Raw genomic sequence first — 144,179 nt, 5'->3', positions numbered from 1 at the left:
AATACCTTAAGGTGGCCGCCATATATTATCTATCTATCTATCTATCTATCTATCTATCTATCTATCTATCTATCTATCTATCTATCTATCTATCTATCTCTCTATCTATCTATCTATCTATCTATCTATCTATCTTTCTATCTATCTATCTATCTATCTATCTATCTATCATCTATCTATCTATCTATCTATCATCTATCTATCTATCTATCTATCTATCTATCTATCTATCTATCTATCTATCTATCTATCTAATCTATCTATCTATCTATGTATTATCTATCTATCTATCTATCTATCTATCTATCTATCTATCTATCTATCTATCTATCTATCTATCTATCTATCTATCTATCTATCTATTATCTATCTATCTATTATCTATCTATCTATCTATCTATCTATCTATCTATTATCTATCTATCTATCTATCTATCTATCTATCTATCTATCTATCTATCTATCTATCTATCTATCTATTATCTATCTATCTATCTATCTATCTATCTATCTATCTATCTATCTATCTATCTATCTATCTATCATTATCTATCTATCTATCTATCTATCTATCTATCTGTCTGTCTGTCTGTCTGTCTGTCTGTCTGTCTGTCTGTCTGTCTGTCTGTCTGTCTGTCTGTCTATCTATCTATCTATCTATCTATCTATCTATCTATCTATCTGTCTGTCTCTCTCTCTCTCTCTCTCTCTCTCTCTCTCTCTCTCTCTCTCTATCATCTATCTATCTATCTATCTATCTATCTGTCTGTCTGTCTGTCTGTCTGTCTGTCTGTCTATCTATCTATCTATCTATCTATCTATCTTCTATCTATCTATCTATCTATCTATCTATCTATCTATCTATCTCTCTCTCTCTCTCTCTCTCTCTCTCTCTCTCTCCCTCCCTCCCTCTCTCTCTCTCTCTCTCTCTCTCTCTCTCTATATCATCTATCTATCTATCTATCTATCTGTCTGTCTGTCTGTCTGTCTGTCTCTCTGTCTGTCTCTCTCTCTCTCTCTCTCTCTCCCTCTCTCTGACTGTGTACATAGATACACAGTCATACAGCATAAATGAAGTCTGAATTGAATTCATTACCAAGTAAAGGGTTCCATTTTCTTATATCTTGATTCTATATGAAACAGTATTTACTAGAGAGCAGAAGACTGAACTGACCACTGATTTTTGTCACTAGGTTCAAAAGGCTCTGAAAACCCAAATTCCATGGCAAACATCGGAAACAAAGGTGATACTATCCTGAAACTGTACATATGGACATCCCTTCTTCATTATCATATTTTTAGTGATACGTGAATTTGGCCCGTTTCCCCCAAAAATTTGCGAAACTGCAGAAAAATTTGCGAAATGCCAACAAATTAGAGAAACGAATTGAAGTTGATGGGCGTTAGGAAAAAATTCAGAGCACCAATATTTTGGCACACACGCCAATTTTTTAACATGAGCGGCATTTCCTTTTTTTTGGCTTGAATTACATTGTACATTGAATTACAGTGTCTGAGCCACCAGTGAAGAGAATAGAAAGGGACAGACGCTGCTTTCAATAGCAATACATATCCACATAACTTAAAAAGCATAGAAAAACTGTAATGAATGTATATTGCAAAATTGCTCAGAATTATTTTTATTAGGCAAAAAAATCAAGGCCACTCCCTTTTGTCAGATATTCCTATTTGCATCTACTCCTCCTATTTCACCTTTGCTGCTTCAAGAAGGCGTCGATCCTAATTTTGGGCTCCAGATTGTCTTTAACAGAGAGCCCAGGTGCTGGTGGGTTTATCATTCTCTCATCTTCACTTGAATGTTTAACCTCTGTCTCTATTATAAGAATATATTAGACTTCAGCTTTGTGCAACCCAAACCATATGAAACACAGGGCATTTTGATCAATTTGGAGCACTCAAGAAGATTGACAGTGATCAATGTTCACCTCCCTGCTGTTTAGATGATTCCCATTCTTTCCTTTCTTCTCTATAGCAGAGTCTTTAGGTGAGTATCGCATGTGTAACGTTATTTATTTTTATTGTACAATGCAGAATACATCAAGCAACCCCAAGGGGGATTCTCAGGCACCAGATGTGAAGACTTCAGATGAAGGTAAAAAGTATTGCAATATTCATACAGTTCCAAACATTTCTTTTCAAAGAGACTCACCATGTAAAATGCCTTCAGCAGAAGGGAGCGGACATAACTGTATTGTTTGTAGGGTAGGGACTCAAAATGTAATCCTTCAGGCAGTTGAGTAAAAGAAGGTCAAGTCAAGTCAAGTGGATTTTATATGTAATACAGTACATAGTAGAAACAAAATAACGTTTCTCCAGAACCCATGGTGCTACACATAAGGCTATAAGAGGTTTTATAAAGTGTGTAGATTTCTATTTCTCTACAAGTGTGTATATATATATATTTTTTTTTATTTTTTTGTTCATGAGATGAAAAATACACGGTCTTGCTGGGCGAGGTAGACATACATTTGTGAGGTTTTTTATGCAGTTCTTGTGAATATATTCAGTTCAGTCCTTGGGAGTTGAGATGCCAGATGGCTCGTGGAAGAAAACTGTTGCACATTCTGGAAGTTCGTGCCCTAATACTGCGGTATTATCAGCAAACTTGATGATGTGATTCGACCCCTTGTAAGGGGCCCGAAGGCTCAGACAGAGGTATCGGACCAAGGAGGAAGCACAGTCTCACCAGATCGAGGTATCCAAAGGGTTAAGAGAAGGCAAAGTCAGGTCCAGGCAATAAGGTCGGTACAGGCGGCAAAGGTTCAATACACGGTATAACAGGCAAGGTCAAGATCAGGATCAGATAACAGAAGAATATAGCGCACCCAGGAACTCACTTAGTGGAACCTATTGTAGGGCAAAGTCTGGAGTGCTCTGGCGCCTTAAATAGCCCTTCATTGGCGCCAAAAACGTACGTGGTGACGTCATCACTCTGGCGTCCAATCCGGCGCTGGCGTCTTTGTGCTGGCATCTAGATGATGACGTCACTGAACTGCACCCAGGACGATCCGCATGGAAGGAAGAGGCGCCGCCATCTTGGAACGGAATGCAGCCATGCTGGTAAGCCTTCCTTACACCCCAGCCTTGCCACGCAGTCATGAGTCAGCAGTGTGAACAGCAGTGGACTGAGCACAGAGTCTTGAGGAGCCGCCCGTGCTCAGTGTGATGGTGCTGGAGATGTTTCTTCCCATTCGGACTACCTGAGGTCTCTTGGTCAGGAAGCCCAAGATCCAGTTGCAAATGGAGATGTTCAGGCCCAACATGCTCAGCTTAACACTCAGGTGCTGAGGAATGATTGTATTGAATGCTGAGCTAAAGTCTATGAACAGCATTCGTACATACGTGTCTTTATTGTCTAGGTGAGTAAGTGGCAGGTGCAGGGCAGTGGCATCGTCAGTTGAGCGTTTGGAATGGTGGGTGAACTGTTGTGGGTCCAGAGATGGTGACAACAGGCCTTTGATGTGTCACATGACCAGCCTTTATTGAAGTACAAATATGGATTACAGCCTTACGGGTTTCGTGTTCTCACGACACTTAATCATAGGCCTACAGTAAAGGGCTCTAGAGGAAATAATCAGATGTAAGTTGACATGTTTTAGCACCCTTTGCAGTGGAGGCACTTTGCACTCCCCAATGGAGGACAAGGATTTGCACTTTCTGGATGAAAACAGCAAGAGACAGTGTTGTAATTACATTGGGCAGGCTGTTTGCATATGTAGGTCACACCCCACCCCTTCATCCCAGCCCTCCATCTGCCTCCTAAAAAAAATTGAGGTATAAACCAGTGGCGGTACCCAACAATGAGGCTGGTCTTTAAAAATAAAGAAACTTCTTTAGCAATGTAATAATCACATCTTTATTTTTCTTCTAGAACTCTCCTGAAAAATGTCCAGGCATCTAAATGAAGGTCTGTGTGTATTGCACTGGAGATAATCCAAATGTTCTTTGTGAGTTTATCATGTGTGAAGTCAAGTTTGGAGTTGAAAACCCTTAGAAACATCCACTTTTACATTTAAAATATTTATTACACTATATTGTTTATTGACTTGTATATAAACCCCACAGAAATGAATATATTTTTGCAATGTCTTGTCCATTGTATTATTAAAGTTGTGTTTCTGAGACTCATTCTTGCTTTGTCTATTGAATGTGGGGCAATTATTTACTGTACATCCCATGATAAATGTATCATCTTTTTTTTCTCCAGCTTTAACCACAATGGCCTGGTTTAGATGGAAGTATTTAATCACAGTGGATAAAGGCAAGACAAATTATTTAGACTTTAGAACAATTATCTTGCTGTTTATCAATGCCAAAAAGCATCCAGTAAGTATGAGAGAAAGCGTAAGAGTCGCTCTATTAAAAGATGCCCGAGGGTCAGAAAATAGACGTTTAAGAGGGGAAATGTAAATGATATACAGATATGAGTCAGAACAAAGGTCTCTTAGATCATATTACTGTTCCGGGGCAGACAAAAAAGGACACAAGGACTTCCACTGAAATTCAGGGAAAATGGGGTTCTCAGACTCTGTGTCCAAAGGGAAGGGGTCTCAGTTGGTAGAGGGGTGGAAAGTTAATGATGGGATCATTTTTTAAAAATTAGAATTCAACTTTTATAAAGTTGAGAAAAGTAAAAGTAACAATAGAGGAAGAGGACTTAGAGCAGATAGAAGGGTATAGAGAGCACTCATGTCACGTTCATTTGATGGGTAGGAATCATCCAAAATTTGGTTCAGTTAGGGGCAGATTTATTAAGGGTCCAATTGAAAATTTTCATTCAAATTTTTTTTTTATGGTCAAAAGTGTCAAATTCGACTAGGAAATTATTTTTCAAACTCGATCCGAACCTGCCGAATTCATGTATATGTCAATGGGAGAGGTCCAGTGACATACCTCCCAACATTTTGGAAATCAAAAGAGGGACAAAAATTTGTGCAAATGTTGTTGACCACGCCCATTTTTGTGGCCACACCCCCTAATTACCATGTTCATTTTACAAATTGTAAATAAGCCGTATCACTTTAAATGGGCAGGGAGAGCTGTATGGCAGTCCCTACTAAGGTGATGTATAAAGTTGTAGTGCAACTGGCTTCCCTCCACTGGTTATTGAACTACAACTCCCAGCACCAACACCTATAGACTGCCGATACCTAAAGAAAAACAAATTCAGACTGAGCTCTGTCAATAAATGGTACAGAAGTCTTCAAATCAGTCAACTTGAAAGATGGAAGCTATGAATTTGTCCCCTCCCATTCCCCACCCACTCTATCCCTCACTATAAAAAGCGAGCCTATCTGCATATTCCTCTAACCCCGCCCTGTTAGGTGTCCGCAAATCTGAGCGCATATTATTGATCACGTGTCCGAAGCCACGCGACCTCTTGGATTTGTTTTTGCGCCCATCCATCCGACGGCTACGTCTCAGGTTTAATCGCCCTATTGAAGTGCATAAGCGTGACGTAATATCCCCGCGCTGACAGATTACGCCTTACTGGTGTGACTTTATGGGTGGAGAGCTGGGGAAGGAGACATCGCGCGCCTCATGCCCAGTAGCGGGACATTAAGGGCCACATTCCGGGACATCGGGACAGGTGGATAAAAGCGGGACTGTCCCACGAAAAACGGGACAGTTGGGGGGTATGCGGTGACCAATTTGAAGATGTTTGCAGCCTTCCTGACATTCAAGTTTTTTTCCGAAGAATTCGATTCAAGTTTTCAGGTCGGTATAATTTGTCCGAGTTTTTTACATATTCGATTTTTTTTAATAAATAACCCCCCCATTGAATTTTGAGTAAAATCGAATTCATGTGAGTTAAAAAAAAAACACATGAATTCGAAATTCGACCCTTGATAAATGTGCCTCCAAGTGTTTTGGATCCTCATGTTAGAGGCCCAGAGATTCCATATAGAAAGTTTCCAAGGTGCAATATTTTGGCAGATTTCAGGCACTGGGACATCTGGGCAAAATCAGGGGGATGTTTTTGTTTCCAGTTTCTGGCAAAGACATTGCGTTTTCAAAATATTAAATGTATGATTGAACCTTGATCTTTCAAGTAGTAGTAGTCCCATAGGTTCTATTTCTGCAAACCATAGACCATATCATTCAGATACAGCTTCAACCAGAGGTGCTTCGCCAATGAGGCGAGTTGAGGTTGTTGCCTCAGACGGCAGCGCCCCACTAGGTACCAGGGGCAGCAAAAATGCTGCACCTGGTACTTTAAGAGCGAATTTCCAGGGGAGGGGGGGCAGCGGAAGGGCCAGGATCGCCCCTGGCTTCAACCACCACCAGTCCAATGTCATAAAGAACAGTATGAATAAGAGTCAGCACATACTGTACTGTTAATGCAGTGCTCTGAATCCATGATCATACGATTATGTCTGGGGTTAATGCATTACTCTTCATCCATGATCCTACCATTATGTCTGGGGTTAATGCCGTGCTCTGAATCCACGATCATACCATCATGTTTGGGGTTAATGCAGTGCTTTGAATCAATGATCCTACCATCATGCCTGGGGTTAATGCATTGCTCTTAATCCATGATCATACCATCATGTTTGGGGTTAATGCATTGCTCTTCATCCATAATCATACCATCATGTCTGGGGTTAATGCAGTGCTCTTAATCCATGAACCTACCATTATGTCTGGGGTTAATTCACTGCTTTGAATCCACGATCCTACGATAATGTCTGGGGTTAATGCCATGCTCTGAATCCATGATCATACCATCATGTCTGGGGATAATGCCATGCTCTGAATCCATGATCATACCATCATGTTTGGGGTTAATGCATTACTCTTCACCCATGATCCTGCAATTATGTTTGGGGTTAATGCAGTGCTCTGAATCCACAATCATACCATCATGTCTGGGGTTAATGCAGTGCTTTGAATCAATGATCCTACCATCATGCCTGGGGTTAATGCATTGCTCTTAATCCATGATCATACCATCATATTTGGGGTTAATGCATTGCTCTTAATCCATGATCATATCATCATGTCTGGGGTTAATGCAGTGCTCTTAATCCATGACCCTACCATTATGTCTGGGGTTAATTCACTGCTTTGAATCCATGATCCTACCATCATGTCTGGGGTTAATGCATTGCTCTTAATCCATGATCATACCATCATGTCTGGGGTTAATGCATTGCTCTTAATCCATGACCCTACCATCATGTCTGGGGTTAATGCAGTGCTCTGAATCCATGATCATACCATCATGTCTGGGGTTAATGCAGTGCTCTGAATCCATGATCATACCATCATGTCTGGGGTTAATGCAGTGCTCTGAATCCATGTTCATACCATCATGTCTGGGGTTATGGGAGTGCTCATTAACTGTCTGATGCAGTGATCTTACTGGCATCTTAGATCTTCACCCCATGTACAAAGTGACAAAAATGTTTTTGAGTGCCATAAGAGTGGTAGGAGAACATTTGAGCAATTTCTCTGCTCGTGGAAAAACGCCTTTAGAAAAACCATTGTGCACGACATTAGCCATGAGCCTCCCCAAACAAAACATTCACATACACCATTGTTGTTGCATCTATAGTTAAGCTTGGACGCCTACTTTAGCGAGCTGGGACATTGAATAGGAAAGTTTTATGGAAGGTTTATGTCCCCTACTAAATGTACAGAAGTTGTGACTTTGATATTATGAATTAAACCGATTCTGTAGCCAAGAGATTTCATGTTTTTTCATCCTTGCACACCCTCAATATTGCCTCAAAACATCGAATACCAATGAAATGATCCAGTTTTTGTTTATAAAGAATAGATGCAGATCTTAATGATCAGTCTTATGACTGTAGAACTCTCCAACATTGATGTCATCTATCTGCTGAGAATACTGCAGTCATTACTCTTATTCTGGTCTGGTGTTGCAGGAACAGTTTTATCCAGACATTCCCGGATTTCTTGTATTACTTATTCCTGATTTTATTGTTAGAATAACATTGATGGATGTAGTAAAATGAGTTGGCAAAACAGAAAATCAGGAAAACAGATCTGTAAGAATTGTTCTGAGCTTAACACCCTTCCAAAGGAATCATTAGAGGGACTGTGAGACATATTTCAGCTTTAGAAATCAACCTCAGCAGGTGGAAAAGCAGTGATGAATAATATATAATATATAGTGAATAAAGTACCCCCTCTTGTAAAATATAAGGATATTATAAGTTACCGAGGAGTTTCATGACCATATAAAAACACGAGGCCGAAGGCTGAGTGTTTTTATACAGGTCATGGAACTCCGAGGGGGTACTTTATTTATTATAATACACAAGTTTCAGTGAGTCATGTGACAGAAATGACATCAGAACTCACCGTTTATAACTGATGACATCAGAACTCACCGTTTATAAGGATATCATTTACAAGATATTCATGGCTTTTGTGTATTATATATATATAATATTTCAATCTTGGATAAAGGGACATTAAGCTTAAAAAATTACACCTTTAGTCTATGGTCACACTGGGTTTATTCTTGCTCTGTAGATAAACACAGGCCAAGTATCAGCCCCCTACTCTTCAATTGACCCGTTTCTATGTCGCACAGGGAAACAACAGGGAAAAATAGTCTGCAGTTCCCTGTCAGGTCCACCTCGCTGCTGATTGGATGATATTTCAAAGTGCCACTGGCTTTCCTAGACACCACTAGCAGTCAGCAGAATGGCACTAATGCAATTTGAGGGAAATAATAAAAGTAGTACAAGTGTCTAACTCTAATCCAAAAGGCAAATATGTGGTCTTGATACTATAAAGAGCCTGTGGCACCCAACTGCCAGTTAAGTGAACCCACACAGCATTTATATATTGTCCTCATTTTTTGTCACCCCTGATAACTTGGGACTGCTGCTGCCTGAGGTGCCTTTCTCAGCTTGCCTCATGGTAGCAACGCCCCTGATGGGACCTGTTATCCAGAATGCTCGGGACCTGGGGATCTTTCTAATAATTTCATACCTTAGAAAATCATAAATTTAATTAAACCCAATAGGCAATAAAGCTGTGTTGTCTCCAGAGCAATTATTAATACCCGTGGGGAATACACTGGCAGTGAATGATAATCCAAATGATTTGGCAAATGACTCTTATCTCTAGAGACTGTTGATGTGAATGTGAATGTGGCCTTGCTGTTTTGTTTTTTAATTATGCAAATTCCTTTATATTGAATAAGGAGGCATATTTGGTAAATCCCATCCCACCTCCCTTTCTTCCATCCCTAATCTCTATAAATGGATAACACGAATATATTTAGGTTGAAAGCCGGATAATGCTCTAATCTGTTAAAGGCACAAGCAGGAGCATTGGCAACATATTTCTATTGTAAAGAGATTTAGAATGACCCAGATTTTTATAAGAAAGCACTTGAATCCTTGGATAATTTCAGGGAATAATAGAAATGATGTTAAAATCCTAAAATAGATAGGGATTTACCCATTCATATCAATTTGATGGCAGATCCTGCGCTGATCCAATCGGGCAGACCCATGCCTGACCCGAACCCGAAGACCTGCAAGCCGTCCCGCACCCACCACCCACTATGCCCCTTCACCCAGACCCACTACCTGACTCAGCCCGCAAACAACTCACTAACCCTCCGACCCGGCGTCCACGAAAATCGGAAGTGCCATTACTTTTTATCTGGAAGTGACGTCACTTTTACCCTAAAATTAAATTGTGCGGGACCCCATTCCACTGAAAACTCAGGAGAGGGTAGGAGAGACCAGTCCATAGCCAGTTACCTAGATGGGTTTCCCGTGGATAACCCGCACCCGTGGATAACCCGAAATTTCTGTCCAAAACCTGACCACCTTGCAGGTATTCCGGGAGTACCCGTGGGCACCTGCCCCGATGCAGGACTCTACCTTGAGATTCAAGATGGCAGCCCTACAATGTTACAATAGTCCTTTATTAGGTTCCAGACTGTAGAGAACACAATAATGAATCTGAGATTTTAGGGTCTACGAGTATAAAGTGATGAAGAAGGAAGAGGTCCACGTGCACCGCCCTGAGCCCTCAACACGGGGAGTGGAAAAACTGAAAAACCTTTTTGGAGCAGACACTCAATGAAGGCAAACTTCTACCAGGCAAATGGACTTCCACCAAGGCAAGAATGTTTATTGTGTCCACAGCCACAACTTTCTTCACTTTGAATTATTTGCCTGGTGGAAGTTTGATACTACAAAATTGTTGGGGCCCTTCTAGTAAGGCCCAACACATATCATGGGAGGTCTGTCTTCATTGTAAATGAGTGTGAGCTCTGGAGGGAATTCTTATACTGGATATACCAGTAACTATAGCTTGTTTGTTATGGACTCTATATTTAAAGCAATGGACACACTCATCATATCTACTTTAAACTGTTAAAAGCACTTTTAATTCAACAGCATTTTCATTTCTGGTTTTTTTTATGGATGAAGATGAAAAAAGCAAATCAAAGCTGCATCTGAGTTGTTATGGAATGAGACATTTTAGAAGTCATGGATATAGACAAAATTTGAATATTTTAAATGTTTTTGACCATAGATCATGAATTTTCAAATTTTTTTCAAATTTAAATCTAATTTGGACTATTCCCTAGTCGAAGTACACAAAAAAAAATTAGCTCGAAATTCAAATTTTTTGAAGTCGAAAATTCACTTCGACCTTTGGTAAATCTGCCCCTTAATAGGTTTCATAAGAAAAGCAAAATCTTAGCTAAGGCTGGGCAAAGTGCAGGCAGGTGATTAAATTGAGGTCAGTAAATATTGCATTGTTGAAAGATTTTATTAGTCGGGCCATCACTGCTATTAAAGGGCTAGAGAAACAGAGGTAACATATATATCAACTAATATATCAGAAAACCTGTAGCATCAGCTTATATTACAGCCAGGGAAGCTCATTTTCTGCTGGATAATTAGTGACGAGCCCTAAGCTTAGCTTCTCAACAGCCAATCAGAGCCCACTGAGCATGTGAGTGTCACAGACACTTTCCAAGATGGTGACCCCCTGTGACAAGTTTGAAGTCCTGGATCATTGCTGCTATTGACAAGCTGAAACTTTAGCCTCGTGCAATAAGTTCACTATATAAAATATGTCATTTTTAGCCATATTAATTTTTATGGTTTAGTTCACTTTTTGGCCCTGGGCTATAGGTAAGGAATCCTTGAATATGACCAATAAAATAATATAGAAATGCTCTAGTAGAGAATTTATTGCAATGATCTCTCCGTGGTATTGCTGTGCCCCATAATTCATCTGTATTTATTCGATGGCCTTCAGTTATTGTGTATTGAGGAGGGTGGTTGGAACATCACAGCTGCTCTTCTGTGTGGGGTGAGCTAATAAAGTCTAGAATAATGACTGAACGTTGAGTATTTTCCCTTGTGCTACACAAGCTACAAAATAAAAACAATGTTCTAAATGTCTGTAGGCTATTTTGGTCAGATTAGAAAGACAAGAACTGAAGGCTTTTGTTGGCCTGCAGATACATTCAGTTGAAGGAGATAAGTAGTGAATAAACCAACAGATATTGTCTTTTTTATCATTCCTTTGTCTCACAGAATACCAACTGGATTGATGGGCGAATTTCTCACGTTTTCACTTTGCCCAAAAATTTGCGAATTTCCCGCTAAATTCATGAAAATCTAAAATCGGCACCCGCGTCAATTTTGGATGTGCGTCGGTCGCATCAATTTTGACTCTGGCGTTTAAGTGAATGGACGTTCGAATAATCTTGATGTGATCGACTTTTTTGGGCGGGCGTCCAAAATTTTTTGACGCCAGTGAATTTTTGCGGGAGTTCTGCAACTCCAAAATTCGCCGCAAATTCACGACAGGCGAATTTATTCACCCATCACTAACCAACTGTACATCTGTAAATGTAAGATACATTATCTGGCCGCTGAAACAGTGTTTGGCCACCCCTTTTTATGATTAAAACTGACAGTTGAAGCTTCAGCCGCCATGCTGAACACATGGCCCTACATCATACAATGACATTTTGAATGGCCCCCCTCTTATAAATTAAAAAAAATCATTGGCACCAGGGCCCCCATAAAAGTCTTTTAAAAAAAAACATTGGTGGCCAGGGGCCTATAATAGTAATAAAATAATACATTGGTGGCCAGGGGTTTAATAAAATTAAAAAAAAAACAAAAAAACATTGGTGTTCAGTGGAACATACTTTAGGCTCCTTTCTTGGCTTTGGGTCTTTTCATGGCTTCAGGGCTTCAGCTTCGGCTTCTTTGTGGCTTTGGGTCTTTTCTCGGCTCCGGCTTCATTTGCGGCTTTGAGTCTTCGGTTCTCGGGGAATTCGGCTCTTCTGGTCTTCAAGACTTCTGGTCTTTGGGACTTCGGCTCTTTGGGACTTCGGCTCTTCAGGCTTCGGGACTTCCGGCTCTTCGGGACTTCGGCTCTTCTGGTCTTTGAGACTTCTGGTCTTCGGGACTTCGGCTCTTTGGGACTTCAGGACTTCGGCTCTTCAGGTCTTCGAGACTTCTGGTCTTCAGGACTTTGGCTTTTTGGAACTTCAGCTCTTCAATACTTTTGCTCTTCTAGACATTGGCTCTTCTCCTCTTCGGGACTTCGGCTTTTTGGGACTTCGGCTTTTCGGGACTTTGGCTCTTCTGGTCTTCGAAACTTCAGGTCTTCGGGACTTCTGGTCTTCGGGAATTTGGCTCTTTGGGACTTCGGCTCTTTGGGACTTCAGGACTTCGGCTCTTCTGGTCTTCGGGACTTCGGCTCTTTGGGACTCCGGCTCTTTGGGACTCCGGCTCTTCAATACTTTGGCTCTTCTGGACTGTGGCTCTTCTCCTCTTCGGGACTTCGGCTTTTTGGGACTTCGGCTTTTCGGGACTTTGGCTCTTCTGGTCTTCGAAACTTCAGGTCTTCGGGACTTCTGGTCTTCGGGAATTTGGCTCTTTGGGACTTCGGCTCTTTGGGCTTCGGGACTTCTGGCTCTTCAGGACTTCGGCTCTTCAAGGTCTTCGAGACTTCTTGTCTTTGGGACTTCGACTGTATGGGACTTTGGGTCTTCAGCTCTTTGGGACTTCGGCTCTTCTGGTTTTCGAGACTTCTGGTCTTTAGGACTTTGGCTCTTCAATATTTTGGCGCTTCGGGACTTTGGCTGTTCTGGTCTTTGAGACTTTTGGTCTTCGGGACTTCAGCTCTTTGGGACTTCGGATCTTCTGGTCTTCGAGACTTGGCTCTTTGGGACTACGGTTCTTCAATACTTTGGCTCTTCAGGACTTAGGCTTTTTGGGACTTTGGCTCTTCGGGACTTCAGCTCTTCTGGTCTTCGGGACTTCTGCTCTTTGGGACTTCGGCTCTTTGGGACTTCGGCTCTTCGGGACTTCGGCTCTTTGGGGCTTTCAGCTCTTCGGGCTTCGAGACTTTGGCTCTTCTGGTCTTCGGGACTTCTGCTCTTTGGGACTTCAGCTCTTGTGGTCTTCGAGAATTCTGCTCTTTGGGACTTCAGCTCTTGTGGTCTTCGAGACTTCTGCTCTTTGGGACTTCGATTGTTTAGGAATTTGGGTCTTCGGCTCTTCGGCTCCTCTGGTCTTCGAGACTTCTGGTCTTTGGGACTTCGGCGGTTCAGCACTGTCAAGGGGGTTCCAGCCAATCAAAAAGTGCAGCACAGCCAGGCCCCCCTTTAGGCACGGTACAGATGTACCCTCTGTGTCCCCAGACGGCAGCCAATTCCACTACTTCATAATAGCCCGAAAACAATGACCATACCACAAATCCCTAATTTGTCCAAAGGTCTTAAGTGGGTGGCTAACTGTTCAGCAACCACAACTAGGATCTGAAACTCCAAACAGCTGCAGGATCATAGAACATTCCTCAAATCCCTTAGGAGTGACACTGTTGATGGAAAAATAGGTAGGACAGGCCGCCTATCATTAGTTTGAATTAGCTTGAATGTTCAGAGGCCCTTGTCCTTATTTTGGCATAGTTCTCCAAGTGCATTTGAATGCTTCTTCTTCCCTTGTATCCAGTGTACAGGAGTAGAATGTTGGCGCAGGACCCAATGGCGAGTGGTAGAAGAAGGGAAAACTGAATATATTAGATATATAGCAAGGGGAATGGAAATGGTTCTGGGTTTGTCCCGAGTGCCTTTCATCCTAGGGAAGACAGATTGCAGCATTTCTACTGCTACAAACACTAACCATTATATTGATCATCCCTGGCCCCATGTTTTACTGATTATTCATTCTTTGCTAATGTCCCGTTACATCTCTGGGACTGGGACTGGGACTGGGGCTAAGGGGGTAGAATTCCAAAGGGAACAATTGTGCTCTGTACACTAAAAAGGCAAAGTTCCATTCAAAAATACAAAATATCTCTTCTATCTTCCAAGGGTTAATTCTAATGGCACAAGAGGGATTGCTGTTTATTCAGGCTGCCCCTGGTTTCAGCTTGTCAGTCACTGACAGAAGAGGAGTTGTAGGGATCAATGTCCAACACATACTGAACATAGACATCTGCACCTGAATAGTCCTCATTACTTGCACATAATCACTTTTACTTGATTTAAGTTTCTCTTCCAAGAACTTGAATAAGGATCAAGGGCTGCAAGTGAATGCCAAAGTAAGATAATAAAGCAAAATGGGAATCTGAGCTCCACATGCGGAATGAATATTGACAAGGATTCCCCCAATTCAACTATTTTGGATTCGGCCGAACCCCCGAATCCTTCGTAAAAGATTCGGTGGAATATTGAACCGAATCCTAATTTGCATATGCAAATGCAGAAGCCCAGGGGCCATAGCTGGTTCCAAAAAAAAAAGGTTACACAATAAAAATACAGGTATGGGATCTGTTATCCAGTAAACCAGTTATTCAGAAAGATCCAAATTGCAGGCCCATTTACCATCTCCCATTTTAATCGAATTATTCAAAATCTTTAAAAATGATTCCCTTTTTCTCTATAATAATAAAGCAGTAGATTGGATTGTATTCTCTTGTAATATATAATTAATCTGTATTGAGGCAAAACAGTCCAATTGGGTTTGATTCATTTTTTCAAATTATGGAAAGATCCTTTACCCAGAAAACTCCAGGTCCCAAACATTCTGGATAAATGGTCCCATACCTGTAATAATTGTTCTGTAAGGCCTATTGTATTCTTTTGTTCTCCTATTGTTCTTTATTCCTGCACTATGATAATAAATATATATATATATATATATATATATATATATATTCAGGGGCGTAACTACAGAGAAAGCAGGGGGCTCAGGAGGTTTAAGGGGCCCCACGAGGCCCAAATAACGAGCAATTTCAATATATATTGATAAACCGGACAATCTCTGTTGGGGCCCTAAAATGAATTTCTTTTGTGGGGCCCAGTAACATCTAGTTACTCCACTGTATATATAGTGAATAAAGTACCCCTTTTGTAAAACATAAGGATATTATAAGTTACCGAGGAGTTTCATGACCATATAAAAGTACGAGGCCGACGGCCAAGTGTTTTTATACAGGTCAGGAAACTCCGAGTTAACTTCTAATATCCTCAGTGAGTCATGTGACAGAAATGACATCAGAACTCACCGTTTATAACTGATGACATCAGAACTCACTGTTTATAAGGATATCATTTACAAGATATTCATGGCTTTTGTGTATTATAAATAGTTACAGGAATCACCACTGTTTTCCCCGCTGTGCAGCATTTCTACATGTCATTGCTACAAACGTTCCTTTGTCTTGGGATGGACAGTTAAAATGTCAGTGGGAGACCGGGAACTGGCCCAACAGCACAAATAAGTGTGTGGCCACAGTCATTATACACCTGCTGTTTTATTCCAACCCCACTTTCATCAGATTCTGTATCCCTGTGTTGAAATAAGGTTCTGAGATCCAAAAACCTTGGATTCTTAAACAGTTTAGTTTTGTAATATTCTACTTTCCTTTTAGTTCCACTACAGGTCCGGGACCTGTTATCTAGAACGCTCGGGACCTGGGGTTTTCCAGATAACAGATCTTTCCATAATGTGGATCTTCATACCTTAAGGGGCAGATTTAATAAGGATCGAAGTGAATTTGAGGGAATTTTCGAAAATCGAAGTAATTTTTTGGATACTTCGACCATCGAATAGGATACTACGGGGCACATTTGCGAATTCGACCATCGCAGTTAAATCCTTCGAATTTGAATATCGAATTCGAAGGATTTTGCGCAAATACTTCAAACAATCGAAGTAAAAATCGTTCGATCGAACGATTAAATCCTTCGAACCGAACGATTGAAGGATCCCGATCCTGATTCATTAAGCCCAAAAGACCTTAGTTTAGAAAGCAGTCGTTTGTGGGGCACGGTATCAAACGCTTTGGGAAAATCCAGATCACATCTACTGCCCCTCCTAAATGGAGTGATTGGAAAATGTATCAATATGGTGAGAGATGTAAAACAGGAACAGATGGAGCAAACTATGTTTAGTACCACGTTACAGCATTTATTTCAGCGGGGGAAGGGTGTAATGATCATTTTATTTAATCTGAGTGACTAGGGGAGCCTTCTGAGCCAAATCTCTGGCTAGTTTGTTCTATCAAAGCAGTTTGGTCAATTACAGACCTAAGAGAAGCAACAGATGGATCAAACTCTATTTTGACATTATATAACGCACAAGCCGCCCCATGGCACAACTCATCACGGCATTTATTTTAATGGAAAAAAGGGTGTCGAATATTGTTCTTTTTAAACTGAACAGAGGGACATGTGAGCCAGAAAATTTGTCCCTAAATCTCTAATCTGCTCTCTTTCCAACAAAAAAAAAGTGTCTTCTTTTCCTTTCTCGCAGCTGATTCCATACCCAGCTATGGGACGTATTATCCAGAATGCTCAGGACCTGGGGTTTTCCGGATAATGGATCTTTCCATAATTTGGATCTTCATAATACTACAGTTTACTAGAAACTCCTACAAACATTAAAGGGATCCTGTCATCGGAAAACATGGAACATTGGAAAACACATCGGTTAATAGTGCTGCTCCAGCAGAATTCTGCACTGAAATCCATTTCTCAAAAGAGAAAACAGATTTTTTTTTATTCAATTTTGAAATCTGACATGGGGCTAGACATATTGTCAGTTTCCAAGCTGTCCCAGTCATGTGACTTGTGCCTGCACTTTAGTATGCGACTACTTTCTGGCAGGCTGTTATTTCTCCTACTTAATGTAACTGAATGTGTCTCAGTGGGACTTGGCTTTTACTATTGAGTGCTGTTACCAGGCAGCTGTTATCTTGTGTTAGGGAGCTGTTATCTGGTTACCTTCCCATTGTTCTTTTGTTTGGCTGCTGGGGGGGGAAAGGGAGGGGGGTGATATCACTCCAACTTGCAGTACAGCAGTAAAGAGTGATTGAAGTTTATCAGAGCACAAGTTACATGACTTGGGGCAGCTGGGAAATTGACAATATGTCTAGCCCCATGTCAGATTTCAAAATTGAATATAAAAAAATCTGTTTGCTCTTTTGAGAAATGGATTTCAGTGCAGAATTCTGCTGGAGCAGCACTATTAACTGATTCATTTTGGAATTTTTTTTTCCCCATGACAGTATCCCTTTAAATAACCCAATAGGCTGGTTTTGACTCCAATAATGATTAATTATATCTTAGTTGGGATCAAGTACAAGCTACTGTTTTATTATTACACAGAAAAAGGAAATCATTTTTAAAAACTTGGATTATTTGGATAAAATTAAGTGGGAGATGGTCATTCTGCTTGCTGGATAACGGGTTTCTTGATAACCTATCCAATACCTGTACAGGTAAATCTTTTCCACCAACTAAACGGCACCTTGTATCATCCTTCAAAAGTCTCCTGGTTCAAGGGTTAAAAAGCCGTACGTAAGATTTTCCACTTTTAGTGCCAAATGTGCAACTATAGCTGAGCAAATATTCAATGGCCCGATTGTGTTTACGACAAGCCTCATGTATAATAAATGGGCCTATATTTATCCTTTAAGTACAAACCACAACTTCACTAGAACCTTTTTTTTTGTACAGAAAATGCGATAAAATAAGAGAACGTTTGTAGCCCATTGGAGGGAAGAGGCAACGATGCTGTAGAACTGGTTCCATTCCTTCAGTCTTCTTGGCTGTAGAAACATAAAAGTTAATGGACTCAGATGCTAATGTTGCAGTTACATTAGAAAGGGACAATGTATGGATAATTTAGATTCTACAGCTTTTTCCAATAGGCATTTTATAGGAAATCGGAAAACAATATGTGGCTTACGAAACAAAGGGCAGCTACCAAGGTGAACTTTTGTATAAAAACAAAGAGAACTAAGGGGCACATTTACTAAGGGTCGAATATTGAGGGTTAAAGGGATACTGTCATGGGAAAAAATTTTTTTTGCCAAAATGAATCAGTTAATAGTGCTGCTCCAGCAGAATTCTGCACTGAAATCCATTTCTCAAAAGAGCAAACAGATTTTTTTATATTCAATTTTGAAATCTGACATGGGGCTAGACATATTGTCGATTTCCCAGCTGCCCCAAGTCATGTGACTTGTGCTCTGATAAACTTCAATCACTCTTTACTGCTGTACTGCAAGTTGGAGTGATATCACCCCCTCCCTTTCCCCCCCAGCAGCCAAACAAAAGAACAATGGGAAGGTAACCAGATAACAGCTCCCTAACACAAGATAACAGCTGCCTGGTAGATCTAAGAACAACACTCAATAGTAAAAACCCATGTCCCACTGAGACACATTCAGTTACATTGAGAAGGAAAAACAGCAGCCTGCCAGAAAGCATTTCTCTCCTAAAGTGCAGGCACAAGTCACATGACCAGGGGCAGCTGGGAAATTGATAAAATGTCTAGCCCCATGTCAGATTTCAAAATTGAATATAAAAAAATCTGTTTGCTCTTTTGAGAAATGGATTTCAGTGCAGAATTCTGCTGGAGTAGCACTATTAACTGATGTGTTTTGAAAAAAACATGTTTTTGGATGACAGGATCCCTTTAATGTTTGTATGAGTTTCTAGTAGACTGTAGTATTATGAAGATCCAAATTATGGAAAGATCCATTATCCGGAAAACCCCTTGCTCTTTTGAGAAATGGATTTCAGTGCAGAATTCTGCTGGAGCAGCACTATTAACTGATTCATTTTGAAAAAATGTTTTTTCCCATGACAGTATCCCTTTAATTAACCCTCGATATTCAACTATCGAAGTCGAAGGACTTACCGCAAATACTTTTATTGAATGATTGAAGGAAAAACGATTTGAAGGATTTTAATCCATCGATCGAAGGATTTTGCTTTTTTCAAAAAAAGCTTAGAAAGCTTATGGGGAAGATCCCCATAGGCTAACAAGTTGCCAAAGTAGGTAGTCAAAGTTTTTTTTAAAGAGACAGTACTTCGACTATCGAATGGTCGAATAGTCGAACGATTTTTAGTTCGAATAGTTCGATTCAAAGTCGTAGTCTAAGGTCGAAGTAGCCTATTCGATGGTCGAAGTACCCAAAAAAGAACTTCGAAATTCGAAGTTTTTTTAATTCGAATCCTTCACTCGAGCTTAGTAAATGTGCCCCTTCAAGTGTTTCATTCCTAAGCCTAATGGTGAGAATCCAGAGATATTAAATTACAAGGCAGGGATATTATTGGGGTCTATTAACCGTCCTGCCCAGTCAATGTTTTGGTTTATCTGGTCAGATGCCAAAAAACTGAAGAAATATGGAATAATATCAGGCAGAGCAGTAACTGGAGAGTGAAATCTGTACAATACACGCTGGTATTAATCCTAATGGGTGAAGCCGGACTGCAAGTTTGATCAAACAGGTGAAACCTCTGGCTGCCATTAGGTGGAAATAGGGTTTCGTCAAAGTATCTTATTTTAGTTAAAAGTTATGTTTGTTATGTCTGATAGAATCACACTCTATTTTGAGCCTTGGAATGTGCAGCCAAGGTTTAGCGGCTGCTGAATACGATTGCTTCAATGAGTCGGACAATTCGGACTGATTAATGGAACAGTAAAAGCAAAACATTAAGGGGCCGATTCACTAACTTCGAGTGAAGGATTCGAAGTAAAAAAACTTTGAATTTCGAAGGTTTTTTTGGGCTACTTCGACCATCGAATGGGCTACTTCGACCTTCGACTACGACTACGACTTCGAATCGAAGGATTCGAACTAAAAATCGTTCGACTATTCGACCATTCGATAGTCGAAGTACTGTCTCTTTAAGAAAAACTTCGACCCCCTAGTTCGCCATCTAAAAGCTACCGAAGTCAATGTTAGCCTATGGGGAAGGTCCCCATAGGCTTGGCTAACTTTTTTTGATCGAAGGATATTCCTTCGGTCGTTGGATTTAAATCCTTCGAATCGTTCGATTCGAAGGATTTAATCGTTCGATCGAAGGAATAATCCTTCGATCGTACGATCGCACTATTTGCGCTAAATCCTTCGACTTCGATATTCGAAGTCGAAGGATTTCAATTCCCAGTCGAATATCGAGGGTTAATTAACCCTCGATATTCGACCCTTAGTGAATCAGCCCCAGAATGGTTTTAAAGGAATGATAATATAATTTAGTATTGCCCTGCAATGGTAAAACTGGTGTGATTGCTTCAGAAAATAATCCAAATAATCAAATAATCCACATTTTCAAAAATGATTTCCCCTTTCTGTGTAATAATAGAACAGTCCCTTGTACTTGATCCCAACTAAGATATAATTAATCTTTATTGGAAGCAAAATCAGCCTATTGGGTTTATTTCATGTTTAAATGATTATCTAGTAGACTTATGTTATGAAGATCCAAATTATCCAGAAACCCCCGGGTCCTCAGCATTCTGGATAACAGGTGCCATACCTGTATTTTAATTGCACTAATAAAATCTATCCAGAAAATGAGAATCTATCCAGAAATTTTATTCCCAACCATTTTCCCCTGCAGATTATGCCAGAATTATAGATTATAAATAAAGTGCTTCTGCATTAACAATGACAATAGAGTCTTCACTAAACGCGTGGTTCACCTTTAAAAGGGTGGTTCGCCATCAGATTAACTTTTAGTATGTTATAGAATGGCCAATTCTAAGCAACTTTTCAATTGGTCTTCATTATTTATTTTTTATAGTTTATGAATTATTTGCCTTCTTCTCCGGACTCTTTCTAGTTTTCAAAGGGGGTCGCTGGCCCCTTCTAAAAACAAATCCTTTCTAAAGCTACACATTTATTGTTATTGCTACTTTTTATTAGTCATCTTTCTGTTCCCACCCTCCCCTATTACTATTCCATATTCTCATTCAAATCGATGCATGGTTGCTAGGGTAAATTGGACCCTAGCAACCAGATTGCTGATACTGCAAACTGGAGAGCTGCTGAATAAAAAGTGAAATAACTCAAAAACGACAAATAATAAAAAAATTAAAACCAGTTGCAAATTATCTCAGAATATCACTCTCTATATCATACTAAGGGGCACATTTACTTAGGGTCAAATACCAAGGGTTAATTAACCCACGATATTCGTCCGTCGAAGTAAAATACTTCGAATATTGAAGTCGAAGGATTTACCGCATTTCCTTCGTTCATACGATCGAAGGAAAAATTTTAATCCATCGATCGAACGATTTTCCTTCGATCAAAAAAAGCTAGGAAAGCCCATGGGGACCTTCCCCATAGACTAACATTGATGCTCGGTAGGTTTTAGGTGGCAAAGTAGGGGGTCGAAGTTTTTTTTAAAGAGAAAGTACTTCGACTATCGAATGGTCGAATAGTCGAACAATTTTAAGTTCGAATTGTTCGATTCGAAGTTGTAGTCGAAGGTCGAAGTAGCCAAAAAAATACTTCGAAATTCAAAGTATTTTTTATTCTATTCCTTCACTCGAGCTAAGTAAATGTGCCCCTAAAAGTTAACTCAAAGGTGAACAAACCCTTTAAGTTAATTTTTAGTACGTAATAGAATGGCTAATTCTAAGCAATTGTTCACTTGGTCTTCATTATTTTTTATTTTTTTTTAAATAGTTTTTGAATTAATTGCCTTCTTCTTCTGACCTGTCTGAATATTAAGTGTTGAGTTATTTTTAGATTTCCAATGTAAAAAACAAATGCTCAGTAAGGCTACAGATTTATAGTTATTGCTACTTTTTATTACTCATGTTTCAATTCAGGCCTCTCCAATTCATATCTCAGGCTCTTATTCAAATCAGTGCATGGTTGCTAGGGGAATTTGGACCCTAGCAATCAGCATTGCTACTTTGGGAGCCTCTCTCTCAGCTGAGCCCTCTCTGTGACAGTATAACAGTGAAACAAATGTGTACCATGAATGAAAGCTGTATTAAAAGCAAATGGAGTCCCTTGGTACACTTAAGCCAGTTTTTGAATGATTTAGCGTTTTCTTTAGCAGATCTCCAGTTTGTGATTTCAGCTTTTCTCTTGTTGCTAGGGTCCAGTTTAGCCTAGCAACATGGCAGTGGTGTGAACGAGAGACTGGAAGGTGAATAGGAGGTAACATTGGGGTAACAGTCACCCTGCTATAGTTCCAGGGGTACCCAGGGCACAAATAAAACACCCCAAATCTCCCCCTAACTGGCCTTCAGACTGGGCCCCCTTAGCTCATAACAAGGTTACAGATATATAGAAACATTGGGGTAACAGTCACCCTGCTATAGTTCCAGGGGTACCCAGAGCACAAATAAACACTCACCCCAAATCTCCCCCTAACTGGCCTTCAGTCTGGGCCTCCTTAGCTCATAACAAGGTTACAGATATATAGAAACATTGGGGTAACAGTCACCCTGCTATAGTTCAAGGGGTACCCAGGGTACAAATAAGCACTCACCCCAAATCTCCCCCTAACTGACCTTCAGGCTGGGCCCCCTTAGCTCATAACAAGGTTACAGATATATAGAAACATTGGGGTAACAGTCACCCTGCTATAGTTTGGCAGTGCCCATATTATTATTCAAGCCCCTTAGAATGACGGAACCCTTCAATGGAGTCTAGTTATCTATTCTTTTTTCTTTTTTGCTCAACTTTTTCCTTTCTTTTTATTGGTTTCGGTAGATCCAGTTTTGGTCCACATGCAATAGAAGGCTAAATTATTGTGGATCTGCTTTGTATAATTCTTGTGTGATCAGATTGGTGCACAGACGCACGTTGCTTGGTTTGAGATGAATTATGAGAGTATTAATGAGAATAATAATGAGAATAATAATGAGAATAATAATGAGAATAATAATGAGGCAAATCCAGAGACGATGGCACTTTCCCCTGTTAAGAAGTAGTGGTGTCAGGCAGCCCCCTCCCAGCAGCTTCTCTGTCTGAATGATTGGAACATCATATGAGGGTAGAGAGAGAGCAGATAATAGTCCTGCCTCCCCTCAGGAGTCATTCTGAGCTGACAGCAGTGCAGGGCTGAGCTCTATATAAGCCTGAGAAGAATAGTGAATAGATGGAAGATCTGCCCTGTGGGTAACGGCCTGGCACCTCTTCACTTGCCACTGGCTCACTGGACTGGGCAGCAGGTGGCACATCATACAGCAAGGGGTGCACCTTTATCTGTTTTTTTTTATTGGAAATAAGTCTGAAATCTTTTAATCTGTTGGCTTTAACTTGCCCTTGCTTGGAATATATATACGGCAGGAGGACCGCACTGCTCCAGAGATATGTGAAGGTCAAGGTGCTGCTTATCCCTCGAATTAAGTAAGTCCCATACAATGTGTATTGGGGAACCTCGTGCTCTGCTTTACAGGGTTGCAGGGAATCCTCATGGAATACTGTAGTAGTAAGTGGGATGGGATTCATTAGGTAACTGTGAGAGTGATCCCAGCATGTGGATATCATTGGCGAGAGTGAGCAATTTGCCCATGAAATGTGTCATTTAAATGTTATTTTGTTTTTACTATGTCAGTGTGCTGCCCCCCGGCTCGGGGATCTGAAGTTATAGTTCAAGAACAGTCAAAGTGAGACAGATTGGGGACCCTTACAGTTATAATTTGCTTTGGGATGGCCCCAAATATTTTGGGTTTGACCCCTCTTCTCGCACTCAGCTCTGTGCCCTTGTGGGCCCTAAGCTCTAACCCTGTCCCCGTGTCTCCTGCAAGTACTTGTCCGTCTGCTGCAGGCTGTGAGGGTATGCTGGGAGTTGTAGTTCACTATCTGCATAAATAAGATGTTTCCAATGTGATGTCACTGAAAATAAAGCAATAAGCCTCAATAGGGTCCTATTTGTCATCATTTGAGCTGATAGTTTATATTGTTAATATAGTTAATAGACTTCATTTTATCCAAAGAATCCAAATTTTTAAAAATGATTTCCCTTTTCTGTGTAATAATAAAACAGTAACTTGTACTTGATCCCAACTAAGATATAATTAATCCTTATTGGAAGCAAAACCAGCCTATTGGGTTTATTTAATGTTTAAATTAATTTCTAGTAGACTTAAGGTATGAAGATCCAAATTACAGAAAGATCCATTATCCGGAAAACCCCAGGTCCAAAGCATTCTGGATAACAGGTCCCATACCTGTATTGTTATTATGACATAAGAAACTAGATACATAATGCAAACGTAACAATACAAGATTTAACTGTCTAATCATGACTGCACAAATATTATGAACAAATCTTTAAATAAAAAAAGCGTCTGCAGGGAACGAAATCCTTTTAGAGGCCAATTTGCAATTTGTTTTTATTTGTAGTTCTTTTTAGAAAAACCCTCTCTATTTTGCTAGTCTCCTGTCTGAGAATTGAATGGTGTCTGGTTGCCGAGGTCTTTGCGCCCAGCAACTAGGCAGCAAATTCTTTGTGAGAGGGTTGTTTTTTTTTAATAAAGTTCTGATCCTTTCTATTCCTTCTCTTATTCATCTTCCCTGACATCTTTTAAGCTACTGCCCGGTTGCTAAGGATGCTGACCCTAGTAACAAGGCAATAAACATTAATGCAAAAGTCACAAAGAGTAACATAAAAAAAAAAATATCACGGAGAATTTTTAATTTAAATTAAGGAAAACATTCCCTTTAAATTTAAAGAAGGATAAAAGAATGATGTTTGATGTAAAACACATCCGGTTCTGTTTGAAGGAATCATTTCAGGGATCTGGGTGAACAGCGTAAGGAAAAACGCGCGGCTTTAGGGCAGAGACACACGTGGAGATTTGCAGAGATTTAGTCGCCCGGCGACAAATCGCTTCTTCTTCGGGCGACTAATCTCCCCGAACTGCCTTCCCACCGGCTAGAAACAAAATCACTGGCGGGATGGCACTCGGAGCGATTCGTTTTCTGAAGTCGCCTTAAGTTTCCTCGTGAGGCAGCTTCGGGCGACTTCGGTAAAACTAAAAATTCTCCCTGTGATGTGTCCTTTTAAGCAACGTTTCCATTTACAATCATTCCACAACACTGCCTAAATGCAATTCATATTGAAAGCCGTATCTGCCCCTTTCTGTGCTCGGCACTGCTGGACTTTTGAATCATAAATGTAGTAGAAGCAGGAGAGGAACTGACTTTACCATCAGAACCAGATAAAGGATAAACAAATCCCGCATTCAGTAGTGATTCCAGACACAAACGCCCCTCAATCTGATGTTGCCTCTGGCTGGGCGCACCTTGAATATTAAAACATTCTCTGAACCTTTCCGGGAATTCAAGATAAGAAATTAATTGGGAATGTTCCCCAGGTGCTGCTGATTTGTGTATCTACTTCCTGACCTCTTCCCCTGATATTTCACCTGGAAACCTAATGATCCCGATTTTGCAGTTTCTTTTCCGAAAACAAACCAGAAATGTGCTTTCATTATCCTCTACAGACTTATATGCACTGCTGAATGGTTGCTATTGGGATTCTGCACTGGGGCAAAATTCCAGTAGTATTTATTAGGAATTCCTTGAGCTCTTGCTTAGAGCCCTATCGGAGCTTGGACCCCTGCTTTTATACTGTATGATTGAGTCAGACCTGCTACAGGTACGGGACCTGTTAATCAGAATGCTCGGTACCAGGGGTTTTCCAGATAGGAGATCTTCTGCATTATTTGCACTTTTCCCACTGGCAGGATATTGTGTGACTAGCCATGGCCTGTTAGGGCAGAGACAGACGAGAGGATTCTGGGAGATTAGTCGCCTGGCGACAAATTGCATCTTCTTCGGGCGACTAATCTCCACGAACTGCCTCCCAGCTGGCTAGAATCTAAATTGCAGATGGAATGGCACTCGGAGCGCTTTGTTTTCCGAAGTTGCCTGAAGTTTCCTCGTGAGGCAACTTCGGAAGACGAAGCGCTCCAAGTGCCATCCCGCCGAGGATTTAGATTCTAGCCAGCGGGGTGGCAGTTCTGGGAGAAGAAGAGGCAATTTGTTGCCGGGCGACTAAATCTCCCCGAATCTTCTTGTTTGTCTCTGCCCTTAGGCTATGCTCAAATAAAAAGGGGTGGGTGGGGGGAGTCACAGAGGAGATAATTGTAGTCTTGGCTCGGCCACTTCAATGTTTTCTAAAAGCACTTCCCTTGTCAAGCAGAACAATACACGTGTTCATTTATAGCAAGAATGGATTGAATACATTTGCGAAAATTCTGCCGCAACAAAAAAAAAATCCGAATAGAAGCATGCATAAAATTGTCGGACACCTATTGACTTTAATGCATTTGGACAAAATGGTCGTGCCTGTACAAATTGTCATTCGCGTCAAAATTTTGACGTCCATTGACTTGGATGCGTTTCACAAATTTTTCGCTGTTTCCTGAATTTTCCGGCGAAACGGCACAGATTCGCCCATCACTTATCACCATTATTAGTTTTAGAGAGAGACACAGAGAAATCAAAAATTTTAGATTCTTCCTGAAAGCTCCTCAGCTTTGTGTAAAAAATGTTTTATTTTGTCTTAGGAAATGCAGTCGATTACGTTCAGTAAGCAAAGATGAGTTTCCTCTACTCTAGTTCTGCAATGAGTCCAGGAGTTCTGATATGAAGGAGCAGGGTTGTCTCCAGGAGCAGTTTTGGTGCAGTTTGGGAGGGGAGTCATTGTTAAGCAATAATTAAAATATTGGGGCTCATTTATCAACACTGGGCAAATTTGTCCATGGGTAGTTACCCATAGCAACCAATCAGTGATTAGCTTTTTAAAGCCAGCTGCAAGTAGAACAATGAATACAACACTCTAATTGGTTGCCATGGGTTATCGCCCATGGGCAAATTTGCCCAGTGTTGATAAATGACCCCCATTGTGCTTTCAAGGCATTTTCATCTTCTAAGGCAATGGTCCCCAACCATGTTGCTCACCAACCCCATGGAAGTTGCTCCCAGTGGCCTCATAGCAGGTGCTTATTTTTGAACTCCAGACTTGAAGACACATTTTGGCTGTATATAGACAGGTATAGGCTACCTGTAGGCTACAAATCCATATAGGGGCTACCAAATAGGCAATCACAGACCTTATTGGCACCTTCATGCTTGTGATGCTCCCCAACTCTTTTTACATTTGAGTGTGGGTAAAATAGGTTGGGGACCTCTGTTCTAGGGTTACTGAGCTGTTAACCCTAACTCTTTAAGCCACCTACCCATGTATTACCAACCAGACCACCTTCAGTTCGTAAAGGTATATTCTATAAGAGATGACAAGGTGCGAAACCTAGAATGGAAGCATACTGGGAAGAGATTGTCCTTATGGACAGTCCAGACATTAGTTAGAGAGCATCTTCACCTTGTCCTTTTGTCAATATCTTTCCAATCCCACATAAAGGTCACCAAAAAAATAAAATAATGAGAATCCCAAAACCCCAGTAGGAAATAACTGTAAACTGTTTCCAAAAATCTCTAAAACCCCTAAAGAAATCCCTAAACCTGAATCGCTTGTGGGCAACCCTAACCCTAAAACATTTCAAGAAAAATTCCTGTGGGCAATCCCTAAAACTCAATTTATTCAGGGTCTAAAGTCATAAAGCCAGTTGGCTTTTTAAGCAGACAAATACTTTTCTATTGTCTCATCAACACCTTTCTTATCCAGTCTGACCTGGACAACTGGAACAAGTAGCCTGCTGTAACCTTGACGCAATGTGTGATCACTCCTTAGTTATCAGTTTCCCAGAATGGGGCACTTTATACTTTCTAAGCCAAGTACAGCTGATCTTCTGGCTTAACTGGGACCTTGTACCGAACATCAGCTTGGGATCTGAACAGTCAGTTGGCAACGTCCTTCAGAGAGAAAAACAAAGGCCAACTTGTAGTAGAATCAGGTTATAATTGGACTTGATGATTCCTGTGAGATGGCTGCTCTATCTTTGGTATTTTAACTTGATTCCACTCAAAAATAGCACCATACGTGGTAGTAATTGCTGTGTAGGCCCTAGGGGGAATTTGAGCAGTAAGTTGCACCATTAAAAGTTTGTCTGTTTGATGACAATTATCTTTTCCTTCCTGTTTATAAACATCCCCTTCTCATCCAGTTCCACCAATATAATTCATAGAATTCAGTGATAACACAGGGCACATTTGTATGATTATTTAGTTAGGAAATGGAATAATGTCTCCTCAGAAATGGTGCCTGTGTTTCTGTGCCAGATGCACGCCGTCATGCCTCCACTGGATATTACATTAATTCCGCAAGAGATTCTCATCGTTCCGCTCTTATGACTTACATGGACCTCAGCCAAGACTTTAACTTGATGCTTTGGTTTTTTAGATGGTTAATCTAATGCAGATTTTTTTCCAACTCTTGTTCTACATAGTGTAACGTTCTACTTATAACTTGACCCTAACATATATAATTGGAGGCATGTTAGCGGCATGTTAGCATTTATATTCTGGCCATTCTATCAGTTTGGGACATTGTAAAGGAAGGGTAGCTAAGGGAAGTGCTCCATAATGACTTCCGTTTCTCATAATATATAAGAGCAGGGTCCCAAACTGCCCATCTACAGAATTTCAAGAACTTTTGCACTTTGTAAATGAGACCTCTTCGCTACTGAATCAGCTGGCCTTATACTCTGTAAAGCTGACTTCACTGACAAATAGAGATGCACCGAATCGGATTTGGTCAAGATTTGGCCTTTTTTAGCAGGATTTGAATTTGGCTAAATCCAAGTGCCTGGCCAAACCGAATCTAAATCCAAAAAAAAGGAAGTCAAGAATTTGTCCTTTTCTCCCTCGTTTTCCTAATTTGCATATGCAAATTAGATCTTAGATTATTTGGCCGAATCTTTCACAAAGGATGCAGGGTTTGGCCAATCCTAAAATAGTGGATTTAGTGCATCCCTACTGACAAGTCGCTGAAAAAAAACCAATGACATTGCTTTGCACCAATAGCATATGTGTCCTTATGGCTAGGGAATTCAAATATACTGTATACAGTAGCTCATTTCAGATTCTGATCAATCAGTTCATTACAGAGAGACGTTTCCAAGGGCATTTAATGCCTTGAAAAAAACAATCTCCTAGTCACACAGACTGAAGCCTCCGTTAATGTCTTTTGGGAAATCTGGACCTAGAGTTTTCTAATGGAATTGACTACATCCATAAATGAGAAACTGTTGAGAATGGATGGGCAGTTGCCTTGTTTGATCCCAAATTAAATAAATTAATATATAAAGTAAAAATCCTTTTGTCTTCAACGTGGAGTTATGTTTGGTTGGTCACCATTATTTACAAGGTATTTTTGGTTTTAAGGCAGCACTATGTGTGTAGTCTTTTTAGCCTTTCTCACTCAACCCTGATGGGTTCTCTTCTAAGGTATGAGTAAAAATCTCTAAGCAGAACCTTTTAGGTTGTGCTACGGAGCAATAGACAACCATCTTAAAAATCAATAAAACAACCCAAATGGAGCATTTATATCAACAAATGTCCCAAGAAAAAAAGTGCTTCATAGCCCTATGTGCTTGTCAAGGCTTTTGGAGTTCTTGCTGATGAATTCATAGACAATTGCCTTCTCTGCATTTCATTAATATGTACCAATGATGTCCAATGATTGATGTCCAATAATTGACCACTCTTAATCCACTCTTTTGGTGACCTAGCCAATTGAATGGATCTCCATATGTAAGGCCAACTTTACTGTGACCATCTTACCCAACTCTTGCTATCTTGCCCCGCTGCCTCCCATGTGCAAATTTTACTTTCTTTATCTACCTAAAGCTTCTGCTCTACAAGGCCACCCTAAAGTCCATGGTCTAGGGTGCTTACCCCTTTTTGGACCCCCTGAAGGCAGCTCTGCCCAAATACAGTATTTTCATTTAAGTGTCCATGTGGACCACATTTGTTTCTTTTGCCATAGACTCATGCCAAGCACATTTCAGTATGAAAGTCAAACAATTGTTATCAGATGTGATGTATCCAGGTTGAGCTGCAAGGACCCCATTATATTTTACTCTGGCCTGGAAGGACATCAAATTGTACAAGTGCATTTGCCAACAGCAACCGACTCATTTTAATCATTTTGTACTGTTACACTTCAGCACCAATTTTCAGAAACCAGCGACAGTATATCAATGCTGCCCAACTTGTAGGCCATCAGTTTTTGTTGAAAAACAAAGGCTATGGGGTGGTACAAGAAATTGGCATTCAACAAGCCATTGGTTAGAGCCTCTTATATATAAATAATGGGTAACATCTATGCCAAAAATGGCTGGGCAACACATAGTTGTTAGAGCTGTTACATACAGTAAACGCATTGCAGTTGGTCTTTTTATATGACTTGCTCTTTCTGTGTAGGTTCTGATGACACTGCAGAAGGATGGCAGAGAACAGCAGTTATCGGGAGGAGAGAGGTTACATTCCACATTATGAACGAGACTCCGATCCCTTTGCCTCCAAACTCTCCAAAGAAGCAGATATTTTTGCTGGGGTTTATCTACTGTCCATAGGTAAGGTCTTATTATGATGATTATTATTATTATTATAGGACCTGGAAACGATTATTTATAGGGCAGTGTGCAAACCTGGCTTGCAATCCACCATGTTTTCGCAGAATTGTGGGTGCTAGCAAGTAGATTGGAGAGTACTGCATAATGCACAATGGCTGAAATGGTCTTAATATGAGATTTATTAGGTTCATGTGAGTGTGTAGGTGCAACCCACAAAGGGACCCCTGGCAGTAACAGTTCTCTAAGGCAGAACTCATGCATTCTGGCACCCCTTGCATGCCAACAACTGGCACATTGGTGAAATTATTAAAAAGTGTGTAGTGATGCAAGAACCTTGGAATTACCACCTGCTTAAGGAAGGTGCAAAGTACAGGGTAATCGTGTGTTTTGTATCTTGTTCCCTATTCTGCAAAGCTGGCATGTTTGGACAAGTACAGGGGAACACAAGTATTTTGCACATTTACCTAGCATTGCACTTGTCTAGGGAATAAATGAGCCCCTGATATCTGGATACATCTAGCATATACAGCTGCCCTACTTTCCCCACTGAAATAAAAGCTAATGTTTGGTAACAGATAGTTGGAGGTGTTGGCCTACAGTTTGGCAGTTACCCAGTGTGATTGTATTTTCCGCAGTAAAGTATGAATCAAATGTAAGTGAAGACTTCCCTTGTTGTTCCTAGTGTATAATGTTCATCACACATAGCCAGGTACCCCTGTATCTCCAAGACTTCATAAATCAAAAAAATTCTGACAAACTATGATCCCTTTAACACAAACACCTGAGGAAGGATCATTTGATATTCACTATAATTCCCAATGGCACGCAGTGTTACGGCTATTGCATTTTACTGCCACGCTCAACATGTTTACTGTTTCTCTTCCGTGTCTTTCACATGCTCAACGAAACAAGCAAATGATTAGCCATTTTGTTCCTGACACGTTTCTGCTGCTTAACTTTTGTATTGATTGGACTCTTAGCAGCTCTGACGTCCCCTGATCCTGGGTTGTTTTCTCATTCGTTATATAATGGCACCGACTAAAGCACTTCTGAGATGTGCAGCAAATGTAATGACTTCTATTTAAACTGAACCTTTATCTATATAGTGCTGATACATTCCCCAGATCTTTACTAAAATTATCATTTCCATCAGACCCTGCCCGGCTGCCCCAGCAGAGCTTACAACCTAATGAGCCTATAACATTTACGCACACCCACTAGGGTCAGTTTCATCAGGGGCAAGTTAAAGGAGAACTCCGGCTTCCAAACGAAAATTTGATAGAGAGGCCACATAACCCAGAAACCCATAATATATCTATCACAATTACCTGTTTCTTCAAAAAGTCTGAATAAATGGCATTTTCTATGCTGAAATCCAGCTGTTTAACAGTTCTTCTCTTTCTGCATCATTTGAAATCCTGGCAGGGAAGGAGGGACTAAACACTGATGTTACAAATTGTAACAACTTCTCCACAGCTTACAGACAGCATGCAGGAACTACATAACCCACAATGCATTGCACTGGGATGTTCCTTTCCTTATTGAAATCACGTGTGCAGGGAATTGTGGGGTTTTGAGGATGCAGGCTGAGGACAGATGGCTGGTGATACAAAGTAACAGTAGTCAGACAGCTCAGCAAAGTAGTCAGACAGATCAGCAGGAGAGCAGGGGGCTAGACTTAGAGAACTGTCATAAATCATTAAAAATCATGAAAAGTCTGCATATTTTTAAATTGATGTATATTGCAAAGTTGCTTGAAATTATGTTTACTTTTCAAAAAGCTTAAGTTATGTTTTTGTGGAGTTCCCCTTTAATCTGCCTTTATGTTTTGGATGGAGGAAGGCTGGATAGAGATGTTCAACAGTGTTCCTGTCAATATGCCCATAGTATCTTCTTCCTTTAATGTGACTCAGCAGCTCTGAAACATCCACCATAATACCCTCAAGCATTTATAGTTAAACCAAGGGGGAGAAGCAGTCCACTAAGGGCCCCAATGCAGAAAACAGGGAGGGTCTCCCTTATGTGTAGATAAGTGATGTTCAACCCGTTACCCACCAGATATTGCTTAACTACAACTCCCAGCAACATTTCAGACCACATGGCACTTTATGAAACTGATAGCTTATATTGGTGCATCAAGGAAGTATGCAATAAGGGCATTTTAATAGGAATTATTTTGTGGTGCTGTTCCATAGACTCTAGACTACAAATGTAACCAGAGGTATCCCAAAATGATACCTCAGTTATCTCTGCAGTCATTCACTAAGCTGAATTGTAAGATGCAGTTGGAGTTCAAAAACTGGTGCAAATTGCCATTTTGATACTACCCCCTTCTTTCATAGCCCTTAGCTGTCAGATGCGACTTTGTTGCCTCTGTGGTTGAGCACTGGGGCAGCATATGGATGGTATGTGGTTGTGCCCTTCCTTGTGTATCATTAAGGGCCAATAAAGATGCAGCAGGGAATGCAAGGTGGTCTGGAACCCTATACTTCTACTTACAGCATACTCAGTGTAAGAGATGAGTACCACTATGCCCAACTCTCTGCTTTCCAGCCCATGCAAGGCCAAGAGCACAGCTGGAACTACTCAAAGTTTACATGCAGGTGCTATCTCAAAAGTTACATGCAAGCACTATATGTATGGCCTCTAAGGGCCACAGTGGCAAATGAGCCCTAGAAATTTAGCTGCACAGTCATAGAGTTCATGTTCCCTCTAGATACAATTTCCCTTGCTCCTACAGACAAATACAAGAGGTCCTCTTCACTTAACCCATTAACAATATATTTAAGACATTGAGATATTTTGTGCCTTAAGCTACCAAAAATGCCTTACCCTTTAAACAAAACAGGGATTGTTTGTCCATATATTGCAATATATTTAAGTTGGCCAACTTTCATCTGATTCATTAAGAATTATATTGCTGCATTATACATTTTACACAGGGATTAAGTTTCTCTTGCTCTTCTTGGATCCTTGAGATTTCAATTAAAGTCAGAGGAGTCATTTTGTGCCAAGAGGAGCACCAACAAACAGATGAATGTCTTGTACTTATTCCATTTAAGCAGAAAAACACACTGATTGAATCTGCTGATTGTGGGAACTCACAGTTTCAGAGTTATTCCCCAATCATTCAAGCCTCGGAGGCAAAGGCCGTGACTGTCTTGTGACCCACCAGCTTCCCTACTCTTCCCATATGTCCCATTCAGAATTCAATTCCCTCGTTGTTAACTCTAATATCCAACATTCCCATCTTGTCCTTATCTGATTCTTAATAAGACAGGGGTGATTCTGTAAGGCCAGCGATGAATTCTAGATCAGGTGGTAACTCATATCTGCAGATGTAACCACTGTTATCCCAAAACAGATGTATTGACCCATGTAATCCTGGTGGGCAGGGGAGCTGACCATTAAGTGATGCCAGTCCTGTTTATCCATCTGGGTCTGAAAGGTCTATAGCAGTTTAAAAGCAAAGAGATCACCTTGCATTCTATATCAATGCAGTTTTCTTGTAATCCAGCTCCCCTTGGAGTGAAATATTCTTATATTCCTTTTGTACTTGAGCAGAAACAATTAATTTTCAGTAGAAAAAGATAACATTCCCCATACAGTAAAATACATGGATCTATTACTGGAATTCCTGTAGGACCATTGGAGATGTTACATGTTCATTGTAATTCAGCCAAGAAAACGCGTCCAAACCCTCAAATTGTAATTATTTTCCATCTAAAAAATTCTCTTTATTGGCATAAAGATTACACAACATATATTCCGTTTAAAACATTGAGCATCATGGGAGTCTGCAGGTTGGACCAGTTGATTGGTTAGATATTGCTTAGGACCATCTTACTGAATTTCCCATGTTATTATATCCAAGAGATACAAAGGTGCACTGCACTTAATATACAGTATACTGTGTCGCTCAATTTTGGGCTGGGTTTTGTCCCCCCTATTACTGGGAGTCAAGAATCTCCCCTGCACTGAATGGGTAAATAAAAATCAATAGTGTTGGCCTGTTTTTAATAGATTCCAATGATAGGTATGGCACCTGTTATCCAGAATTCTTGGGACCTGGGGTTATTCCAGATAATGGATCTTTCTGAAATTGGATTTCCATGCATTAAATCTACTAGAAAATGATTTAAACATTAAATAAACCCAATAGGCTGGTTTTGCTTCCAATAAGGATTAATTATATCTTAGTTGGGATCAAATACAAGCTACTGTTTTATTATTACAAAGAAAAAGGAAATAGGTTTCAGTGCCCTTTTTAGTGGAGTCTATGGGAGTCTTCCCGTAATTTTTAACTTTCTGGATAATGGGTTTCCGGATAACGGATCCCATACCTGTATTATCATCTGGCTCATGGATGGTACCTCTTGTATGGTGCTTGTGCCCATGGGTTTGTAAAGCCCTTTTTTTAAAATACAGTACAGGAGATTCAAATAAAAAGACTAGAATATTGGCGATACTTGCCCAGCGACAAATCTCCTCTTCTTCGGACAACAAATCTCCTATTCTTCGGGGCGACTAATCTCCCCGAACTGCCGTCCCGCAAGCTAGAATGTAAATTGCCTGCAGGATGGCACTCGGAGCGCTTCGTTTTTCGAATTCACCCAAAGTTTCCTCATGGGGCAACTTCGGGCGACTTCAGGAAACTAAGCTATCCGAGTGCCATCCCGCCAACGATTTACATTCAGGCAGGGGAAGGAAGTTTGGGGAGATTGTTCGCCCCAAAGAAGATTTGTCGCGAAGAGATTTGTCACCGGAGCATCTCCCGGAATCTGACCGTGTTTCTCTGCCCTTAAAAGTATTGTGATTCCTAAAGCTGGCCATAGACGCAAAGTTTCGAGGATTGGGGATTTGTACGATTTTCGGACCGTGTGTGGAGAGTCCCGACATTTTTCGTCCCATGGAGATCAGTCGTTTGGATGATCGGACAGGTCGACTGCCGATAATATCTCTGTGTGTATCGCCGATCTGACGATTTTCAGTGGGAAACTGTCACCAGCTTTGTCGGACATAAGTTTCTACGATTGCTGTCAGGGGCAGAACATCGGCTGATTTGTTCTTTTAATACTTTATTTACAGTAATCTGAATAGTTAGAGTCTGGTCGGGAGCTGGGGATGGGGAATCCTCGAACGATCGGATCTTTGCGTCTATGGCCAGCTTTTACTCCTTCACACCTGCTTGATGAAATCCCTGTTGTATATTGATAAGATCTTACAAGATTTGCATATAAAAAAGGGGCGGAGCTCACAGTGCATTCTCTCCCTATGCTAAAGGTTCTTGGCTTCACTACTCTTTGTTGACACCTGAGTAAAGTAGTTACTCTGGGATCGTTAGCAAGTTGCAGTCCTAACCAAATAGACAGCACATTATCAACTTAAATTCCTACTTTTTGAATCACACACTTGTAGCAGCCTTGCAGAATTCCAACTGCAAAATCCCAGTAAGTAAATCTTATTGCAAGTATTTCTCTTTTCCAGCAGTTTTGCTTCACTGAGGGAAGAGTTTTTTTCTTTGTTGCCTTTCACAGACGGTCGAGTTATTGCCTGGTTGTCTCTTCCCGCAGGTATCCTCTCCACGCTGGGGAATGGCTATGTTATATTTATGGCAATCAGGAGGAAAAAGAAGTTGCGGCCAGCCGAACTAATGACAATCAATTTAGCCGTGTGTGATCTTGGGATTTCAGGTAATTGGGGGGGGGGGGACTTGTTATTGTTTTTGCAAGGAAGATGTTAAAGGAGATAAAACATTGGCTGAGTGGTCTGTATAAACAGGTGTAAGTTATGTCTTAATATGCTAATTTAACCTACATTTACCCAGTGCTCTCAAATGTACTTGCTCCATCTGTTGTTGATATTTGGCTCTCAGCATCCCTACTCCCCATGAAGTCAGAATCTCAGGTAGGGTGCTCTGAGCTGCTTCCTCTAAATAGCATTGAGTGTTCTATTCTACCCAGTGCTGTCCTATCTACCGACTCCATCTGTTGATGAAATACGGCTCTCAGCTTTCCTATGCCCCATGAAGTCAAGGTCTTGGGTAGGGTGTTCTAAACTGCTTCCCCAAAATAGCATTGAGTGTTTTATTCTACACAGTGTTGTCCATTATACTAGCTCCATCTATTGTTGAAATACAACCCTCAGCACTCCTACTTCCCATAAACTGAGAGTCCTAGGTAGGTACCTTGAGCTGCCAGCCCCCCCCCCCTTAATCGTGTTGAGTGTTCTATTCTACCCAGTGCTGTCCTATGTACTGGCTCCATCTGTTGTTGATATATAGCTCTCAGCATTCCTACTCCCTGTAGGGCTTTGGGCAGGGTGCTCTGAGCTGCTCCCCCTAAATAGCGGTGAGTGTTCTATTCTACCCAGTGCTGTCCTAACTACCAACTCCATCTGTGGATGAAATACGGCTCTCAGCATTCCTATTTCCCATGAAGTCAAGGTCTTTGGTAGGGTGTTCTAAGCTGCTTCCTCTAATAGTGCTGAGTGTTCTATTCTACCCAGTGCTGTCCTATATACTGGCTCCATCTATTGTTGTAATACGTCTCTCAGCATTTCTATTCCCCAGGAAGTCTTAGGGTGTTCTAAGCTGCTTCCTCTAAATAGTGCTAAGTGTTTAATTCTACCTTTCCTTTATACTAGCTCCATCTATTGTTGAAATACAGCCCTCAGCACTCCTACTTCCTATAAACTGAGAGTCCTGGGTAGGTAACTTGAGCTGCCAGCCCCCCCCTTTAATCTTGTTGAGTGTTCTATTCTACCCAGGGCTGTCCTATGTAATGGCTCCATCTGTTGTCGATATACAGCTCTCAACATTCCTACTCCCTGTATAGTCAGGGCCTTGGGTAGGATGCTCCGAGCTGCTCCCCCCAAATAGCTGTGAGTGTTTTATTCTACCCAGTGTTGTCCTATGTACTGGCTCCATCTATTGTTGATATACAGCTCTCAGCATTCCTAATCCCTGTGTAGTCAGGGCCTTGGGTAGGGTGCTCTGAGCTGCTCCCCCCAAATAGCTGTGAGTGTTTTATTCTACCCAGTGTTGTCCTATGTACTGGCTCCATCTATTGTTGATATACAGCTCTCAGCATTCCTAATCCCTGTGTAGTCAGGGCCTTGGGTAGGGTGCTCTGAGCTGCTCCCCCTAAATAGTGTTGAGTGTTCTATTATATCCAGTGCAAATTTATGTATGGGCTCCATGTCAAAAGTCCCCATGTCAATGAGCCTAATGCTGAGTGGAGACCAAGGTGCACATGAGAAATTTGGGGCAATAGATATTCTATGCCAACACATATCCTGTATTCCTGGCACGGATCTTATGGTATGCCCTGCACACAGAGGCCATGCATCTTTAAATGGGCACTTCACTTTTAAGTTAACATTTAGTACATTATAGAATGCCTAATTCTAAGCAACCTTCCAATTGGTCCTCATTTTTTCTTTTTTATAGTTTTGAATTATTTGCCTTCTTATTCTGACTCTTTCCAGCTTTCTGTAAGGCTACAAATGTATTGTTATTGCTGCTTTTAATTCCTCATCTTTCTATGCAGGCCTCTCCTATTTATAGTCCAGGCTCTTATTCAAATCAATGCATGGTTGCTAGGGGAATTTGGACCCTAGCAACAAGATTGCTGAAATTGCAAACTGGAGAGCTGCTGAATAAAAAGCAGAATAACTCAAAAACCACAAATAGTAAAAAAATAAAACCCCAGTTGTATATTGTCTCGGAATATCACTCTCTACATCATTCTAAAAGTTAATTTAAAGGTGAGCGACCCCTTTAAACGAGTGCCTTAGGGTTGGCTGGTCCTGCTTTTGTGGTCAAAGGTTAGTGGCAGTTGCGACTTATAACCTCTCTGACCAATTGAAAACTTTCTCAAAAATTCCCCTCGCAGTCCTTGCAGTTGCGCAGCTAGAGGGGCAGCTAGAGCCTCATATGCAGCTAACATGCTCTGTAGCGTTGCACCTAACTTGCAACAAATCCCTGCTTGGGAAAGGCACATGGGAGGGATATTTAAAAAAGAGTAAAATCAGAATTTGCCAGGGAATTTGGTGCAACTTCTGCCCCTCTTTCTTTTCAATGTTTATTCTTTTCAGTATTGAATATGACTTTATTATGAGGGACCTCAGCGTTGTGTTAAAAAAAGACAAGTGCTGCCACCTAGTGGAATGTCATGTAATATCCTAGTCATAAGCCACATTTTTAGGGTAATGAACAGCATCCTAAATACTGGATACTTTACATTTTTTTATTGGCCCAAAAATAAGGTTTCAAGTGCCAGACACAGCCCCATAGACTGAAATTGGAACCCCCTGACAAGTTCTGTGTGAGATAGCAATCTGGCTTTAGTTATTTAACGCTAATGTAATTTGGGCAATGCTCCTCTAATCCTCGGAGCAGATAATGAGAATGGAATGATTTCTCTTGTGATATTATTTATAAGTGTAACTGTAATGTGAGTGTGATGAATAAATGAAATCTTTTCTGTGAGCTAATGAACATTGTAATGTGTGTGGTGTGGTGTATCTAGCAGCCAAATTATGTTCCCCCTGTTCTAAAGTATAAGGATATTAGAACTGAGGGGTTGTTCTGTGACCATATAAAGGCACAAGGCTGCAGGCTGAGTTATACAGGGAACTCTGAGTATCACTCATGTATTATAAGGGATAATGTACCCCCTACTGTAAATGATAAGGATATTAGAAGTCACTGAGGGGTTGTTCTGTGACCATATAAAGGCACAAGGCTGCAGGCTGAGTTATACAGGGAACTCTGAGTATCACTCATGTATTATAAGGGATAATGTACCCCCTACTGTAAATGATAAGGATATTAGAAGTCACTGAGGGGTTGTTCTGTGACCATATAAAGGCACAAGGCTGCAGACTGAGTTATACAGGGAACTCTGAGTATCACTCATGTATTATAAGGGACAATGTACCCCCTACTGTAAATGATAAGGATATTAGAAGTCACTGAGGGGTTGTTCTGTGACCATATAAAGGCACAAGACTGCAGGATGAGTTATACAGGGAACTCTGAGTATCACTCATGTATTATAAGGATAATGTACCCCCTAGGCCCCTACTGTAAATGATAAGGATATTAGAAGTCACTGAGGGGTTGTTCTGTGACCATATAAAGGCACAAGGCTGCAGGCTGAGTTATACAGGGAACTCTGAGTATCACTCATGTATTATAAGGGATAATGTACCCCCTACTGTAAATGATAAGGATATTAGAAGTCACTGAGGGGTTGTTCTGTGACCATATAAAGGCACAAGGCTGCAGGCTGAGGGGTTCTCTGTATTCGGCACCCTGCCTTGCACATAATATATCATTAGCATTATCTTTTCATATCATGGGCTCCTGAATGTTACTGTAATAACTTCTCCTTTTTCATTTAAGTAACGGGAAAGCCCTTTTCCATCGTGTCCTGTTTTAGTCACCGCTGGGTGTTTGGCTGGAACGCCTGCCGCTGGTATGGATGGGCGGGATTTTTCTTTGGCTGCGGAAGCCTCATTACACTGACTGTAGTCAGCCTGGACAGATACCTGAAGATCTGCCATCTACGATATGGTAAGATAAAGTCTGTGAGTAAATAATTGTATTGTTATGTGACAGTTCTGATGCTTCTCCATGTAGAGTGCGCTTTCTGTTTGCTAGTGTGTCTGGGGTGTGTAGTGTCAGACTGGGACACCAGGGGCCCAACCAAAACCTTAGACCAGGGGCCACTCCCAGTACTAATATTCTTCCTCTCCTCACTCAACCTCTATTCTCCTTGTCTCTTTTCTTTACATACTACAATCTATTATTCCATCTATTTAGCCTCTTTGTTCTCATAGAAATGGCCATGAAATAGGCCAAATGTTTAGCAGCATGAGGGACACCTGGGCCCACCGGGAGTTTTCCTGGTATCCCTGTGGGCCAGTCCGACACTGGGGGTGGGACTTCTTGTGCCAATCTTCAGCTCCCAGCCTTGGTTTTTACCCTCTGACACACATTGCATGGAAAAGTATCACATGTATTGGGCTCACACCAAAGCCGGGCCACACCCTGCAGGCGCCTAGGCAACCTGTCCCGCCCCAGTGCTGGCTGAGCATGCGCATGCGCATGTTGATGCCGACGCGCATGCGCACAAGTGCAAATCAGCATGCGCAGAAAGGCCAAACACCATGCAGGAAGATGGGGAGTGAGGGGACCGGACATGTGGTAGGCGACAGAGCAGGTACGTGCCTGGCGCCCAGGGGCAATTCTTGCTATTATGCCGCCTGAGGCGGCCTTCTTTCGCCACCCCCACCCCTCCCCACGGCACTAACCTTTATAGCGCCGGAGAGACTGCAGGGGTGGTCCACGACGCTTAGTGCAGAGAGTGCAATAGCGCTCTCTGCACTAGAAGAGCTGAATTTCCGGTTTGAAAACCAGAAATTCGGCTCTTAGTTACCAGGAGCGGCATTTTTGCCGCCCCTGGCAACCAGGGGGGCGCTGCCGCCTGAGGCGAGTGTCTCAACTCGCCTCATTGGTGGAGCGCCCCTGCTGGCGCCCCCCCAGCTTTGCACCCTAGGCACGTGCCTACTCGGCCTACCCCTAGTTCCAGCCCTGGCTCACACCTAGTGCATGGTGCATTCAACTTTTTACATCTACTGTTTGCATCCCAAACAATCAGCTTTTTCCCCAAGGTTTCATAGAAATTATTTATTACATCCTGTACAGATTGGGCAATGGTCATGTCTTTTGTTGTTGTTGCTACAAACCATTAACTGTGCAAACTCAGTGTGATTGCTATGGGTTACTAGGCCTGGAGCATGCATTGTGGCATCATATATCAAAGATATGTGCAAAGTAGGGTTGCCACCTGGCTGGTATTTTGCTGGCCTGGCCGGTAAAAATGATGGTTGACACCAATGTTAATAGGGAAAAAAATTTAAATAATAGGAAAGCCGGTATTTTTTTCCAGAAAAGGTGGCAACCCTAGTGCCAAGTGCAAAGTATGAGAACAAAACGGCCTGATTTATTGCCAGGGTTGGACTGGGCACTGGGACGCTGGGAATATAACCTGGTGTTCCTGGGCCCTCGCCAGCCCAGACCTACTCCCCCAATCATCTTGCTCTTAAATAACCGCTGCTGTGCTGCAGTCGTTGGCGTCAGCACGTGTGCCGTTCGTGCATGTGCACGGTGTGCTGTTCACCCGTATGTGGCAGTTCTATCGCACACTAGGTGGAGTGGGAGTTTGGAGGTCGGGAGGGGTCCCCGGTGACTGCCAGGAGGGCCCTTTGATTTTCAGCTCCCGGTGGGCCCCCTAGGCGCCAGTCCGACCCTGTTTATTGCACTTTCGCCTGTTTCTTTGCACAAAGAGCTGCACAGCATTACAAATGAAACAAAGTATCCCTTGGAGCACCCCCAAGTTTGAACGTCATTCATGCAAGCTGGGCACAAGTGGGGGCCACAAAGCACTGGGAAGTCCATTACTTACCGCCTTGCTGTAGCAGTCATTAAATAAGGTGCTCCCTTGTTGACTAATGTACTCGGCTATTCACCTTGCTACGGAGTTTTAAGTGACAGACTGCATGCCCAACTGCAGGAGACAAATCTCCCGAAAATGCCCCTCCATTTGAAATAATTGAAATCGCTGGTGCTATGACCAACATATCACCTGAAATTGCTTCTGGAGGAAACTTTGGCCGACTTATCGTTATGTTCATAGCACCAGGGATGTCAATTATTCAAATGAAGGGGCATTTTCGGGAGATTTGTCACCCACAGTTGCTCGTAAATAGTTGTGGGTGACAAGTCTCTCCTTCTGCCGCTGCCTTAATGATCCAGAATGCCAAGTGGGCAGCAAGTACTCACTGCAATCCAGTAAATATTTGCTGCCTTACGCTGCTCCTCAAGTTCCTGAGCCAGTTCCTTCTGGATCTCTTGGGGTCCTCTCCATGTCCTTCCTATTTCTGAAGCTTGTAGGGCATGTCATTCTGTGAGCTGTATTCATTAACTACTGTGTTATGTATATGTATAGATATACTGTATGTTGTTTCTTTTCAGGCACATGGCTGAAACGACACCACGCTTTTATTGCCTTGGCACTTATCTGGGCCTATGCCTCCCTGTGGGCGACCTTGCCATTGGTCGGAGTGGGAAACTATGCTCCAGAGCCCTTTGGCACCACATGCACTTTGGACTGGTGGTTGGGGCAGGCATCTGTTAAAGGGCAAATATTTGTTATGTCCATATTGTTCTTCTGCCTCCTACTTCCTACTGCGCTGATTGTCTTCTCCTATGTGAAGATCATCGCCAAAGTCAAGTCTTCTGCCAAAGAAGTTGCTCACTTTGACACCAGGAACCAAAATAATCACACGCTGGAAATAAAACTGACAAAGGTACATCTGTGCCCTTTCTATACCCGCCTCTACGTTCTGCTCGTTCAATTGAGGCCATGTTTTCCTGCACCGAACAAAGGAGCTGAATACATCTGTTTTATAGCCTAGAAAATAATACACCATCTCAGAGACATTATAGCAGAATAAATCAGTGCATTACAGGCTTCGTTATTGCTGCAGATGCTCCTATCCTTTCTAGTTAACAGTTGAAATACATTAAAGGACAGCAGTAAAATCCAGAGATAATGAAGCATTTGCAGAACACCAGTGCTCTAAATAGCTGGCAATTTAAAAGACAGGCTATAGAAATCAAAAGATACAGCTCTAATTTTATTATAGGATAATCCACCATCCTCTTAATCCCCCACCAAGCTAACCAGTACTCAATGTAGTAATATTCAGTGTACATAACTCCTTTATTCAGCCACAGATGAGACCAGTGAAAAAAAAACAAGCTTCCCCCTTAACTCCCACAAAAACATAAAAAAAAGAACCCTGTTATCCAGAAACCTCCAAAATACGGAAAAGCCGTCTTCCATAGACTCCATTTTATCCAAATAATCTAAATCTTTCAAATTGATTTTCTTTCTCGATAAGAATAAAACAATAACTTGTACCTGATCCCAACTAAGATATACAGTAATTAATCCTTATTGGAAGCAAAACCAGCCTATTGGCTTTATTTAATGTTTATATGATTTTCTAGTAGACTTATGTTATGATGATCCGATCAGGAAAGCCCCAGTTCCAGCGTATTCTGGATAACAGGTCCCATACCTGTATATCACAATTTTGCTCAAGCTGATTTGTGCTTTTCATTTCATCCACCAGGTGGCAATGTTGATCTGTGCGGGTTTCCTCATCGCATGGATTCCGTACGCCGTGGTGGCTGTATGGTCGGCATTCGGACAGCCAGACTCTATTCCAATTGAATTTTCTGTGGTACCCACAATGATGGCCAAATCGTCGTCTATGTATAATCCCATCATTTATCAAGTCATTGACTGCAAATCTCAATGCTGTCGAAAGGACAAGTCGTTGGAGAAGACTAATTCTAGGTATGTCGTTTATGAATTATATTTCATTCCAAGTTCAGCTTTGTTGCATCTAAGCTTATTTGCATCTGGCCCTGAATGATATTCCTATGATTGTTTATGATTCTGTTTATGCACTCAGTCAGGGTCGGACTGGGGGGGCTTGGGGCCCACCGGGGCTACTGCCCCAGGGCCCCCCTCCTGCCTGCACTGCTGCTCTAGTGCACCGGGTCTCTGCGGGTGCGTACGGCATCACGTCAGTGCGCATGCGTGCGGCGCAGAGTTTGTGCGCACGCGCAAAATGTATATTTTGCCACGACCCCTGACAAAGAGGGGTCGCGCGACACCAAGAAGCGGATCTGGGCCGGCGGTGGCCACAAGAGCCTGGGGCCCACCGTTTTTTTTCCCCGGTGTCCTGCAGGCCCAGTCTGACACTGCACTCAGCTATTCATCTTTCATTGTGCAGTTTAAATAAATATCAGGGTTGCTAAAGTCTTCGATTTTAGCAACCAGATAGCATCTCATTTCAGTAAAACAAAAAAACTAAAGGGGAAGTAAAGTCTAAAATAGAATAAGGCTAAAAATGCTGTATTTTGTATACTAAACATAAATATACTGCACCAAAAGCCTAATAAATCAATGATGATGCTTTCAAAGTTGACAACAGGGGTCACCATTTTGTAACTTTGTTAAACATCTTTGCAAGACCAAGACTGTGCACATGCTCAGTGTGGTCTGAGCTGCTTAGGGATCGTCAGCAAGACTGATTAATAATCAGAATATACAGACTGCACTGGGTCCTGTGTTGTCATGTAATCTAATGTGGATTTTATAGTTTTTATATTGTTTAATACATGATCTTTGTCCCTGCAGCTGGAGTTGGAAACAGTAAAGAGGATGTAAAGGCAAAAATAAAATCCAATACAAATCTCTACACAGTCGCCAACTGCTCTACAGGGAAACAAACAAAGCTGCTTGAGTTCTGCATGGCTGGGAAGTAAGGCAGGGGCTCCCCCTGCTGTTCATAAGTATTATTGTTTCCCTGCAGAGCAGTTAGGGACCGTCTGACAATTCCTATCCAAATGAAGGGGGAATTTCACTGCGTACAGTCAGATTTCTTATAAATATGGTACATATTTTTTAACTAAAGTATATTGGAGATAGGTTTCTTTTTCATAAAAGTAAGTAAAAATGTGATTTTATTGTTTTGCCTTTACATGCCATTTAAAGATCTCTGCAAACTGTCTTACAGTCTCATTGTTTAGATTAGTGGCTTCCAAACTGCATTGCTGTCCCAAGTTGGAGGAGAAAGCATTGCATAGTGGTAGGGGGACCCAGATTGAAGACCACTTTTAGTGACATCTCAATAACATGACATAGATATGTTGTTTTCACAGTTTATCTTATTTGCAGAGCCTATTCAATAAGCACCTGCAGGAGGTCAACGACCTCAGCTCAATGAGGAGCCATGGAATGGTCGATGAAGCACAATTATTGTACATGGAGAATCCTGACTCCTCGCTCAGTGACAAGAGAAAATGTGTATTTTAAATAAATGTTTATTTTCCTATGTTTGTAAAATGAAAGCGTTATCATGATGAAATGTTAGACCCTTATTTATATTTTGTTTCTTGGACCCAAAAAGTTTCCTGTCCACGTGGCTGATCAGACCCCATTGTAGAGTTGTGACTTATGAGACCCCCTGGTGCTGAGTAAGATAAGACTATGATGATCTTTAGGGTAGGAGGGACACCTCATTTTATGTCATTATTTAGCAGTCTAAAATAAGCTTTAAAGGAGAACTAAAGCTTAACTAAAGAAGTAAGTAGAAATGTTGTACAGTATGTTTTGTGCTTCTGTACCAGCCCAAGGCAACCACAGCCCTTTAGCAGTAAAGATCTGTGTCTCCAAAGATGCCCCAGTAGCTCCCCATCTTCTTTTCTGCTAATTCACTGCACATGCTCTGTGCTGCTGTCATTTACTAAGCTTAGGGAGCCACTCACAATATACAGTACACATAGAATAGAAATGTCACAATATAAGGCTGATTAGTAATTAATACAGATAATTACTACATGGCAGCAAAACCAGTGCAATTAGCATCAGAATTTAATAATCAGCAAACCTGTAGCATCAGCTTATATTACAGCCAGGGAAGCTCATTTTCTGCTGGATAATTAGTGACGAGCCCTAAGCTTAGCTTCTCAACAGCCAATCAGAGCCCACTGAGCATGTGAGTGTCACAGACACTTTCCAAGATGGTGACCCCCTGTGACAAGTTTGAAGTCCTGGATCATTGCTGCTATTGAAAAGCTGACACTTTAGCCTCGTGCAATAAGTTCACTATATAAAATATGGTATTTTTAGCCCTATTCATTTTTAAGATTTAATTCTCCTTTAAGTGGCCTTTCAACAAAACAAAACAAAAAGGGTAGGGCTTACTAGACAGTGGGTGTGGGATTGAGACAGATAGAGGTTGCATGTGGTAATAACTGGGTGTGGTCAGGATTTTGGGTGTAACTGGGTGTAGTCAGGATTTTGATTTTTGAATGTTTTGGGCCCACATGGTACAGTATAGCAAACAGAAAATCCTGGCAAAGGCAAAGTGTTTTTGGGATGTGATGTTAAAGGCCCCGAGTAGTGTATGAATTGAATTAGAATAGCAGGTTTTATGTTCCACAATTTTAGTATTTGTAATTATCTTACACAGCTCCAGGAGGAATCCAGGATGGTCGCTTTATGGTGGTCTCCTTTTTCTTCTCACTCTGTCCAGCTTTCAGATGTGTGTGTTTGGGTGGGGGGGCTGTGAACTGGTGAACAACCCCTTTAAGAGGACAGGGCTTAAATATCTTTTAATCTTGTGAGCCCCTGCATGACATATACTTACTGGGTTCATTTGATTTTGTTGGTTACTAGACCTCCACTAAGACCCCAATTACCATGTGTTTACGCATTGCTCATTAATTTGATGGGGCTTAAAAATTCTGTAGTGTGTTTGAGTGCAAGGGCTGCTTCTGAGCTCTAACACCCAACAATACAACATAGTTGGACTGCCCAAAGTAGCCCAACCCATTTTAAAAACCTGGCGCATTGATTGGCTGCTTTGATAAAGGGGTTGATTTTCTAAAACACTTAATAAAACACATTTATTCACTTGACTGTTAATGTGTTACTGTTGGAATTACCGTTGGGATCCTTCAGCATTCCAATTATTAAAAAACTGCCCCTGTTTGTAAACCACAACGGGTCTCCAATAAAGGAAAGACAAATACAATGTAACCTCTTCGTCACCCCTTTGTCGGTGTTACACTCCATGTGTGGTGCTTACCTGATGACACAGGAAAACCTGAGCTACTCCGCAGTGGTATTGGGAGAGACTGGGTACCTGGTACTTACTAGCGCAGTGCCTCCACCTAGTGGGTTCCAGGAATGCACCTACGGGTGGCCCCACTAGGAATACAATAATAACACACACAGTATTGAATAAACTGAATAACTGTTTATCTAAAATAAATGGCCAACTAATACTGTACAGGCAGCACTTTTAACCGGTAGCAATAGGGCTTCACTAAATAACTTGCTAGCGCAATCTGTCTACCTAACTAAAAAAGGTAAAGTCCTTTAATGTCCTTTTAATAAAGATACAGTGTCTGTATCTTCAAGCCCTTCTTTAGGGTACTGTCCCTTTAAACAGGAAACTCACTCCAAATCCTCTTCAGGTGAGTCCAGCACAGTCATACAGTGCGACTACCAGGCCCTTTGGATACTCAGATAGGAATCTCCTGCTATTTGTTCCTGCAGTCTGGATTGCTTTCACACTCTCTGTCTTTCCAGGCACAGTATGTGGCTTCCCTGTGCCAGCCTGATCCAAATGAATACTTTTGGTGGAGCCTCTCAGCCAGGGTCGGACTGAGCCGGCGGGACACTGCGAAAAAAAACAGCCTTTTCTCTTTTGCCAGTATTTACTACTTCTTCTTCCTGCCAGCCACTCACTAGCTGCTGTGTCACTTCCTGCTACACAGAGATCACTGAACGGCTGGTTGCTAGGTAACCGCTTATAGCATACAGACACAGACTTCACTGATTCCCTACAACAATAAGATTAGTTTTAGATGTTTTTTTCACCACAGGTTATGGGACCTGTTGTCAAGAATGCTCGGGACCTGGGGTTTTCCAGACAACGGATCTTTCCGGAATCTGGATCTTCATACCTTCATGCCCGGTGACAAATCTCCTCTTTTTCAGGGCGACTATTTCCCCTGCCTTCCCGTCGGCTAGAATGAAAATCGGCATCAGGATGGCACTCGGAGCGCTTTGTTTTCCCGAAGTTGCCTCAAGAAGAAACTTCGGGCGCCTTCGGAAAACGAAGCACTCCGAGTGCCACCCACCCGGCAATTTACATTCTAGCCAACGGGAGGCAGTTCGGGTATCACAGTCGCCCCGAAGAAGAGCAGATTTGTCGCCGGGCAACTAATCTCCCGAATCTGAGTGTGTGTCTCTGCCCTAAATCTACTAGAAAATCATATAAACATTAAATAAAGCCAATAGGCTGATTTTACTTCCAATAAGGATTAATTATATCTTAGTTGGGATCAAGTACAAACTACTGTTTTATTATTACACAGAAAAGGGAAAGGTGACAGATTAAAAGTACAAGTTAATAAAAGATACAATATATTCCTACTGATACCGATTTACAGTATTTTGCCTTGATCTTATCATCAGTCTTATCAATCATTTCTTGCATAGGGAAGTTTATATTAAATTGAAAAAATTATATACAGGTATGGGACCTGTCATCCAGAATGCTCATGACCTGGGGTATTCCTGGTAATGGATATTTCTGAAATTTGGATCTTCATACCTCTACTAGAAAATCATGTAAACATTAAATAAACCCTATAGTCTGGTTTTGCTTCCAATAAGGATTAATTATATCTTAGTTGGGATCAAGTACAAGCTACTTTTTTATTATACACAGAAAAAGGAAATAATGTTTAAACATTTGGATAACATTTAGTCTATGGGAGATGGATTTTTCCCTAAGTCAGAGCTTTCTGGATAACAGGTTTTTGAATAATGGGTCCCATACCTATATTTAGCAATTGTGTGCAAACAGTGTAAACTTGAGGAATGAGGAATGATAATTTATAAGGAGATCTGCAAACTTACATATAGATTAAAAATAATAATCATTTACAGTATTACATTTGCTTCATCTTTAAATTAAATTAAGACTGAAATGGATAAATATTAATATTATTTAAAATGTTTGCCTTAATGTGACATTCCAGTAACAATGTGGTTTATCATTGGCTGCTCTATATTCTCCCAGTAAGAAACGATTTGTACCTGAGTCAGTTCATTCAATAGTCGTCATGTCCATGATATCACATTATAGGGCTCAAGCAGTCACTATTATGTTTTGTTTTTTTGGGGTTTTTTTTTATATATGGTTCGACAATAGAAAGAGGTCAGATTTATTTGCAATTTATGTTTTGAATAAAGGCAATAAACATCCTGTCGATATGATAATATTACATGGTACATTTGATAACAAAATGGATATCTATCATATAGTGAGTTTAGGTAAATGGCAATAAAATAAAGTTTGTAATTAACTTGTTTATGCTTTTAAATCTGTTGAATAATACAGGGATTATTTATTGCCTAACAAATACATATACCCCTCATATAAGAAATGTATGACCTCAGTCTTCCTAAATAAAATGTATATAAAGCTATTATTGCTTCGTACGTCATTAAAACATTAACATACAAATGTATAATAAAATCTGTGTGCATTTTAACACAATTCTAATTGGATCGAAAGCAGACCTAATCGATCCGAAATGGACCTATTCGGCCAAAAAAAATTTATACATTTCGGTTGGTCTTTTTGAATTCGAATTTTGAAGTTTTTTAAATTTGATTGAAAGATCTTCCAACTCATGAGAGAAAAGGTTCTGCTGTTGATGGTTCTTCTTCTTCTTCTAGTCTGGAAATATTTTGGAGCAAATTTTTGCCTATCTTTGTAAAAATTTAAACAACAGGCTGGTGTAATGTATTTTCATGGAGATATTTTTAGCACATTATTGAAAGGGGCAGTTACGATATTTAGATACATATTTAATGTCAGCAGTAAAACCCACCTGATATATTAACATGAACAAAGAGGAATTCCACATTTTACTAAACATGTCCCATGTGAGAATTCCCCCAGTCCTGGCCATGTTGAACCCCCTCACCCCCATTCAGTGAAAGGCTGGATGGCAGGTCCCTGTGGGATTTTGGGGTACTGGTCAGAGTGGGGGGCACTAGTGTTGCTTGTGTAATGAGTGAATGACAAGGCCAAACTGTTACCATAATTCTGTCTACTCCTTATAATGTCACCTGCCTATGGATTTGGGCTGCCAGAACTGTAAGCTCTGTGGTACATCAGCAGCTCATAGATTCCCTGTCTCTCTATCCCCAGCTTGTTACTAAGGGACATTCACTAGCAAATAAGGAAGAAATGAGGGGCAAACGGGGAGAAAGTGCCTGTGGGTATTAGTTGTGCAAAATATTTATTAGTGTGATTGTAATTCAGTAAATATCACCCAAGAACTCAGTGTTGCACCATAATCTCTTTATTTGATCCTTAAATGTAGTGACAGTTATTCTGCCATAATAATTACTAAAAACTGTTGGAGGTTAAAATAGGGAAAGGTAAGTTACACTGCAGGCATGGTGGGAGTGGCTTGACAGTTTGTTGCTATGGTTACCTTGTTTATCCTAAAGGTGCCCATACATGGAGAGATCCGCTCGTTTGGCGATGTCGCCAAACGAGCGGATCTCCCTCCGATATGCCCACCTTGAGGTGGGCAATATCGGCTGATCCGATCGTGGGCCCTAGGGCCCAACGATCGGATCCTAACGATGCCCAAACAGGCGGTCGGATCGCGGGACCGCATCAATGAATAGATGCGGCCGCGATCCGACGGGATTTTCTGTCCCATCCGATCGAGATCTGGCCGACTTTCGGCCAGATCTCGATCGGTAAAGCCCGTCGCGGGGCCCCATACACGGGCCAATAAGCTGCCGACACGGTCTGTCGGCAGCTTTTATCGGCCCGTGTATGGCCACCTTAAGGTTGTTGATCTGGAGATCATTTGCATATAAAGGAAATGCACCTGGCTTCCTATTGGCTGAGAATACAGAGTGCACTGTGATGTCACAGAGAGGAGAGATGTTTGCTGATGTCACTCACCTGCTTTGTCATATGACCTACGAGCGCTGGTGGTGACACATCAGAGACTCAGTCTTATCACTTTTTGGATTTTTTCTTATATTTTTCTTACTTTTTAAAAACTATAATTATGTCAAAAGAAGATAAAGATAATGAGATGAAAACAAAAGATCAAGAAGAAGCAGATATTCATTCCTTCATGAGAAAGGCCGCCCGGATCATGGTTCTACTCATCATTGGGATCTTTGCTAGCTGCTATTATATATTTGTGGTGGAGCTGTGCATATTCACCGTACAGTTATTAGAGGCAAAGGTGACTTTCCTGGTGATTTTCCACATGTTGTTCCTCCTGTGCGTGTGCTGTTATCTACGGACTGTGATGACGCCTCCTGCTGTACCTCCTGCAAAATTCCGCCTATGGGAGTCTGACATTCAGCTGTACCAGAGCGATGAGAGGCCAGAAGTGCTGCAGAAGATCCTCATTCATAAGGCTAAAGACTTGACTGTATATTGTACTGTCAATTCCCAAACATCACTGAGGTACTGTAAGACATGCAAACTGCTAAAGCCAAACAGATGCTACCATTGCCCAGTGTGTAACATCTGTATCCTGAAACTGGATCATCACTGCGTATTTCTAAACAACTGTGTGGGATTATCCAACTACAAGTTCTTCCTCCTGTTCCTGCTGTATGCAGTGCTATTGTGCATATTCACTAGTGCAGTGTCGCTTTATTGCTCCATTCTACTCTGGACTCATCAGCTGCCCAACAGCCAATCCAAAATCCCTATCATTGTGCTGTTCATCTTATGTACACTGTTCTCTATAGCCCTATTCCAATTGTTCCGCTACCATTTCAACCTGGCTGTAAGGAATATAAGTGAGAGAGAGTATCATGGTGACACAGAGGAGTAGAATCCCTATAACTTGGGCTTCAGCAAGAATCTGAGACAAGTGTTTGGCAATGAAAAGAAATATTGGCTCCTCCCAATCTTCAGCAGTTTAGGAGATGGCTTCTCATTCCCAATGGGAGATGCCACAGAGGACATAGAGAAAAATGCTGCTTTTGCCTGCCAAGCCCCCAAGTGAGTCCCACAGTCAACTCTTGGAACTGGAAAGTAAAGAGGGACTCGTGTAGCAGAGCATTTCTGTTACTTCTGCAGTCAGTTATGAGGAAGTTGATGGGATTCTGACTGTGAATGCTGACACTTCTCCAAGGAAATCTAAGGAGACTTTTTTGTGGACCATTTTGGTTTTGGTACAGAACCAAGAAGATACTTTTGTGTCCTACACGAACCCATTGTCTAGGGTTCGGGGCATTGAACTACAGCTTTTTTGTCTATATTTGTTATATAAATCCTGTAAATGTACTTTATTTTTATTTATATTTTATTATTTAATAAATAAAATTATTTGAATAATGTATAAATAATAATAATCATTTATGTAAATATGTATATATATATATATATATATATATTACTTGTGTGAATAAAATTGCAAAAGCGTTAATAAAAGTCTATCACATTTAACTGCATCTTTTTAGTGTTTTTCTTTTTAATATACCCAAATACTAGATGTGTGCTCTAGGGCAAAGCTCTTAAGGAACATATTTATCAGAGTGGTTTTTAGGGACTGATTAGGATTGTCAAACAGTGATTTGCAGTTATTGCCGTTATTGGGTGGGATCACTTCTCAAGTCTCTGCTAATGGCAATAAAAGATCTGATTGAAATCAGTTGTGTTCTGCATGTCCACAGTCAGATCTCTTTCTTCTTAAGCGCTTCTGGTAAGTGGAAGTGCATTCCAAGTTCAAACTTTTATTAGTTGGATGCCGGGGAAGCAACATCTCCTGTAGGGGAATAAATAATGTATAACCACATTCTGGAGAAGGGAACCTGTTATCAGTATTTGGTAAATCCATGAGCAAGCTCATTAAACTGATTAGCTTAATGCAGATAATTTGCATATGACACATTTATAGGTGTAAGGGAGATGGCACACACGATGCTTTTGCTCTTTTTGTCTACTGGAGGTTTTGTAGCTCATTGGGCTTAAAATTGCAGCTCTATTCACTTTAATAGAAATTTCCTAAAAGTGCCCCATGGGGTCCTGAGTTTCATTCCAACTTGAGAACTTTCTTAAAGGAGTTTGTATGTACTCCCAGGGTCTGTGTAGGTTTTCCTCTGGTTAGTCCTATTTCCTCCAATACACATAGGGGCCGATTCACTAAGCTCGAGTGAAGGATTCGAATGAAAAAAATTCGAATTTCAAAGTATTTTTTTGGTACTTCGACCATCGAATTGGTTAAATTCGTTCGAATACGAACGAAATCGAACGAATCGAACGAAAAATCGTTCGACTATTCGACCATTCGATAGTCGAAGTACTTTCCCTTTAAAAAAAACTTCGACCCCCTACTTCGGCAGGTAAAACCTACCGAAGTCAATGTTAGCCTATGGGGAAGGTCCCCATAGGTTTGCTAACCTTTTTTTGATCGAAGGATTTTCCTTCGATCGTTGGATTAAAATCCTTCGAATCGTTCGATTCGAAGGATTTAATCGTTCGATCGAACGAAAAATCCTTCGATCGATCGATCGCAGGATTAGCGCTAAATCCTTCGACTTCGATATTCGAAGTCGAAGGATTTCAATTCGAGGGTCGAATTTCGAAGTATTTTTAACTTCGAAATTCGACCCTTAGTGAATCTGCCCCTAAGTATACAGACAGGTTAATTGTAAACTCCATTGGGACAGCAGCTATAGGACACTGCATAAAAGTGTTGGCACTATATAAATTAGGAATAATAATAAAAAAAATTAAGTTATCTAATGTGTCTTCCAGTATAAACACCTTTGGGAGAGAATTCTACAGCTTTGCAGTTCTACTAGGCTTTCTTCATAACTGAGACCAATGACACTCTTTATTACAGCTTTATTGCCCTTCCCTTCTCCAGACTAGCACAGCAGGGTTGGCAGATTATATCTCTCGACACTTGATCTTCTCTTATGCCCAATCACCAACCAGGAGCATGGGGAGTTGAGACAAAGTCCTAACCAGCTTCAACCACATGTATTCTTCTGGAGTAAGTTTTAGTTAATTCACAGTTCCCTTTGTACAGTCACTCTTCAGTTGGGTTATCAAATACTCAGTTTAATTCAAATTTATGCTTGACCATTGCTAAGCACAGGTTCCCCTGTCACCACCATGATTTTTTCTATGGGTAGCATTATTAACTACACATCACTATTTTTGGCCTCATTACAGCAGCAGTCAGAGTGTCGCATGTGCCCTTAACCATACACTGGTTGCATGCCAAAAGGTGTGTCGTAAGGATAGAACTATATAAGCTTGTGAAACAAGGAATACATCAATGTCATGTCTGTAGCTTGTCCATTTGATTGTGGCGCTGTTCTGATGTGATATACTGAATGTAATAGGGATGCACCAGGATTCAGTTCGGGATTCGGCCTTTTTCAGCAGGATTTGGATTCAGCCGAACCCTTCTGCCCTGCCGAACCAAATTTGAATCCTAATTTGTATATGCAAATTAGGGGCAGGGAGTGAAAAATGTTTTCCCCTTCCCACCCCTAATTTGCATATGATTGCATAGATTGCATTGCATAGGATTCATATTCGCTTCAATAATTTGCGGAATCTTTCGCGAAGGATTCGGGGGTTTGGCCGAATCCAAAATTGTGGATTCGGTGCATCCTTTGTATATAAGGGCCGTCTGCACTGGATCTACAGTTCAAATTATGGGGCAGATTTACTAAAGAGAGAAGTGGCTAGCGACTTTTTGCCAGCGTTACCACACGCAGGGACATCGCCAATTTACTAATAGACACATGCGCTAATTCACTGTCGAACGAGACCGTCGCTAACGGTCATTCACAGATGAGTTTTCACTCTGGCAAATAGATGTTACTTCGCAAATTCACTTAGATGCAGATTTTTCTGAACGTTAGCTCTTTCGCCAGAGTTGCCTTTGCCACCTCAGACCAGGTGAAGTGCTATAAAGCAGCTAGATCTCCTCAATCTTCTGTCACTTACATCATATCCTGTGTGCTGAAAATGCATTAAAGTTCCAAAAACGCTGGTGAATTTTCCTTTTTTCAGCGGGATTGCCTGCAAAAGTCCTAACAAGCTTTTTTTGGGGAAAAGTTATTTTCCAGACATTTCATAACACATGGAACATTCATTTTACAGTGAGCTCATGTGTAGGGCATTATATTAACTCTCTTGTCTTTAATAAAGTTCCCTGGACATTTGTAATATAAACCGGTAACTTAAACCATTTGCAGCAACATTTATAATAGACGTCCGTACAACTTTAAATTTCCCACCCTATGCAGATTGACCTAAGCACAAGATCACTAACACTAGCCTGTTAGTGTATCTGCCCCAAAGACTTATTGACTTACTGACATTCAATTACATGTAACATGCCAATAGTTACAAACTGTGCTGTGACTCACTCTGTCCAAGGAGGCTCCACAAACCATTTCAAGTTTTATCCTTATAATAAGATTTCATTCTGATACAGCTATATAGCGAGGCAGAAAATCATATGAATTGATTTCTTACTCTCCATCTCTAAACACAAATATCAACTCTCCTCTCATCATTCCCCTATCAGTTACTCTTGTACAAAATGCCAACATTTATTTTGGATGGAGACAAAGACTACTAGAGAAAGACCAACAGGTAGGATTGAGACACTCCATTGTAATTGTTCGCAATATCTCCCTTACCCAGTCAAGTTGTGCCAGAACATCAAAACAGGTTCATCCATGGTGTCTTAGCCCTTTCTCTGATCATTGCCCAGTTTACAGGAACTATTCCATAGCTTGACTTTTTCAAGTACCCCCAATGGGCACAAGACTATAGAAAAAGGACCCCTTTGATATTGTTTTTGCCACTGGTGACTGGTCCACACTGTTGAACTATATGTGCAGCCATAAACCTCAAACACAGACCTCAGTAGCAAATTTAAAAACAAGGTTATTCTGTTTTTCACCATGCACAATGGTTTTCGGAAAATTTCACCTCCTCCTTAAGACTTTCTGATTCCACTTGATTGCAAGATGTTTTGAATAAAGTAATGTGGCAGCTGGTTACCATATAAAACACATTTTGGCATCTTTCAGCATTAAGTAGGTTTGGGAAAATTAATCTTAAAGGCCAATTATTTTTTTAGATTGCAGAATTGTGCCCAGTATTATGGAATGGATGTGTGTACATAGACTTATGGGGGCAAATTTACTAAAGCGCAAAGTGGCTAACGCTAGCGCAAATTCGCCAGTATGACGTCATTTCTTTACTTCGCCGATTTACTAACGGGCGCTGGCGTCAATTAGCTAGCAAAGTGGACCTACTCTAGCGCTACTTCGCACCCTTACACCAGACGAAGTTGCGCTATGGCGAAGGGACGTAACTACGCTAATTCACTAACTTGCAGATTTTCATGAACGTTAACTTTTGCGCCAGACTTGCCTTCGCCAACTGAGACCAGGCGAAGTGCAATAGAGTAGATAGGGATTGCTTCAAAAAAAGTTGAATTTTTTTCTAAGTCCCAAAAAACGCTGGCGTCTTTTCCTTTTTTAATGGTAATAGGCTGAAAAAGATCGAAATTTTTTTTGGGGCACCCTCCTTCCCCCCCTACATTTCCTAACATATGGCACCTAAACTATACAGTGGGCACATGTGTAGGGCAAAATAACAACTCTATTTTATTTTCTGAAGGTTTCCCGGGCTTGTGTAGTGTAATGTATTTGCTGCTACATATACGTCCATTGTACTTTGGCACCATATGCAAATTAGGCATCGCTAGCGTAACTTCGCTTTGCTTGACGAATTAACGCCAGTGCAACTTCGCTACCGTTTGCCTCCCTGAGCGCAACTTCGCATTTTAGTGAATTTGCGTAGCGCTGACGAAACTACCCCTGGCGAAGTGCGGCGGAGTGTGGCGAAGCTGTCGCCGGCGCAACTTCGGATCTTAGTGAATTTGCCCCATGATATTTCTGTCCAGGATACATGAAAGGACTGGGAGTTGTATCTGGTTTAAAGGATAAGTAAACCTTTAAAATAAGTGAATGTAAAATTGATGAGGGGGCTATTCTAAGCACTTTTGTCATCTACATTCATTATTTATTTATTTTTAATTCCAAGATATTAAGGGATACATGTACTGTTAATATGAATGAATTTTGTTACAACAGCGCCACCTGCTGGTCAGTTTCCCACCAGTCTGACCAGCAAGTAGTCAAGGAAGTTGTCAGGAGAAAGAAAGAGGCTGCTCTGATGTTCTTCTGCTTAAGAAAACTATTAGAAACCTTTCTCAAATATTTCCTAAGCAGAAGAACATCAGAGCAGCCTCTTTCTTTCTCCTGACAACTTCCTTGACTACTTGCTGGTCAGACTGGTGGGGAAATGACCAGCAGGTGGCGCTGTTGTAACACAATGCATTCATATTAACAGTACATGTATCCCTTAATATCTTGGAATTAAAACAAAATAAAAAATGAATGTATATTACAAAAGTGCTTAGAATAGCCTCCTCGTTACTTTTACATTACTTATTTAAAAGGTTTCCTTACCCTTTAAAGAATTGCATGTTCTGTAATGTACATCTGGGTACACCCCAGTTATATCAAACATGACCCTTTGACTTTAATGCCACAATCAATCACTTCTGGTCTGATGGGAAATGTAGACTTGAAGGCTTGGGTTAAAGGTTGGCATCTGATCTGTCTGGCAGTTCTGCTAAGAAACCTATATCATTCTCACCTGTTGTTGGCCTAGAATTCTACTACACATTTAAAACTAATGATTTAACTCATAAGGGGCAAACAATCACTCACAGGTTTATATAATAATCTTTTTATAATGGGCATCACATATTCAGTACTATAGATGAGGCACTTCAATTTGGGCAAATGACTGCAATTCAACCAACACTACTCATAAAGCTTCCCATTCCAGCATAAGCACACACTTTACTATTCACTCACTGCTGGCACAAACAGACCACACTACTTTGCATTAATATCCATGTTACAATCTTGCTCACAAACCATGATTTCCGGCCAAATTGTAAGAACCAGCAATTCGACCAACAGTGCCCTTACTGCTACCCTTTCTGCTTAGGGGTTTTTTGCTTTTTTGATTAATAAGATGTCAGAGAAAATCAGAGTGGCTCCTACAATAGGATGTGTAAAAAATACACACACCAACACAGATGTATTTCATTGCACATTTATTAATTAGCTGACAAAATCTGAGCATTTAGTCCAGTGGCATTGCTCACTGCTGTTCAGTTCCTCAAGATGGTGCAGGTGGGAACAAAATCAAATGGATGATCTGAAATGGTTACATTTGGAACTTGTTGGCAACGTTCAAAATCATGATTGAGTTGTGATAAAACATTCTCTAGCACACAATATAAACAAACCTAGATTTCCATCAGTTGTTACATTTCCATGATCTGTAGAGAAGCCCATTATTAATTTCGGAAATTCCTAGTTTGAATAATGGCTTTTATTGGGACCTTTAGGAAAGTCTATGGCATAAAATAAACCAGGACCGAATACAATACCACTGACACATAACCAGGACCATCTTGCAACATACAAACCAAGTGTGTGTTAAATAGTGACCTCCCAAATTAGTGACTTGTTAATGCACCAATGTTTATCTTTGGCTTGTTTCCGGTTATTGTGTACTGTCAATGAATATGACCATAATGCAGAAGTATTGGAGTAGGTACTACAAGACTTAGTTCTGGCAACCCTCACTGGATGGTGTAATACAACTATTATTGAAACTGGGCGACACAATCACAGTTTAGATTGGGCAACAACCCTTGTTTCAGATGCTGCAGCATAAAGTTAAAGATTACCCATAGGGTAAATGGATTCTGTAATTGCTCTGAAACAGTCACTTGCATTTTGATACCAACATCCCCAGTTAAGGAGAGAAAACCCATCCTATCTACAGCCAAAGTTGTGCTTGTTCAGAAAATCTCATTTATTTGCTGGTTTGTCTCACAATGACCAGTTCTGATAACAATTAAAGGGATCCAGACCTCCTGCTTCTGTCCTCTCTATCAACTGCAAATTCACCAATTTGGTCTTCAAGCCAAGTGGTTGTTTTCCCTTTTGCATTATGCAGATACACGATTCCCATTTCATTCAATAGTGTGACTTTACAACACCTAGAATAGGATTGTTTTGAACCAAAGAACACAGTTTTTAGACATTGAGTGGATGTCCTCCTATGAAACAGGTTGGGTTTCTTTTTTCAAGCAGGTGTATTGTATGGGGGAATGAAAATCTAAATATTCTTGATCTAAAGGAATAATTTTTCCTAATATTCTCCCACTCTAGTTGGTTTCTCCACCTGCTTAGCACCACCATATATTTCGTTCAATACCAGTCCCCTTCCCTTCTTTCCAAATGGTACTTTTTAATAATCTAAGTTTTTTTTAGGACTTTCACAGAAGGATATAGTATTGCCATCAAGTAACATAATGGAAGTCTAGGGGTTACACTAGAGGAAAATAGAGGAAAAAAAAATAGATTTTTGTATGTTTTTTTTGGCTACTTCGACCATCGAATTGGCTACTTCGACCTTCGACCTTCGACTTCGATTCGAACTAAAAATCGTTCGAATATTCGACCATTCGATAATCGAAGTACTGTCTCTTTAAAAATTTCTTCGACCCCCTAATTCGCCACCTAAAACCTACCGAGGCCAATGTTAGCCTGCTAACACTTTTCTGATCGAAGGATAATCCTTCGATCGATGGATTAAAATCCTTCGAATCGTTCGAACGAATTGCCCTAAATCCTTCGACTTCGAATATCGAAGTCGAAGGATTTTAATTCGGCAGTCGAGTATCGAGGGTTAATTAACCCTCGATATTCGACCCTAAGTAAATGTGCCCCTAGGCATAGCTTTTCCTTGGGTTCCAAAGACTCAAACATTCAGTGTCGGACTGGCCCACCAGGATACCAGGAAAGCTCCCGGTGGGCCAAGTTGTCAGTGGCCCCTCATGCTGCTAAACTTTTGGCCTATTTCATGGCCATTCCCTATTTCTATGAGAACAAAGAGGCTAAATAGATGGAGACTATGAGAAGAGATGTTGATTGTGGAGATGAAGAATAATAGTATTGAGAGTGGCCCCTGGTCTAAGGTTTTTGGGTGGGCCCCTGGTGTCCCAGTCCGACACTGCAAACATTTCAACATTCAACAGTTATGAGAAAAGTCAGCCTTCAACTGAGATCAGGTAACCAAGATGAAAGCTCCAATAATTAGAGAAATGGTATTTAACATATTTACTTTCTGTACAGCTATCCGGCCCAAATCATGAATATGTGCAGTTCAAGTTCTTTTTCAGGGATAATTCCAGCACAGACCACAGAAACTTCCAAGTACAATAGGAACCTCTCCCATTGACTTAAATATATACAAAACCTCGTCAGGTCTGAGATGCCGGATTTTCAGATTCAGACATTTTCCATCCTCGGGGTATGATAAATCAGAATAAATCAGAATAAAAACAGAATTTTTCAAGTTTTTGACATTCGGACTTTAATAAATAACCCCTTTAATGTGCATGGAAATTCCAATAAATTAGTTTCCTTTTTTTTAATTCAATAGGAATCAAATAGGATCTAAGAATGAAGTCAAATAATTTACAAGTCACCCAGTCCCTAATTTCCCCAACAAGAACCTGTTGATCTGTATTTGGAAAAAAATGGGCTCTAATAAAAACACTTGTAACCTTTAGAGAAACCAGGCATCGTTCATGCATTTTCTTAAAAGGATATACAGTATATTCATGCATTACTAAAGGAAAGTATCTCTCTGTTATTATAGCAGCTCATCAACTGGAACAAACAGACTTTGGGGTTGAGTCATGTGTTAAGAAATTTAGTTCTGATATTCGGGGACTGATTTCAATTTTGAATCATTGGTCTCTTTGTCAGCTGCAAAAACTTAGCCCAATTTACCCCACTGGTATCAGTAAATGTGAATGAATTATGGTGATGATTATCTAGGGTTATTCTCTTCATGCATTCTTTTTGATAAATTAAATGCAATGTGCTTAAATAATTTGGTTAAACTATTGCATAACAATATATGCCCAAAGTCTTATATATTCTCTTCATGCTTTCATTAAAAAATCATATAAAACAGATAACCTGCTGTTTAACCCCCTGAGATCACTACCATGAGTGCATTGAATGAGACATGCATATCTGTTGAAAGGGGTTAACATTTAAGGTCAAAATAAAAGTAAAAAAAAATTTTTTTAGTTTGAGATTCCCTTCCCAGAGACTATTATCCCACTGATACTATAGACACCATCTCTCCCTACTATACCTGCTATGCCACAGTCACACTCCCTTCCCAGAGACTATTATCCCACTGTTACTATAGGCACCATCTCTCCCTACTATACCTGCTATCCCACAGTCACACTCCCTTCCCAGAGACTATTATCCACTGTTACTATAGACACCATCTCTCCCTACTATACCTGCTATCCCACAGTCACACTCCCTTCCCAGAGACTATTATCCACTGTTACTATAGGCACCATCTCTCCCTACTATACCTGCTATCCCACAGTCACACTCCCTTCCCAGAGACTATTATCCCACTGTTACTATAGGCACCATCTCTCCCTACTATACCTGCTATCCCACAGTCACACTCCCTTCCCAGAGACTATTATCCACTGTTACTATAGGCACCATCTCTCCCTACTATACCTGCTATCCCACAGTCACACTCCCTTCCCAGAGACTATTATCCACTGTTACTATAGGCACCATCTCTCCCTACTATACCTGCTATCCCACAGTCACACTCCCTTCCCAGAGACTATTATCCACTGTTACTATAGGCACCATCTCTCCCTACTATACCTGCTATCCCACAGTCACACTCCCTTCCCAGAGACTATTATCCACTGTTACTATAGGCACCATCTCTCCCTACTATACCTGCTATCCCACAGTCACACTCCCTTCCCAGAGACTATTATCCACTGTTACTATAGGCACCATCTCTCCCTACTATACCTGCTATCCCACAGTCACACTCCTTCCCAGAGACTATTATCCACTGTTACTATAGGCACCATCTCTCCCTACTATACCTGCTATCCCACAGTCACACTCCTTTCCCAGAGACTATTATCCACTGTTACTATAGGCACCATCTCTCCCTACTATACCTGCTATCCCACAGTCACACTCCCTTCCCAGAGACTATTATCCACTGTTACTATAGCACCATCTCTCCCTACTATACCTGCTATCCCACAGTCACACTCCCTTCCCAGAGACTATTATCCACTGTTACTATAGGCACCATCTCTCCCTACTATACCTGCTATCCCACAGTCACACTCCCTTCCCAGAGACTATTATCCACTGTTACTATAGACACCATCTCTCCCTACTATACCTGCTATGCCGCAGTCTCTTCAAACATGTGACTTTAGACCCAGTTACTATAGTTGCATATTTTGCTATTATACCTGTTATCCTACAACACTTCCATTAATGTTTTGTTTCTTTTTCTTATATGGGTGCAGCTCAGTAGGCTAATAGGTGCATTGCTATGAGTTCATACCTACAGCAATTTTTCTGCAGGGCCCCACCCACTACATGTGCTGCTTGGACTCCCCCAAATACAGCCATGTGACACCCTGGTCTCCTGATATTCATGGCTACTCCCAAAACACAGAGTACAGATAAGATGAATAAAATGTCCAAATTACATAATTGTACATTGAGATCATTATTGGCTATAACTTACCTCTCTTTTAACCTATTAACATTTGTTATGATTATAATGTTATGCTGAAAGTCCTAACACTGATAACTCGTGGCATTCATTTGATCATTATTGGTATAAATGTCAGTGTTTAAGCAATACAAAGACAAGATAAACATTCCAAACCTGACAAAATTGGCTTTGGCATAGAATTGACACATTAAGTTCTCTCGTCTACAAGTGTATTTTCCCTGATATTCATATTTTTCACGTATGTCATTGTGTTAATATTTCTGCATTTCAAAATAATCATTTGTTTGTCTATAAAATTCTATATACAGTCTGTTCCCTGCTTTTTCGTGTTTGCGGTTGTTTATAAAATACCTCGGAAATACCTCCCTATGACCAACCGTGGTCTAATTCAAAGGCTCCCAAACTGTTTAGGAACATTTGCCAGTTACTGTCCTACATGAAACGCCCAGCTTGAAAGTCAGTTAAGATCAGATTTTGGGGAAATGTTTAGATATTTTAGAAACTCTGACTGAATGACTGGTATATCGATATTGTCTTACTGTATATCTGTACTCATTTTATAAGCTAAATGGGACCCTGACATAAAGTTGGACCTTTAAGGGGGGGTCTGGCCAAAGGTTGGATCTTCAAGTGGAGCTTGGAATGAAACCATTGTCCTATCTGGATCCAAACTCAAGTTTTGTCCACCCCTATTGGGTCTTTGTATTGGCCCTTTCCCACCTTAACTGGCACAATATAGATCTACAGCTGATACATAATAATATCTGATAGCATCATGCACTGTGAAATTGAAAGGACACATCAACAATGTATAAGCAAGTCTACTGGAAACAATACAATAGGGCTTTACCAGCACTGGGGATATTCAACCCCAGGAAGTAAATTTGAAAGGAAAGCTTTTGATTGGCTGCCCAGGTACAAATTTGCCCCTCTGCATTCCGCACATTTTCCAGAACATTCTTACTGTTATAAACTCATAAAATAGTATATGTTGTTTCTTCAAGCACAGGGAGATTTATGGGAAGGTTGGGTACAACAGATGCATTGGAAGAAGTAAGACCACATCCCATTGCATGGAAACAGTATCCTGTGCCAAACCTCATATAACTTCAGAAAGGTTGAATATCTAACTCTTTTTTCCATTGTTTTAACCTGGGTTATTTGCCTTCCTGTGCCTTCTTTTGTCTGGGTCAAGTTTCACAAGGGTTTGCAATTGCTCCAAGGCAACAGTGCCAGCAAACAAAGTATGAAATATCGGTCTTGCTTCTGAGATCAATTCAATAGCTCTTTAGTAGACCTTTCTTCTGTCATAACAATGAACAGAGACTCTTTTTGAGGAAGTTACTTGTCTGTATTGCAGTAGAGCCTACGATTAGGGGGTAATTTAGCAAGTCCCAATTTTTCTGATTTTTTTAATAAAAAAAGCCTGACCAAAGTAGAATCCACAATTTAATAGGTTCAATTAAAAACTTAAGAAAATCAAGCAAAAACCTGAATCGTTCTATATTTTTTTTAGTTTTTTTCCGAAAAGGTAGGAGTTTCTAATTCCAGCACAGGCCACAGAAACTTCAAAACAGGATAGGGGCCACTGCCTTGACTTATACACAACCACGGCAGGTCTGAGATGGCGGATTTTTTGGATTCAGGCTTTTTTTCCTGCAACTGGCTTTAATACATCTTGAAAAATGTAAGTTAAAAAACAAAAACAACAACATTTCATGTGTTTCCCCGAAAAGCCCGACCGGAGTTTAGTAAATAACCCCCTACACTAAGGGGCAGATTTACTAAGCTCGAATGAAGGATTCGAATGTAAAAAACTTCGAATTTCGAAGTGTTTTTTGGGCTACTTCGACCATCGAATGGGCTACTTCGACCTTCGACTACGACTAACGAAGGATTCGAACAAAAAATCGTTCGACTATTCGATCATTCGATAGTCAAAGTACTGTCTCTTTAAAAAAAAATTTGACCCCCTACTTCGGCAGCTAAAAGCTACCGAAGTCAATGTTAGCCTATGGGGAAGGTCCCCATAGGCTTGGCTAAGTTTTTTTGATCGAACTATATTCCTTCGATCGTTGGATTTAAATCCTTCGAATCGTTCGATTCGAAGGATTTAATCGTTCGATCGAAGGAATAATCCTTTGATCGTTCGATCGAATTTTCTGCGCTAAATCCTTCGACTCCGATATTCGAAGTCGAAGGATTTCAATTCCCATTCAAATATCGAGGGTTAATTAACCCTCGATATTCGACCCATAGTAAATCTGCCCCTAACTGTCTGTGAGATTTAAAGCCCGTAAGGCTGTGCCTTAATATACCATATAATCTACAATCCTTTTACACGTTTGTTTGGAAGACTGCTTTATGAGTTCCTGCTTTACTGCAATGTGGTTTTGATTCTCTTCCTTAGCTGAAGGTTCAGGGCAGTGCACCTGGACCTCTTCCAATACTTGGTGAGTTAATATTTTGGAGGCCTTATTTGATGAAGATACTTGTCTACCAATACTGATATTTCGTTAAAAACAATGTTAAAGCTTGAAATGAACACAAAATTACAATGTGGCTGGGCAGCAAGCCGCCCTGTAAATTCTGCCGCCCTAGGCCCGGCCCTTTGTGGTCTTGCCACAAATATGGGCCTGATCACCTTGAGATGCTAGGCAGGATGCAGCACTAAGGGTTTAAGTTATGAACAATTTACTGTAAGTGTACATGACGCTGGTGCCGTTTCGCAAATTTTTCGCCTTTTCACGCAGATTTTTCTGCGAATCTAAATGCCCCAAATTCGCCCATCACTATTTAAAATGAAGGTCACCTTAAAATGAATTTATATTCTGGCAAATCTCTTTGCTACAGTTCTGTTTGTAATCATTTATTTAATCATTTGAATTATTTGAATCATTTATCTTATTATTTATCTTATTATGAGAACGTCATATTCATATACAATTAGTTGCCTTAAAACCAGCACGCACACACACATACAGTGAGACACACATATACACACACAGAGGCAAGTCAACACACATACACAGTGAGACACACATATACACACACAGAGGCAACACACATACACACGGTGAGACACATGCAAAATTAAATGACAGAAAACAGACAAAAAGGATTTTTAGATTACTGCAGGAATCATTCCAAAGTTGAATTTTTAGGTGACTTCCTTTTTAAGTGCCAGATCTCTAAAATGCTGCTAAACTGCAACTTACAGAATTAATCATAAGGTGCAATAAAGGATGGAAGATAATCATTAGTCGGCAACTCTTTATGGTAATGGGCTATGCAACCTTCTTGAAGTACACTTATTTTCCCTGACCAACACATCGTCATAAACCCTAGTCCAGAAGCCTACATACCTAAATTAAATTTGGGCCGGAATCCATCTGTAACTTGAACAAGTCAAAGAACAGTTTGGTCTCAACAGTTAGTTAGGAAAAATCTGTGTGCAGCTTAACATGGAAGCTAAATTGGTCATGGACATGGTAAACCCAGGACTCACATCTGTTGATACCGTAATTAAGCTGGCAACATCTGGACCAACTGATGGGGTATCTAAAAGCCTGCTGATCGACTGGTCACATACAGTTAATATGGCGGCTCATGAGAATGACCACTCAGTATGAATCTGACCAGATGCCAACATGGAAGTAATAAAGCCCATGCTGTTCCAGATGTGCCAATGAATGGGAGTCATCAGGCAGTTTATTTAGTTGGGGTGAGATGGCATCAAAGTGATGGTGGGCAGTAAAAACCTGAGGCACATAAAGAAAAAAAATAGTTCAAAATGCAAACATTTCTATATTAGAATACACTTGAGAACCACAGTGCTCAAATTAGCCACTTTCGATGAATGCAAAAGAGCTGCCTATACTAAATACTGAAAGGTGGGTATTGCCCTGAAACACTGATGCCTGTGTCACTGCTCTAGTGTCTGTGATTGCCACAGAGTCATCCATGTCCATGGGCTTAGGTGCAACAAAAAACGCTAAAAATATATCCCAAAGTTTCCTATAAACTACTTGCCCCATAGGCAAATACTGTAGCGTAACAAATAGCTACTAACCTTTCTGTGTAGCATATTGATTGAATATCCAATCACTATTAAACTGAAATTTCCCGTTGCCCATGGGCAGTCAATTTCCATTGAAACCAAATGAGATAACCCTTATTGCGCCTCATTTATTTCACATATTTAGAACATGGGTGCGTTTAAAGACACAAGCAAAGTCAGCTGCTCTATAGTAAGGAAATATCGCCTACTACTAAATTTAAATTTCCACCAAACAGTTTCAGTATGAAAGTGAAGTTATAAAAAATGTTCGATCGGTTTTCGTTTTTTTTTTTGGTCAGTATAAAACAGGTAGAAAAAAACTCGCACCTTGATGTTTCAAAAATTCCCCTTCTTAATATCACTTGCAACTTTGGCCAACACAAGCGGTCGATTTTATTTGCCTACTGTCCCTGCTAATTTTCAACTTGGACTTTTCACACTGCAGTCACGTGATCTGCATTTTCCTGAATTTCGATGCACTCGATCTCTTCTCTCTCCTTCCGTTTGGCTCTTTTTTTTTTCTTGTGCCGTTTTTTAGAAGGCGGGAAAAAAGTCAAGAAGACAGGCAATATGACAAAACAGTGCAGTAGCGTGCAACTACCAGTTAGCAGCAAGCATTTGAACAGTGTGGAGGTCAAGTTAGAAGGCACAAAAAGAAGGGGTACCAGCCCAACGAGAAATGATACAACATTTTGAATAATTGCTGTGCCATGCTCCTTGAGTGAATCTTGTATGCATAGCGTTCTTGTGTGCTCGGTGGCTAATACAAAGGTATAAAGCAGAGGGGAACAATGATCTATGGCAAAATTCAATGCATATATAAGGCACATGATAGACACACAATCCATTTCAACATTCCATAAGGTCATTAAACCCAACACTCCCAGTTCAATTGATGTGACCGTAATGATCAGCCAAAAGTTTCCCAAAGGGTGTATGACCAAGAAGAAAGTTAAGATCAGCACAAGCAATACACTAAATCCAGAGATCAGGACTGGCATAGTCACCGCCATCCCGTAGTGATCCATAAAAACAAACGTAGGGTTGAACACTATGAACTTAATGCTCTGTATGAGAGATAGGGGTCTCAGCTTTTCCAGCAATTCCACCACTTCCCGTTGCGTATTCTCACTAGTCCTCGCCACCAGGAACATCCGAGAAGCAATGATGTTCGACTCGTCTCCTGATCTTGAAATGATGATGTCGTTCTTGAAGTGCTGAAATTCTGCCCTCCGTAGGAAGCTGTTTTGAAGGACATTGATGAACTCTGTTTTATTCGAAGCGGAAACATTAGCAGCTTTTAAATATCGGTAGTACTGTTCGATCCACGATTCCGTGTTGAAACCAGAACTTATGGTTTTTAGATCTTCCTGCACGGTTGAATTCCAATACTCGAGAGGCTCGTAAATATAAAAACCAATCACCGGACTGTAATTGCTAAAATATTTTTGCTGAATGTGGGCATAAGAGACACTGGGGGATTCATTGGCCAATAGGTTAATTATGTTTGATCCACCACTCATTTGTAAGCAACCCATGAAAGAGAATGATGCATAGATGAGATAGATAATAACCACAAAGGGTTTCACGTATGTATTAGTAATCCATTCATTATAATGCTCTCGAAGGAAATGTTGAATGAAGTGGTTCTCATAAGGATCTGGTTCGTGGTGGGAGGAGTGCGGATGTCCGTCGCTCATGATGGTCTGAAACCATATTGGTTTTCTGTCCAAATACTCCTCCGAGGGAATTTTGCAACAAAAGATGCTGTGGTAACGGTTTTGCTCTAACTGACCAGCAAACACTAGACACGAACCGTAGAAAGAGAAGACATAAAAGTAGTTGAGGACTATGGTGATGCACATGTTCTGGCAGAAGATCCTGACGGCTTCAATGTTTGTAAAAGGGCTGGCTCCCATGCCGAATGTGATGATGTAGAGAGAACTGGTCACCGTGTAAGAAACCATGACATCGGAATAGGCGTCTGCCACTCTGTCTTTAAATGGCAAACTCTCTCTTGTTCTGCGCCAGCCTGAAAGAAGTTCAAACACCCCTTTAGTTCCATGGCCTGCAAGAAAGATAAAAACAAAGTCCAACCTTTAATAATGCTAATATGTTCTACATAAACGACATATACAAAATAGCAGTATTTCTATATTTATATTCTTATTAGGTTCTGTATCCAGTATGAACTTTCTTTTAAAATATTATTTTAATTTTATCATTGGCTAAATTTTAATTTCCATGAGAAGCTTTTGCAATGCTTATAATTAGAATCTGAGACAAAAGTGATACAAACCAAACACAATTAATTTTCTGCTGACCAGAGAAACTTCAGATGACTCTCTTTATTTTTTCACAAGCTTAATTTTCTGAGCAGAGCAACATTACATTTGCTTTTTATTGGCTCCTGATGAAGATGGATGTGATGGGGTCTTTGTCTGTAAGTGCCACTGGGGCAGGGACTGATGATGACTGACAAATACTGTAATCTCTATAAAGAGTTGTGCTAAATGGTACTGTGCTATAAAATAAGCATAATAATTCCTTAACCCTCTGCTCATTTTACAGGCAGTTTGGGGTATATTTATCAAAGAGTGAAGTTAAAAGTGAAGTTCCGCCACTAGAGTGAAATTCCGCCACTCCATTAATTTCTATGGGATTTTTCTAGGCGTATTTATCAAAGGGTGAACTTTCACTTCGCCCATTGATAAATACGCCTTTTAAAATCCCATAGAAATGAATTGAGAGCTGCGGAATTTCACTCTAGTGGCAGAACTTCACTCTTTGATAAATTTACCCCCATGTGTTTAAAGGGTCTTCACTGAATTTTGTCAAACATTAGTTTTCCAGACTAAATGAAGCACACGCCATACACATGATTTTTCTGCAGGGACCTTCTAGGAATGACATAAAGTAATAAAGAGATAAACCTCATTAAGACACAAAGCTAAATGGAAGCTGACTCCAGTATAATCAGGAAAATGCACAAACAAACACAAATTAGGAAAAAAATATTGTTGCAGGTTATTTAAAAATGTCTTCCCCTTTCTAAAATAGGATTTTAATAATAAAAAGGTAACAATACAAGCTCCTGTATCATTCAGAGACCAAAAAAATGCAAAAGCACCAGGCTCACGACTCAAACTGCCCCATAGATCTAGTGACCAATCAATGCTAAATGTTGATTGGCACAAATTCCTGGTTTTTGCAAGGTACCTAATTAGATTAACAGTGCACAGATAAACCCTGGACATTATGGACTTTTTATCTAAAAGCCAACACAGTTACAAACAATGGGGAGAAGAATGGGGTTTGTTTATACAAAGTTCATGTTGTCTGATAACAAGCAGCAACTTGTCACCATCTTGCCTTACTATGATCAACTTCTCTTACTGTCTCCATCCTTCCCTATTACCTCTATTAGTCACATCTTCCTTGTTATCTCCATTTTGTCCTACGATCTCCATTTTCTGCACTGTCTTACTGTCAGATCTTCCCCACCTTGTCTTACTGTTATATCTTCCGCTATTGTCTTCATCGTCTCCTACTGCTGCCATCTTGTCTTGCTGTTGCAATACAGTATTTTCTGTCTCAATGTCTTCCTACTTGTTCTACAGAGTTACTGCCGTTGCTTTTGTTTCATCTTGACCTACTTTTGTCAATTTGTCCTTCTGTCTTCATATTTCCCTACTGTCTCAATCTTGTTCTATTGTCTCAATCTTGTCTTACAGTATCTTGCCCAGTTGTAATATTTTTTTACTGTATCATCTTCCTTTACTTTCTTTATCTTATCCTACTTCTGTCATCTTCTCCTACTGCCTCCACTTTGTCTTACTGTCACCATCTTTCCATACTTTCTCCATAATACCCTACAGCTGCCACCTTGTTCTACCATACAGTATCCTCTAACTCAGTGATCCCCAACCAGTAGCTCGTGAGCAACATGTTGCTCTCCAACCCCTTGGATGTTGCTCTCAGTGGCCTCAAAGCAGGAGCTTATTTTTGAATTCCAGGCTCAGAGGCAAGTTCTGGTTGTATAAAAACCAGGTGCACTGCCAAACAGAGCCTCAGTGTAGGTTGAGAATCCACATAGGGGCTAGCAAATGGCCAATCACAGCCCTTATTTGACACCCCAAGAAGATTTTTCATGCTAGTGTTGCCCCCCAACTCCTTTTACTGCTGAATGTTGCTCATGGGTTCAAAAAGGTTGGGGATCCCTGCTCTAACTCAATATCTTTCTACCTGCTCTTAAGATAGAAGGGGGAGGGGGGCATTTTGGACCCTACTGTGGGCCATTCCCATTGACCCTATGGTGGTATTTAGTAAAGGTATACGATAATCAAAACTCTACATTTGAAAATCTATGTTAAAATATATATATATATATATATATATATATGTTTTGTTTAATTTCTGTTCAATTCTAATTAGGATCAGAGAGTTCTAGTGATGGGCGATTTTGACCAGTTTTGTTTCGGCAAAAATTCGCCACCGGTGATAATTTGCCAAAATGTATTAAAATCTATGCCCGAAATTTTTTTGACGTGCAGCAAATTTATTTTGACCATCTTTTTTTGGATACACAACATTTTTTTTCTCCCATTGAAGTCTCACCCATAATCCGTTCCTTTTTCCTTGCTTTTTTTATCTCACTCTCCTAATTAATCCTGTCAATGAGCTCAGTATCCTGCAATGGTGGAACTAATTGGTTTTGGAGATATCTGTATATACAACCCAGTTTACCATAATCTGTAGCTGTACATGGGCTGCCATCTTGTGCCCACAATATAAATAGGAAAATTAAATGAAAACTGTAGATAACTTTAGATAATGAGCAAATTCCTAAACTCTGTGTATCATTTTCTACAAGGACAAACTATCCTTCTATCAGCAAATATCTGATTGGTTGCTGTGGGTTTAGATCAGCACCAGGAGATTCCCAAATCATTTAAGTACTACACCGACCAGTGCAGTTTTTCACGCCCTATTCAGTAAAAGGCTGGATGGCAGGTCCCTGGTGGGATTTTGGGGTACTGGTCAGTGTGGGGGGCACTAGTGTGGCTTGTGTAATGAGTGAATGACAAGGCCGGGGGGCGTGGCCTGCATGGCATTCGTGTAAGAAGCAAGTCCAGGGAGCTCCGTGTGGGGGGCAAATAATCCTGCCTAATACTGCGGTTTGCCTTTCCAAAAATCGGTACCGGATTCGGTGCACACGCCAGGGCACTGTTGCTGCTGCCTGATGGTGCGGAGAGGTGGATATAAGCGCGCCGCTAAGCTTAAAACCCGTCAGCAGAAGGATATGCAGGCCCAAGATGGCGCTGGTCCCAGCGCTGCGCTCGAGGCATCGCCACAGTCTGAGGGACGAAACGAAGGGGTCGCACACAAACTTGCACAGTTTGCTCGGACTCCCTCGCCTCCGCATAAGGCTCCAGGTACGGGGCCTGATTCACAGACCGCCCCACTGCTGCCAGCAGGAGAGGGGGATGGGGTTGCGCCTCCTGTTTTACCAGCCCATAATGCCCCTGGGGAGCCAACACTGGCAGAGGTTCTTCAGGCCATTACTACTAATCATACTGCGTTAGTGGGCAAGATAGATGAACTGAAAACTGACTTTGCCATACTGAAGCATGATGTCCACAATCTCAGAGACAGAACAGGGGAAGTGGAGAGGAGGGTTAGTGAACTGGAGGACTTTACTGCCCCCCTACCGGCCCGTGTTACCACTACTGAGAAACAGTTGGCGCTTCTGGAACAGAAAGCGGACGACCTGGAAAACCGCCTGCGGCGGAATAATATTCGCATCCTGGGCCTGCTGGAAAGGGCAGAAGGGGCTGCCGCTGAAAAGTTTGTGGAACAATGGCTAATTAATAAATTTGGCCAGGCGGCTTTCTCGATGGCTTTTACGGTGGAGAGGGCACATAGAATCCCGGGTAAACCGCCTCCGCCAGGGGCCCCTCCAAGACCGTTAATTGCGCGCCTCCTAAACTATCGTGATAGAGATGCTGCGCTATCTGAAGCGAGGAAGGCGGGGGAGCTCCTGCATGAAAATCACAGAATCTCGATATATCCTGACTTTTCCTCTGAGGTGCGGAAACAGCGGGCTAAATTCACCGAAGTCAAGGCCAGCCTACGCCAACGTCACATTCCTTATGCCATGATTTTTCCGGCTCGATTGAGGATTACTGACAGTGGCAGAACACATTTTTTCTCCTCGCCTGAGGACGCCTTTGCTTGGTTGGAGATGAGACCTCGTGGCATACAGCAACGGGACTGAGATACTATGTTCGGGACTTGAATTTGTTTTTTGCCTGATTTGCTCTTTGGATTGTTTTTTTGGAGTATCCGGACTTGCTGGTCCTCATATACTTATGACTTTATGCTGTGATTGACTCAGGCACGTTTTACTATAATATGCAGCGGGACAGGTAAAGACTCTACGGTTTAATTTGGTGTAATGTTACATTTTATAAGAACAGAATGTTATTATGCTGGGTGTATTCCAAAAAAAAAAAAAAAAAAGGCAACTGCAACTGCTCTGTTGCCCCCAGAGCCGTACATGTGTATGACCTTCACGGGGCTGCTTCTTAACATTTTGCGGTCACTAACCTCCACTTTAGTTTAAACCAGGGGTTGTTGTTGGGTACTTAAACTCACCCTGCTGATAGTATGGAGTGGGTGGGGAGGGAGAAGGTTAGTTTTTGGGTGTTAACAAGTTTGTGCCATGGTGTCCTCTCTCTACACTTCCTTGGGAGTATACAGTGCTGTAGCATGCATACCATTACGTTTACCTGCGGCAATGATTTTTCATTTTTCCCCAACAATGGCTACGGTTAAATGTTTATCATGGAATGTCAGGGGTTTGGGAGACATGATTAAGAGAAGACTTGTATTTGACTTCATACGGAAAGTTAAGCCTCACTTTATTTTACTGCAAGAAACTCATTTGCTGGGGGGTAAAGTATTGGCTCTAAAGAGGCCATGGATAGGGTCAATGTATCACTCCCTTTATTCGAATTATTCCAGAGGGGTGACTATACTAGTGTGTAAGTCCTGCCCCTTTGTGCTGGACAAGGTGATCTCTGACGGGTATGGTAAATATGTGATTATACATGGGACGTTGTGGGGCAAGAGAATTACTCTGGGCAATGTATATATTCCTCCGCCATTTACTGATGGGGTGTTACATGACTTGATGGAAAAGATACTTACTCTCCCACCCTCACCTTTACTGTTAATGGGGGATTTTAATGCGGTAGCTAATCCGGACTTAGATAAATTACATCCCCCAAGAACGGGTACCCCTGCTTTTAATAGGTGGTGTTCACTGTTCCACTTAGTAGATCTCTGGCGGGCCCGTAACCCGGATGGGAAACAATATACATGCTACTCACAAGGCCACAACAACCTGTCCAGAATTGATCTGGCCCTAGGCTGTGCGGAACTGAACAAATTGGTGGACAGTGTGGAAATTCTAACCAGAGGGATTTCAGATCACTCCCCCCTACTTCTTAAGCTGCAGGTTTCTGTTGAGCCTATGGACAGGATCTGGAGGTTGAGTTCCTACTGGGTGCGGAATGAACAATTAGCTGAGACAATTCATAATAATATAGAATCCTTTATGGCGCTAAATACTGATGAGGTCCCACTTGCCACAACCTGGGATGCGTTCAAGGCTTATATCAGAGGGGAATATATAAGTAATATCAAGGCATTAACTATATCCTTTGCAGCAGAAATTGCTTCCAAAGCTCAAGCAGTGTTAGAGGCGGAAGCGACATATGTGCGGCAACCGAATGAGTCCAACCTAAAACTTTGGCAGACTAGCCAAAGGGCTCTGTCATTAGCCCAATTGGATGTTGTAAAGAAACAAGCTCTGTATCAACAAGCCAATGTCTTTGAGCATGGCGACAAAAATGGGAAACTTTTAGCTCTGCTGGCTAAAGAGGACAATATTTCTATAGCCATTCCAGCAGTGACGTTGGATACGGGTGACACTGTCTCTACTCCGATAGGTATCAATACCAGATTCGCAGAATATTATGCAGAATTATATAAAACTAAGTTGACTGTATCTAGGGGGGAGATTTCGGATTACTTGGGAGACACTAACTTACCCAAACTAGACGAGGGCGCCTCCAACCTCTTGGCATCTGCCATAACTCAGGAGGAGGTGGAGAAGGCCATTGCTGCTGCTCCGGCTGGAAAGACTCCAGGCCTGGATGGCATACCAATGGAATGGTATAAAAAGTATGTTAAGCAAATTGCTCCACTCTTGACTCAAATGTATAATGGGGTGCTAGAAGGGAAACATTTACCGGCCTCGATGAGGGAAACACTAATTGTCCTGATCCCTAAACCGGGCAAGAACCCCCTTGACTGCTCATCTTATCGCCCGATTTCCCTAATTAACGCTGATGCAAAAATATTGGCGAAGGTATTGGCTTTCCGACTCGCAGTACACCTTTCTACTTTAATTTCCCCTGATCAAACTGGGTTTATGCCAGGCCGCACTACCGACACCAACATTAGAAGGCTATTCACAAATCTCTCTATTGAACATGATAATTCGGGTAGCAGGGTAGTGGCTTCATTGGACAACGAAAAAGCTTTCGACTCGGTAGAGTGGGAATACCTTTGGTCTACCATGTCACAAATGGGAATTCACTCCAATTTTACAAAATGGGTTAGAGAATTGTACTACCTTCCAGTGGCGAAAGTGAGAACTAATACGAAAGTATCTCACACATTTCCAATTTCTAGGGGTACGAGACAGGGATGCCCCCTCTCGCCTCTTTTATTTGCAATTGCCATGGAACCCATGGCCTGCCGTATTAAGCAGTCTCTCCTGGCAGAGGGTTTAAAGATTGGTCCCTTAAGTGAAGTTATTTCTATGTATGCGGATGATACCCTCTTGTACCTTGCTAACTCAGATAGTGCCTTACCCACAGCGCTCAACCTCATAAATAGGCATACGGTATACTCGGGTTTGAAGATTAATTGGTCCAAATCGGTACTTTTCCCCATAGACCCTCTTCGGACAAATTCCCCCACATGTTTACATGGCCTTCAATGGGTGGACTCATTTAAATATTTAGGGGTTTGGATTCACAAGGACCTCACACGATTCGTGGATCTCAATGTCAGCCCACTCCTTAAGTACATAGAACAAAAAACGGTGGCTTGGTCCCGTCTCCCCCTAACCCTGATGGGGCGTATTAACTTGTTTAAAATGGTGATTTTACCTAAATTGACTTATGTCTTTAGGCAAGCCCCCAACGGAATGCCGAAAACCATATTTACTAAACTAAACAGTCTCATGTTGTCTATGTTCTGGAATGGGTCCCCTCCTAGGCTGGCCTTGCGAACGCTGCAGTTGTCGACAAACTTAGGGGGCTTAGCAGCTCCGAATCTATTTTTTTATTATCTGGCATCACAGCTGGTGGTGGCTCGTCAGTGGGCAACTCCAGATATTACTAATGCAGCAACCCTATTAGAAGCTCAGGTAATGGGTTCTTTGGAAGAGCTTAAGTATTTACTGTACAGGGGTACTAAGTATGCCAAAAAATGCTCCCCTCTTATGAGAGCGACGGTCAGAGCCTGGAAAACTGCTCTACACTTCTTTCCAAAAATGCAACGGAGTTGCTCGGTTTTCACCCCGTTGTGGCGTAACCCACAATTGCAACACCTGCATAGTGTGCCGGATCCACTGGTGTGGACCAGATTTGATATTAGACTTATTGGGGATGTGGTAGAGGACGGTACCTTGTTACCGTTTCAGGAACTCAAACAAAAATTTTCACTGCCTAACTACATGTTTTTTCGCTACCTACAACTAAGACATGCGATGGAAGCTCAATTTGGGAACTTGCCTATAGAATGACAAGGCCAAACTGTTACCATAATTCTGTCTACTCCTTATAATGTCACCTGCCTATGGATTTGGGCTGCCAGAACTGTAAGCTCTGTGGTACATCAGCAGCTCATAGATTCCCTGTCTCTCTATCCCCAGCCTGTTACTAAGGGACATTCACTAGCAAATAAGGAAGAAATGAGGGGCAAATGGGGAGAAAGTGCCTGTGGGTATTAGTTGTGCAAAATATTTATTAGTGTGATTGTAATTCAGTAAATATCACCCAAGAACTCAGTGTTGCACCATAATCTCTTTATTTGATCTTCAACATTTCCTTAAATGTAGTGACAGTTATTCTGCCATAATAATTACTAATGATCATTAACTGTAACACTGTTGGAGGTTAAAATAGGGAAAGGTAAGTTACACTGCAGCCATGGTGGGAGTGGCTTGACAGTTTGTTGCTACGGTTACCTTATTTATCCTAAGGTTGTTGATCTGGAGATCATTTGCATATAAAGGAAATGCACCTGGCTTCCTATTGGCTGAGAATACAGAGTGCATTGTGATATCATAGAGAGGAGAGATGTTTGCTGATGTCACTCACCTGCTTTGTCATAAGACCTACGAGCGCTGGTGGTGACACATCAGAGACTCAGTCTTATCACTTTTTGGATTTTTCTTATATTTTTTTTACTATTTAAAAACTATAATTATGTCAAAAGAAGAGAAAGATAATGAGATGAAAACGAAAGATCAAGAAGAAGCAGATATTCATTCCTTCATGAGAAAGGCCGCCCGGATCATGGTTCTACTCATCATTGGGATCTTTGCTAGCTGCTATTATATATTTGTGGTGGAGCTGTGCATATTCACCGTACAGTTATTAGAGGCAAAGGTGACTTTCCTGGTGATTTTCCACATGTTGTTCCTCCTGTGCGTGTGCTGTTATCTACGGACTGTGATGACGCCTCCTGCTGTACCTCCTGCAAAATTCCGCCTATGGGAGTCTGACATTCAGCTGTACCAGAGCGATGAGAGGCCAGAAGTGCTGCAGAAGATCCTCATTCATAAGGCTAAAGACTTGACTGAATATTGTACTGTCAATTCCCAAACATCACTGAGGTACTGTAAGACATGCAAACTGCTAAAGCCAAACAGATGCTACCATTGCCCAGTGTGTAACATCTGTATCCTGAAACTGGATCATCACTGCGTATTTCTAAACAACTGTGTGGGATTATCCAACTACAAGTTCTTCCTCCTGTTCCTGCTGTATGCAGTGCTATTGTGCATATTCACTAGTGCAGTGTCGCTTTATTGCTCCATTCTACTCTGGACTCATCAGCTGCCCAACAGCCAATCCAAAATCCCTATCATTGTGCTGTTCATCTTATGTACACTGTTCTCTATAGCCCTATTCCAATTGTTCCGCTACCATTTCAACCTGGCTGTAAGGAATATAAGTGAGAGAGAGTATCATGGTGACACAGAGGAGTAGAATCCCTATAACTTGGGCTTCAGCAAGAATCTGAGACAAGTGTTTGGCAATGAAAAGAAATATTGGCTCCTCCCAATCTTCAGCAGTTTAGGAGATGGCTTCTCATTCCCAATGGGAGATGCCACAGAGGACATAGAGAAAAATGCTGCTTTTGCCTGCCAAGCCCCCAAGTGAAATTCTTTTGTGTCAAACCCCCAACCCATAGTCTAGGGTTCTGGGGCTGGAACCTTCAACTGAAATTGTTGGAGACAAAGAGGAACTTTGGAAGAGGAAAAACTAAATGACACTCGTCTTGTCATTACATTAATTGTAAGCGCACTCCAAGGACTTGAACTACAGCTTTTTTTCCTGTATTTGTTATATAAATCCTGTAATTTATTTTTATATATATATGTATGTATGTATATATTATAATAAAAATTGATCTAATAATAATAAGAACTTTATTGTTCATGTGTCGTATTTATCCTTTGAATATACCCAGACAGTAGAAATGTGCCATAGGGCAATGCTCTGTTACAACATTGTTTTTAAGGGACTTATTTCTTAGAGTGATTTTTAGCAGCAGGAGGTATACAGTCTCGCCATTATTACTGATTTGCTGTTCCTATGGGCCAACATAAGCCCCCAATACAACCTCCTTTAACCTGGTGCCACTTTAAAGGGCAAAACAAAACTTTCTTTGTATTTATCTACAGGACATATAACAATTGGGCCTTTTCCCAGGTATTTTGCATCCTGTCCTGCAGCTCATAAATAGTCCGTCTTTCTGACTACTCACATCCTCATTACCCTCCTATTGTGTTAGCAGACACAGGGCAGTAATTGCGTCTGTGGCACCCTGAGGCCTTGTGGTCCTAGCACCCACGTACCCCCCACACGCAGCACAGGAACACTGTGTTCCTAATGAGGTAGGGTGGCATGTCATTCCTAAAATTCCCCCTAGGCCTGGGCCTCTGTGGTCTTGCAACAAATCCGGCGGAGGGAAGGCGTATTCCAGGGAACCACAGTGCAGAGCCTCATCATTGGGCAGAACCAGAACCTCATATTCAGGACAACTTAGTTGTTCTGTTTTACATTTCAAGGGCAGCTGGAAACACTGTTTCATTCTGTTCTCAAATTACACTAAATGTCATGAGCTGATCACCTTCATATTTAATTTTTAAGATTAAAGGGACTGAACGTTGCCCTATAAATAACTTCTCAAGTCTCTGTTGATGCCGATAAAAATCTAATTGGAATCACTTGTGTTTCTCGTGTTTTCGGTCAGATCTCCTTTGCTGCCGGCAGTCACAATTGTGATTCAAGTTAAAACGTTAAAGTTATTTTAATTAGTTGGATGCCGGGAATGCGACAACTCCTGCTGGGGAATAAATAATGTAAAAACTCATTCGGGAGAAGGGAACCTGTTATCAGTATTTGGTGAATCCATGAGCAAGTGCACAAGTTTGTTGATGAGACACATAAATAATTTGGGTTGAGAAAAAGTCAGAAGATAAAACCAATTCATATGATGCCCAGTGTATATATATATATTTTTTTTATATATAGAGAGAGAGACCTATCTATACACTGCATTCATGCTCTACAAGCTACAGTAAGTCAAGGAATAGATTTGCCATTCAAGTTACTGCATTTCAAACATGTCATGGCCGCAGTTTATCTATAGATGGCAGTGCTGTCCTGTTCTTGCCAAAGGGACTTGCCATCTGCCCAGGTTCTGCCAGTCATATAATGAGTTTTGACTGGCATTAACTTAAAATAAGTATTCTGCAGACCCATCATGCTTATCACTTAGATAAGATCAAGAGAACAAGAGACACTTACCTTCTAAGAGCAGAGACATACCTGGAGATTCAGGTGGGTTTAGTCGCCCGGCAACAAATCGCCTCTTCTTCGGGCAACTAATCTCCTCGAAAAGCCTACCCACTCTAGGTGCTTCGATTTCTGAAGTCGCCCGAAGTTGCCTCACGAGAAAACTTTGGGCGACTTCGGAAATCGAAGCGATCCAAGTGCCATCCTGCCGGCAATTTAGATTCTAGCCGCGGGAAGGCAGTTCGGGGAGATTAGTCGCCCGAAGTAGAGGCGATTTGTCACTGGGACAATAATCTCCCCGAATCTCCATGTGTGTCTTTGCCCTAACACTATTGGCATCAGAATTTTTATCGTCCTGCAACCGGACAACATGGCGCAAATCAAAAATGGAAACCAGAAACATATCATCCCCAGTTCCAGCAGTCAGGTTTATGATGTACAGCAGACAGATCATTTCAGCACTGGTGCTATAAAATTCACATATGACAATGTGGGCAATGGTTGCAAAGCGCGTTAATAGTTGTACAGCGACTCAGTCTGCCCCTGGAGGTTCCACAAACAGTTTTGTTTTTTTATAATGTTTCCTTTCGATAGTTAAACTTTACACAAAAGCATTATTACCGAACTCCGGAGAGACTCAGCCAGGCGGGAAATAACATGAATTCATCTCTTACTCTCGTCATTCCTACTGCGTATTAAACACAAATATTGACTCCGGGATCTGTCTCCTGCTATCATTCCTTTATCAGTTACCCGTGCCTCTTATACAAGACGAAATCATATATGGATTACAGATCAATATGGGATCTGTTATCCAGAAAGCTTCGATTTAAGAAAAGGCCATCTTCCATAGACTCCATTATAATCACATTTTTAAAAATGATTTATTTTTTTCTCTGTAATAATAAAACAGTATCTTGCACTTCATCCCAAAGAGGGCCTTTAATACTCTCCATGGACATTATGAATATGTAGTAATGCCTTTTGGTTAATGTAATGCCCCCACCGTCTTCCAAGAAAAAAAGTCAATTGGGTTTATTTAATACATGATTTTCTAGAAGATTTATGGTATGGAGATCTAAATTAAGGAAAGATCCCTTATCCAGAAACCCCATGCTCTGGAGCATTTTTGATAATAGTTCCATACCTGTATTTGTTACATGCTATGATGGGAGTTCAGATCCTTCCTGGGTTATACAGACAAGATATACAAAAATCACAAGAGGGAGCTTATTGTAATGGTAGTGTTAAAAAGTTAATGCAACAATGAGATCAGGCTGGACATGTGCATGATCACATATCATTTCAGATAAGCACCTCTAGGTGCCATGGTCCTTCCAACAGAGACAGCAGAACCAAGATAGAGGGCAAGTAGAGTCCTAATGGTGCACAGTTTATGTGTTTGAAGAAGATTATGTTTGAACCCTCAGATTGCCAAGGAATCAGTCTGTGTATAGCCAACAGAGTAAAAGAAGAGGTGGAGAGAACCTGCCTACCAGAGAAAGAGGCAGCAGGTAAGGTCAAGCAACCCCACATTATTATTAAAATGTTGATGAAAGACCCTACCATGGTCATGATCATGTCCAGTGAGGATACAATGGCATTTAAAATTAGAACTATGTTTTCAGAAGGCTTTACATTGTATGTCTTGCATTGTTAAGGGCTTTTTTGGCTCCTTTAATCCTGTCTCACCCTTACCAAGTTGGTTTCTCTGCTCTGCTACTCTCCAAGTCCAACCTACTCAGAAGTCATGTTCCAATATCATGTATGCTCATTTTTTTTTTAACTCTCTTGAAGTCCATGACCATTCAGTTTACAAATTATACAAATAAAACCACATCTCTGTTTTATTCAAACAAACTGAAAAAGAACTTCCCAACCCCATAAAAACAACAGGGGATAGAGTCCAAAAATGACCACAATTGCCATTAATAGGGCCAAGGAAGAAACAAAGAGGGTCTCTCAGGTATTGTTTTTTTTTGATCACTGGTGACCAATCCACAATGTTGAGGTTCATGTGTCGTATATATTGGAGAGAGGGATCTCAGCTGTAAAAACATGGTTATCTCCTTTTTCAATTTCAGCATGCGCAATGGTTCAGGGGAGCTTCAGCCCCTTTGTCAGACTTTCTAGTAAGTCTTGAATGAAGTCATATGGCTAACATATGAAACACATGGGGAGCTGCCATACATACCAGGATTCTTTTAGTAGAGCCCTAATCAACATTGTCCATGGCTGCATTCATTCTCCAAAAACCTTTATCAAAAATGTTGCACAACATTAAGTAAAAAAAGGACACACAACAGGGTAATTTACAGCCACATGTTTTTATATGGTCATAAAACTCCTTAGTAACTTATAATATCCTTATATTTTACAAGAGGGGGTACTTTATTGACTATATAAAGACGAAAGGTGCAGACTGCAGTGCCAAGGGGACACAGGCTAGCCCTGTCTGAATAACAATCAATTTGAGGACAGGTAGGGGTCTCAGGAATACTACACTACTGAACGCAAGCAGCCATAGTGGTGCAGACACCTTTGTAGAGTGCAGATACCTGTGACAGTCCTCCAATGCACTTTGCATACTACCTTTGAGGATGTAAATTACCCTTAATGTTTTAGGGAGCCTTTTTATGGTTCCAAGATCCGCCCTTACCCTGTCCACATTCACTGGATATTTACCTATTTGAATCCTTACCCTCTTTTTTGTCCCCAAATTTGAGGACATCTCACTAAAAAATTAGACATTTGGTACCTTTGGGAACATGAATCTTAAAGGGCAATCACATTTTCCAAACTGACAAATTACGCCTGTTTTGGGAAGAGACTTGTGATGTCGTTCTCTGTGCCGGATATAAGAAGACCTATACATAACACTAATGAGTTAAATCACAGGGGCAAACTGTCAACCTACAAGTTTATATAATCATCTGTGTATAATGGGTCCCACATATTCATAGACAAAGCACTTTCATTTGGGCAAATGACTGTAGTTCTGGAGCCATGGATTGCCATGCCTGGCTCACAGGATTTTATTGCTTATTGAAATTGCATGAAAGCTCTGCTAATGAGAGATAAATGGATTTGCTGCAGAAAAAGCTATAATCACTTTGCTTCCACATGGTTTACATTTGGGCATATTAACTGATACGTGACAGCTACACTGGCATCCAGCCCTGAAGAAAGCCACAAGACAAGCCAAAAGAGAAATCACAAATAAATTGTCTTAGAATACTACTGTCTCCAGTAGAGGTTCCCAAACAATTGGGTTGCTTCCCCCCTTGGAGAAGCTTGAATAGGTGTCAGGGAAACTCTTGATTGTCAATTAGAAAGTGATTTGGGTTGAAAACATATTTTCTGTCCTAGATAACCCTGATACTATTCTTATACCTGTAACCTCAGTGACGGAACTAGGTGGGGGCGGGCCCTGGTGCGGGCCGTGCAGCCGGGCCCCGCCCGCACCATCGTCCGTGCGGCTGCAGCCGAATCCAGTTGGCGTGTGACTGCCGGGGTCCCTGTGGGGGTGCGGGCCCTGGCCCAATTGCACGCCCTGCGCCCCCGGTAGTTACGCCACTGTGTAACCTTGTTATGTTATGGGGGTTCTAATTAACAAAAAAAATGGGGAATTCAGGCAGTCAATAACCATGAAAGCCACCAATTTTTCTGGTGACCTTTGTGCTTTTGGAATGTCTGAATTCAACCTTTTTTTGTGGTTAATTCCTTTGCTGAAGGTGTTGGTGGTTGGTGCACATAGACCATGTTATACACAAGGTGAGTAACAGTAGTATTAATACTTTTTCACTTTTGTACTATATTCTGCGGACAATAAATGTTTTGGGGGATTGTGCCAAGAAGGGCTCTAAGAGTCTACTTTTATTGTAAGAGGAACTACCTCAATAGCGTGCCAAGAAATTTCTAGTTTCTAAACCAATTATATCATTGACCATCAGACCCGCAAGCAAAAGCTTGACATCAGAGTAAATACTAACCCATCGCGAAGAATGGAATTCCCAACAGAGTCGAGTTGTATTTTCCGTTGGTGACAAAAAATATCCCTGCAGCGGTAACAATAGAGATACAGATTGTGAGCACTCCCAATAATCCAAGGAAAGGCTTGCTCCTCAGGCAGTCCTTCATCGAGCTGGACAGGGTGGCGGCCATGAGCACCAGCATTAGACTGACGACGATCTTACTCCTCGAGAGGTCTATCGTTTTTTGAAAGTCTCTCAGCAAACTGAATGACGTTAAAGAATAGAGCTGAATGTCTGCGCGCTCTTTCTGAAGCTGGTGCATTAACGTAGAAAATTCAGTCTCCCATTGTTCGCTGATATGGTCCTGGGTAGGGGAGCCATAGTTCTGGAGGTAGTATGTAATTTGGATGGCCCGGGCTGACTTGACCCTTTGATCCTTACTGTTTGGTACTTCTGCGACACCTCCCAACTGATGTCCAATGAAACTCTGCCTCCCATCCTACAAAAGACAAAGTAAAGAAAACATTATTAATGGCTCGTGGATAAAAATGACCGAAATATTCACAATACCATATATTGTATATTGGATTGTATTTATTGTAATCTTCCCCTTAAAGGAGAAGGAAACCCAGTGGGCGCAAAACCCTCCCCCCCCCTGTGTTGCTTCCCCTCCCTCCTCCCCCCTGGCCTACCCGTCCCGCTGGGCAAATGCCCCTAACTTGTTACTTACCCTTCTGCGCAGGTCCAGTCCACGGAGTTCACAGACGACATCTTCTTCTATGCGATCTTCTTCCTGCTTTGACCGGCGTTTTGGCGCGTGCGCAGTAGGAGCATTTCGCCGGTACGGGTCTACTGCGCATGTGCCAAAAGTCACGAAGTTTTCCGATTTCACTTCGTGACTTTTGGCACATGCACAGTAGATCCGTACCGGTGAAATGCTCCTACTGCGCATGCACCGGTCAAAGCAGGAAGAAGATCGCATGGAAGAAGATTGCGTCTGTGAACTCCGTGGACTGGACCTGCGCAGAAGGGTAAGTAACAAGTTAGGGGCATTTGCCCAGCGGGACAGGTAGGCCAGGGGGGAGGAGGGAGGGGAAGCAACACAGGGGAGGGGGGGAGGGTTTTTGCGCCCACTTGGTTTCCTTCTCCTTTAAATTCTTACTTGTTTCTGGATTTGATGCATTGGGGGGTTAACTAGAGCATGTTGCATGTAAATGCTAATGAGGCCTTTACCTTCAAGTGAACTGTTGGCATGTTGGAGACTGGCCTATTCTTGGCATCGTGGCTTTAATATTTTATCAATTTTTAATGCCTTGTTTTCCTACACTGACTTTTTCCAGCATGTAATTTCAAATAACATCTGGCTGTTACAGTGTCTGACCCAGGAAACCAAAAACTGAGACCCACTCCGATTTGCATTTTATTCTGACTTCCAAACCTCTGCCTGGTTGCTTGGGCCCCACATAATCTAATGGCTAAAACAGGAAAGCTGCCAAACCAGACATTCGTTTTAAAATAAAGAAACTATGAAGAACCATGAAATTGTTTTAGAATATTGTTTTATTGTACAAAGGGTGGCAAACTTAGAGTGGGACCATGTAGATGACGGGCAGTGATGTAAAAGGGGTGCTACTGGAAAGGAGCAGATTGGAGACGTAAAACGGGCCGGTATTTGTTAGGTAAGATGGGCTGATGGGGGAATAGAGGTTGATTTGGGAATAGAAGTTGGGGCTAGGGATGTAGCGAACGTCGGAAAAAATGTTCGCGAACATATTCGCGAACTTGCGTCAAAAATGCGAACGGTTCGCGAACGTCGCGAACCCCATAGACTTCAATGGGAAGGCGAATTTTAAAAGCTAGAAAAGACATTTCTGGCCAGAAAAATGATTTTAAAGTTGTTTAAAGGGTGCAACGACCTGGACAGTGGCATGCCAGAGGGGGATCAAGGGCAAAAATGTATCTAAAAAATCCATTGTTGACACAGCGCTGCGTTTTGTGCTGTAAAGGGCAGAAATCACACTACATTTCTAAACTTGTGTAATAAACTGCTTTAAAACGTCCGGTGTCTACATGCCAATCAAGTGGTGTAAAGGTTACAGCCTGTTCACACGCAAAGACAAAACGCGGCGCTTACTGCAACGCAAAAAAACGCAAAGAGCTTTCATGAATGATACCGTCAAGTGAGCAAATAATAGTTTTTAATTACTAGTTGCTTGTCACCTCCAGGATGTTCGTCCTGTTGGTGGCAATATTTCTGTAGTGGTGTGTTTAGCAGTCACCGTGCTTGTGCGCACGTGCACGGTCAGGCAGAGGTAATTCAATGTACAGTGAAGTGAACCAAAAAACACTGATTCTGCAGTGTTGGCCCAGTTTTGGTCTACTTTATTGATCACCTGCGGTGACCATAAAAGATGCGATTTTGCCACTGTTGCAGAACCCTGAAAAATTAGGCATGTGTACTTTCCTGAAAAATTATGTTTTTTTTGTCGCAGCCACTGAAGCACAGAGGCCAGAAAAAATATGCCATATGAATGCTAAAAATATAATTTTTTTTTGTCGCAGCCACTGAAGCACAGAGGCCAGAAAAAATTTGCCATATGAATGCTAAAAATATAATTTTTTTTGTCGCAGCCACTGAAGCACAGAGGCCAGAAAAAATATGCCATATGAATGCTAAAAATATAATTTTCTTTTGTCGCAGCCACTGAATCACAGAGGCCAGAAAAAATATGCCATATAAATGCTGAAAATATGATTTTTTTTTGTCGCAGCCACTGAAGCACAGAGGCCAGAAAAAATATGCCATATAAATGCTGAAAATAGTCATTTTTTTTGTCGCAGCCACTGAAGCACAGAGGCCAGAAAAAATATGCCATATAAATGCTAAAAATAGTAATTTTTTTTGTCGCAGCCACTGAAGCACAGAGGCCAGAAAAAATATGCCATATAAATGCTGAAAATATGAATTTTTTTTGTCGCAGCCACTGAAGCACAGAGGCCAGAAAAAATATGCCATATAAATGCTAAAAATAGTCATTTTTTTTGTCGCAGCCACTGAAGCACAGAGGCCAGAAAAAATATGCCATATAAATGCTGAAAATAGTCATTTTTTTTGTCGCAGCCACTGAAGCACAGAGGCCAGAAAAAATATGCCATATAAATGCTAAAAATAGTCATTTTTTTTGTCGCAGCCACTGAAGCACAGAGGCCAGAAAAAATATGCCATATAAATGCTGAAAATATGAATTTTTTTTGGTCGCAGCCACTGAAGCACAGAGCCCAGAAAAAATATGCCATATACATGCTAAAAATAGTAATTTTTTTGTCGCAGCCACTGAAGCACAGAGGCCAGAAAAAATATGCCATATAAATGCTGAAAATAGTCATTTTTTTTGTCGCAGCCACTGAAGCACAGAGGCCAGAAAAATATGCCATATAAATGCTAAAAATAGTCATTTTTTTTGTCGCAGCCACTGAAGCACAGAGGCCAGAAAAAATATGCCATATAAATGCTGAAAATATGAATTTTTTTTGGTCGCAGCCACTGAAGCACAGAGGCCAGAAAAAATATGCCATATAAATGCTAAAAATAGTCATTTTTTTTGTCGCAGCCACTGAAGCACAGAGGCCAGAAAAAATATGCCATATAAATGCTGAAAATAGTCATTTTTTTTGTCGCAGCCACTGAAGCACAGAGGCCAGAAAAAATATGCCATATAAATGCTAAAAATAGTCATTTTTTTGTCGCAGCCACTGAAGCACAGAGGCCAGAAAAAATATGCCATATAAATGCTGAAAATATGAATTTTTTTTGGTCGCAGCCACTGAAGCACAGAGGCCAGAAAAAATATGCCATATAAATGCTAAAAATAGTCATTTTTTTTGTCGCAGCCACTGAAGCACAGAGGCCAGAAAAAATATGCCATATAAATGCTGAAAATAGTCATTTTTTTTGTCGCAGCCACTGAAGCACAGAGGCCAGAAAAAATATGCCATATAAATGCTAAAAATAGTCATTTTTTTTGTCGCAGCCACTGAAGCACAGAGGCCAGAAAAAATATGCCATATAAATGCTGAAAATATGAATTTTTTTGGTCGCAGCCACTGAAGCACAGAGCCCAGAAAAAATATGCCATATAAATGCTAAAAATAGTCATTTTTTTTGTCGCAGCCACTGAAGCACAGAGGCCAGAAAAAATATGCCATATAAATGCTGAAAATAGTCATTTTTTTTGTCGCAGCCACTGAAGCACAGAGGCCAGAAAAAATATGCCATATAAATGCTGAAAATAGTCATTTTTTTTGTCGCAGCCACTGAAGCACAGAGGCCAGAAAAACTCAGGATTTACCTGTCCAAAAAGTTTTGATTCAAATGAAACCAAACCAATAGGGTTTGCACCCTAGTTTGTAACGGTGGCGGAGGGAGGAGGACGCTAAAGGACAGCTGTGTGTGGAGTCATGCAGCGTGCAGAGAAGGACAGCTGCATGGGGAGTCAGAACAAGTCTTCCGGCGTGCAGTAACCCTCCGAGATCCATGCCTCGTTCATTTTAATAAAGGTCAGGTAATCCACACTTTTGTGACCTAGGCGAGTTCTCTTGTCAGTTACAATCCCTCCTGCTGCACTGAAGGTCCTTTCTGAGAGGACACTTGAGGCGGGGCAAGACAAGAGGTTCATGGCAAATTGTGACAGCTCTGGCCACAGATCAAGCCTGCGCACCCAGTAGTCCAGGGGTTCATCGCTCCTCAGAGTGTCGATATCTGCAGTTAATGCCAGGTAGTCCGCTACCTGCCGGTCGAGGCGTTCTTTGAGGGTGGATCAAGAAGGGTTCTGCCGCTGCCTTGGACAAAAAAACATTTGCATGTCTGACGTTACAGAGTGGCCAAAGTGCTTTGTCCTTGCAGGTGCGCTCGTGGCAGGATTACTGGCACCTCTGCCCCTGGAATGTTGATGAGTTCCTGAAGTGACATCACCCTTAAAAGCATTGTACAACATGTTTTGCAGGCTGGTTTGTAAATGCAGCATCCTTTCGGACTTGTGGTATGTTGGTAACATTTCTGCCACTTTATGCTTGTACCGAGGGTCTAGTAGCGTTGCGACCCAGTACAGGTCCTTCTCCTTAAGCCTCTTGATACGGGGGTCCTTCAACAGGCATGACAGCATGAAAGACCCCATTCTCACAAGGTTGGATGCAGAGGTATCCATCTCCGCTTCCTCGTTATCAAGGACTACATCATCCACGGTCTCCTCCCCCCAGCCACGTACAAGACCAGGGGTCCCCAAACGGTCACCACAAGCCCCCTGGGAAGCCTGCTCCTGTTGGTCCTCCTCCTCCACAAAGCCACCTTCCTCCTGACTCCACTTCTGACACCTCTCCCTGCGTTGCAGCAGGTGCCTGGGCTCGTTCTGGTGATTCCGACCAGAAATCGTGCGCTTCCTGCTCCTCGTCACGCTGGTCTACAGCCTCATCTGTCACTCGTCGCACAGCACGCTCCAGGAAGAAAGCAAAGGGTATTAGGTCGCTGATGGTGCCTTCGGTGCAACTGACCATGTTTGTAACCTCTTCAAAAGGGCGCATGAGCCTGCAGGCATCGCGCATAAGCACCCAGTAACGGGGGAAAAAAATCCCCAGCTCTGCAGATCCAGTCCTACCACCCAGTTCAAACAGGTATTCATTGACGGCTCTTTGTTGTTGCAGCAGACGTTAGGGATGTAGCGAACGTCGGAAAAAAAGTTCGCGAACATATTCGCGAACTTGCGCAAAAATGCGAGCGGTTCGCGAACGGTTCGCGAACCCCATAGACTTCAATGGGAAGGCAAACTTTAACATCTAAAAAAGACATTTCTGGCCAGAAAAATGATTTTAAAGTTGTTTAAAGGGTGCAACGACCTGGACAGTGGCATGCCAGAGGGGGATCAAGGGCAAAAATGTATCTGAAAAATCTGCCTGTGTGTGCTTGGAAGAGATAGTGTAGGGGGAGAGCTGTTAGTGATTTCAGGGACAGATGATAGTAAGTTTGCTGGCTAGTAATCTGCTTGATACTGCTCTGTATTGGAGGGACAGAAGTCTGCAGGGATTTGAGGGACATTTTAGCTTAGGTAGCTTTGCTGGCTAGTAATCTACTGTTCTCTTTAAACAACTGCCATACGTTGACCTTGTAGGCATTGTTTGCCCAGTTTTTTTGGACGCAGCCACTGAAGCACAGTTGCCATAAAAAATATGCCATATAAATGCTGAAAATAGTAATTTTTCGCCATACGTTGACCTTGTAGACATTGTTTGCCCAGTTTTTTTGGTTGCAGCCACTGAAGCACAGTTGCCAGAAAAAATATGCCATATAAATGCTGAAAATAGTCATTTTTTGCCATACGTTGACCTTGTAGGCATTGTTTGCCCAGTTTTTTTGGTCGCAGCCACTGAAGCACAGTTGCCAGAAAAAATATGCCATATAAATGCTGAAAATAGTAATTTTTTGCCATATACGTTGAGTCAACGTATGGCAAAAAATGACTATTTTCAGCATTTATATGGCATATTTTTTCTGGCCTCTGTGCTTCAGTGGCTGCGGCCAAAAAAACTGGGCAAACAATGCCTACAAGGTCAACGTATACACTACTACAGCGGTGGATACGGATTACGTAAAATATATGAATGCTGCTTGAAAAAAAGTAACTCAAGTGGTTTTTCTAGAGACGATAATATTATCAATATTTAGACAAAATGTGAACAAGCTCACACAGCTAGATGGCGGTTTGAAGAAAACACTGTGCAAATAATGCCTACAAGGTCAACGTATACACTACTACAGCGGTGGATACGGATTACGTAAAATATATGAATGCTGCTTGAAAAAAAGTAACTCAAGTGGTTTTTCTAGAGACGATAATATTATCAATATTTAGACAAAATGTGAACAAGCTCACACAGCTAGATGGCGGTTTGAAGAAAACACTGTGCAAATAATGCCTACAAGGTCAACGTATACACTACTACAGCGGTGGATACGGATTACGTAAAATATATGAATGCTGCTTGAAAAAAAGTAACTCAAGTGGTTTTTCTAGAGACGATAATATTATCAATATTTAGACAAAATGTGAACAAGCTCACACAGCTAGATGGCGGTTTGAAGAAAACACTGTGCAAATAATGCCTACAAGGTCAACGTATACACTACTACAGCGGTGGATACGGATTACGTAAAATATATGAATGCTGCTTGAAAAAAAGTAACTCAAGTGGTTTTTCTAGAGACGATAATATTATCAATATTTAGACAAAATGTGAACAAGCTCACACAGCTAGATGGCGGTTTGAAGAAAACACTGTGCAAATACTGCCCACAAGATCAACGTATACACTACTACAGCGGTGGATACGGATTACGTAAAATATATTATGGCTGCTTGAAAAAAGTCACTCCGGTGTTTTTTCTGGAGACGGTAATATTATGGATATTTAGACAGAATGTGAACAAGGTCACACAGCTAGATGGCAGTTGGTTGAATAACACAATGGGCAAAAAATGCCTACAGGGCAAATAATGCCTAAAAGGTCAACTTATACACTACTACAGCGGTAGTAAAATAAAAAAAAGTAAAATAAAAAAAAATGAATATTAAAAAAAAAAAATTAAAGTTGGTGCTGCTGAACTACTAGGAGCAGCAGATTAGCACACCAGTCCCACTCCCCAACACTGCTAGACTAATAGCACTGGGCTCTTATAGTAGTAGTAGTAGTAGTAGTAAAACAACAAAAAAATAAATAAAAGCAGTCCTTACAAGGACTACTGTTATTGCAGCAGTCAGCAGATGAGATCAGAAGCAGGACAGCTGCCCACTGCAGCTACATACAGAGCACTGCAGTAGAAGGTAGATTACTAGCCAGCAAAGCTACCTAAGCTTAAATGTCCCTCAAACCCCTGCAGACTTCTGTCCCTCCAATAACAGAGCAGTATCAAAACGATTACTAGCCAGCAAACTTTCAACTGTCCCTGAAATCACTAACAGGCAGCAGCTCTCTCCCTACACTATCTCTTCAGCACACACAGGCAGAGTGAAAAAACGCTGCAGGGCTTCGGTTTTTATAGGGAAGGGGAGTGGTCCAGGGGAGAGCTTCCTGATTGGCTGCCATGTACCTGCTGGTCTGGGGTGAGAGGGCAAAAAAAAGCGCCAACAATGGCGAACCCAAAATGGCGAACGTCGCGCGACGTTCGCGAACTTCCGGCGAGCGCGAACACCCGATGTTCGCGCGAACAAGTTCGCCGGCGAACAGTTCGCGCCATCTCTAGCAGACGTTCAAACATGAGGAGCGTTGAATTCCAGCGAGTCTGGCTGTCGCAAATTAAACGCCTGACTGGCATGTTGTACCGCTGCTGAATGTCAGCAAGGCGTGCCATGGCTGTGTAGGAAGGTCTGAAATGGGCCGACACCTTCCTGGACTGCCTGAGAATGTCCTGGAATCCTGGGTACTTCGAGATAAAACGTTGGACTATTAAATTCAGAACATGTGCCATGCAGGGCACATGTGTTAAATTGCCCAGTCTCAGTGCTGCCAACAGATTGCTTCCGTTGTCACACACCACTTTTCCGATCTTCAGTTGGTGTGGGGTCAGCCACCGATCGGCCTGTGACTGCAGAGATGACAGGAGTACAGATCCGGTATGGTTTCTGCTTTCCAGGCACGTCATCCCCAAGACAGCATGACAACGGCGTACCTGGCACGTCGAATAGCCTAGGGGGAGCTGGGGGTGCAAAGGTGTGGAGGAGGAGGACCCAGCAGCAGAGGAGGAGGAAGCAGAGGAAGAAGACGAGGTAGAGAGCGAAGGAGGAGTAGAGGTGGTGGCAGAACCGCGTGCAATCCGTGGCGGTGACACCAACTCCACTGTTGTTGTTGAGCCACGCATTCCCTGCTTCCCAGCCATAAGCAAGTTCACCCAGTGGGCAGTGTAGGTGACATACCTGCCCTGACCATGCTTGGAGGACCATGCGTCAGTAGTCATATGGACCTTTGCCCCAACACTAAGTGACAGAGATGCGGTGACTTGGCTCTGCACATGGTGGTACAGGTGTGGTATTCCCTTCTTGGAGAAAAAATTGCGGCTGGGTACCTTCCACTGCGGTGTCCCAATTGCTACAAATTTGCGGAAGGCCTCAGAGTCCACCAGCTGGTATGGTAAAAGCTGGCGGGCTAAGAGTGCAGACAAGCCAGCTGTCAGACGCCGGGCAAGGGGGTGACTCGTAGACATTAGCTTCTTACGCTCAAACATGGCCCTCACAGAAACTTGGCTGGGGGCAGATGACTGGGAACTGGTGGTCAAGGTGGAAGGCTGAGTGGAGGGTGGTTCAGACGGGTCAAGGACAACAGAGGTAGAGCAGTAAGATGCTGGACCAGAAGGAGGGTGGCTTTTAGTTTGTCTGCTGCCTTTGAGGTGTTGCTCCCATAGTGCTTTGTGCTTGCCGTTCATGTGCCTTCGCATAGAAGTTGTACCTATGTGGGTGTTGGGCTTCCCATGACTCAGTTTCTGACTGCACTCATTGCAAATTACAACGCTTTTGTCAGAGGCACACACATTAAAAAAATCCCACACTGCTGACCTATTTGAAGCTGGCAATCTGGCGGTAACAGTAGAAGTTGGTGGCAATGGCGGGTGCGTTGGCCGGCTGACCACAGGTGGCGATACATGTTGTTGCCCTACTGTTCCCTGCGAGCTGTCCTCCCTGCTTCTTCTAAGTCTTATTCTCCTCCTGCCTCTCTGACTCTCCGTCTCTCCATCTGAACTATCCTCCTCTTGCTCTCTTCTACTGGGCACCCACAAAACATCAATCTCCTCATCATCATTCTCCTCAGATGCATCAATTTCTTCTAACAGCTCACAGAAGGAAGCAGCAGCGGGGACCTCCTCATCACTCATTATGTCCATCTCTGTTGTGTTGTCTGCCAGAATTATATCTGGTGTAACGTCCTCATCTCCTTCATCTTCTTCTGCCAATAATGGTTGCGCATCACTCAGTTCAAAAAACTCATGTGTAAATAACTCCTCTGACTCTAGTGAAGAAGGGGCGCCGGTGGTGGAGGAAGTGTTACGTGGGGTGCCCATAGCAGTGGAGGATGAGGATGTTATGGCAAAGTTAGAAACGGTAGAGGATGGGGTGTGCTGTGTAAGCCAGTCAACTACCTCTTCAGCATTTTGGGAGTTCAGGGTAATTGCCTTTGTAAAACTGGGCAATTTCCTAGGGCCTAGGGCCCCTAGTGCCTCTGCGTGGCGGCCTGCCTTTGCCTGGCATTTTTTTTAAAACAACAACAACAACAACTCAGGTGGTGTTTCTGGAGACGGTATTATTATTGATATTTAGACAGAATGTGAACAAGCTCACACAGCTAGGTGGCAGTTGTTTGAAAATGAAGAACACACTGGGCAAACAATGCCTGCAAGGTCAACGTATACACTACAGCAGTGGATACGGAATATATTATTGCTGCTTGAAAAACGTCACTCAGGTGGTGTTTCTGGAGACGGTATTATTATTGATATTAAGACAGAATGTGAACAAGCTCACACAGCTAGGTGGCCGTTGTTTGAAAAATGAAGAACACACTGGGCAAACAATGCCTGCAAGGTCAACGTATACACTACAGCAGTGGATACGGAATATATTATTACTGCTTGAAAAAAGTCACTCAGGTGGTGTTTCTGGAGACGGTATTATTATTGATATTAAGACAGAATGTGAACAAGCTCACACAGCTAGGTGGCCGTTGTTTGAAAAATGAAGAACACACTGGGCAAACAATGCCTGCAAGGTCAACATATACACTACAGCAGTGGATACGGAATATATTATTGCTGCTTGAAAAACGTCACTCGTGGTGTTTCTGGAGACGGTATTATTATTGATATTTAGACAGAATGTGAACAAGCTCACACAGCTATGTGGCCGTTGTTTGAAAATGAAGAACACACTGGGCAAACAATGCCTGCAAGGTCAACGTATACACTTCAGCAGTGGATACGGAATATATTATTGCTGCTTGAAAAACGTCACTCAGGTGGTGTTTCTGGAGACGGTATTATTATTGATATTTAGACAGAATGTGAACAAGCTCACACAGCTAGCTGGCCGTTGTTTGAAAATGAAGAACACACTGGGCAAACAAATTGAAACAATGCCTGCAAGGTCAACGTATACACTACAGCAGTGGATACGGAATATATTATTGCTGCTTGAAAAACGTCACTCAGGTGGTGTTTCTGGAGACGGTATTATTATTGATATTTAGACAGAATGTGAACAAGCTCACACAGCTAGCTGGCCGTTGTTTGAAAATGAAGAACACACTGGGCAAACAAATTGAAACAATGCCTGCAAGGTCAACGTATACACTACAGCAGTGGATACGGAATATATTATTGCTGCTTGAAAAACGTCACTCGGGTGGTGTTTCTGGAGACGGTATTATTATTGATATTAAGACAGAATGTGAACAAGCTCACACAGCTAGCTGGCCGTTGTTTGAAAATGAAGAACACACTAGGCAAACAAATTGAAACAATGCCTGCAAGGTCAACGTATACACTACAGCAGTGGATACAGAATATATTATTGCTGCTTGAAAAACGTCACTCAGGTGGTGTTTCTGGAGACGGTATTATTATTGATATTTAGACAGAATGTGAACAAGCTCACACAGCTAGCTGGCCGTTGTTTGAAAATGAAGAACACACTGGGCAAACAAATTGAAACAATGCCTGCAAGGTCAACGTATACACTACAGCAGTGGATACGGAATATATTATTGCTGCTTGAAAAACGTCACTCAGGTGGTGTTTCTGGAGACGGTATTATTATTGATATTTAGACAGAATGTGAACAAGCTCACACAGCTAGGTGGTCGTTGTTTGAAGAACACACTGGGCAAATAATGCCTGCAAGTGCACTACTATTGGTGCACTACTATGAAGAACAGCAAACAGCACTGGACACGTTAAAGAACAGTGAGATAAGTAAAATAAAAAAATATATATATATATTAAAAAAAAAAAATTACTCTGGTTGGTGCTGAACTACTAGGAGCAGCACACCAGTCCCACTCCCCACCCCAACACAGCTAGACTAATAGCACTGGGCTCTTATAGTAGCAACTAGCAAAGTAAAAAAACAAAAAATAAAATAAAAGCAGTCCTTACAAGGAATATTGGGTTACAGGCAGCAGTCAGCAGATGAGAGATCAGCAGCAGGACAGCTGCCCACAGCAGCTACATACAGAGCACTGCAGTAGAAGGTAGATTACTAGCCAGCAAAGCTAACTAACCTAAACTCACTGTCCCTCAAATCCCTGCAGAGTTCTGTCCCTACAATACAGAGCAGTATCAAGTCGATTACTAACCAGCAAAGTTACTATCAACTGTCCCTCAAATCACTAACAGCTCTCTCCCTACACTAGCTCTTCCAAGCACACACAGGCAGAATGAAAAAACGCTGCAGGGCTTCAGTTTATATATGGAAGGGGAGTGGTCCAGGGGGTGTGGGGGTGGTCCAGGAGGGAGAGCTTCCTGATTGGCTGCCATGTATCTGCTGGTCTGGGGTGAGAGGTCAAAAATAAGCGCCAGCTATGGCGAACCCAAATTGGCGAACGTCGCGCGACATCCCTAGTTGGGGCAGACTGGTGTCATAATGTCACAGAATTTACTGGTAAATTTGTTTAACTGGCCCTGGCCTTGGCTGTGTACTGGGTTGGAAGTTGAAATACTGTACCGATCAGGTAGCAGCTCTATATTGCAGTAATGTAATAAAAGCTTGATACAGGTTTAGTAACCAATAGCAATTAATGGTTATTTGATTTGCTAAAGGTTACTAGACCTGGCAAGACGTTGTGTCTTTAATTAAATTACCCCCATAGATTTTTTTTTAGTTTTATTGCTTTAAAAATGAAAAATCTCAGCGGTTCAATGTTCTTCCTTTTCTGCGGTTTCCTTTTTCTCCCACATTAAAGCAATTAAACGACACTCTCGTTGTTTAATACTGTAATTATTTTACTGATTAAAAACAGATTGAGAATGAAGACCGATTCCAACAAGATTTCAACAGACTTCAATGTCAATTATTAGTTGACTTATTTACAGGAAATGTGTTCAGCCCTGTTCTTTCTTTATGCCAACCCAAAAGAATGTTTGGCTCTAAGAAGCACCCTATCATCAATCAGTATTCCAACCCAAAATAAGACATTATACTGTATTAAAGCAGTCAGTTACAACAGAGATCACTGCTATTAAATAGAGGTTGAGAGCAATATACTTATGCGTGACAATAAGATATTTGTGTGTATTTGTGTCTGATTTGAATCTCTCCCTCCTTATATTTTGTAATTAATGTCTGCACCACCCAATTCACATATATGTCCATGAAGAAGTCTTCTCATATTCATGGTAAAAAAAATTCCTTCAAATGCACTTTGAAGCCTAATGATTCATTAAAGGGATACTGTCATGGGAAAAAACATTTTTTTCAAAATGAATCAGTTAATAGAGCTGCTCCAGCAGAATTCTGCACTGAAATCCATTTCTCAAAAGAGCAAACAGATTTTTTTATATTCAATTTTGAAATCTGACATGGGGCTAGACATATTGTCAATTTCCCACCTGCCCCAATTCATGTGACTTGTGCTCTGATAAACTTCAATCACTCTTTACTGCTGTACTGCAAGTTGGAGTGATATCACCCCCCTCCCTTTTCCCCCCAGCAGTCAAACAAAAGAACAATGGGAAGGTAACCAGATAGCAGCTCCCTAACACAAGATAACAGCTGCCTGGTAGATCTAAGAACAACACTCAATAGTAAAAACCCATGTCTCACTGAGACACATTCAGTTACATTGAGAAGGAAAACCAGCAGCCTGCCAGTAAGCATTTCTCTCCTAAAGTGCAGGCACAAGTCACATGACTGGGGGCAGCTGGGAAATTGACAAAATGTCTAGCCCCATGTCAGATTTCAAAATTGAATATAAAAAAATCTGTTAGCTCTTTTGATTCATTTTGAAAAAACATTTTTTTCCCATGACAGTATCCCTTTATGGTTTTAACCTTATTCTAGAGCAGTGGTCCCCAACCAGCAGCCCGTGAGCAACATGTTGCTCACCAATCCCTGGATGTTGCTCCCAGTGGCCTCAAAGCAGGTGCTAGTTTTGGTTGAATAAAAACCAGGTGTATTGCCAAACAGAGCCTCCTGTAGGCTGCAAGTCCATATAGTGGCTACCAAATAGCCAATCACAACCCTTATTTGGCACCCCAGAGACTTTTTCTTGCTTGTGTTGCTCCCCAACTCTTTTTACATCTGAATGTTGCTCTCGGGTAAAAAAGGTTGGGGATCCTTGTTCTAGAGGGATGATCCGCACAGTGTTTCATGACAACCTTTATCCCTTTGTTGAGTCATGACGCACCATTAAATCCTTTTTCATCTACCCTGCTATGAAGGACAACCTCCTCATCCTCTAGCTATGCTCAAGTACAGAATGGGACATAGGAAATATACCACTGTGCAAGCATTCTGTAAGAGCAGTGAGAAGAAGAGACAATAAGAAAAGTAGGGCACGGAGAAAAGGAACCCACATGAGGATAGAAGAAGAAACGGAGAAGAGAAGGCTGGATAAAAAACGTAAAATAGGAGCTAATGAATAAAGAAAGAATTAAGGAGAAATAAACTAAAATAATAAAAGAACGAAAGTTCAGAAGAAGGCATGATAAATAGACAAGAAAAAGAATGCGGGCAGATTTATTGACGCTGTTATATGCCAATGATTTCAATATTCATTGCTCCATTTTTTCTGTTTCTCTTGTTGGGGATATATATCTTCTACCGAAAATTTCAAGTTGATCTCCCCATGAGGCTGCACAGAATGTGCTTGAGAGAGAGAAAACAATTAAAACCTGGAATACTCTGCCAGGTCATATGGTGAAGGAAATTTAAATTTCAGTTCAGGAGCTGGAGATCATAATTTTATCCTTGAGCCACATTTTGTATCTTCTCAGTGGGTTTTGAGGAGGGTTGAATTTCATGGACTAATATATTATCCCTATGCCAAGGGAGAGAGTGGTCATCCATGGAAATCAGTCCTTAGGTTCCATTCTCCCAAAATCACTTACAGACATATAGGCAAAGCATCCCAGGATTTATTATGACAAATATTAAGTCTGATCAAAATGAAATTGATTAAGAAGAACTTGTTCTAAATCCAATTCTGATCAGCTCAAATGTATGGGGAAAAAAGTTTAAAAAATGTCTATCGCCTTCAGTTGGATTTGACATCTTAGAACTTAGTCTTCCTGGCGACTCAATATATATTCTGAATTCATTTTGAGTAAGTTGATAGAGATGGTCTGTTGTATAGGTTGATTCATTAGCCTAGTCTGAATATTGAGATTTCCAGTTTGATCTCTGATTATCGCTCTTTAGGAATACATATCCAATGCAATGTAATATAGGGCTTCCATCCATCCCAGTATTTCCAGGACAGTTCCACTGAATATCAAATATATATCTCATATCAAAGTATCAATTTATAATGAATTGTTATTATTTTTTGCAGGGCCGGAACTAGGGGTAGGAAGAAGAGGCACATGCCTAGGGCACTGGGGTGTGGGTTGTGGAGCAAAGTTGCTCTCAGGGTTGCCTGGGGCGCCCTCCACCCTGGCCTGACCCTAATTTTATTGGCACACTCTTGCAGAAAAGGATCACAATTAAGTATATACAGGGTACCTCCTGGCAAACCTGGGAACGCTCTGCTGAAGCTGACCCTTCACAACTTAATATTCATTCTGATGGATAATATATATATATATATATATATATATATATATATATATATATATATATATATATATATATATATATATATATATATATATATATATATACAGTATATTGTAGGTCCCTAAGCTCAGTAAGTGACAGCAGCACAGAGCATGAAAAGAAGATGGGGAGCTACTGGGGCATCTTCAGGGGCACAGATCTTTACTGCTAATGGGCTGTGGGGACCCCAAGCTGGTAAAGAAGAAGAAAAAAACACAAGGTGGAGCATGTGCAGCCTATTTCGTTGTTGAAATTTAGTTCTGCTTTAATGAAACATGGGTGCCATAGTTGTCTGCTTCAGAATTTTAGGAGCCTTAAAGTCTTATAAAAATCTCACCAAGGGCATAAAGAAGAGTTGATTAAAACCCCAAATCATTGTGCAAACAAATCACCTATCACCTACGTGCGCTGCAGCCATACCCAAACAATACTTAATTAGCGGCCAATCAGCTGTTAATTATATCTCTATTAAAAGCACAGGCTGCATATTGCTCTTGAGAATCAGGGACCCAAGGTTATGGTGCTGCAAAGCTTTGCACTTGCAGCAGTTGTTTTATGAATGTTAATTGCAGCTCTCTGTTAATTATATATGTGTTGGCTTAGCTCCCCTGACCCACATTGTTTGCTGCTAATTTCTGCCTCAAACAAATGCTTATGATTAGATAACCTGATGCTGCACCATCTGAAAAATAATACAGCAACATTTTATCAAGGGGCAGGAATCCACTCCCCGTGTGAAGATTAAGGACATTCTGCTAAGTGGGTGCTGTTCCTTCTCATGTCGATTCAGTGAAACATAATGGCAATTATTATTTTCGTTTTAAAAATAGAAGGCTACTCTCTGAATGTAAAGGTTTTTTAGAGACAGTAAATAATTGAACTGGTAACAAAGCAAGACATAAGGAATGTGTATTTGTACCATGGGTACCCCTGGAACTATAGCAGGGTGAATGTTACCCCAATGTTTCTATTTCTCTGTAACCTTGTTATGAGCTAAGGGGACCCAGTCTGAAGGTCAGTTAGGGGGAGATTTGGGGTCAGTGCTTATTTGTGCCCTGGGTACCCCTGGAACTATAGCAGGGTGACACCCCAATGTTTCTATATATCTGTAACCTTGTTATGAGCTAAGGGGCACCAGCCTAAAGGCCAGTTAGGGGGAGATTTGGGGTGAGTGATTATTTGTACCCTGGGTACCCCTGGAACTATAGCAGGGTGACTGTTACCCCAATGTTTCTATATATCTGTAACCTTGTTATGAGCTAAGGGGGCCCAGTCTGAAGGTCAGTTAGGGGGAGATTTGGGGTCAGTGCTTATTTATTTTGGAGCTGCCACATTGTGAAGGCACAAAGAAGCTGAAATCAGAAAGTAACTAATAACCCAAGTGGGCTGCAATATGTGGATAAATCAGGAAAGCAACTTATGCAAAAAGAAATGCTTGATTTTTTGCTTGTCACCTAAAGCATTAGATTAACAGTAGGTTTGCCACGTTTCAGCAACAGTGCTCCAGTGTAAAAATAAATAAAGGCACTGTGGCCCTTAAATTACATCTAAAGGTGGTCATACACTATAAGATCCGCTCGTTTGGCAAGGTCGCCAAATGAACGGATCTTAACCTGATATGCTCACTAACGGCTGGGCAATATCGGATGAATCCGAACGTTCGGCCCTGGGGAATAGTACGAATGGGCTCCAACAGGTCACAGGACCGTATCAACTAGCCAATCAAACTTGACCGAATCGATATCTGGACGATTTTTGGCCTGATATCGAGCGGGAGGAACCGTCAGGAGCCCCCACACATGGGCATATAGGCTGTCGAATCAGTCTAAAGGACCGATATCGGCAGCTTTAATCTGCTCGTTCCTGCTTTCCGTGCCTTATAGATCATTAAACAGGTATTTTGAGGGTTTACGTTGATGGGTTGATCACTGTTCTTGTTATCTTTTATGGTATTACATACAAGACAATCTCTGCAGCCCGGATGGATGGATTAAACCTACAAAAGTGCACCTAGACCAATAGGCAGCAATAAATTATTCTGCTTCTTGGAGGTATATTCATTTATCTATCCGTGCACACCAGGACGATCACAGATCAATAAATCTTTCAATTAAGACCAAAGGGGCTGTAAGGGATAAAACTCCTTTTGACAGTGGCTCCTATCATTAGTGAATTACCTCTGGCTAATAATATTTATAGGTATATTATGGGATGTGCATTAAGAATTCTGCTGTCTACTGGTATGTCACATGGCACAGAATGAGTTATATAGCCACAGAGGAATACCTATAACCTAGCTTTGCACTAGGGCCCTACTGGATGGATTTTTGACTTACTGGATGCTTGGGCTCTTCATATGGGTCCTAAATATGCCGAGCTTGCCAACACAAAGTTTACAACACAAAAACTCACTATGAGCTTGAAACCCATATTCTTAAAAGAGTACCGCCTTAATCTACATATGAGAAGATGTCCTCCTTGACTGTCCGACCAACATTCAAACTTTAAGAGTCCTGGATTATATTAGCAGTGCAGTTACGAATAAATTTGCGAATCTCCCGCGAAAATTTGCCTTCGGCAAAAATTTTTGGATGTGTGTCCGAAAAGTCGATTGCGTCAAAATTGTTGCGTCAACACTATTCGGACGCCCATTGACTTTAATGCCAGCTTCGAAATTCAAGTGAGCAACTTTTTGGGCACGGCGTCAATTTAGATTTTCGCGATTTTTCCACCGTTTCGTGAATTTTGTGTGAAATTTTCGAATTTTCCGGCGAAACGGGGGAAATTCGTTCATCACTGAAGCTCACATGCCACATCAAGGCCCCTCATTATACGTGAGTTCTACACTATTTGTGAGAAAATTTGTGATGTATATTGAGGGCCCTTGACTTGGCACTTGAGCTCTCAGGAAGTTCAGCTTTTGAAATGAATTTAAATAAACTAAGCTTGTTGGATATCATCTCCTTCAGCTTCTCTGCTAATCAAAGGCATATCCTTTTCCTATTATAACATGGAGTAAACTGCAAGGCAATTTGTTTTCAGTCCCAAATGTCCAGGATCACAAATTCATTGTAAAAAAAAAAAATATTTATCCAAGCTAAATTATTATTATTATTATTATTATTAACAATATGTATTTATAGAGAGCCAACATATTGTGCAGCATTTAGCGTTACTTCAAGTCCCCCCAAAGAAGCTACCCTAATGAGTGCAGCCATGGAGGGCTAATGAAGGAAATTAAAACCCAATGAAACAAACTGCCCTCTTTATCTAACCCTGTATCATTCCGTAGTGTCTGGATTTTTCCTTGCAAAGCAAACAAAAAACGTCTATTTAGGTTCTTTCTTCCCCAGTCTGTTCTATGATAATTAAGAGCTCGGAAATTGCTGCAACTGAAAATGCTCTGTGATTGTTGTGGCCAGTGACCCCATCAACCAATAACACATTTAATGTGAGGCTTTAACCACACAGCGAAAATAAGCAGCGCAGAATGCTAAAATAAGTAAAAATAAAGTATATAAGTAAAGCCCAAGGAAAGTAAATAAACATAGAGAAAAGGCACTTACATTTAGCCTACGAGAAAGTGTCCCAATAGGCACGAAACGCGTTAGGCCGATTTTCTCTATGTCCTAATAAACTAATTTGTATTTTTCTTTGATTTTTTTTTTTGGGACCTAACATCATTCTATTTTTGAGGCTTTATCCAAACCCAAGGCAGATACTGTAGCTTCTCTTTTACCTTGTGTCTTCGGATGATTTCCACGTGTGAGGTCACCATCTAATAATAATGCACAGGGTAAGATATGTGTGTCAAAAGGGCACAATATTATGTGTATTTCACCAGCATTAGGCTGGTGAAATAAGAAACTCCAGGGAAATGTGTATTGCTGCAGCTAGTTAAGATGTTTAAGGGCTAGTCCACACGGGGAGATAGCGACGCGTTTGCGGTCGCGGCGACAAAGCGCCGCGACAGTCGCCGCGACCGGCGCAGGCGACAGTTTTGTATGGGCGCCTATGTAAAAACGACTGTGCTAACCACACGAGGCGATGCGCTTTTCAACAGTCGCCTGAAAATGCCTCGCCAGGCTTTTTCAGGCGACTGTTGAAAAGCGCATCGCCTCGTGTGGTTAGCACAGGCGTTTTTACATAGGCGCCCATACAAAACTGTCGCCTGCGCCGGTCGCGGCGCTTTGTCGCCGCGACCGCAAACGCGTCGCTATCTCCCCGTGTGGAATAGCCCTAAGTGTTGAACCAGCTTAGTAAAAACTGGATTATGGGTCCCTGGAGTGGATGGAAGAGAGGAGTGTGGGCTTCCATTCCGTGCTCCATGTAAGGGTTTTGCAGCTGCCAAGCTAAAGGCAGTTAAAAGGAGGTGTGGAGCAAAACCTCAGGGCTGCTGCTGCTTCCCCCTAGAGACCTCTTAGAGTGGAGGAGGGTGTGGGGCCACGGAAAGAGTGCTGGTGAGCACCAGGGAAGCAGAAAGTGATTCCCCTGAGTTGGAGAGAGCTCCAAAGGTCTGGGAGAGGACCAGAGAAACTGTTCTTAGGAGACAAGAGTGTCTCAAGTGTGCCCAGAGAGGATTCTGGGACTTGTGGTCTGCTGAAAGCCAGTGAGGGCTAAGCAAGGCGAAGAAGATTTGCTTGTGTTGTTGAAAATAAAAGCCAACAAAGAGGCAATTTAAACTCTTTAAGGTGGTCAGTCTCCATTTCTGTGCTGAAATCTGTGCCGGGCCTTGGGTTTCGCTGCCGGAAGCTCACAACAGATAAAGATACCTCCTCTACCTTTCAAAAATGTGCAGGAAATCTACTGACCCTTCAGTGGTGTCATTGGATTGTTGGGTTTTGTTGAACATGTCCATGTCAGAGCAGAATCACTTGTGGAAGATTCAAGTTGACACCACTGGTTCCTCCAAAACAACCTCCTCTGGGAAACTGCAGCTTTGCTGTTATTTTTTGTTGTTATTCTATTATTTGGTCCCTTTTTTAGTTAGGATTTGGCAATGCCTGTACAGATGGAGCCATTATACTGTTATTGGAAGCCTTCTGTGACTCCACAACTCTATCACTGCAATAAATGGACCCCCCCTTCTGTTTATTAAATGTCTTGTCTCGTTTTGAAAACCCAGTATGTCAATCTGAAGCATCTTCATTGCCAGAAATGATGTTTCTGTTCGACAGATAAAACTGACTGAGCAAATTTGACAACCAGATTATATATATATATCCTGTTTATATATTTCATAGGTATGAGAACTGTTATCCAGAATGCTTCAGGACCTGGGGTTTTTCAAATAATGGATCTTTCCGTAATTTGGATCTCCATATTGTACCTTGTAGTCTACTAGAAAATCATGTGAACGTTATATAAACCCAATAATATGAATTTATTTCCAATAATGATAAATTGGGATCAAGTATATGCTACTGTTTTATTATTACAGAGAAAAGTATGTGGGAAATGGCATTTCCCTAATTCAGAGCATTCTGGATAATAGGTTTCTGGATAATGGATCCCATACCTGTATATATTCACACAGGGTAGAACTGTTCTACTGGTATACCGGGTAAAATCCAAGTAGGCCTAAGTCCTTGTGGACCTTACAGCCACATCCAGTGGTGTAAATAGAGTGCACCGGGTCAACTGCAAACAAATCTTCTGAGGAGTCCGGCGCACTCTGATCCCCATCCTCCCGCCCACTTCCTGCCTCCACCCCGCTAACGTCCCACCCGACTCCACCCACTCCCGCTCCAACTTGTGTCCCCCTTCCTCTTCACAGGTAAGAGAGCAGTTGGGGAAGAGAGTTTTTTTTTATCAGCTATAGAGAAAGCAGACCCCACAGTCCAGGCCCCCCTGCAAATGCGGGATCTCTGTCCTCTATAGTTACCCCACTGACTGCATCTCTTTTCCTGCCACGTACCTACTTTATTTTCTTATGTCAGATACATGTCAGCAGTAGGGAGGGGAAAGAGGTTGCAGGCAAAGTTGGTTTGGAGGGGGGTAAGTGGGGTAACATAGTAAGTTAGGTTGAAAAAAGACACATGTCCATCAAGTTCAAACTTTTAACTTTTTTAACCTGCCTAACTGCCAGTTGATCCAGAGGAAGGCAAAAAAGCCAATCTGAAGCCTCTCCAATTTGCCTCAGAGGGGGAAAAATTCCTTCCTGACTCAAATGGCAATGGGACCAGTCCCTGGATCAACTTGTACTATGAGCTATCTCCCATATCCCTGTATTCCCTCACTTGCTAAACACCATCCAACCCCTTCTTATACCTATCTAATGTATCAGCCTGTACCACTGATTCAGGGAGACAATTCCACATCTTCACAGCTCTCACTGTAACAAACCCCTTCCCAATATTTAGCTGGAACCTCTTTTCTTCTTATCGGAATGGGTGACCTTGTGTCAGCTGGAAAGACCTACTGGTAAATAAAGCATTAGAGAGATTATTATATGATCCCCTTATATATTTATACATAGTTATCATATCACCCCTTAAGCGCCTCTTCTCCAGCGTGAACATCCCCAATTTGGCCAGTCTTTCCTCATAGCTAAGATTTTCCCTTTACCAGCTTAGTTGCCCTTCTCTGTACCCTCTCTAATACAATAATGTCCTGTTTGATTGATGGAGACCAAAACTGTACGGCATATTCTAGATGGGGCCTTACAAGTGCTCTATACAGAAGAATGAAAGAATGACCCCCTCCTCCCGTGACTCTATGCCCCATTTAATACAACTCAAGACCTTATTTGCCCTTGATGCTGCTGACTGGCATTACTTGCTACAGACAAGTTTATCATCTACAAGGACTCCAAGGTCATTTTCCATAATGGATTTGCCTAGTGCAGTCCCATTAAGGGTATAAGTGGATATTTTTACATCCCAGGTGCATGACTTTACATTTATCAACATTGAATCTCATTTGCCACTTAGCTGCCCAGATTGCCAGTTAGTCAAGATCCTGTTGCAAGTGCCACATCCTGGATGGAATTAATTGGGCTGATAGTTTTGTGTCATCTGCAAACACAGATACATTACTTACAACACCCTCCCCATAGTCATTAATGAACAAGTTAAATAAAAGTGGACCCAATACTGAGCCCAGAGGGACCCCACTAAGAACCTTACTCCAAGTAGAGAATGTCCCATTAACAACCACCCTCTGTACCCGATACTGTAGCCAGTTTCCTATCCATGTGCAAACGACTTCATTAAGCCCAACTGACCTTAGTTTAGAAAGCAGTCGTTTGTGGGGCACAGTCTCAAACACTTTGGAAAAATCCAAATATCCAAATCCTTCCTGTGGGCCCTGGGTAACCCAGTGAGACACTGACTTTGCAACATAAAAGCACAGGGACACGTCTGCCATTAGGCAAAGTGAGAACCTTGTGTTTGGTGGAGAAGAGCCAGAATATTCAGTTTTAGTGGAACCTACAAAAGCCTTTATTTCAACTACCAAGTGGGTCACAGGGAAAGAAATGCTGCTAAATGTACAAAGGTCACATTGGGCTAGACTGAATAAAATGACAAAGGTATATCCCATTGTACCATCCCACCTTCTTATTATCGATCTCCAGCCTTCATTCCCTCTCCAGGGGCATATTCGTATCCATATCAGTTCATTATCTTGCTTAGCAACCATTGCAATTTTTTATCTGAACTGGAATCCTTGGGTGTAACTACAGAGAAAGCAGAGGGCGTCCAGAAAGTATAGGGGGCCCCATGAGGCACAAAAAAAGAGCTATTTCAACATATATTGATAAAACAGGACAACCTCTGGAAATGTTAGGGGACAGGTCTGGATTGAGAAATAAAATAGGCCCTGGCATTTCAGGTACACAGGCCCAATCAGCCCACACACAGGCCCAAATGGCCCCCACCAGCCCACTAAATACTGATTTTCTATGGGACCTTATAGCAGCCCCTCTGGCATTTGCCAGAACCCACAGATTGCCAGTCCAGCCTGTTAGGGGCCCTAAAATTAATTTGCTGTGGGGCCCAGTAACTTCTAGTTACACCATTGCTGGAATCCATCAGTCATCATCACTTCTACATCATCAAACCCTGCTCTCAATTTCATTCTGCAGTTGCTAATGTCTAAAATCATCCTCTGATCATTGTAATACTTGCTGCTCATCACATTCACCATCTGCTCAACTGCTGCTAAACATGCAATAAATAGATAGATACATTAAAATCATTCTGAGCTTTGGCTGGTATAGAGATATTAAAAGACACAGTGACGCAGACAGCGGTGTAACAAGGGCCCCCCGCCAAACAATTCTTCAGAGGGGGCCCGAGCGCATATCTGGCCCCCCACTTCTTCTATAGTCATGCCACTGAAATTATTGAAATTATAATGCAGTCAAAAGAATGGGACAAATTGTTACATTATTGTGAGCTCTTTCGACAAGGGAATCTTCTTCCTATTATTTATCCAGCATATTGGCATTTATACTGTGTGCCATTTATCTGCTGTACACAAGGCTCTTATCAGCAGCTGCTTCTTTGTCTGCGCTGTGCAGTGGCTGATAATCCATCACTAGGCAGGACAGCAGCGCTGCTGCATATTATTTACCCTGCCTGGTACAAATCGCTCCCATATTTCACTAGTGAATAAAAAAATCAGATCTTTTGTGATATAAAATTGATCTTTACGGGGCATAATGATTCCTTTTGTTGTGAGAGACGTTAAACTTACATGAACAGTTTAGCCCAGGCAAGACTATAAGCAGGGAGGCTTAAAGGAACAGTAAGACCAAGAAATGAAAGTGTTGTAAAGGAAGGACAATATAATGTAGTGTTGCCCTGCACGGGTAAAACTGTTGTGTTTGCTTCAGAAACTCTACCATAGTTTATATATAAGCACAGGATACACAGTAGATAGCAGCTGCTACACAGCAGCTTGTTTATATAAACTATAGTAGTACTTATCTGTTATCTACTGTGTATCTTGTGCTTGAGTGGCTGCCCCCATGGCTACACAGCAGCTTGTTTATATAAACTATAGTAGTACTTATCTGTTATCTACTGTGTATCCTGTGCTTGAATGGCTGCCCCCATGGCTACACAGCAGCTTGTTTATATAAACTATAGTAGTACTTATCTATTATCTACTGTGTATCCTGTGCTTGAATGGCTGTCCCCATGGCTACACAGCAGCTTGTTTATATAAACTATAGTAGTACTTATCTGTTATCTACTGTGTACCCTGTGCTTGAATGGCTGCCCCCATGGCTACACAGCAGTTTGTTTATATAAACTATAGTAGTACTTATCTGTTATCTACTGTGTGTCCTGTGCTTGAATGGCTGCCCCCATGGCCACACAGCAGCTTGTTTATATAAACTATAGTAGTACTTATCTGTTATCTACTGTGTATCATGTGCTTGAATGGCTGCCCCCATGGCTACACAGCAGCTTGTTTATATAAACTATAGTAGAGTTTCGGAAGCAAACACACCAGTGCAGAGCAACTGTACAATATATTTTCATCAATTTAAAACACTTTAATTTATTGGTGTTACAGTTCCTTTAATAGTTTTTATTATGTCAGCATCAGAGTTAGAATGTTTCTCCATGTAGTTTTTTCTAAATGTTACCTGGAAGGCTACTGCTATGACTTAATTACAAAGAGTGTAATGTATAGATTGTGACGTCACCCAACTTGTTTTTCAGTTGAAGGTGTGATTTGTATTTGGAGGAAATGTAGAATGTGAAAAGCCAAAATGTGATCTGACTTTACTGCAGACTGCAACACAATCTTCCATTTTTACCTGTGAGTGCCCCTAGAGCTTACAGATTTGTTGTCCCCCATAGTGGTGTCTAGTGATGGGCGAATTTATTCGCCAGGCGCGAATTCGCGGCGAATTTGCGCGATTCGCCGCCAGCGAATAAATTCGCGAAAATTCGCGGAAAAAAACGGGCGCCGGGAAAACGGGCGCCGGCGTCAAAAACGGGCGCCGGCGTCAAAAACGACGTTTCGCGAATTTCACGCGAAATTCGCAAATTTTTCGGCGAAGCGAAACGGCGCAAATTCGCCCATCACTAGTGGTGTCAACAAATTTGTGAGGGTTTTCCCTGGTGTCCTGCTGGCCCAGTCCAACAAGAATTGTGAAACTTTCACGTTTTTGTGTAGGTGGAGAAAAAACTTAGGGGCTGATTCCTATTCATTCCTATGGGATTTTTAGAGGCATGTTTATCATATGTTCAACTCTACCTTTCACCCATTTATAAATACGCCTCTGAAAATCTTACAGGATTGAATAAAAAGTGCTGTGTACTAATTTCTCTAATTTTACATACTGATAGTGAGCCACTAGCCTTGGGCCCCTTTAGTGCACCTGTAGATTCAATACATGTTCTATAAGATATATTTATGGCACAAGTCAAAAAGCCCTATAAAATGAACTCCCAGGAAATTAAATAAAATATAAGACTTGCAGCACAGTGAGCTCTTATCCCTTAAAGGAGAACTAACTCCTAAATATTAATGTGGCTAAAAATGGCATATTTTATATAGTGAACTTGTTGCACGAGGCTAAAGTTTGAGCTTGTCAATAGCAGCAATGATCCAGGACTTCAAACTTGTCACAGGGGGTCACCATCTTGGAAAGTGTCTGTGACACTCACATGCTCAGTGGGCTCTGATTGGCTGTTGAGAAGCTAAGCTTAGGGCTCGTCACTAATTATCCAGCAGAAAATGAGCTTCCCTGGCTGTAATATAAGCTGATGCTACAGGTTTGCTGATTATTCAATTCTGATGCTAATTGCACTGGTTTCTGTGCTGCCATGTAGTAATTATGTGTATTAATTACTAATCAGCCTTATATTGTGACATTTCTATTCTATGTGTACTGTATATTGTGAGTGGGTCCCTAAGCTCAGTAAGTGACAGCAGCACAGAGCATGTGAATCAGTGAATAAGCAGAAAAGAAGATGGGGAGCTACTGGGGCATCTTTGGAGACACAGATCTTTACTGCTAAAGGGCTGTGGTTGCCTTGGGCTGGTACAGAAGCACAAAACATCATGTACAACATTTCTAGCTACTTCTTTAATTATTACTTTTCCTTTAAATGATATTCCCAATAATTGTTTCATCCAGCACAAATCAGGGCTTCCTTCTTATCTGCTCAGGCTCAGACGATATTTGGGTTGACGTTGTGACTCCACAAACACAGCGCTGTCTGAAAGGGAATAAATTAGTTGGAAGTTGTGTCCTTAAAACTATGATTGAATGTCAGAAATGGCAGCAAAACTGCACAATCAGAAAGGCAAATGAATGCAGAGGTTTTTTTTATCCGGCTTCCCGACTGCTAACAAGCTGCATCACATGACAGTCTAGTGCCTACTTACTATTATATACTATATTAGGCTGCATCAGTCATTTTAACAAATTTGGTATAATGATTTCTTTTTAATGAATAATGTAATTCTGAGCCACATGTCAGTGTATATTCTTTACACATTTTCAATAAAACTTATACTTAATGGAATAGCAATTTAAAACTGATGGGTCTATTCCCTTCTCAGTTTGCCAGACTACTAAATCATCTCTCCTCCAGTCCATAATGCCTTTCCCATTTCTCTAATTCTTCTCAGGATAAAGGGGTTGTTCATATTTGCATGAACTATTAGTATGATGTAGCAAGGGATATTCTGAGACAATTTGCAATTGGTTTTAATTTTTCATTATTTGTGGTTTTTGAGTTATTTAGCTTTTTATTCAGCAGCCTGGTTGCTAGGATCCAAATTACCCTAGCAACCATGCAATGATTTGAATGAAAAACCGGAATATGAATTATTATCAAGTATCTTATCCCTTAATACTAATGATGGGCGCATTTGTCCCATTTCGCCAAAAAATGTGCAAATTTCCTGCAAAATTCGCCAAACCGCGAAAAATTCAGGAAACGGGAATTTTGATGCTCGCGTGTTAAAGTCAATGAGCATCCGAATAATGTTGACGTGCGACGGTTTTGACGCAGCGACTTTTCCGACACGCGTCCATCACTACTTAATACCACTTCGAAGAGCTTTCTTACCACTGATGTCAGACTAACCGGCCTATAGTATAGTTTAGTTAATTAGAGTGCAACTATAACTATATATACTATAAGTGCAAAGAACACATTCGGGCTAACTTATAAACTCTTGGCAAATTTGCTCCTGGGCAGTAACCCATGACAACCAAAAAAAAAAAAGCTAATTAATGATTGGTTGCTATGGGTTACTGCCCAGGTGTAAATTTGCCCAGTGTTTATAAATGAGCCCCATTGACTCAAGTATCAAGTATCCAACAAGCTGCTTCTGCAATCTATTTCCAAAGGTGCTCTTTATTTCATATTATATACAGGTATGAGACCTTTTATCCAAAATGCTTGGGACCTGGGGTTTTACAGATAACAGATATTTCTGTAATTTGGATCTTCAAACCTTAAGTCTACCAGAAAATGATGTGAACCTTAAATAAATCCAATAGGCTGGTTTTGCTTCCAATAAGGATTAATTATATCTTAATTGGGATCAAGTACAAGCGACTGTTTTATTATTACTGAGAAAACGGAAATCATTTTTAAATATTCGGATTATTTGGATAAAATGGAGTCTATGAGAGGCAGCCTTTCTGTAATTCTGATCTTTCTGGATAACGTGTTTCCGGATAATAGATCCCATACCTGTATATTACCAGTACCGAATCTGAATTATGGCAAGGCCATCTCCCATAAACTCTAATTTAATAGAATAATTAGGGAAAGATCTCTTATCTAGAGGACCCAGATCCCCAGCATTCTGGATAACAGGTCCCATACCAGTATTGCTATACTGTAGGTGCATATGATGTTTACGGTGCATTTACTGTACAGACCTTAGAAGAATCTAATTGGGACACTGATATAATCTTACTTCCAGGGTAAAATGGACGCACAGAGGCGATTTATAGCATTCCTATTTTGGAATCTGCGAGTCAGAAGCTTCGGCTGCTCCATAATTTACCCTTTATTCCTAGGTGAACTCTTTGCTGACGGAGAGCAATTACAGTGATAAATTTAATTCATTATGGCCAGACACCTTGTTCGCAGTAAGACACTTTTCTTGAGCCAGTGATAAGTTTTGAAGAAAAAGCAGGAACCCGTAGCAAATCTACAGCCACCTTGTATAGGAAGCCTTGTTCTAGCCACAAGGAGTTTAAAGTGGAAATACCCCTTGTTCACATGCACAGCTATCAGCCATCATTGGGGTGACTGTTACCCCAATGTTTCTATATATCTGTAACCTTGTTATGAGCTAAGGGGGCCCAGTCTGAAGGTCAGTTAGGGGGAGATTTGGGGTGAATGTTTATTTGTACCCTGGGTACCCCTGGAACTATAGCAGGGTGACTGTTACCCCAATTTTTCTATATATCTGTAACCTTGTTATGAGCTAAGGGGGCCCAGTCTGAAGGTCAGTTAGGGGGAGATTGGGGGTGAGACTGAGTTTATTTGTACCCTGGGTACCCCTGGAACTATAGCAGGGTGACACCCCAATGTTTCTATATATCTGTAACCTTGTTATGAGCTAAGGGGGCCCAGTCCGAAGGCTAGTTAGGGGGAGATTTGGGGTGAGTGCTTATTTGTACCCTGGGTACCCCTGGAACTATAGCAGGGTGACACCCCAATGTTTCTATATATCTGTAACCTTGTTATGAGCTAAGGGGGCCCAGTCCGAAGGCTAGTTAGGGGGAGATTTGGGGTGAGTGCTTATTTGTACCCTGGGTACCCCTGGAACTATAGCAGGGTGACACCCCAATGTTTCTATATATCTGTAACCTTGTTATGAGCTAAGGGGTCCAGCCTGAAGGCCAGTTAGGGGGAGATTTGGGGTGAGTGCTTATTTGTACCCTGGGTACCCCTGGAACTATAGCAGGGTGACACCCCAATGTTTCTATATATCTGTAACCTTGTTATGAGCTAAGGGGTCCAGCCTGAAGGCCAGTTAGGGGGAGATTTGGGGTGAGTGCTTATTTGTACCCTGGGTACCCCTGGAACTATAGCAGGGTGACTGTTACCCCAATGTTTCTATATATCTGTAACCTTGTTATGAGCTAATGGGGCCCAGCCTGAAGGCCAGTTTTGGTCATTATTTTGGCAACTGCAAAACTTCTAGTAAAAAACACGGTAAGAAAACCCACCAAAATAACTGGGTAAACCTCATGGATTGAAGTGAAGATCAAAGGACATACAGTAAAAAAAGGCATCTCAGCATTGACATTACAACAAATCAGATGAATGGAATTGTTTCAGAACAATTGTCACGGTCGGCACCCAACACCATTACAAATACCAAGCACCCTGGTCTCGGCTCGTGCTTCACCGGTAGTGTGACCGCCTTTGGCCTCGGGAGGAGCCCTCAGCTACTTGGATGCCACCAGAACTTAAACGAGAGGTGCAAGGCTAGAGGTTCTGGATAGACAGAGGGGCACAACTGTTAGCTGGAGTCTTTAGGTCGAGGGTCACGGTACAAAACAGGAAACCAGAATCGTCGTCAGAACAGGCCGGGTCGAGGCAGGCAAAGGTCAAAACAGGGTAATCAATCAGACAGGAGGGTTCAGCAGAAGGGGTAGTCGATATTCAGGCAAGGGTCAAATATAGAGGTCAGGATAGTCATTTAGCCAGGCAGGGGTCAAAATCAGAATCAGAATTATAATACAGAAGCTCACAAAGCACCAGGAACAAGATCCTATCACAGGCAAGGTCCCACAGCCCTAATGAGCTTTAAATACTGTTTAAATTTCGTGCCATTGCCCGCTGGCTTCATCGCGCCAGCACCTTTACATTTCACAAGAGCGCCGCGTGCGCCTCCAGAAAGACGTTGGCGGCGGGCGTCCCCGCAGAGGGGGAGGCAGGCGTCCCTGCCGTCCCCCCGCTAAACCACCAGGTACGTTCTTCACAACAATGTCAAAGACATGAAATATTAAAGCATCCACACAAGGGAGGACTAACACAAATACAAGCAACAATATCACAGACAGAAATTGCAAGCTGGAAAGAATATTTGGATCCAGTCAGAGATCCCAGATCCATCAATGTACAGTAGGTGGAAGGGGAAGATTTTCACTATCATTAGAAATTAATTTTATCAGAGATGTGGCCTAACCTTTGGTGGAGGCTTCCAAGCCATGTCACTTGCATATAATTGCAAACTGAACAGATGGACAGCGATATAAACATTATTATAAAGGGAACTTTTATCCAGAATGCTTGGGAAATTGGAACCTGGCTTTCTGGATGATGTATCTTTCCATAATTTAGGATAACCCCAATAGGCTGGTTTTGCTTCCAATAAGGATTAATTATATCTTAGTTGGGATCAAGTACAAGTTACTGTTTTATTATTACACAGAAAAAGGAAATTATTTCTAAAATTGTAATTATTTTGATCAAATGGAGTCTATAGGAGATGGCCTTATGATCATTTTTGATTTCTGGATCGTGGGTTTCCTAATAACAGATCCCTTACTGGAAATCCATTGTGATTGGGGTTTTCAGGAATAACTTATACCTTTGAACTTGGTCTTACTAGGCTTCTTCCTAAAGGTTTTGTAAGCCTCTGCTAAAGCCATGTGGCAGTAGCCTTTCCACATCTGCATTTTTATTCAGTATACCGCCTCCCCATAATTCCTCTACCAACACAGAACATCCCCCAACATCTCCATACAGACAGATAGTGACCTGGTATGAAATCATTTGCTGACCAAGGTGAAGAATAAACCGGATAAATGTGAAAATGAAAGAGAAAGGTGGAAGAAACCAGGGTAAAAGTTGAAAACTCCACTGAATTAGGGAGTATTTTTTGGGAGTCCTACAACCAGCGACAACTGAAATGATTTCCGACACGAGAGATTAATCCTGTTCTGCAACTAAATCTAATGGCAGGTAGTAATAGTGGGCGCAGACTCAACTCTGAAGGCCATGGCAATATTTCTGCTGAGATGGAGCTCTAGATAGAATATCTCACCTGAAATGAGACCAGTCAGTTGCATCTTTACTGCCCTCACAAATTCACATTGATGTTCCAAGGAAAAAAACACAATCTCAAGGTACTTATTTCAATACTTCATTTAAAAAATTCAAGGTCTTTGCCCCTTTCCATCAATGGAATGTATTGGTGGCACTTTCTGAGTCTCCACGATGAAACCAAGTAACAAATACTTAAAAAAGTTTCAGTATAAATCTAGAATACTTCATCTGACTTCTAATCAAAATGTATTATGGAGATCAGTTGGCTCAGAAATTGGGCAGGTTTGAAAAAGTCTACCAGTGTAGGGTGCAACCACAAATAAGGCAGTTTATTCACTCCTCATTCATGGTGTCGGATTGAAAGAATAGAAACAGGGGACAATTTTTCTCGCTCCAAATGCATTAAAGTCAATGGGTGTTTTTTCTTATGAGCATTTTTCTCTTCGCACATGGCGAAATTCTGAATTTTCCCACAAATTCATTACTGGCAAATAAATTCGCTCATCACTACTCACAAACCTCCAGGGACACTGCTCCTTGTTTCAGACTTTCAGCAGAGGGATCAGCCTTGTGTTTGAGGCAGAATAGGCCCTATGTACCCTAGTTCATCTTCCACTGGTTTCCTAACTGGGCGAATATCACTAGGACACTGGTCCCTCGCTCTCTCCTTGTTGGAGCCCAGGGTCAGACTGGCCCACCAGGATACCAGGAAAATTCCCGGTGGGCCCAGGTGTCAGTGGGCCCTCATGCTTAGCAAAGAGGCTAAAATGGAATAATAGATTATAGTATGTAAAGAAAAGAGACTAGGAGAATAGTGGTTGAGTGAGGAAAGGAAGCAAATAGTATTGAGAGTGGCCCCTGGGCTAAAGTTTTTTGGTGGGCCCTGGTGTCCCAGTCCGACACTGAATGAAGTCTCAGCATTAACAATAACAGGAAAAGCTGGCAATGTGCTTAGCAAGTTTGGACACATTTGGTCCTCTGTAGTGAAGGGCAAATAAATCCGCCAGGCGTGAATTTGCGGTGAATTTCTACATTTTTCCGCTGGTGAATAAATACACTAAACTGCCGCAAAATTCACCGGCGAAGTAAAAAAAAATTTGGAAGAACCTCCGGAATAGCCGCTCCCGTCTAAACTGTTGTGTCAACATTATTCGGACGCCAATTGATTTTAATGCAGGCATCAAATTGCCGCGGGTGTCAGAATTCGCGTTGAGAATTTTTCGCCAAACTGGAAAAATTCGCCCATCACTGGTCCTCTGAGGATCTCTAACCAACCAGGCTTAACAAAACTTTCCCTAAGGCAAATATTGTTTTGTAAAATGACTAAACTTGAACAGTCAGTAAAAAGTAAAAATAAGAAAACAGTTATGAAGTGAATGGAGGAAAGTGTTTAATTATGATGTCTAATAAAAGTAAAAGGTAAAAATTTACAGTAAAGAAATATGCACCTTTAACCCGTAAAAGCCCTAAAAAAAATTTGAATGGAACAAGGACAAAAGATTTGTTAACAGTGCAGCACTTATATGCTTCTATATAAAGTGGTTACTATTTTGGGGGGCTATTGCACAGAAAACCTGTTCTGCCTGATCGAGAAAAAAGTGCGAACCGTTATGAAACTTTTATTAAATAAAAGGAAGAGCCGCTGCATTGTGCATATTTTTTTTTAAAAATTAATTGATTTCATCGGGCTTCCCTAATAGAGAGTAAATAGGATTGAGATTCAGGCAGGCCCAGACACTGGCGCTCACAGCTAAATATTATATTCCTGATGGTTCAGTCACTGCTATTATAGACCTGTGAGTAAAGAAGCAATTTCACAAATGCACGTTCCAATACATATTTATAACCACCGAGACTTGAAATCACTAAATGCACCCGGATTTATAAATGAAAGCAAGTTTGTTCTTTGTGCCTCGTTTTTTTTTTTTTTTTGCTTTGTATATTATCTGAAATGTGTTGTGAATATAAATCATCCAGATCAGAGCCATTGCCTCTAAAACTTCTTTATTTATCTCTATGAAAAATGCTTGCTATAAATCAGTGCGTGACGGTGCTGGATTTAGGCAAGAGAAAGGTCATGTAATCTGGGCCCTTAACATCACGGGGACCCTTGGGGAGGAAAATGCTGCTAAAAATACAAAGTATACTGTATATTATATTCTCTTAGATATTTGCAGTACAGGTATTGGACTTCTTATCCAGAATGCTCGGGACCTGGGGTTTTACGGGTAACAGATCTTTCCATAATTTGGATCTTCATACCTTAAGTCTACTAGAAAATCATATAAACATTAAATAAACCCAATAGGCTGGTTTTGCTTCCAATAAGGATTAATTGTATCTTAGTTGGGATCAAGTACAAGCGACTGTTTTATTATTACACAGAAAAGGGAAATCATTTTTAAACATTTGGATTATTTGATTCTATGGGGCAGATTCACAAACGGGCGAAGTGGCGGTCGCTAGCGAAAATTCACTAGAAATCCAATCCGCAGGGATATCACCAATTCACTAACAGACACAGACGACTATTGGCTAGTGACAGAGACCGTTGCTAGCGTTCGTTCGCACTCTATCGCCAGACGACTTTTTGCTCTGCCGATAGGTTGTTACTCTGCAAATTCATTAAAGTGCGGATTTTACCTCTTTCGCCACAGTTGACTTCGGACCAGACGAACTGCTAAAATTAAACTACATCTTCCTCAATCTTATGTTACTTACATCATATCCTGTCTGCTGAAAATGCATAAAAGTGTAAAAACGCTGGCGACTTTTCCTTTTTTTTTGGCTTAACATTTTTCCCCAGACATTTGAGAGCATATGGAACATTCATTTTACAGTGGGCTCATGTGTAGGGCATTATATTAACCCTTTTGTCTTTATTAAAGGACAAGGAAAGGCAAAAAAATAAAATCCCATTTTTACCTTCTTTAATGAAAAAGAAACCTATCTCCAATATACTTTAGTTTAAAAATGTTACTGTTTTCATAAGAAACCTGACTGTATGCAGTGAAATTCTCCCTTCATTTACTGCTGTGGATAGGAATTGTCAGACGGTCCCTAACTGCTGAGCAGGGAAACAATTATACTTATGTACAGCAGGGGGAGACCCCGCCTTACTTCCCAGCCATGCAGAATTAAAGCAGTTTTGTTTATGCAGCCGAGACAACACTGAGCATGTGCACAGTCTTAGTCTTGCAAAGATGTTTAACAAAGTTACAAGATGGTGACCCCCTGTTGCCAACTTTGAAAGCATAAATTATTTGTTTGATTAGGCTTGTGGTGCAGTAAGTTCATGTTTATATTTAGTATACAAAATACAGCATTTCTAGTCTTATTCCATTTTAGACTTTCCTTGTCCTTTAAGGTTCCTTCTACATTTGTTATAAAAAGTGGTAACTTCAAGCATTTGCACCAACATCTCTAATTGAGACGTCCTTAAAACTTTATTGTATCCGCCCTATTCAAATTGAAAAGTAAAATCAATAGCGAATTTTTGTTAGGCACAAACGAACTCTAGCACTTCATCTTCACTATGAAATGCTCGCACTGCTGAAGTAACGCTAGCGAAAAGTCACCAGCATTCGTCTCCCAGAACCCAACTATGCATATTAGTGAATTAGCGTAGTGGTAACGAATTTGTGTTAGTGGTACGAGATGTGCGAAGCGGTCGCTGGCGACATTTTCACCCTTTAGTGAATCTGCCCCTATGGGAGACGTCCATTCTGTAATTCTGAACTTTCTGGATAATGGGTGCATATGCATAAGGGCTATGCATTGGGCATGTACAATTTGTGGATATCCCTGAATGACAAAATATTGCTCCCCTATATTAATGCATGCCCAAGGCACCCCCCCCCATCATTAACTCTGGCCATGTTAAAGAAATGAATCAGTTTGGGATACTGTGATGCATTGTATCTGTTAGAGCATTTTCTGCAAACAAGAGTATAGTCTAGATTTATTCAACTAAATTCTGCTCATTCCTCAAACCCTTCCAAATGGCTGGAACAATGCTTTGATGGGGTAGTGTAATATAACAGGTGTACATTAGTAGTAGTGGTAGTAGCAGCAACCAACCAGCAGAGAGTAATTGAGTCACCTGTATGTATGTTTTCACCTGACTGGTTCCTTTGGGAAAGTAACTTTTATGAGTTTTATTACATTACCCTGCTATAGAAGTTTTTACGTAGAACATATATCACAAAACACACACATGAAAGAAAGTTATTATCAATATATTGACGCTGGGGTCACTGTGCCACTTATTGCTGGAAATCACTGTGCCATTGGATTCTGATGGACATTATCATTTTCTAAAAGCTTGCATATACCGTATATACTCGAGTATAAGCCGTCCCAAGTATAAGCCGAGGTACCTAATTTTACCTCCAAAAACTGGGAAAGCTTATTGACTCGAGTATAAGCCTAGGGTGAGAAATGCAGCAGCATCTGGTAAGTTTCAATCAAAAAATTGAGGGTTTCTGCTCCCATTGGAGGTGCCGGCGTCTAGTTTTTGGATGCTGGCGACCATTCTTGGACACCGGTGAATATCCTTGGAGACTATTCTTGGACGCTGGCGACTATTCTTAGACGCCGGTGACTATTCTTAGACGCCGCTGACTATTCTTAGGCGCCAGCGACTATACTTAGACGCCGACAACCGTTTTTGCGCTTCACCCGAGTATAAGCCGAGGTAGAGTTTTTCAGCATATTTTGGGGGCTGAAAAACTCTGCTTATACTCGAGTATATACGGTAATTAGATTTAGTGAATCGTGTGGATACCAAAGCTTGTGTGATCCTCAAACATGGTCATGGCCGGTGCAAAATTGAATGTGGTCATCAAAAGTGAGAATTGTTAATGCAAACCTTCCCAAGAGTGACTATGCAGTCATACTGTTGGAATACTCTTGCATTTGGAAATAAACGACACCATCTTAAAAATGCACGAAATTAAAAGGTGGGGTAGGGAGTTCAACTTATCTTAACTTATTTGACAAAACTGGGTATCAATTTTTAACAAATTAGAATGAACACTAGAGAAAGGGCACTGAGGGCCCGAAACATGTTGTGTTTCTCAGTCTGCAATAAACACTAATTCACAGCTCATCTGCATCTAAGCGCTCTCCTCTTTTCTGGTCTAATATACATTTTTAACAGTAAATAGAGTTGGAGTTTAATGGCTTTTGTGCTTAGAGATATCCAGCACCAGCGATTGGAATACAATGAATCACCATGAAGACTCAAAAAACAAATCACCATGAACACTAGTCAACTGTACAAAGATTAACCCGCCCTACGGCGCTGACCGAAGGATTCACAGGAGACGCACCTTGCTCAATAATCATGCAGCTTTATTGTGCACAACATTTGGCAATGGGTTGGTGAGGAAACCTACGTGTTTCGTGCCTTAAGTCTCCCGGCACTTCATCAGACCGGCACAATAAAGCCGCATGATTATTGAGCAAGGTGCGTCTCCTGTGAATCCTTCGGTCAGCGCCGTACAGCGGGTTAATCTTTGTACAATTGTTACCTCCTGAACGAAGTGATCGGGATCCCACGAGAGCTGCTACTGCAAGGGGAGACGCTGCGCTACTGTACAGGTGAGCTCCGCTACATTTCTAAACCTTTTCTATGACTAGTCAACTGTACTGGATTTTTTGGGAGTCACCTGTATATATAATCTGAGTGGAGGCAGGGCAAGGGGAGGCTAGGGTTCCCACATGTTTATAAAAAATAAAAAGATATTGGCCAGGCCCCCCCCCACATTATATGAAAATTGGTGGCCAGGGCCCCTTAAACGTCCATGCCTTCCCGAAGTCAGCAGCTCTCAGAAAGATGGGGGGCCTGGCTAATCAAGTAAGTGTGGCATGGTTGGGGCCCTCTGGCCCCCTACAACTCTCCCCCCTGTCCCCCCCCTGATGGCTGCCCTGCCCCCCACTCAGATTATACATGCAGATGACTCCCAAAAAAATCCAGTACAGTTGACTAGTCTTCATGGTGATTTTGGGAACAGACTTGTCCAGGTATTACCAGTCTATGCAATTCAAGGCCAGAGTGAAGAAGACTCCACTGACCATAACATATTCGAACCCGTTGCAGCTGCTACAGCTTCTTGTGAATTTCCTACATCAAAACTTATTATGGCAGAATCCATAGGGCATGATCCAAGCAAACTGTTCTGCTGTATTTATTCTCTCATAATTAACATGCATATCAAACAGTAAGCAAACAGTATGAGGATAACGGTTTATCTCCAGCCTGATGTGCATTTAATTACAGCAGCCCCCTGAGGAAAAGCCCATTTGGAGCCATAGCTTTTGCATTTCATATGTTTCACTACTTCTAATAAATTCCACAACTGTAAAGAACAGACGTCTCAGCCAACGTGATCTGATGAACGGCATTTGTTCTCTTCAATGTGATTCATTATCATTATCAAGATGACAGAATATTAGCCGGCTTCATTGGGGCAGCCTAAAATAGAAACCTGTTTCTGGATCCCTGGTGAGTAATGTGACTTTGGTGAAGGTGCCTGATCTACTTTGTAATATCAGCTTTCACTTGTAGCTGTAGGAGTTTTGCAGATCACAGAATTTCTACAGGTGTGTGACGGAACTCTAAATAAATGTATGTATCTCTATTTATTTATACAGTAAGAAAACGTGAAAGCAAATCGATTAAAGCTGACTCCACACTGATATAGGTTGTGCATTGCCACGTAAACAAACGTTAGGCATAGATTAAAGAGGCCACAGCAAAGTACCAGCAATATGGTATGTTATGCATTTCCACCTACCATATTTGTTCTACTGTAGGGTTTTGCACAACCTAACAGAGAAATGTGAAATACTAGTTGAAATGAAGTTAACTACAGTGATTGTAACATGTAAATAGACTGATATCTGTGTAAGGAAATATTAAAATAATAATCATATATATATATATATATATTCCTCTCGATGGGGTTTCCCTTGCTTCTATAAAGGTTACAATCAAGCTGGCCAAACACGGGCCAATAATATCTGCTGACTCAGTCTCTCCAGGCCAAGTTGGCAGTTTATTGGCCCTTGTATGGAGCCCAGCAATCAGACATAATGATATCTATCGAGCAGGTTTGGAAATCATGTTAGACGTAAAATCACATCAGCAAAGATAAGTTAGTGATGATGATGTTCTCTTCCAAATGGATTTTCAGACCAGTATGTAGATGTATGTAGAGTCTCTTGTGAACCCCCCTGACTTGGATTCGGTTCTCAAGCTCGCCTTGGTTATTAGGCTTTGAGATTCTTTGTGAGTTCAGAATCCATGGAGTTGTGTCAAATAAACTGCCCAAGTTACAGGTCTCCATAGACCCTGCTATAGACACTGTATGAGCCCATCATTGGCCCTTGGACCAAAGATTTGATCAGCCCGATTTGGTCCAGCTCCTGGATGGCCAAAATAAGATGAGATCTCGTGGTGTATAGCTAGCATGGAACTAAACACAGTATGGGGCAAATTCATTAACCTGCGAAGTTGCGCTAGAGCAGGCTTCGCCGCACTTCGCCAGGCGAAGTTTCGCCAGGGCGCCGCTAATTCACTAAAATCCAAAGTTGCGCTCAGGGAGGCGAACGGTAGCGAAGTTGCGCTGGTGTTAATTCGTCAAGAAAAGCGAAGTTACGCTAGCGATGCCTAATTTGCTTATGGCGCCAAGTTAAAGTACAATGGACGTATATGTTACAGCAAATACATTACACTACACAAGCCTGGGAAACCTTCATAAAATAAAATAGAGTTGTTATTTTGCCCTATACATGTGCCCACTGTATAGTTTAGGTGCCATATGTTAGGAAATGTAGGGGGGAAGGAGGGGAGCCCCAAAAAAAAAAAATTTGATCTTTTTCAGCCTATGACCCATAAAAAAAGAAAAAAAGCGCAGGCCTTTTTTGTGACTTTTTTTTTAACTTTTTTTGAAGCAATCCCTATCTACTCTATTGCACTTCGCCTGGTCTGAGGTAGCGAAGGAAGTCTGGCGTAAAAGGTAGCGTTCAGACATATTCGCGCGTCAGTGAATTTGCGTAGTTACGTCCGTTGCACAAATTTGCCAGGCGTAAGGGTTCGAAGTAACACTAGCGAATTTATGCCAGCGTCCGTTAGTGAATCGGCGAATTAACGCTAGCGTTAGGCGCTTCGTCCTTGAATTTGCCCCTATGGCTCATTTATGTATTTCATTCTAAAAGGGATCCAATCCTTGAGTGCATTGATGCTATTTTGACTTCAAAAATTCTCCTTGTACTTGTATCTAGTCTTGCTAAGTACCTTGCATGTATACATTGCTTTAGAGGAGACAGATGGAGTCATCCTCTCCTCTGAGACATATGGAAGATTTCATTAGCAAAGCCACATGCACGGGGGCAGCTTGCAGCCACAGTGACCCTATCTCATTTTTATTAACTTGAGACAGAGACTCCTCCATGTTTATGTCCACAGATTGTGCACATAGTGCAGTGATTAGCATCATGGGAACCACCAGCTTCTGATAGATTTCAACTTCCTTCATAACCCAACATTCTTGAATGGAGAAAGCTGCAGTTTAGCACAGCTGGAGAGCCATAATCTAAAATTCCCTGCAATGCCCAGTACCACTAAAGTAAATACAGTATATCAGTAGTTTTACAGCAGGGGAGGTCTGACCAATAGGGGGGAGTATGAATGATATAAGCTCAACCAGGAATGAACATTCTCGGAAACAAGGAAACTGATAGGAAGAATTTTCACTGATTCTTTCTAAAAGAACTTCCACATGACTTCACATCAGCCTCTTCCCCAGTGGAGCTTACAATCTCAGGTCACATTCACATACACTAGGGACAATTTTATTAGAAATCAGTTAATCTACCTGTTTGGAGTGTGGAAGGAAACCAGAGAATTTATGGAGAAAACCCACACAGACATGGGGAGAACATGTCTTGCACAAGTCCAAATAAAGTCATATGGCAGTAATACAATCTGTACATACTTGCTTTTGCCATGAGGTTTTCATTGTCTACAACTGTGATCCACATTCAAATGTAAAAAGAGTTGGGGAGCAACACAAGCATGAAAAATGGCTCTGTTTGGCAGTACACCTGATTTCTATGCAATTAAAACTTTTCTCTAAACCAGGAATTCAAAAATAAGCACCTGCTTTGAGGCCACTGGGTGCAACATCCAAGGGGTTGGTGAGGAACATGTTGCTCACAAGCCACTAGTTGGGGATCACTGGGCTACAACTACACATAACTATGGTTGCGGTGAAATGTGTGTTTTCCCGCAACTGTACATTTTGCTGTGTGCAATCCAAGTGCTTTTTTACCCAACCTCTTACAAGTAGTGATGGGCGAATATGGGGCGTTTCACTTCGCTGAAAAATTTGCTAATTTCCAGTGAAATCAGGAAAAATTAGCGAAATGATGCCAGCGTCTCCTTTTTGATGCCGGTGTCCTTTTTGACAAATTTCTGCAGCGGTTACAAGGATTTATTCGCCATCGGCGAATCATGGGAATTCGCCGTGAATTCGTTCCTGGCGAATAAATTCGTCCATCACTACTTACAAGCTCAGTAGAAGTTGGCCTACAGAAGGAGCTCAGCATTGGCATCATTTGAGGCATAGCATTTAATGGAAATCTGTTCTTCTTGGCTCTCACATGCAATTTAAAGCAAGCCAAATGGTTGTGTTCGGGTCAGCAATTGTTAGAGTCGCTGAGACCATATGGCAATCAAATATTTGTCTTTCATCAGCCAGGACTCCAAACCAGTTTTAACTCGGTCATTCCCATGATACATTGCATGTTCCTATCAACATCTATTGGAATGGGCAAATCCAGCGGTGCTTAAATCATGATATGGCAAACTATCGATCGTATCAGTTCAGTCATAGTTTCGAGAATATTTAGGACAGCAAATACATATTCAACCCAAATCTCGCCCTAACTGACCTTCAAGCTAGGCTTTCCTAAATATTCTCAAAACTATGACTGAACTGATAAAATCGATAGTTTGCCAAATCTGTACTCATTTCATGAGCTTAGTGGGTCCCTAACCAAAGGCTGGACCCCAAATGGAGAACCATTCCGAAGAACAACCATTGAAAAGGGTAGACCCAATACCATAGGCCTAAACTCTCCAAGACAGACCTGAGTGACCATGTAAAGGATATTTGATGAACAGGAATTTGAGAATGGATTCCTGCACAGACATGACATGAATATTGTCTTTAATGTATTAACATATAGGTTTTCTCTTAACAACAATAATGAAAATACAGCACATAAAAGCCCCACAACAACAACAAATAGACCATTGGCTTTATAAGTTTAGTCATACCAGCCAATGATCTGCCTGGCTACCCTAATTGTTATTCATATACATTCACCTATCAGGATGCAGAATCTCTTTTCTGCTGCATAGTCTACATGCATTCATTATGCGGATGAACATCTTGATTCTGATGTTGGTCAATCAAATAGACTTTTCATCTTCCTTCTGCTCAGCCTAATATGGGTCATTTAAATATTAATATTTCTTTCCCTATGCTGATATGCTAAAGCGTTATTTCCCTCACACCCCACACATCTGATATTTATTCAAAACAATCAGATGATGATAAATCACTTTTAGTTAGTTTTTAGTTTGTTTTTTTTTTACTTTCAAAGCCCTTTCGGTATCTTATTTGCATATTTATGAAGATTTACAGCTTGTACTTAAAAAGTCATTTCTGCTTCACGTACAGTATTGGAGTAGGTAGAGACAATCTGGGAAGCAAGGCAGAAAAGTGTAGCCAGACAAGCAATATTCACATTATTTTGTAAAATACGGCCTCTAAATGTTTGTCTGCTGATTTATCCTGGGGCTACAGTCAGTGGGGTGGCCCTCATCTACTTTTATGGTGGCTCTTGGTCTATATCTATTTATCTCAGGGCCACCATCAGGGACAAGTGAAGACCAATCAGGGCCACCATCAGGGACAAGATGAAGACTAATCAGGGCCACCATCAGGGACAAGGTGAAGACCAATCAGGGCCAACATCGGGGACAAGATGAAGACTAATCAGGGCCACCATCAGGGACAAGGTGAAGACCAATCAGGGCCACCATCAGGGACAAGGTGAAGACTAATCAGGGCCACCATCAGGGACAAGATGAAGACTATTCAGGGCCACCATCAGGGACAAGGTGAAGCCAATCAGGGCCTGTTGCAGAGTGGGGCCCTAAGAGACATGCATGCCTGAGTCACAAGTTGCAAAGGGGAAGAACTTACAAGGGAGTGGACAGGGTTTCGGCAAATAATATTTATGTTCTGGGTAATGGAACACGTGAACTGGGGCATTGCCAGGAGTGGATTTTAGCCAGCCATATTTTTTACTGGGGCCCCATTGTACTATCTATCTGCTTTTATTATCATCTATCTGAAATTATAGATCTGTGCAAGAGCTTTGTCCTATGCCCCCGTGCAATTTCCCCCACTGCAGGGGTATTATGAGAGCCTAATGCACTACTCCCATCTGTATGTAGCACATTGTGTTTACTCTGCACCACTGCACTACACTTACCCTGCATTCATTCTCCCACGCAGCATCACATTATAGTTTTAGTTATTTGTGCTTTGCCCAAGTCACTTTCTACAGGTTTAGTCCACCCTTAGCCTCATTTCTCCTCTTTTTAAAAACAATGCCCTTTGGCCCATTCTTTGGGATATCATCAAATTCTCATCACCCGCCAAGTTTCTTCCAACCAAAACCCTCAACAGAAATGGCCGACACAAGCTACGTCATTGGGGGTCATTGCTGCCAGATCATTCATTTTGATATCTCTGCAGCCTTTGACACAATCAATCGTAGGCAATCTGTATTCCCTTCTCCACCATGACCCTGTTGTCTTCTTGGATCAGTTCTTACAATCTGCTCTATTTTCTAACTGTGCTTTTTCTGGTGCCGCTTTCTGTGATGGCAAAATGTTCTCCTGGTATCTGTCACTAAGCAAAGTGGATGATACCATCTACCCCACTGTTAATCCACCCAGCCTCCAGACAGATACGGCAAAAATGGGACCAAGGACACACAGGACAACCCTGAGTGATGGGTATAATCATTTAATCGGTACATTCTGAGCTCTTCTTTTTCGTGTCTGGCAACACTGACCTGTCATAAGTTAGAAGCCAGGGGAGCCAATATCATTTGTTTAGCTTCTCCTTAGCTTACGCCTCTGCCTGCCAAAATGAGAAGAGGGATGACAGTCTGATTAGAGAAATGCAGAAAGTACAGGGGATACAGAGTAGAACTGCAAGACATGGAGGCCCAGGAGCTGACAACTGATCCAAAAAAACAATAAATAAACAAGACAAGTTGCAGATTGTCTTAGAATACCACTGTCTACATCATACTACAAAGGTAAATTACCCCTTTAAATCCACCTTACCATAATGTTACTGTAATGACTCACCCTGGTGGTCTAGTGGCCGACGGGGTCGCCTGTCATGTCTCCAGTGGGGATGCCTGCTGCATGCTGGCTTTCTCCTCCTGTGCCGGTATCTCTATGGCGCTTCCGGGTTTACGCGCCGTTATGATGACATCATCGCGCAATGACGCAAAATTCTAATTTGAATTCAATTTGAATGAAAACTCATTGCCCATTGTTAGATTCTACTTAGCTGTTCCTGGCCTGTGTATTCCTTGTGAATTCTGATTGATTATCCTGATTTGACCCTTGCCTGCCTGCTGACTTTTCTGAACCGTCCAATCTGACCCTTGCCCGTCTGCTGACTATTCTATGCTCTCTAATCCTGATCCTGGCCTGTCTGATTATTCCTTAAACTCTGCCTGCATTGACTCGGCAGGTCTGACTATTCTCTACTCTGCTTGTGCTGGCCCGGCCTGCTGTTCCACGATGTGTTATCTGTCCTGTCTTCCAAGTTGTATTGTCTTCCATTCCAGTATCCTTGGTAAACAAGCGTGCCCCTTTGCTCGTCCAGAATCTTTTGCTTTGCTCCTCTCTTAGTAAGACCTCGTGGCATCCAATTAGCCGAGGGCTCCTCCCGAGGTGAAAGGCGGCTGTTAAAGGCAGAAGCAAGCAAGACCAGGAAGCTTAGCATTGGTTCTGGATTTAGGGTGCCAAACATGACAGTTACTGCTATCTCCATTATCCCCCCCCCAAGATTTTCTGTTTGTTAATCATCTCACTTGGCAGGTTGCTTGACAATGAGCAGCAATATCTCCAATATACTTTAATTAAAAATGTGTACCGTTTTTATAAGAAACCTGACTGTTTGCATTGAAATTCTCCCTTCATTTACTGCTGTGGATAGGAATTGTCAGACGGTCCCTAACTGCTGAGCAGAGAAACAATCATACTTATGAACAGCAGGGGGAGCCCCCGCCTTACTTCCCAGCCATGCAGAACTCAAGCAGCTATGATTTTATTTTTGCCTTCCAACTCCAGCTGCAGGGACAAAGATCATGGAGCCAGATTTAAACAGATAAACTGGGATTTTATTTGGAGGATTATTATTTTGCAGCCACTGGTTCTGCCGAGTTGGAGAAACAATACAAAAACTATAAAATCCACATTAGATTACATGACAACACAGGACCCAGTGCAGTCTGTATATTCTGATTATTAATCAGTCTTGCTGTATCGGCTCCTGGCAGATATTATTTGACTTTATGACGATCCCTAAACAGCCCAGACCACACTGAGAATGTGCACAGTCTTGGTCTTGCAAAGATGTATAACAAAGTTACAAGATGGTGCAACTTTGAAAGCATAAATCATTTGTTTGATTAGGCTTGTGGTGCAGTAAGTTCATGTTTATGTTTAGTATACAAAATACAGCATTTTTAGCGTTATTCTATTTTGGGCTTTACTTCCCCTTTAAGCGGAAACCTTTTACTTTTCAGTTTCTCTCTAAATCTAGAAGCTGATCCCCATCTAATGAGAACTCTAACCAAAGCTTCCATGTGCTGCTCTCAGCTTCCAGCCTTAGACCTATAATACCTGCGCTCAAAACCTAATCATAAATGTCTGCTATAGGAATATTTTTAAGTGAAATGGCAGCTTTAAAGCCTTGTAGTGCAAACACGCTGTGTAAGGACTTGAGTGTGTTTGGACTCTGACGAGAGAAGGATATTTAACCAAAATGCCTATGGGGAGTGTTTAGTAGTAGCAAGATGGATAATCGTGTGTGAGGTGTTGAAACCCTGTTTTTGCCTCTGGGCCCCAGAGTCTGGGGAGGTAAGTACGTCTGTCCAATCACATGGGTTTCATGTCTCTGGGAAGGATCAGAAAGTCACAACCTTAAAGGAGAAGCAAAGGAATCTTATTCAACCTTCCACATACTAGTATGGCTCCCCCCAAGTACACATGTGCAGTAAAGCAAATATGCTGCTTTTTCACACCTGCACAGTGCACAATAGCCACAAGGGATCCCTGGGGGTACCTAACAAAATTTGGAACCCACAAGTGATTATATCTTTCCCTCTCCTTTGATTTCCAAGCAGTTAAACTGTGCTGAACAGACTGTGTAATAACAATGAATAGTTGTTTATTCAATTACCAAAGCAACATTTACGTGTCAACTGTTTGTCTGTTGCTATGGGTTACTAGACTCAAGCACACTTTGTCCCTTTTATTATTTGTTTATATATTAATATTTTTCAGTTTGTAGACGTAGCAGAACATGAATAGTTTTGCGTGCCCCTTATAAAATGAACTATTTAGCTTATTTCGGCACACGAGATACGGGTTATTAATAGTTAAACATCCAGGTTGGTCTATATGGTATAAAACCTGGAATAACGATGGTAGTACATGGTGTGGTTGCCAAATAAAAAGATTTCTGACAGATTTGGCCATGCTAAGCAAAAGCAGGCTGGCCTTGTCGGTGGCGCATGGGCAGGGTCACACTGGGCACCGGGAATAATCCATCGGGCAAATGAAGGCCACCTACCAGCCTGATGAAGGTCGCAAGGAGGAAGTAAAAGGTATGAAGTACACGCTGTAAGGATATTTGCATCAGGTTTGACATGTGGAGGAACTTGTGCCTGGGGTGGGGAGGTCTGAGGTGGCAGCTCCATGGGTTACAAGTAAACCCAGTCCAAACAGCAGGACTTCCATAGACATGTTGGACCAGGACTGCATTAAACCTGCCTGATAGGTATCCCCCATTTTCCACCAGATATGAGTTGAGCAAGTCCTCCCAAGTACCCCCATACACTCAGTCTGGACAGGCCAAGGCAGCAGCTTCTATCAATCTGTATGTTGCCAACATAACACAAACTGCTCAGCCATGGAACAGCCACCCTTCTAAATGTTTCAGCACAACATTGTTATTTGACATAATAAAGTTGCCCTTTTTTCATAAGAAGGCACACCCCCCGCCAGCTGCCCCTTTCACTTGACAATACTAATAATTTAAGGTGCTGACTTATAGGAGAAGGAAAGCTATTGAGGCATTTTATTGTAATAGATTAGCTGCAATAGTGCAAGCTAGAATGCTATATTTATACTGTAGAATGTTTTATTATACCTGAGAAAAAAGCTCTAGAAGCTCTCTGTTTGTTTAGGATAGCAGCTGCCATATTAGCTTGGTGTGACATCACTGCCTGAGTCTCTCCCTGCTCACTCATAGCTCTGGGCTCAGATTTCAGCAGAGAAGGGAGGGGCCGAAGTGGAGCAAACTGAGCATGCTCACGCCCGGGGCAAGGAGGTTTAAGGTGAAAACAGGAAGTCTGATACAGAAGCCCATGAGTACACAAAGGAAGGAAAGAAATAGTGTGTTTCTTTTGACAGAGGACTCAGAGCAGCATTAATTTAAGGGGTTACTGGTATATTTATGTGGACCTTTCTGATAAGGCTTACTTAGTTTTATCCTTTCCTTCTCCTTTAAGATCATAGATACGATATTGTACCAATAATCAGAATTTGCTTTCACATTCTATGTACTGCACCATTAGACTGTCTACACTAGTCAATAATTGGTTACCTCTGGCAACTGCCCTTATGAAGTTTGCCACCCATGTTCATAAGCTGCTCCTAAGCCTGAAAATTGTTTCAAGCTGAATAGCATCAGTATAAGGGTGTTGGGGTTGTTGGCCTTTAGGAGGGCCAGATCTTACTATCAGCTCCAATGGTTACTATGAGGTGTTAGAGTGCACCACAGAGGAGGAAGCAGGTACTGGGGAACAGCCAGGACACGTGAGACTGGTATTGGAAACATACAGTAGGTTCTTTATTTGGTAAAGACAAGGCAGGGATCCAGTAGCACCCACATACCCAAGGCAACTGGGACTAATGAGCGGGCTATTGCATTGGCATCAGCAAGGGCTCAGTTCATGCTAAACTTTGGTGCAGACGTTCTCTTCGAGCACCCTGAACAGAACTAATTTCATTCTCAACCCAACAGACGGGTTACAGTGCAGACACTAGTAGATTTGCTCGAGAGGTGCAGTGTACAAAACCCTTACACAAAGAAGAAAGAGCAGGCAAGCCCCAAAACATATAGGGTGCAGTTCTCTCCCAATGCTTTGGTGCTATCATTTTGGTATAAAAAGCATAAGCGAGATAAGACAGAGAGAGAGAGAGACAGACAGACAGACAGACAGAGTAACACACACACTGGGACTTAATAAAAGAAAACGTTTTATTACTAAAAATCCAACCTTTCGAGCACAAGCAGTGCTCTTCCTGAAAACATTTTCCCTGTTTGTGCTCGAAACGTTGGATTTATTGTAATAAAACTGTGTGTGCGGTACTCTCTCTATATTTATTTTATTTGACCAGCACCCGGACATTTATATAAATTTTTTAGGGTTGTACTCCTCTCTGCACCTTTATACAGTATATATGGTATGGGACCCTTTATCCAGAATGCTTGGGACCTAGGGTTTTCCAGAAAACCGATCTTTCCATACCTTAAGTCTACTAGAAAATCATGTAAACATTAAATAAACCCAATAGGCTGGTTTTGCTTCCAATAAGGATTAATTATATCTTAGTTGGGATCAAGTACAAGCTACTGTTTTATTATTACACAGAAAAAGGAAATAATTTTTAAAAATTTGGATTTTTTGATTATAATGGAGTCTATGGGAGACGGCCTTCCTGTAATTCCGGATAACGGATCCCATACCTATAATATATTATTATACTAATTATATACATTATATATATATATATATATATATATATATATATATATATATATATATATATATATATATACAGTATAATAACTCCAGCAGTTTAAATATCACATTATATACTTTGTCCTCCCTTTAGCTTTATATGAACACAACAATATCCCGTATTGTACATCAGTAAATTGGATTCCACGTCTCCCCAGACTCTGCTTAACTACAACCCCCAGCTTTCCTCAACAGCTGTGCCATGTTGTGATTAATGAGCAACACGATGCCCGATTATACCAAGGCGATGTTACTATTATAGTCCAACAAATAACATTTAATGATTCCAGAAAGTAGAAAAAATCTTTTCCTTTGTGAATATCTCTGTGTTTTGTGCTTTATAGAAACATAACTGCAGATTTCCTCTTTTCTAAGCGATTGTCGTGCCAATGCCAGCTTGCAGGTGCGGGCATCACACAAACGCAAGCAGTCGTCATGGTTACCTATCCATCTCCACAAATATTTTTTACTTGTAGGATGAACAAATTCAGAGTGTGCTCAGGAGGGGGTAATGCCCAACAAACATGCAAGACAAGACTGGCACCGTGAATCATTTATTGTCAGCAGGGGGTTTTGTCTAAGAGAGGAACGACGGAGTTATGGAACAAGAGGGCCAAACTGAATATGAAATGGACAAGCTGTATTTATGAAATGCAATGTATGGGGAGCAGCACCCTAAGGTCCCACTTTTTGGACTCTGGAATAAAGCAAAGAGGCACCTCTCAATGAATGTATTGCTGCATCCAAACAGGGGGAAGAGGTTGGAGGCACATGGGAGTCCCCAGAAATACCCTATAGCTTGAACATCATATATAGAAACAAGTCAGCCATCCCTTCTCTTTGGGTGCTGGGTGCTGGGTAGTGATGGGTGAATTTCCAAGTTTCGCCACCAGCGAATAAATTTGTAACACAGGGAAAATTTCGCATGTCAGAATAGTCAATCAAAATTATTCGGACGCCCATTGACTTTAATGCATTTGGACAAAATAGGCGAGCGAATAAAAATTGTCGCGGGCATCAAAATCAATGCGGATGCTCTAGCGCTAGTTCGCACTCTTACGCCAGGCAAAGTCGCTTCACAAAGATGCGGATTTTACTGAACGTTACCCTCTTGCGCCAGACTTGCCTTCGCCACCTCAGACCAGGCAAAGTGCAATAGAGTAAAAGTTTTCTAAGTCCCAAAAAACGCTGGCGACTTTGAATTTTTCAGGGTGGTAGGCTGCAAAAGATCGTAAATTTTTTCTGGGGTACCTGGCTTCCCCCCTTTATTTTATTAAGGTTCCCTGGGCTTGTGTAGTGTAATGTATTTGCTGCAACATATACGTCCATTGTACTTTAACTGCAATCCGTAGGCAAATTAGCCAACGCTAGTGCAACTTGGCTTTGCTTGCCGCAGTAACGCTAGCGCAACTTTGCCAGAATTCAGTGCCCTGGACGCAACTTCAGATTTTAGTGAATTAGCGTTGTCCTGGCGAATCTACGCCTGTTAAAGTGTTGCGATGTGATCGAAGCCGTTGCTCTGTACCCTGACTTTAACTGGGCCCAGGCACAAAGCAGACATCCACCCTGTTTCTAAGATGGAAGGCAAAGAGGAAGTGCCACTCCTTCCCCAGCACTACATCAAAGTGAGGCAGGAAGTGGTCATCCTATCTGCAAGCCAATAGCATCCATCTGCAAATGAACTTACTTACATACATGCCCAGCAACTAAGAGAACAGAACCTGAAGAGATGAAAAGCCATAGGGGCTATTAACACCTTTAAATTAACTTTTAGTATGATGTACAGAGGGATATTCTGAGAGAGTTTACATTTGGATGTAATTTTTTTATCATTGGTGGTTTTTGAGTTATGGCTACACAGCAGCTTGTTTATATAAACTATAGTAGTACTTATCTGTTATCTACTGAGTATCCTGTGCTTGAATGGCTGCCCCCATGGCTACACAGCAGCTTGTTTATATAAACTATAGTAGTACTTATCTGTTATCTACTGAGTATCCTGTGCTTGAATGGCTGCCCCCATGGCTACACAGCAGCTTGTTTATATAAACTATAGTAGTACTTATCTGTTATCTACTGAGTATCCTGTGCTTGAATGGCTGCCCCCATGGCTACACAGCAGCTTGTTTATATAAACTATAGTAGTACTTATCTGTTATCTACTGAGTATCCTGTGCTTGAATGGCTGCCCCCATGGCTACACAGCAGCTTGTTTATATAAACTATAGTAGTACTTATCTGTTATCTACTGTGTATCCTGTGCTTGAATGGCTGCCCCCATGGCTACACAGCAGCTTGTTTATATAAACTATAGTAGTACTTATCTGTTATCTACTGTGTATCCTGTGCTTGAATGGCTGCCCCCATGGCTACACAGCAGCTTGTTTATATAAACTATAGTAGTACTTATCTGTTATCTACTGTGTATCCTGTGCTTGAATGGCTGCCCCCATGGCTACACAGCAGCTTGTTTATATAAACTATAGTAGTACTTATCTGTTATTTACTGTGTATCCTGTGCTTGAATGGCTGCCCCCTTGGCTACACAGCAGCTTGTTTATATAAACTATAGTAGTACTTATCTGTTATCTACTGTGTATCCTGTGCTTGAATGGCTGCCCCCATGGCTACACAGCAGCTTGTTTATATAAACTATAGTAGTACTTATCTGTTATCTACTGTGTATCCTGTGCTTGAATGGCTGCCCCCATGGCTACACAGCAGCTTGTTTATATAAACTATAGTAGTACTTATCTGTTATTTACTGTGTATCCTGTGCTTGAATGGCTGCCCCCTTGGCTACACAGCAGCTTGTTTATATAAACTATAGTAGTACTTATCTGTTATCTACTGTGTATCCTGTGCTTGAATGGCTGCCCCCATGGCTACACAGCAGCTTGTTTATATAAATTATAGTAGTACTTATCTGTTATCTACTGTGTATCCTGTGCTTGAATGGCTGCCCCCATGGCTACACAGCAGCTTGTTTATATAAACTATAGTAGTACTTATCTGTTATCTACTGTGTATCCTGTGCTTGAATGGCTGCCCCCATGACTACACAGCAGCTTGTTTATATAAACTATAGTAGTACTTGTCTGTTATCTTCTGTGTATTAGGAAATGGAGTCAGTAAATTTTTGTACATTTTCTGACTCCAGATAACCCAAATTGCTTCTGACTCCACAGCTGAATGAATGATGATGTTTATTTCTTAAATGGCACCATCAGCTCTCACTGCTTTAAAATGTAATGGGATGCAAACCCGGTAACATAATAGAGGTCATTTATAATGCCCCTCTCGGTGCCCAAAGTACATAAAAAGACCACAATTGCCTATTTTTTTTGCACTTTTTTTTCACGTGGTGCTCAGTGTACAGGGGCACGCTCTTGCACTCGGAGTTAAGAATGCCCCCCTTAAAGGAGAAGGAAAGGTACCGAAGCAGTTTATTGCCAATAGATTAGCCACAATAGTGCAAGTTACATTTATTCTGCAGAATGCTTTACCATACCTGAGTAAACATCTCTAGAAGCTCTCTGTTTGTTTAGGATAGCAGCTGCCATATTAGCTTGGTGTGACATCACTTCCTGCCTGAGTCTCTCCCTGCAAACTCATAGCTCTGGGCTCAGATTACAGCAAGGAGGGGAGGAGGGAGGGCTGAAAGGGAGGAGAGGAGCAAACTGAGCATGCTCAAGCCCTAGCCCTGGATGTTTATGCTGAAAACAGGAAGTCTGATACAGAAGCCCATGAGTACACAATAAAAGGAAAGAAATGTGGTGTTTCTTTTGACAGAGGACTCAGAACAGCATTACTTTGAGGGTTTACTGGTGTATTTATATAGACCTTTCTGATAAAGCTCACGTAGTTTTAACCTTTCCTTCTCCTTTAAATGTGGACTTTATACCATTAGACCAGGTATAAAATGCAGGGTTCCCTTGTGCCGCAGTGTGTGCCCATTTGCACTTGCACAAAAGTGACAAGTGTGAAAGTATTGTTTTATCCCGACCAGTGGGAGACGCTCGTTTTGTCAGCTTGTGTTTATTTGCGCTACATTTCCTAAACAACCTAAAATTTGGCACCTGACAGCTCATTCATTATTGCTCCGGGTGCGAGTGCTCATGGACAGACCCCTGTATTTGGGGCAATACCTGCATTCTGCCAGTTTAATAATCCAACACAAGGGGCCAAGTGCATCTCCCCAAAAGATAGCCATATATATCAGTTGGCAAGTACATCTTGGGAGCCTTAGTGCTCCCTAGTTGGCAAAACACCCAAGTGCTACACACCACCCACCATGTCTGAAAACAACGCTGAACCCAGGCATAACTGTATTCACAGCAAGGCATAAGCCTTTGCACTCCATTCTAACACTGCACCTTAGGGTGCAACCCATGTGACAAATTTCAGTGTGCACATTTATACCAGAATGCCATGCTGTATTGTGTTGTATTGCACCTAATAACATGTATTGCACTTTAGTAGGGACTGGTATTATTATCAGTCCTTAGGGTCAGTGGCGCAATTACAGACCCTGCAGCTGCAGAGGGGCCCAGGAGGTATAGGGGGCCCCACAAGACCCTAGTTAATTAGCAATTTCAACATATATTGGTAAAACAGGACAACCTCTGGATATGTTGGGGGCCCTAGAATGAATTTGATGTGGGGCCCAATAACATCAAGTTATGCCACTGCTTAGGGTGTCAGTTTGGCAGGATATAGTTGTGAGTTTTGTGTATATATCCATATGAAGGGGCTGACAATTATACTTACACTAACACCAGTTTGCACCTTTGCTTCCAATGCACTATGGACATTTGACCATCTGCCAAGTGCCAGGCATGGAAGGGAGACGGTGCTGCCAACCTGTTACATAGTGAGCGCTTGTGATTGGTTGGTACCAGTGAGACACAACACTGACCAATATCAAGACTGCATACCTCCTAACATTTTGGAAATAAAAAAAAGGCACAAAAAAGTTGCACCGAAATGTTTTTGACCACGCCCATTTTTGTGGCCACACTCCCTAATTACCATGTTCATTTTACAATTACAATTTGGCAGGTAAGGAAAGTTTGAGCATATTTCTGTGTTTTTTTTTTTCAGTTATTACAGTTTTGCTAATGAAGGAGAATTGCCCTTTAAGCCGTGAGTCTAACTTTTCCCAAGGGACCTGTTATCTTATATTGTTACAAATATTTTTTTTTTATCTCTAAAATTGTTTCAAAAGTATCTTATCTGCAGCTGTGGCTGTTCTGGGCTCTCTGCCAAAAGCTCATTAAGTTAGAAAATGCGTTTCTTTTTCTGGCTGTTCAGCGCAGAGAAAAGCGGGATATTCCAGTACAAACGAGGGACTGCGGGTTGAGTTGTCAAAAGAGGGACTGTCCCTCTAGAAACAGGACAGTTGGGAGGTATGGGACTGTATCTCTACTTTAGAACCATACTGCACTTTATAGGGTAAGTAGGAGCTTTTTCCATTGGGAATGATTTGGCACCAATACTGAGCCAGGATTCCTGAGCAAGGCAGCGTGGGGCTCATTATTATTCAGCGTGTGCCTCATGAGAAGCGAATCCCATGCTAGAGAAATATCACTCAGGAGCTTATGGTATCAGCTTGGAACATGACTGACAAGTGAAACTGTGAAGCTCAAGGGGTGAGGAGAATTGGAAGGTTCCCAAAATGTGGAGATGGAAGTGATTGGGCATCGGTGGGTGCAGAGGCCCCAGTAATGAGAGATTGGCCAGAGAGACATATATATATATATATATATATAATTTATGAAGGACCCACACTCCTATGTTTAGTGCAAAAATCTGTATTTATTTATACTTGTGCATCCAAGTATGAATAAATACAGATTTTTTGCACTAAACATAGGAGTGCGGATCTTTGATAAATTCTGCATGTCTAATTTTGACCCAGCACCAAAGTGGATCAAGACTGGATTAGAGTGCGATCACTTATCTCATTTATATATATATATATATATATATATATATATATATATATATATATATACACACAGCCCTCTGGGACCTGTATGTGGAGCTCCTGAGTCTAACTGATATGTCAGGGCTGTAACATAGGCGTATAAATGAGTCCCCATTATGAATAAGGAATAGCTGCAGCAAAGTGTAACAGGATCCTGTCTGGGGGTGCTGTTATATATATATATATTTATGGCATGAAACAGTTTGGGATGTTTTACACTATGAGCCCATTGCAGGATTTATACTGTACAAGCACCAGAGTAAAACAAAGAAATGTTAATTCTTGAAAAAAACCACAACCACCCAGTGTAAATGGCTTTAATATTCACTCTACCCAACTAGTACAGCCTTATGGAAACCACCTTGTTTTACTAAGCACAGCTCCTGGAATGGTCAACTCCTACAACCTCCTTGTCCTTGTATACACCCCCCCCCCCACACACACACAGTTTTCTTTCCCAACACCATCTTGCCTTACTATTCACATTACCCCCAGTTACAGCCGTATTATACTCACTATCCCAGCGTCATTCACTTCCCCTGACACCATCGGGGGAAAACAACCAACAGTTACTTCATACCATCTCTCCTTACTATAAACTCTGTTCCCAATACAACACCATCTTGCCTTACTATACACACTAACCCACATTCACGGATGTTGGCACACTATTGTCTTGCTGTTCACACAATCCCACCAGAAGATTGACAGGTAAGGGATCCGTTATCTAGAAACCCACTATACAGAAACCTCTGAGTAATAGGAAAGGTTGTCTCCCACAGACTCCATGTTATCCAAATAATCCAAATATTTAAAAATGATTTATTTTTTCCACTGTAATAATAAAACAATAGCTTGTACTTGATCCCAACTAAGATATAATTAATCCTTATTGGAGGCAAAACCAGCCTATTGGGTTTCTTCAATATTTCCATGATTTTCTAGTAGACTTAAGGTATGACGATCCAAAGCCTGAGAATTCTGGGTAACAGGTCCCATACCTGTATATATAAATATATATCTGTGTGTATGTGTGTAAGATTTAACAACTGTCCTCTGAATACAAATACTATAATATGGGCACAGTAGTCCCTGCTTGTAGGCAATGACACAAAGGCAATGCAAGTGTAGCCCAGGAGCAGCAGTGAGTGCAGGGGGCACTTACCTTGAGTCTGGTGGAGGGGTAGGTGAGTTGCAGTTTGGGGGCAGAAGTCTTGTTGGAGAGGCCAGTCGGTGTGATCTCCTCCAGTACAGAGATAATCTCATCCAACACGCAGCGTTTATCCTCAGTCCTGAGCAGACACACATGGGAGAAGGAGTAGTTGTAGCCCCGGTGATTCACCTTCATGTCCAGCACCGCCCGGTGGATGAGGAGAATGCGCTCCGCCTGCAGCAGGACGTTGCCCCCGGGCTGGGAGAGGAAGATGACTCGGCCATACCTGCCGGGCGTGTGCAGGTCGGAGTAGAGGCGCTTCTTGGACTGCTCCAGGGGGAAGAGACTACCGGCCAGACTCCGCTCTATCTTGGCCAGACTGTGGCTCGGGGCGAGCAGCGCTTCCAGGTCCCGGTCGGTCTTGTAGCGGCTCAGGAAGCTGAAGCCGAAGATGATGGTGATCACTGTGGGGAGAGTGAGGAAGAAGACCGGGTGGCGGCTGACGAATAAGCCCAGTTTGTATGAAGAAGACTTGAGCCCTGTGTGAATCACCTGCCGCAGCATCTCCTCCAGCATCAGCAGCTGCAGCCCCCCACCTGCACACGTGACATGCAGCTCACTCACACTCACTCACTCACTTACACTCACTTAAACTCACTCACTCTTACTCACTCACTTACACTCACTCACTCACTCTTACTCACACTCACTCACTCAATCACTCTCACTCACTCACTAGCACTCACACTCACTCACTCACTCACTAGCACTCACACTCACTCACTCACTCACTCTACACTGCAGCAAGTTGCAGCAAAGCCTGACAAATACTGCCTCTGTCTGTGCTGCAGTCACACAGTGATCTGTTAGGGAGACACTGTCTCCAGCTCTCAGGCAGTCAGGCTGCTCCTTCCCATTCTAGCGTTCCGGGCGCAGCAAGAAGCGACTGAGCGATCTCAATGCGATTTCAGAGCGATCCCATTCGGGCTGCTGCCTCCGCTCCTTGTCCTTCTCCAGCCCGAGGGGGGAAGCAGCAGCCGACACATTAAATCCATTTTACTGCAGTGGAGAAGCAAATGCAACGAGGGAGGGGTCTTATCTCTGAGCTGCTGGTGATTCCATTCGAGTAACAGACTCACAAAGGGAAACCCCTTGCTGCAGAACTAACCCCTCCAACCTCTAGCTACTCATTCCTCTGCACACTGACCCCCTCCCCCTCCTCCTGCTCAACTGTGGGACTTGTAGTTGAACAACAACAGGCAAGTTGTGGGGCTCCACTATAAACAGCCCTGGGCAGAGGCAGTTTAACTCAACCCCCCCTTTACTAAATCAAACAAAAAGCCTAATGGGCACAACATTGCCCAGTAGGCTGCTAATTCCTTCCCTCTCTGACCAGTAATATATCCAATTATCCCTATTCCTAATAAATTCAATTATCCCTATTCCTAATAAATTCAATTATCCCTATTCCTAATAAATTCAATTATCCCTATTCCTATTAAATTCAATTATCCCTATTCCTATTAAATTCAATTATCCCTATTCATATTACATTAAATTATCCCTATTCCTATTAAATTCAATTATCCCTATTCCTATTACATTCAATTATCCCTATTCCTATTACATTAAAGGGATACTGTCATGGGAAAAAAAATTTTTTTTCTAAATGAATCGGTTAATAGTGCTGCTCCAGCAGAATTCTGCACTGAAATCCATTTCTCAAAAGAGCAAACAGATTTTTTTATATTCAATTTTGAAATCTGTTATGGGGCTAGACATTTTGTCAATTTCCCAGCTGCCCCAAGTCATGTGACTTGTGCTCTGATAGACTTCAATCACTCTTTACTGCTATACTGCAAGTTGGAGTGATATCACCCCCCTCCCTTTCCCCCACCAGCAGCAAAACAAAAGAACAATGGGAAGGTAACCAGATAGCAGCTCCCTAACACAAGATAACAGCTGCCTGGTAGATCTAAGAACAACACTCAATAGTAAAAACCCATGTCCCACTGAGACACATTCAGTTACATTGAGAAGGAAAAACAGCAACCTGCCAGAAAGTATTCCTCTCCGAATGTGCAGGCACAAGTCACATGACCTGGGGCAGCTGGGAAATTGACAAAATGTCTAGCCCCATTTCAGATTTTAAAATTGAATATAAAAAAATATGTTTGCTCTTTTGAGAAATTGATTTCAGTGCAGAAGTCTGCTGGTGTAACACTATTAACTGATGCGTTTTGAAAAAAAAATGTTTTCTGATGACAGGATCCCTTTAAATTATCCCTATTCCTATTAAATTCAATTATCCCTATTCCTATTACATTCAATTATCCCTATTCCTATTACATAAAATTATCCCTATTCCTATTCAATTCAATTATCCCTATTCCTATCCCCACCAATGTCCAGCATGTACAGTTGGCACCAATGGTGTAACTAGATGTTACTGGGCCCCACAGCAAATTAAATTTAGTGCCCTCAACATATCCAGAGATTGTCCATTTTACCAATATATGTTGAAATGGTTAATTTATTAGGGCTTCATGGGGCCCCTATACCTCCGTGTCCCCCCTGCAGCTGCAGGAGCTGCTTCCACTGTAGTTACGCCGCTGGTTGGCACTATAATTGCACAACTATACACATTTTAGTTTTGTACAGACTGCAGTAATCTTGTATCTGGATGTGTAACTCCTGCAGTACTTAAGGGGTTTACAGTGGTCTGTGCTGAGCTTTATGGAGCCCAAAGGGTTACAGTTCTTGTGCTGGAGCAGAGATTTCATTAGCAGTGGGTATTGCCATTTATAAATAACTACCTGCCCTATATTTATATAAATAAAGAACTGTAACAATCATCTGTCTTATTGTGCATGTAGAAATCAGCTAAGTCTGATATAAATTGGCAGGCGTGAATTCTCATTGAATTCACCCTTATATAGGTCCCTTAGTTGGCAGAGGGACCACTTGCTTTGCCAATATTGCACTGCCCGCCTGCGAGAGATTAGATCAATCCCAAGAAGACGTCGCTGCAATGTTAAGGAAAGACGTGGAAACCCGGTGCCAAGTTCCAAGAAGTGGTCTCCTACAACCCACCAAGATAGAACTACACCACTCATCAATATATATATATATATACTGTAGATAAAACCATCATTTCATCGATACTTGCCATTCAAAAACATAGGGCAGGTGCTCACCATTAATAATATAGTACCATAACAGAAAGCACTCACGGCAAGTAGATTTGTGCAACAACGTGGAAATATTTATTCCTCCATATTCACATCAACACGTTTCAATACACAGGGGATTATCATCAGGATTGCCATCATCGTCCTGATGATAATCCCCCGTGGATCAAAATGCGTTGATGTGAATAGGGAGGAATAAATATTTCCATGTTGTTGCACAAATCCACTTGCCGTGACTGCTTTCTGCTATGGGACTATATATATATATATATATATATATATATATATATATATATATATATATATATATATATATA

At 41.5% G+C, this 144,179-nt stretch overlaps 4 protein-coding genes across 4 annotated transcripts in view; 3 read left to right on the top strand and 1 right to left on the bottom strand.

Annotated features, from left to right (window-relative positions):
* The window catches only part of LOC108717499 (adhesion G-protein coupled receptor F2), a 22,267-nt gene extending 18,122 nt beyond the window's left edge, over positions 1 to 4,145 (top strand). Inside the window, exons 8-10 of the mRNA XM_041565082.1 lie at positions 1,194 to 1,244; positions 2,053 to 2,113; positions 3,893 to 4,145. Coding sequence (XP_041421016.1) covers positions 1,194 to 1,244; positions 2,053 to 2,113; positions 3,893 to 3,903 — 123 coding nt within the window. The 3' untranslated portion in view covers positions 3,904 to 4,145. The remainder of the gene's footprint in view (positions 1 to 1,193; positions 1,245 to 2,052; positions 2,114 to 3,892) is intronic.
* A 19,255-nt stretch (positions 4,146 to 23,400) lies between these two features.
* On the top strand, positions 23,401 to 45,734 carry opn5.S (opsin 5 S homeolog). The gene is made up of 7 exons (XM_018264817.2): positions 23,401 to 23,676; positions 30,664 to 30,815; positions 36,389 to 36,508; positions 40,225 to 40,395; positions 42,859 to 43,193; positions 44,025 to 44,251; positions 45,641 to 45,734. The coding sequence occupies exons 2-7, from the start codon at positions 30,686 to 30,688 to the stop codon at positions 45,687 to 45,689; spliced, it is 1,032 nt and encodes a 343-aa protein (XP_018120306.1). The 5' UTR covers positions 23,401 to 23,676; positions 30,664 to 30,685; the 3' UTR covers positions 45,690 to 45,734.
* A 5,851-nt stretch (positions 45,735 to 51,585) lies between these two features.
* On the top strand, positions 51,586 to 52,371 carry LOC121394134 (palmitoyltransferase ZDHHC20-A-like). The gene has a single exon (XM_041564143.1). The coding sequence runs from the start codon at positions 51,586 to 51,588 to the stop codon at positions 52,369 to 52,371; it is 786 nt and encodes a 261-aa protein (XP_041420077.1).
* Positions 52,372 to 67,765: 15,394 nt separating this feature from the next.
* Positions 67,766 to 142,179, bottom strand: LOC108717498 (patched domain-containing protein 4). Its single transcript, XM_018264732.2, has 3 exons — positions 140,684 to 142,179; positions 84,503 to 84,983; positions 67,766 to 69,409 (listed from the first exon to the last, which is right to left on the bottom strand). Exons 1-3 carry the CDS (start codon positions 141,245 to 141,247, stop codon positions 67,776 to 67,778), a joined length of 2,679 nt encoding a protein of 892 aa, XP_018120221.2. The 5' UTR covers positions 141,248 to 142,179; the 3' UTR covers positions 67,766 to 67,775.
* Positions 142,180 to 144,179: the final 2,000 nt, after the last annotated feature.

Source organism: Xenopus laevis, chromosome 5S (genome assembly GCF_017654675.1).
Source record: "Xenopus laevis strain J_2021 chromosome 5S, Xenopus_laevis_v10.1, whole genome shotgun sequence".
Classification (NCBI taxonomy): domain Eukaryota; kingdom Metazoa; phylum Chordata; class Amphibia; order Anura; family Pipidae; genus Xenopus; species Xenopus laevis.
Note: the sequence above shows the minus strand (reverse complement) of the source record. Positions and strands in the feature narration are given on the sequence as shown.

Coding starts and splice junctions, on each gene's coding strand:
- LOC121394134 (XM_041564143.1), top strand. CDS start 51,586: ATGTCAAAAGAAGATAAAGATAATGAGATGAAAACAAAAGATCAAGAA.
- LOC108717498 (XM_018264732.2), bottom strand. CDS start 141,247: ATGCTGGAGGAGATGCTGCGGCAGGTGATTCACACAGGGCTCAAGTCT. Junction 84,984..140,683: donor ACCCCTCCACCAGACTCAAG/GTAAGTGCCCCC, acceptor TGTCTTTTGTAG/GATGGGAGGCAGAGTTTCAT. Junction 69,410..84,502: donor AATTCCATTCTTCGCGATGG/GTTAGTATTTAC, acceptor TCTTTCTTGCAG/GCCATGGAACTAAAGGGGTG.
- opn5.S (XM_018264817.2), top strand. CDS start 30,686: ATGGCAGAGAACAGCAGTTATCGGGAGGAGAGAGGTTACATTCCACAT. Junction 43,194..44,024: donor TGGAAATAAAACTGACAAAG/GTACATCTGTGC, acceptor TTCATCCACCAG/GTGGCAATGTTGATCTGTGC. Junction 44,252..45,640: donor TTGGAGAAGACTAATTCTAG/GTATGTCGTTTA, acceptor TCTTATTTGCAG/AGCCTATTCAATAAGCACCT.